Source organism: Pelmatolapia mariae, linkage group LG4, assembly GCF_036321145.2.
Source record: "Pelmatolapia mariae isolate MD_Pm_ZW linkage group LG4, Pm_UMD_F_2, whole genome shotgun sequence".
Classification (NCBI taxonomy): Eukaryota; Metazoa; Chordata; class Actinopteri; order Cichliformes; family Cichlidae; genus Pelmatolapia; species Pelmatolapia mariae.
The window spans coordinates 7310724-7454902 of record NC_086230.1 but is presented as its reverse complement, the minus strand read 5'-3'; the positions used below and the strand labels follow the sequence as shown (position 1 = coordinate 7454902).

General features: G+C 39.3%; 6 protein-coding genes across 8 annotated transcripts; 1 reads left to right on the top strand and 5 right to left on the bottom strand.

Moving 5' to 3' along the window:
* Positions 1-28347: 28347 nt before the first annotated feature.
* Positions 28348-30052, bottom strand: LOC134625897 (ferritin, middle subunit-like). Its single transcript, XM_063471252.1, has 4 exons — positions 29951-30052; positions 29153-29299; positions 28794-28919; positions 28348-28683 (listed from the first exon to the last, which is right to left on the bottom strand). Exons 1-4 carry the CDS (start codon positions 30050-30052, stop codon positions 28528-28530), a joined length of 531 nt encoding a protein of 176 aa, XP_063327322.1. The 3' UTR covers positions 28348-28527.
* Positions 30053-47613: 17561 nt separating this feature from the next.
* LOC134625896 (ferritin, middle subunit-like) lies at positions 47614-49428 on the bottom strand. The gene is made up of 4 exons (XM_063471251.1): positions 49225-49428; positions 48448-48594; positions 48143-48268; positions 47614-48032 (listed from the first exon to the last, which is right to left on the bottom strand). The coding sequence occupies exons 1-4, from the start codon at positions 49324-49326 to the stop codon at positions 47877-47879; spliced, it is 531 nt and encodes a 176-aa protein (XP_063327321.1). The 5' UTR covers positions 49327-49428; the 3' UTR covers positions 47614-47876.
* A 5934-nt stretch (positions 49429-55362) lies between these two features.
* On the bottom strand, positions 55363-57072 carry LOC134625895 (ferritin, middle subunit). Its single transcript, XM_063471250.1, has 4 exons — positions 56754-57072; positions 56191-56337; positions 55886-56011; positions 55363-55775 (listed from the first exon to the last, which is right to left on the bottom strand). The coding sequence occupies exons 1-4, from the start codon at positions 56853-56855 to the stop codon at positions 55620-55622; spliced, it is 531 nt and encodes a 176-aa protein (XP_063327320.1). The 5' UTR covers positions 56856-57072; the 3' UTR covers positions 55363-55619.
* A 6155-nt stretch (positions 57073-63227) lies between these two features.
* Positions 63228-64945, bottom strand: LOC134625893 (ferritin, middle subunit-like). The gene is made up of 4 exons (XM_063471249.1): positions 64633-64945; positions 64060-64206; positions 63757-63882; positions 63228-63646 (listed from the first exon to the last, which is right to left on the bottom strand). Exons 1-4 carry the CDS (start codon positions 64732-64734, stop codon positions 63491-63493), a joined length of 531 nt encoding a protein of 176 aa, XP_063327319.1. The 5' UTR covers positions 64735-64945; the 3' UTR covers positions 63228-63490.
* Positions 64946-68930: 3985 nt separating this feature from the next.
* On the bottom strand, positions 68931-81927 carry aldh16a1 (aldehyde dehydrogenase 16 family, member A1). The gene is made up of 17 exons (XM_063471248.1): positions 81679-81927; positions 80242-80341; positions 79988-80114; positions 79735-79892; positions 79570-79647; positions 78811-78998; positions 78023-78181; positions 77776-77934; positions 77446-77602; positions 77213-77288; positions 76827-76932; positions 76386-76519; positions 76088-76261; positions 74847-75051; positions 74559-74744; positions 72635-72760; positions 68931-72504 (listed from the first exon to the last, which is right to left on the bottom strand). The coding sequence occupies exons 1-17, from the start codon at positions 81766-81768 to the stop codon at positions 72331-72333; spliced, it is 2397 nt and encodes a 798-aa protein (XP_063327318.1). The 5' UTR covers positions 81769-81927; the 3' UTR covers positions 68931-72330.
* A 1327-nt stretch (positions 81928-83254) lies between these two features.
* LOC134625891 (histone acetyltransferase KAT7-like) lies at positions 83255-128123 on the top strand. 3 transcript variants are annotated; one of them, XM_063471246.1, is made up of 15 exons: positions 83255-83449; positions 85033-85177; positions 86261-86461; positions 112171-112452; positions 112560-112642; positions 112800-112886; positions 114936-115034; positions 115149-115259; positions 116101-116292; positions 120234-120323; positions 120947-121087; positions 121432-121525; positions 121682-121828; positions 123329-123435; positions 123566-128123. In XM_063471246.1, the coding sequence occupies exons 1-15, from the start codon at positions 83435-83437 to the stop codon at positions 123662-123664; spliced, it is 1893 nt and encodes a 630-aa protein (XP_063327316.1). In that variant the 5' UTR covers positions 83255-83434; the 3' UTR covers positions 123665-128123. The 3 variants fall into 3 exon arrangements, with proteins under 3 accessions (XP_063327316.1, XP_063327317.1, XP_063327315.1); XM_063471247.1 differs by having other exon boundaries at positions 112168-112452; positions 115149-115238; XM_063471245.1 differs by having other exon boundaries at positions 112168-112452.
* The last annotated feature ends 16056 nt before the right edge of the window (positions 128124-144179 follow it).

The following is a 144179-nucleotide window of genomic DNA, read 5'->3' as shown; positions in this document are numbered from 1 at the left end:
TTGAAGTTTTCCCCATCTCTTCTGAACAAAACGGTGTCAGAATGAGCGTTCTAGCTCCTACGGTTAGGAAATTATGGCCATTTGTTCGAGGGGAATCCTGAATGTGAGAAATACACTGAAGAAAACCCATAGCTCTCTCTGTGTCTGTGTGTGTAAGTGCTGATTACAGCAGGTGCAGCCAATTTAGCTGACCTAGATATACCAAGCCCAGACTCTCAACAGCCACTGTACTCTTTAGGCTCTGTGTATGTGTGTGTATCAATATTTCTCCCATGTTAAAGTATTACTCCTCCATAATAGTATTTGTGCTAAATCAAAGTACTTCTACTACATCTTAGTACTTCTGCTCAATCATAGTATTTCTGCTAAATCATAGTATTTTTGAAAAATCATGGTATTTGTGCCAAATCATGGTTTGGGGGCAAAACCATAATATTTATTTTATGTTATAGTATTACTACTAAGTGGAGGAATGTCTGTTATGTTATACTATATTTGCTGAATATAGTATATCTGCCAAATCATAGTATTTATCCCAAATCATAGTATTTATGCAAAATTACTGTATTTCTGCTAAAAAGTAGAAATAGTACCTTTTAGCAGAAATTTCTGTCAAAAGATTTTATTTATGTTAAAACATAGTATTTCTGCTAAATCATAGTATTTGTGCCAAATCATAGTATTTGTAGTAAGTCATAGTACTTGTGCCAAATCATAGTATTTGTACCCAATCATAGTATTTCTGTCATATCATCGTATTTGTGCCAAATCATGCTATTTGTGCCAAATCATGTTATTTGTGCCCAATTATAATTTCTGTTATGTTATAGTATTACTACTAAGTCGTAGAATTTCTGTTATGTTATAGTATATCTGCTGATTATAGTAATATGTGCCAAATCATAGTATTTATAGCAAATCATAGTATTTGTGCCCAAACATACTACAATTTGGCAGAAATACTATTTGTACATAAACATAGAATGTATGCAAAATCATAGTATATCTGTCATGTTATAGTATTACTACTGAGGCATAGTATTTCTACCAAATCATAGTATTCCTTCATAGTATTTGAGCGAAATCGTAGTATTTGTGCAAAAACATACTATGTCTGCAAAATCACAGTATATCTGTTATGTTATAGTATTACTACTAAGGCATAGTATTTCTACCAAATCAAAGTATTCCTTCAAAATCATAGTATTACTGCAATTTCATAGTATTTGAGTGAAATCGTAGTATTTGTGCAAAAACATACTATGTCTGCAAAATCACAGTATATCTGTTATGTTAAAGTATTACTACTAAGTCACAGTATTTCTGCCAATACGTAGTATTTGTACCAAATCATGGTACTTGTGCCAAATCATAGTATTTTTTACAAATCATAGTATTCAAACCAAAACATATTATTTTTACGAAGTCATTGTATTTCTTCTAAATCATAGTATTTCAATCAAATCTCAGTAGTTGTGCTGAAATGCAGTATTATTGCCAAATCATAGTATTTGTACTGAAACATAGTATTTCTGCCAATAAGAGTATTTCTACTAAATCATAGTACTTGTGCCAAATCATAGTATTTATGCCACATTGTGCTAGTTGTGGAAAAACATAGACTGTCTGCAAAATCATAGTATATCTATTATGTTATAGTATTACTACTAAGTCGTAGACTCTCTATTTTGTTAAAGTATATCTGCTGAATACAGTATATGTGCCAAATCATAGTATTTTTAGCAAACCATAGTATTTGTGCTAAAACATAGTATTTCTGCCAAATTGTAGTATTTGTGCAAAAACATAGAATGCCTGCAAAATCATAGTATATCTGTTATGTTATAGTATTACTACTAAGGCATAGTATTCCTACCAAATCATAGTATTCCTTCAAAATCATAGTATTATTGCAATTTCATAGTATTTGAGCGAAATCGTAGTATTTGTGCAAAAACATACTATGTCTGCAAAATCACAGTATATCTGTTATGTTATAGTATTACTACTAAGGCGTAGTATTTCTACCTAATCATAGTACTCCTTCAAAATCATAGTATTACTGCAATTTCATAGTATTTGAGCAAAATCATAGTATTTGTGCAAAAACATACTATGTCTGCAAAATCACAGTATATCTGTTATGTTATAGTATTACTACTAAGGCGTAGTATTTCTACCTAATCATAGTACTCCTTCAAAATCATAGTATTACTGCAATTTCATAGTATTTGAGCAAAATCGTAGTATTCGTGCAAAAACATACTATGTCTGCAGAAATCACATTATATCTGCTATGTTATAGTATTACTACTAAGGCATAGTATTTCTACCAAATCATAGTGTTCCTTCAAAATCATAGTATTACTGCAATTTCATAGTATTTGAGCGAAATCGTAGTATTTGTGCAAAAACATACTATGTCTGCAAAATCACAGTATATCTGTTATGTTATAGTATTACTACTAAGGCGTAGTATTTCTACCTAATCATAGAACTCCTTCAAAATCATAGTATTACTGCAATTTCATAGTATTTGAGCAAAATCATAGTATTTGTGCAAAAACATACTATGTCTGCAAAATCACAGTATATCTGTTATGTTATAGTATTACTACTAAGGCGTAGTATTTCTACCTAATCATAGTACTCCTTCAAAATCATAGTATTACTGCAATTTCATAGTATTTGAGCGAAATCGTAGTATTCGTGCAAAAACATACTATGTCTGCAGAAATCACATTATATCTGCTATGTTATAGTATTACTACTAAGGCATAGTATTTCTACCAAATCATGGTATTCCTTCAAAATCATAGTATTACTGCAATTTGATAGTATTTGAGCGAAATCGTATTATTCGTGCAAAAACATATTGTCTGTTAAATCACAGTATATGTGTTATGTTATAGTATTACTACTAAGGCATAGTATTTCTACCAAATCATAGTATTCCTTCAAAACCATAGTATTACTGCAATTTCATAGTATTTGAGCGAAATCGTAGCATATGTGCAGAAACATACTATGTCTGCAACATCACAGTATATCTGTTATGTTATAGTATTACTAATAAGTCACAGTATTTCTGCCAATTCGTAGTATTTGTACTAAATCATACTACTCGTGCCAAATCATAGTATTTGTTGCAAGTCATAGTACTCAAATCAAAATATAGTATTTGTACCAAAGCACTGTATTTGTACGAAGTACAGTATTTCTGCCAAATCATAGAATTACTGCAATTTCATAGTATTTTGAGGAATCCCTTTTGTTATAGTATTACTTCTAAGTCATTGTATTTGTTCTGAAACATAGTATTTCTGCCAAATCATAGTATTACTGCTATTTCATAGTATTTGAGTGAAATTACAGTGTTTCTGCAAAAACATTGTATTTCTGCTAAATCATAGTATTTCTCTCATCTTAAAGTACTCAATTATAGTATTTGTGCCAAAGTTTAGTATTTCTGCCAAATCATATTATCTCTGCTAAATCATGGTGTCTGCCAAATCATAGTATTTGTGCCAAATTATGGGATTTTGCCAAAACATGGTACTTGTGCCAAATTATAGTATTTGTGCCCAATTAATATTTCTGTTATGTTATAGTATTACTACTAAGTCGTAGAATTTCTGTTATGTTCTGCCAAATCATAGTATTACGGCTATTCCAAAGTATTTGAGTGAAATTACAGTGTTTCTGCAAAAACATTGTATTTCTGCTAAATCATAGTATTTCTGTTATCTTAAAGTACTTGCACTCAATTATAGTATTTGTGCCAAAGTTTAGTATTTCTGCCAAATCATATTATCTCTGCTAAATCATAGTGTCTGCCGAATCATAATATTTGTGCCTAAGCGGAGCATTTGTACCAAAACATAGAATTGCTGCTATATCATAGTATTTGAGCCAAATCATAGTATATGTCCTAAAACATAGTATTACTGCCAAATCATAGTATTTGTCCTAAAGCATAGTATTTCAACAAAATCACAGTATTTCTGCTATGTTATAGTAATTGTGCTTGTAGAAAAACCTGTGTTATTGTGAGCTACATTACCCAGCAGCCTCTGAGCAGTGAGGGAATTCATGGGACTTCTGAGCTAGATGGTCTTCCTTCGTTCCTGGGCTAACGATTGAGGAGAGAGCTGCTGGGAAGGGGAGCAAATAGCCCATCCTGTATTTGTTGAGTTAATGTTCCATGCTTAAGATGTTTACCCTGCTACTTTTGTGTATTGGTTTTAGTTACCTTTAGCGTATGTGCTAGTTAAGCGATAGCTATGGCAGCCCAGTTATTTGATTGTTTTGGGCTTGTTCCTGCTTTGTTTGTTCCCCCTGCAAATTTATGTGAAATTGTACACTGTAATATCGCTGTATTACGTAGTGGCTAAGTAGGAGGCTGACTGTTACTAAGTGCATCAGTGTACATCTCTTGTGTTGGAGTGCCCTCTTGTGGCGCCCTTTGGGTAGTGCCTTAGTAAACGTGAACACTGCAAACAAGTGGTATCAGACTGGTTTGTAGTGGAGGAATTTGTTGCCAGTTTCTTTCATCTTTAATCCGTATTCATGTTGTAATGTAGTAGTACCACAATATGGCAGAAACACTATGTTTTGGCACAAATACTTTGATTTGGTATACTTTAGCTTCTACACCCCTTTTCAGCAAAATTTTCATTTTTTTCACCCCTTTTCAGCACAAATTCCAGCTTTTTTGGCTGTTTTCAGAAAAACAACTCTTTTCAGCAGAAACTCTGCTGATTCATCTCTTTTCAGCGCAAGTTTCTGCTTCTTTGCCTCTTTTCTGCAGAAATTCTGCTGATTCACCTCTTTTCTCCAAATGTTCAGCCTTTTCACCTCTTATCAGCACAATTCTCAGCAGCTTCTGCTCATTTCAGCAGAACTGTCCGTCTCTCCACCTCTCCTTTGTAAGAATGACTTTGGCTCAGGGAAATCAATATCTGCCTTGAGACCAGACGGGCCAGGTTTGAATCCTCCTCAGGGCAGCATTTTTTTTTCACCACCATACAACTTTGCTTTTTCAGCTGTTTTCAGCAAAAAACTCTTTTCAGCAGAATTCTGCTCATTCACCAATTTTCAGCAGAAGTTCTGCTGATTGAACACTTTTCAGCAGAAATTTCAGAATTTTCACTTCTTTTCAGCCCAAATTCTGCTTATTCACCTCTTCTGCAAAATTTTCTGCCTTTTCACCTCTTATTAGCATAAATCTCAGCTGTTTTCAGAAAAAACTCTTATGAGCAGAAATTCTGCTGATTCCTCTCTTTTCAGTGCAACTTTCTGCTTCTTTACCTCTTTTCAGCAAAAATTCTGCTGATTGACCTCTTTTCTGCAAAATTTTCAGCCTTCTCACCTCTTATCAGCACAATTCTCAGCGGCTTCTGCTCATTTCAGAGGAAGCCCTTTCACCTCTTTTCAGTACAAATTTGAACTTCTCTACCCCTTTGAAGCAGAATCTTTGCCTTTTCACCTCTTTTCAGCAAAAGTTTCTGTATTTTTTCACTTGTTTTCAGCATAACTTTTCAGTTTCTAGACTGCCATACAATTTTTGCAGCTTTTCATCTTTTTCACTAATTTTCAGCAGACAGCTTCAGCGTTCCGGCATCCACACAGCATTTTCGCAGGAAATGAAATTTTTTCTAGTTGTGTGGATGCCCTCACAGGGCTTCCACACTATTGAGTTCCTGTTTCTCTTTATTCTTTATCTTTATACTTTATTCTTCTAGTTGCTCCGTATGTCGCCATTTAACTACTCCCTCAGTTTTCAGCCGATTTTCTCCGTTCAAACTCTAAACTGTTCTGCTCTTTCTGCTAACGACTGCTATGACTTTTGGTGTTTATTACTATTATACTTTTTAAAATATTACACTTTTTATGCTTTTTTTTTGTCCCATTGAAATGAATGGAAAACTTCCACAATTCTGCTAAAACTTGCTTGTTTTTGAAACTTAACTACTTCCTCATACTTTCACCTAGAAATTCCATTCAAACTTTAAAATGTTCTCAGATTATTGGACTATTCCTGTATGATTCAGCTTTTTCAGATCTTCTACCGTTTTAATTTTATACCTCTTTAAGTTTTCAGTTGCAAAGTTGTGATTTTTCAGAAAATACATGCGTTGTTATGGTTGCTATGCAATTAACTCAGAGTGGACAGTGGAAATTTCTGAATTTTCTCTTCTTGTCTGAACAACTTCTTGCAACTTGCTCAATTTCCACTCAACCCCCACAAATTATACATCAAAACGTAGGTATTTTTGCTGGCTTTCAGAAATTGTCACTATCATTCTTGTGGGAGTTACAGAATTTTGGCAAATCTCCTCAGAGCAACACAAAGTCTGTAAAGTCTCCTTAGAGAGTCAATGGAGAGTTTGTTCAAAATCAGCGCTGGATTTCTCTAATGACAGGCATTTTCAAATCGTCATATCTCCTTAATGAAACAAAGTTGAGACATGACGCTTGTGCCAATATATCTTCAGACACCCCTGATGCTCACAATTCAAGAATTTTTTTCTCACCTATTACCGTTTGGCCATGAATTACATTTGTTTGAGGGTAGGAAATTCGTGCCTTGCTCAGATCTCTTCAGATTTCAAACTCTGGAAATGAGCAACTTTTTTCTCTCGTCATATCTTTTTGATGGATTTCCACAGAGACCTGAAAATTCCCATGACTGTTCACCAAAGCCTGCTGTTTCTTATGGTGAAAGAATCATTTTGATGCTCCATATAGATTTAGAGTTACAAAACGTTGTTTGAGGGCAAGTCAAGGCAGTTCTGCTTTGCCTCTACTCAGTTACAGTGTATTACAAGTCATATATCTTCAAAAATCTATATTCTATCTCTGAATTAAGAAGACCTGCAGATTCCCCCATCTCTTCTGAACAGAACGATGTCAGAATGAGCGTTGTAGCCCCTACGGTTAGGAAATTATGGCCATTTGTTCGAGGGGAATCCTGAATGTGAGAAATACACTGCAGAAAACTTAACCCTCACTGTGTGTCTGTGAGTGTAAGTGCTGATTACAGCAGGTGCAGCCAATTTAGCTGACCTAGATATACCAAGCCCAGACTCTTAACAGCCACTGCTCCCTTTAGGCTCTGTGTATGTGTATGTTTGTGTGTCTGTATCAATATTTCTCCCATGTTAAAGTATTACTCCTCAATAATAGTATTTGTGCTAAATCAAAGTACTTCTACCACATCTTAGTACTTCTGCTCAATCACAGTATTTCTGCTAAATCATAGTATTTTTGAAAAATCATGGTATTTGTGCCAAATCATGGTTTTGGGGCCAAACCAATAATATTTATTTCATGTTATGAGATTACTACTCAGTGGAGGAATGTCTGTTATGATATAGTATATGTGCTGAATATAGTATGCCAAATCATAGTATTTATCCCAAATCATAGTATTTATGCAAAATTACAGTATTTCTGCTAAAAATCAGAAATAGTACCTTTCAGCAGAAATGTTTGTCAAAAGATATTATTTATATTAAAACATAGTATTTCTGCTAAATCATGCTATTTGTGCCAAATCATAGTATTTGTACTAAGTCATAGTATTTCTGCCATATCGTCATATTTGTGCCAAATCATGGTATTTTTTTCCCAAATCATGGTATTTGTGCCAAATCATGTTATTTGTGCCCAATTAAAATTTCTGTTGCGTTATAGTATTACTACTAGGACATAGTATTTCTACCAAATCATAGTATTCCTTCAAAATCATAGTATTACTGCAATTTCCTAGTATTTGAGCGAAATCGTATTATTTGTGCAAAAACATATTGTCTGTTAAATCACAGTATATGACTTATGTTATAGTATTACTACTAAGGCATAGTATTTCTACCTAATCATAGTATTCCTTCAAAATCATAGTATTACTGCAATTTCATAGTATTTGAGCAAAATCGTAGTATTTGTGAAAAAAACATACAATGTCTGTAAAATCACAGTATATCTGTTATGTTATAGTATTACTACTAAGGCATAGTATTTCTGCCAATAAGAGTATCTGTACTAAATCATAGTACTTGCGCCAAATCATAGTATTCCTTCAAAATCATAGTATTACTGCAATTTCATAGTATTTGAGCAAAATCGTAGCATATGTGCAGAAACATACTATGTCTGCAACATCACAGTATATCTGATATGTTATAGTATTACTACTAAGTCACAGTATTTCTACCAAATCGTAGTATTTGTACTAAATCATACTACTCGTGCCAAATCATAGTATTTGTTGCAAATCATAGTATTCAAATCAAAATATAGTATTTGTTCCAAAGCACTGTATTTGTACGAAGTACAGTATTTCTGCCAAATCATAGAATTACTGCAATTTCATAGTATTTTGAGGAATCCCTTTTGTTACAGTATTACTTCTAAGTCATAGTATTTGTACTGAAACATAGTATTTCTGCCAAATCATAGTATTACTGCTATTTCATAGTATTTGAGTGAAATTACAGTGTTTCTGCAAAAACATTGTATTTCTGCTAAATCATAGTATTTCTCTCATCAGTGCTCAATTATAGTATTTGTGCCAAAGTTTAGCATTTCTGACAAATGATATTATCTCTGCTAAATCATAGTGTCTGCCAAATCATAGTATTTGTGCCAAATTATGGGATTTTGCCAAAACATGGTACTTGTGCCAAATTATAGTATTTGTGCCCAATTAATATTTCTGTTATGTTATAGTATTACTACTAAGTCGTAGAATTTCTCTTATGTTCTGCCAAATCATAGTACGGCTATTTCAAAGTATTTGAGTGAAATTACAGTGTTTCTGCAAAAACATTGTATTTCTGCTAAATCATAGTATTTCTGTTATCTTAAAGTACTTGCACTCAATTATAGTATTTGTGCCAAAGTTTAGTATTTTTGCCAAATCATATTATCTCTGCTAAATCATAGTGTCTGCCAAATCATAATATTTGTGCCTAAGCGCAGCATTTGTACCAAAACATAGTATTGCTGCTATATCATAGTATTTGAGCCAAATCATAGTATATGTCCTAAAACATAGTATTACTGCCAAATCATAGTATTTGTCCTAAAGCATAGTATTTCAACAAAATCACAGTATTTCTGCTATGTTATAGTATTTGTTCTTGTAGAAAAACCTGTGTTATTGTGAACTACATTACCCAGCAGCCTCTGAGCAGTGAGGGAATTCATGGGACTTCTGAGCTAGATGGTCTTCCTTCGTTCCTGGGCTAACGATTGAGGAGAGAGCTGCTGGGAAGGGGAGCAAATAGCCCATCCTGTATTTGTTGGGGATGGTGTGTGTCACATAAGCGTGAGTTAATGTTCCATGCTTAAGATGTTTACCTTGCTACTTGTGTGTATTGGTTTTAGTTACCTTTAGCGTATGTGCTAGTTAGCGATAGCTATTGCAGCCCAGTTATTTGATTGTTTTGGGCTTGTTCCTGCTTTGTTTGTTCCCCCTGCAAATTTCTGTGAAATTGTACACTGTAATATCGCTGTATTACGTAGTGGCTAAGTAGGAGGCTGACTGTTACTAAGTGCATCAGTGTACATAGGTCATCTCTTGTGTTGGAGTGCCCTCTTGTGGCGCCTTTTGGGTAGTGCCTTAGTAAACGTGAACACTGCAAAGAAGTGGTATCAGACTGGTTTGTAGTGGAGGAATTTGTTGCCAGTTTCTTTCATCTTTAATCCGTATTCATGTTGTAATGTAGTAACTTTTGTGGCACAAATACCACAATATGGCAGAAACACTATGTTTTGGCACAAATACTTTGATTTGGTATACTTTAGCTTGTTCACCCCTTTTCAGCAAAATTTTCATTTTTTCACCCCTTTTCAGCACAAATTCCAGCTTTTTTTGGCTGTTTTCAGAAAAAAAAATCTTTTCAGCAGAAACTCTGCTGATTCACCTCTTTGGAGCGCAACGTTCTGCTTCTTTGCCTCTTTTCTGCAGAAATTCTGCTGATTCACCTCTTTTCTGCAAAATTTTCATCCTTTTCGCCTCTTATGAGCACAATTCTCAGCAGCTTCTGCTCATTTCAGCAGAATTGTCAGTCTATCCACCTCTTTTCTGAGAGAATGACTTTGGCTCAGTGAGATGAGTAGCTGCCTTGAGACCAGGAAGGCCAGGTTCAAATCCTGCTCATGGCGTAGTTTCTTTTTACCACTTTTCAGCAAAAATTTCTCCGTCTTTACCCCTTTTCAGTAGAACGTTTGGCTTTTCACCACTTTTCAGCAAAAATTTGTGCTTCTTCACCTGTTTTCAGCAGAATTTTAAGGTCTTCACCGCCATACAATTTTTGCAACTTTTCATCTTTTTCAGCTATTTTCAGCAGACAGCTTCGGCGTTAAGGCATCCACACAGCATTTTCGCAGGAAATGCAATTTTTCTAGTTCATGATGAGAGCCAGGCGCCAGGACTGCCAAAATGAAATAAATAAATATATCATTAAATAATTAATTAAATGTGTCAATAATTAATTAAAATGTGAAATACATAAATAATTAATTAAATGTGTCAATAATTAATTAATTAAATGTGTCAATAATTAATTAAAATGTGAAATACATAAATAATTAATTAAATGTGTCAATAATTAATTAATTACATGTGTCATAACTATTTATTTAATTAATTAATTCCAATTTTAATTAATTATTGCCACATTTAATTAATTATTTAATGGTGTATTTAAGTAATTCATTATGGCAGTCCTGGCGTTCCATAGGGGAGTACTCTCAAGCGGTGTAATATTTAGGTGTTCATTCACTGAGTGCTAAGGAGTCTAATTCAACACGTTGCTGGTGTTGTTTGTCTGTCGACCGTTACCCCGCCTATCTGTGCTTGTCTCTTGGACACCGACATGTAGGAGGTAAAAATACTTTATTTACTTTGGGATTTTCTGTGAGTGGTGTGACGTTATTTGTATATATTTGGTTACATGGATGCATAAGTAAAATATAAAGTTAACTAACTAGCACTACACGTGTTTTCTGCATGTTACGCTGATTCTGTGATAGCAGCTAGGCTAACATTAGTTAAAAGTTAGCTAACTAACTTATCTTACTGTATTTGAAGATACACATTTCACATTGTCAATGAAAACGTTCATTTGTATTTCTTTTTTTAACACTAACGTTTCATTTAACGTTAGCTAACCACAGTAATATTATGTTTAGACTCATGGTAATGGCCGTATTTAACCAAAGAGAGGTGCAGCCTGCATTGATGAGATATCAAGGTACCACTAACATCAGTTAGTTAGTCTTGCTTCACACTGAGATATGCACGCAACCCTGTCGCCAGACCTGAAAAGACAAGGACACGGCAAACATGCGGTCACATTGTCTGCTAAACCTAGCCTAGCTAAATAGATTTTAAGCAGTAGCTAGTGTGGACAGGCTAACTCAATGTTAGAAAGTGTTTATGGATTAAGTTATACACAGTTCACATAAAGTTACCATAAACAGCCTCTTCTTCTTCCACATGTTGTGTTTCATATTAGTAAAGGTTTTTTTTCTGTAGGTGGCCAAGATGTTGATAAAAGTAAAACACAGAGAGACAAAGAAATATGTCAAATTGGAAGAAGTCAGCTTCACAGATTTTATGAGTGCAGGTAAGTTATCCATGGTTTGTAATAAGTCATTAAAGAGGAAAGGATAATGTTGTTATTAACTAAGTGATGATTTTACTTCAGTGCAGCAGAAGTTTCTCATACCAGAAAATGCAGCACTGAAAGTCACGGATGAGCAGGGTATAGAGGTGGATGAGGATGTCTTTCCTAAACTTGCAGGAGTCAAAGAGGTGTGTTTTGTCATCTATACAGCTGAAGGTAAGTAAATATATGCTCTGATAGATTTTGTAGGATTTGATTTGTACAGTTACTCCTAAATAAACATTTTTAATTTGTCTAATATCCTGTGGTAACAATAACAAAATGCTGCTTTCATGGCTCAACAGTAAGTTGGATTTATCACATGCATTTCAGACACCCTGGAAACAGAATCATCCAAGAAGCTGCGTGTCTGCTCAGACCTAACACACTATGTGACACTCACACCTTGTGGTATGTAAATTGTATATTACCATAATAAAATACAAAATAACCATCTGTTCTCCTGGGAGAAAGTATAATTTAATCAAAGCATACAGTTTACTGGCCCTATGTGCGTAAATGGTAGCTTTGTTGTGGTTGATTTTTGATCGTATATGCCTTATATTCTAATATTTTTGTTTGTCACCCTCAGATTTGACTGTCCTGAAGCAACATGTGGAAGAGCCCTCCTCTCCAAGTCTAACAGATACATTGTCTGTCTCAACCACCAGCAGTCAGGGCAGTGACACAAGTGATGCCGGACTGGTTCAGCCTCTATTGGACAGCATACATGCAAGAAATGTAGATACATTACTTAATAGACTTATACTTGACTCTTTAGTTGTCATTACTCGAAAAAGCTTAAACATGAAGATAAAACAGATTAGAGAAAAATAATTTGATATAGTATTTCTTGTAGTTCATATGTATAATCCACAGATTGAAATCGTTGTTTGGGTTAAAATTGTCTCATTTTTTGTCAATTGTTTTGTTCTTTGTATCAAATGTGTTTAGACAGTGGAGCAGATTCTGACTTCCAAACCAGCAGGGGTGACTGTCATCCATGAGTTTTAAAAAATGGGAGTTCGAAAGATTCCACCAGGCGATTAATGGTGAACATCATTGTAGCTCACATGCGAGAAAAGGAAGGGTAAGAGGAATGATGTTTATTTTATTCATTTTTAAAACTGGCAAGGATCTTATCACAAAAACACTTCTGCTTTTGCAGGAGAACTGTAAGTAAAGCAACAAAGGAGTTTCATGCGCTTGGAATCGTGTCACTCTTCCCATCTTTGAAGGATCCGTACTCCAAAAAGGGATATGTGAGTTTGCTCTGCAACTGTAGTGTGTAATAAGACTTGCTCTCTCTCTCTCTCGCTGTCTCTCTCCCTACACATATATATAAATATATATACAAACTCTACAATGTATGCAATTTCTTTCTTTCTGTAGGAGCATTTCTATGACATTCAGAGCAACAAAGGTTTTCTTGAGTGGCGTATCAAGACTGTGCAACGTCAATCCAAAACCTTCCTCGTTTTTTGGACACTAAAGGACTGGTAGGTGAACAAATGGGAATCTGAAAAATACTTGACTTAAAAAAAATGATTTTAATGGACATACTTCTCCTTTGTTAGATTTTGCAGGACTTTGCAATGATGTTTGGAGTAGAGACTGCTTCCAGGTTCCTGGAAAAATGGAACACCAGTTTTAAAGACAAGGTTGCCAGGGAAGCCAGAGACCTTAAAGAGACTTGTCTTCTGAAAAGATTGCTGAAATCTGCCTTGAACGAAGAAATGGATGATGCTGATGAGCCAGGTAGTGTCCTAAAGTAACACTTTATTAGTGTAGTAATTTTAGTTTTCATTTTTAAAAGTTATCAAAAAAGCAGCAGTGTGCATAATGTGTGTATGGCTCACTTCTTTTCTGCTCATACCCTCAACCAGTTGTTATATGTTAGTGAAGTTCAGTTCTATCTCCCCATTTCCAGCATTAGTATTTAACTCCTTAACACTGTCTGCAGAGTGGGACAGCGACATGGCTTCTCTTCTTGTTCTGCTGCACCTTCTCACGCCACAACCAGCTGGAAGGAAACGGCCAAAGAAGATGAGTGTTGGAGAGGCAATAGATCATCTGGTTAAATTTCACAAGGTTTGTCAAGATGATGTGATCCAGTTCCAGGTACTGTGGTTCATGGAACACTTTTTCTTAACCTAAGGGTTTATAAAGTGATGCTTTTTATTGTGTTTCAGTCCTGCCAGAGCCTTGAGGATCACCTCATGAACAATGAAGGAAACCCTCAGCCATATCTCCTGGCCACAGGGACTTCAAAAGCACAGGTTTTCAGCTTCTACATAGTCTTGGATCGAAAGCTTCTTCCATGTCAGTCATGCACATCACTGGGTGCATTTGATGAGCTGTTCAAGTGTCACTTCGTTTTCAGTGTGAAATATGAAGACGCTCTGTCCAGCCTGTACACATTTTTGCAGACCACTGTGTACAATATTGATGTAGGCACAACAGTGGAAAGTCCAAGAGTCAAAGAGTTGCGAGCAAAGCTGTTGAATAAGTAGTAACCAGGTTATGCATTCAAAATGCTGACCTGTTTTCTCTGTGCTTTATCCTTTGGTACAGCTTTACTTTTGTTCAGACATTTAAAACTAGTTCATGGAATGTATCCTGGCAAAAATTTGAAACTAAAATGTGGTCAGATAGGATGTTGTTTACAATTCTCAAGTTATTCTGGATTTAGAAGACATCTGAATAAGATACATGCTACTGTTAGCACACGTGTTCCTCATGAGACCCCTTCTGACCATGATACCCAACAGCTTAGTAGTTCTCAGTGCTTAAATGATGAAACACCATCCACATCATCTCAGTGCCAAAATTCTGAAGCAGGCCCTTCATTCTCAAATCAGAGCAAGGACATGTGTGCCTCCATTATTGCCAGACTTTTAGGAAGTGGTGTACCAAATACTGTAGTTCTTTCTACAGTTCAGAACTTAGAGGAATTTGTGGGAGATTGGCAATCTAATATTCAGGAACAATTATTGACCCTATTACCGAATGACAGTCCCTCCAGATCAGCCATAGCAGATTTATTTAAAAATTTGGACAATCCTTTTAGTCACTTGAATTCTGAAAGCAAATGTAAAAAATATTTTAGAGAAAAGTGGGAAATGGTACAGCCAGCTGAATTGCACCTAGGAGTGAGATACGATACTAGACGATGTAGCAAAACTGGAACCTATGAGCAAGTCCCAGTAAATGACAAATTCATATATATTCCCATATTGAAAACACTCCAGTTCATTTTTAAGAATGAAAGTATTTGTGAGATGATGCAAATATGCACCCAGTCTGACACATTTCAGGACTTCTGTGATGGAAGCTACTTCAAAAGTCATCCTTTGTTTTCATGTAGTAAGTTTGCTATCCAAGTCCAATTGTACTATGACGAATTTGAGTGTGCAAATCCTTTAGGTTCGAAAAAGGGTATACACAAAGTTGGCTGCCTTTACTTCATCCTTAGAAATCTTCCTCCCAGTCTGAATTCGGCTTTAATGAACATTCATCTGGTATCATTATTTTATGCACAAGACGCAAAAAAAATATGGAATTGATGAAATCCTGAAGCCCTTAGTAAAGGACCTGAAAATATTAGAGACGAGTGGGATTGCTGTTCCATTTTCTAAATTTCCTGTATTTGGTACTCTGGCACAAATTACAGGTTATAACTTGGGGATGCATAGCATTCTTGGATTTTTGGAATCGTTTAGAGCTAATTATTTTTGTAGATTTTGCTTGATTGATCAGTCTTCAGCTCAATCAGTTTTCTCAGAGGATGACCCATGTTTAACTCTTAGATCACCAATTCTGAATAACCAACATTATAATAATTTGGTAGATGATCCAACATTAACATCTTCATTCGGCATAAAAAGAAAGAGTATACTTAATTCATTAAAATATTTCAATATTGCGGAAAATTTTGCCGTTGACATCATGCATGATATTTTGGAAGGGGTTGGTCAATATGAAGTCAAGTTGCTATTTCAATATTTAATTGAATACTTCATCTCTAAAGATAGCTTGTTAAATAGGATATATGCTTTTAATTACGGCTATATGGAAAAGAAAAATAAGCCAACAAATATTAACCTGGATCGTGCAGGGCATGGAATGGGTTTAAATGCATCACAAACACTTTGTTTGATCACAAACATACCTTTGATATTTGGTGACCTGGTACCAGAGGATGATTTGCACTGGCATTTGTTGCTTTTGTTGTTGCACATTCTAAACATAGTTTTCTCATACTCTATCACTGAAGGAATGACTGTGTATTTAAAGCACCTGATTATTGAACACCATAGACTCTTTAAGGAACTATACCCATCAAACAACTTAATTCCAAAACATCATTTCATGGTCCACTATCCAAGGTGCATTCGAAAGATTGGTCCTCTCATTCATATCTGGACCATGAGATTTGAAGCCAAACACAAATTTTTCAAAGACTGTGTTAAGAACTTTAAAAATTTGACTGTATCACTTGCAAGGAAACATCAGTTTGCATTAGCTTATCATTGGGAATGTATGATTTTAAAAGCAGTTGAGTCTGGTCCAGTTAAAATGCGTTCACTTGAAACACAAGAATACTCAGAACTTATATCTCCATATCTTCATGTTGATTTACAGAACACTGTCAAACTCACAAACTGGGTAAAGTGTAGTGGAGTTGAATATCGTGTTGGGGTTTTTGTTTGCACAGGCACTTATGAAAACATGCCGGTTTTCAGCAAGATAACTTCGATCATTTTGCATGATGGTAAAGCTGTTTTTGTTATGGTTGAGCATGAATCGTGTTTCCATGATCATTTTCATGCTTTTCAGGTAAATGAAACCATTCCTAAGAAGATACTGGTCCTAGAAAGGGAGAAATTAAGACATTTCAAATGTTTTGATGCCCAAATGTCATATGGGTGTGATTCACAATTGTATGTTGTGTCAGAGAGTTGCATTATTTAATTTGTTGTCTTAATGGAGACCTTTTCATGGAGTTTTTTTTTCTTTTCCCCAGTGTTAGGCCTATCTGACCGCACAATGTCTCAACTGTTTAGCTGCCATAATTGTTGCTGTTTTAATGTTGAATGTTACACTATTACAGTGCTGTTACATAGAATGTATGTTAGTCCATGCAGCATTGAATTTTGAATATGATATTTTTGATAAATAAAATTCATACATTCATAATAATCAGTATGGTGTTTTGTAGTAATTTTCACCTAAAACCTTTTTTCATTTGATGAGTAACACTATAAAAGAGTTAATATCAAAATGACCTCTAGTTATGAGTTACATTTTACTCTTTATGGTAGTAGAAATTTAACTCCATGAGAGTTTAGTTTTAACTCCTATAAAGAGTTGAAAAACCAACTCCCAGAAAAGAGTTACTCTAACTCTGCACTAGAGTTCTTTCGATGGTCACGCATGTACACTCAAATGTAGTTAATCTGAACTCCCAGAGAGTTTATTCCAAAGACCAGAATTTGCTGTGTATATATTACAGGTCTGTGTGTCTGTGTGTGTGTGCATTTCTTAAGTCACCAGTTCATCATTTCTGCAAGCAGACATTGCTGCTCAGTTTTTCCAGATGTTTTTTTCAGATTTTTAGATTTTTGCTGCTTTAAGAGCCACAAAGAAACTATCATTTTATTTATTTATTTTTTATTTTTTATTTTTTCAGTTTTATTGGAGAGAAGGCCGACATTTCCTTAGCAGATCTCTTAGAACACAGCCATAAATTAAAGGACGGAAGAAAGTGCAAACATTTCATTTTGGTGAGAACTGTTCCTCTAAAATCTGATTCTGGTGCTGGTATAATCAAATTAATTATATCTTCTAGAAAACATGCAGGGCTTGCAATCATTAAAATACTAAAAACATCATAAAATTTAGACTTTGTAGTAACAAAAACATTTAATAAAGGCTTATCAGTTCCACTTGCACTTCAGCTACAATCAACTGATTTCAGGTCGTGTACCAGAGGAGGAAAATAGTAGCACATTATACACCCTGGATATGGAAATAATTTTTTATTTGCATAAAAGAACAAGAGAGAGTAGTAAAGTGGAAAACTACTGCTTCCTTTCCCCCTCTTCATGTTTCTGAAGTACAATCATTGTGGCGATCACTTTAAAGTGTCTTTGTGCTGGGGTTCACCTTTGCTTTGTGTTCATACATAAATGCTAAGATAAACATCATACGTGTGACCTCATTAGGATAGTGATATTTGTTGTGTGGGACTGTAGCCTAGAGGTTTATATTGTTAAATGGTAATTTGAGACAATGGATTGGGAAGTAACAAAGTACAAATACTTTGTTACTGTACTCAAGAAGAATTTTCAGGTATCTGTACTTTACTCCCTACTTTTTAAGTAAATATCTCCAATGTCTACTGCTGAGATTTAAAAAAAAATCTAACTGCTTTAGGTTCAATGTATCAGCATTTATATAGCTTATACTAGTGGATTAAAGTGGGCTGGAGTGAATGCAGGTGTCCGTAAGTTGTTGTCACGCGACTTCTAGCTAGCCCTACAGAAGATGAGCGAGCATGGAGTAATATCAAATGCAACATTTCTATCTGCTCAACAACAAACATCAGTTACATTATTCATATGTTGCATGGGAATGATCTGCAGCTTAGTGCAGGTTAGGTTGTTGTACTGTGATGGATTTACAGTAAAGCACAGTTTTGACTGGTGCACAGTGGCTGTGACGCTCATGGTCAGTGTTAGATTATATCAAGTGCAGCAGTGATGATTTTGCCTTTAAGCTGATGTTGCTTAAATTCATTCATTGAATTCAACTTATTAAGATCAAAGAGTTGTGCTGACAGATTTCTTTCATTACCAACCACAGTATTTCTTTATCATGTAGAGAAAACTGTTGAAGTTACACTTCTTTTTCTGATATTGAAATAGCTCACAAATGAAATGTGCAGTTAAACAACTCTACACTGACAGAAAGAGGATTTTCACTGGTGGTATGTGTGTGGCCCATGATGTGAAAATCAGTTTGACATCTCTGACTTAAACAGTATGCTGTTGGGATGGAAATCATGAAACATCTGTGTGCATCTTGTTGGATTCAGTTATGTAAATCCAAAGAGAGCAGTAAACCTCAGGTAAACAATAGCAGCAGATCAGCTGATCACAGCCAATGTTCCCTCTAAGCTGCGCACGTGCGCAATTGCGCACTGCTGGCATGGTCTCTGCGCACAGAAAATCAGTGTTGCGCACAAAAAAATCTAACCTGAATTGAAATTAAAATTAATACTTTAACAGTTCTGTTTTGCAGTGTTAGTCAGTAAGTGACTGGCTGCTCCCGCATGGGATTAGAACGATGCCACCTTATCCCACAGTCCAGCCAATAATGCGATTTACATTCTTATATACGCAGCCAATCAACGTGGTTGACAGGCTATGACAGCGTCCTTATGTGCCGACACCGGTGTTTTAGCAAAGCGGCGTGGCTGATGTAGAGTGAAGCCACATTAATGACAACGTGTACAACCATTGGAGATGTGAGCAGGACAGACGGAACAATTGACGAAACAAGTGGGGACTTTATAGCAGTTTTTAAATTGTGTTGATAGGCCACGTAAAACCAGAGTTATGATTAAAAAAAACATGCAATGTTTGGTTTTCTTCCTGAATACTATCGTTGTTTATATTTACTGCGGGAATAAACGGTAAAAACGGCGTTTTATAAGAAAAAAGGCTCGAAAGCGCTCTCCACCTGTGAGCAAAAAAGAAACTCCACCCCCCTCCCCTTTCCTATTCGTCCAAAAAAGTACCATGTCGACCAATCAAAAAATGATATGGCAACATGGCATCTAGTTGTTAAGAAACGGGGGAAGTTTTAGGAGTGACGGCGGTGCTTTGAGATATGAGAGATTTGAGACGTTTAGCGCAAATCTTGTGTAGTTAGTGTGTAGTTAGTGTGTGTAGTCAATAGTTTTGTTGTGTGTGTCAGAACAATGAGGCGACTGCTGAATGTTACAGGTGTTACAGGAGTGATACATCTCCTGTAACACCTGTAACATTCTGTCCACTATGAGGTAAAGGAGAACAACAGCCTGATACCTGCAGGCCTTTGTTCTCCTTTACCTCATAGTGGACAGAAATTATTTTTTGGAGTGGCACAAATAATTTGTGTGGCATCAAATTTGATGCAGAACAGCTGATTGTTCTGTAAATAGTTTGAAATGTTTATTTAAAAACGCCTTGGCTGCATTTAAAAAAAAATAGCTGCAAAAAACTTTGTTGTTTGCCAAACTGAGTTACTTTTTTGAAGAAGTAACTATATAATTAATTGCCCAGCATTGGTCATTATATGCTATATTTTGCAGACAGAGAGCTACAGGACTCTCTCCCAGACCACAGACTCATAATACATGTCAGAGCTTTTTTTTTTTTAAAAAAAAAAAAGAAAGAAAGTTGTGTTTTTAAAATTGGAGTTCAAGTTATTTTTACTTCCAATAGTGTTAACATACTACACAGGTCAATGACTAGATTTTTTTTACATTTTCATTGTAAGTGGGCTAAAGCAGTTAATTAAAAGTAGTCTAACATAAATGTAAATGCTGTAATTTGATTATTTTAATAAACCATGTAACTTGGATGGATTAGATGCCGGCGTGACCACAGTGCACATGTCTGATGTCGCTCACAGTGGTCCAAGGGATCGCTCAGGGAGTTTGTGTGTTCGCTCAGACACGTGAAAAATTAGAGGGAACATTGATCACAGCATGTATACAGGATTCAGTTCAAGGAGACAGATTATTGTAAGTAGCCCATTAACTACTTAGTATTGACATTTGTTTCTCTGTTTCTCTAAATTACAATAGAAACACATGAAAGCCTCACAGTCAGTGTGACAGGAAACAGGAAACAGAGGCACACAGTTTTAGAAACTCGTGTAATGTGTGCAATATGTCCTCATATGGAGTTTGAGTTTGGGCACAATTATTTTATAAAGTCATCATTGTTTAACAAAAAAAAGTGTTATATCTCCACGTGAGAGTGCAGGATCTCAGTACACTAATATTTCTACACATGAATGAGTTATACATATATACATGTGTGCGTATTAAGGACTTGGATAATTGATAAATGGATAAAGAATAAACCATATAATGAAACAATGATCTTTTTTGGGTGTTTATTTTTAAACAGGATAAAATGATTAAATTAAAAACATATATAACAGCTGCTGGTTATGCTTGTAATTTCTGGTTGATATTGTAGTATTTTATCACACTGGATGTCCAAACTTGGTGAGACGACTTTAGGTATGAATAACAAATTAAATTTGAGTCCATTTGATTATATACCACCAATTCACAATAATTATTATATATAATAAATAAAAGACCTTAAAATAATAGCGACAAAACCCTAGCAATAAAATAATCCACTATGAACAACCACTTGGGGATGGTGTGATGGAAAAACTCCCTTTTAAGAAACTTTCGGCAAAATGTGGCTCAAGGACGGGCAAATGGTTGAAGATGGAAGAAAAGACAAAATAAGAAAGAAAATCAAGAGCATACGAGGACAGGACAAAACACATGATGGGAGGAAGAGGACCAACGTTACTGACATGCAGTAGTGATAAATTAACACAATGAGAGTAAAAGACAAAAGTGCAGCAGCAGTGCTCAGTGCATGATGGGAAGTTCATCAGCAGTTGTGGCCTATAACAGCATAACTAAAGGATGGGTTGGGGTCAGCTGATCCAGCTGTAGCTATAAGATTGATCAAAAAGCAAAGTTATGAATTTAATGTTTAAAAGAAGAGAGCATGTCTGGTTACAGAGGAGAGGGACGGGAAAGCTGAAGGCTCAGCCTCCCATTAAACTTTTAGAAGCTCAAAGAAAAGATTTAGTGAAATATCTACATAGCTGTACTGTTAGGAAAACAACAGAATGATCATGGGACACTGTGGTAAAGTTTCACAGGTTTATTTGCAGATAGCTATGAATACAGGATAAACACTGTGGGCTCCAGGAGACGGGACAGAGGTACTGCAGGCTGTCTGAAGGCACACTCAGACACTGTCACAGAAGATTGCAGGGATCCAAACAAGCTGAAAGGTCTGCACAGAAACAGAGACTGAGCAAAGACAAGAACTGATGGGAAATGTGAGATGACTGTGGCCTGATACGTTACCTTGGTGATGCAATGATCTGGTTGTTGAGAAACGAGCATGAACACCTCATGAGGAGCAGGGGAGCAATCAGCTGATTGTTGACAAGTGACTGAACGACAGGAAGGAGGAGGGGCATCCCCTGAAACAGACAAGCACACAGACAACAGAACGAGCATACACAGACAGAGGAGAGAGAGAACAAAGGAACGCAAGAAAAGAGGGCTCGGGGACCATGACAGCTACAGAGGACCATTTTCAGCAATATTATCTGTTGTGTTTCAGTGGTACATTGTGTTACCAGATGTCAGTTTATCCTGTTAAATCTCAATTTATTAGTGACCAAACCTTTTTCCAAAGACATCAGCACAAACCAAAATCATTGTGCAGATTAACAACAGTAAATTTGCGAGGTTTATGATGGATCATCCCATTTTTGCTTTATAATCGCATTAAATCAAATTTGCACCTGGTTTATAACCATGTGATCTGTCCGTACAGGAGTGGTTGATACTAAAGATGGGCTCATGTATAACTGTGTAGACATTTCCTAACACATCATGAGCGATTTACCATAAATGATTGATTAAAAACACATCTGTGAAAACATTACTGATAAACTTCATGTAATATTACGTTAAAGCAAATGTAAATTTATTATTAAAACAAGAAGGTTTCAATCTGACCACAAACTTTTGAGCAGTAGTGTGTATTGTGTACATGTGTCTGTATCTGATCAGGATTTTTTATTTGTGTCTATCATCAGAAATTGAGTTGAAGGGTTTTAACTCTGATGTCAAAATCAGCCTAACAAGTCCACTTTATTGCGTGCTCATTTTCTCCTATTACTGGCTCATAGGTGTCTAACTTTATGCATGCTTCCTAATCTGTCACGCTCATCAGTGGCTCATGGTTGCTTAAGGCCTATGTCTGTACTTGACCACAGAGGCAGAGCATCGTTCAATCCTGCCAGCTGCCTATCTAGGGAGCATTTCAAGGATGACAGACTCCACTTTCTCTGCAGCAAGACAGCTCATAACGTTTTAACAGTGTCTCCCTGTCCTCATACTTCTATATCATCTTCTATAATAGATAACTATCACTGCAATCTACACTACAGCTCAGAAGTTTGAAGTCAATTAGAATCGTCTTCTGTTGAAAAAATACCAAAATTCTTTTTCATATTTTGCAAATTTGTCAGAAGTACACAGAAATGTCAATGTTTAAAACTCACATTGATCACAAATTATGATTGATGTTTGATAAAATATCTACAGGTGTACAGATGCCCATTTACAGCCATTATAGCTACTGTGTACATTGTATTACCTCCCCTCAGTTTATCATAATGAATCTCAACTTATTAGTGACCAAACCTTTTTCCAAAGACATCAGCACAAACCAAAATCATTGTGCAGATTAACAACAGTAAATTTGCAAGGTTTGTGATGGATCATCCCATTTTTGCTTTATAATCGCATTAAATCAAATTTGCACCTTGTTTATAACCATGTGATCTGTCCATACAGGAGTGGTTGATACTGAAAATGGGCCCATGTATAACTGTGTAGACATTTCCTAACACATCATGAGTGATTTACCATAAATGATTGATTAAAAACACATCTGTGAAAACATTACTGATAAACTTCATGTAATATTACGTTAAAGCAAATGTAAATTTATCATTAAAACAAGAATGTTTCAATCTGACCACAAACTTTTGAGCAGTGGTGTGTATTGTGTACATGTGTCTGTATCTGATCAGGATTTTTTTAGTTGTGTCTATCATCAAAAATTGAGTTGAAGGGTTTTAACTCTGATGGCAAAATCAGCCTAACAAGTCCACTTTATTGCGTGCTCATTTTCTCCTATTACTGGCTCATAGGTGTCTAACTTTATGCATGCTTCCTAATCTGTCACGCTCATCAGTGGCTCATGGTTGCTTAAGGCCTATGTCTGTACTTGACCACAGAGGCAGAGCATCGTTCAATCCTGCCAGCTGCCTATCTAGGGAGCATTTCAAGGATGACAGACTCCACTTTCTCTGCAGCAAGACAGCTCATAACGTTATAACAGTGTCTCCCTGTCCTCATACTTCTATATCATCTTCTATAATAGATAACTATCATTGCAATCTACACTACAGCTCAGAAGTTTGAAGTCAATTAGAATCGTCTTCTGTTGAAAAAATACTAAAATTCTTTTTCATATTTTGCTAATTGGTCAGAAATATAAAGAAATGTCAATGTTTAAAACTCACATTGATCACAAATTATGATTGATGTTTGATAAAATATCTACAGGTGTACAGATGCCCATTTATAGCCATTATAGCTACTGTGTACATTATATTACCTCCCCTCAGTTTATCCTGTTAAATCTCAACTTATTAGTGACCAAACCTTTTTCCAAAGACATCAGCACAAACCAAAATCATTTTGTCGTCTAATACAAAAATTAAATTTTCCATGTTATTTTTTAAACATCCCATTTTTCTTCCTAATGTCATTAAAACAAATTTGCACATTTGTATAACAACAACTGGACCTCCAGATCTATTAAGCTTTCAGTTTTTTCTCAGTGTCACACATGGAATAGTTTTCATCTCTTTCATTAAGAAAGCCAAATCTTTAACCAGATCTTTGTTTCTTTCAATCATTCCCATAATTTTCATCTCCTGTAATATAATTATAGTTAACCAGGGCTTAGCTACTTTGATCTGCAGTGACCTCGGGGGCTTGGAAACCTATTTTTTATTTTCACAGGTGCAGAGCCTTTTCTACAAATTTACAAATAAACTGCATTTTTTAAAAGTACCATTAGCATTAATGGAGACCGACAAGTAACTAAAGAGAAAGAGAGAAAGAAAATAACCCATTTCAACATTTTCAGTTCAGATCAAAATTATTGCTCTGATTAAGGAAACAGTCAATTTTGCCACATTATTGTCTTGATCCTCCAACTCCCTTTTCAATGTGATTAAACCAAATTCAACTTTAAGAAAATAAATAAATAAAAGCAGATACACACCCAGACGTTCAAACCTTCTGGGTTTTATTTTATTTTATTTATTTTTTTATCAGTTTAACCCATGGTTTAATTTTCAGTTCTTACAGTAAGAATCCTCCAACAACCTTTTGAAAGAAACATGTTTTTGTCGTTCCTCAATTTTGAGACCAACTGAAAACACAAACCTGAAGCTCCAGACCCCAAACTAACCAAATTTAATGTTTCCATAATCAGCACAGTAATTTTAGCTCTTGGTGTGTGATGTCTACTCACAGTTTTGGTGCTTGCTTCTTCGACTTGATCCCCAATTAGCTCCACAGCATCTCTCTGCTGTTTTCTCTCTCCTCATGCTTCTCCTTCATGCGTCCTGTCCTCAGATATAATCCAACCAGCTGCCTCCTTGTTTCCAGCTTGACTTGTTTAGCAAAAGTTCCAGTTAAGTTAAGATAAATCCAGAAAAGTTTTCCTGCTTCAAAAGCTCCTCCAGCTGCCTGTCTTGTTGTCCTCCTGTTCTTTTGCATTTTTGTATTTGTATTTTTTTGACTTCATGTTGCCATGACAACATATCACAGAGCATTATGGTAGATTAAATCAGGGGGTTCTGCCCTCCTGCAGAACTGTTGGTGATGTCGTGGGGAGCAGAGGTCTAAAGTTTTGTTCATGAGGTTTATCTTTAAACAGACACTCACTGATCGTGCAAGTGCAGGAATTAAACTACAAACCCTCATAGTCCCCATCAGTATTGTTCATTCTGCTCTGCAGCAGTGGTCACAGTGGCTGGTTTGAGTAGTTTAAGCACGTTTTTATGACATTTTTATGAACAGCTGTCTGCACTGATGTTTACTGGGTACTTGAACATGTCATGTTGACGTCCTCAAGTACACAAACACAAAAACCTGGTTTATTCTGAATAAATGTGCGAGATGGCCCTCGGGCCTCTATGTCCACGTCCAGGTTTGGGGGCTACTTGGATCAGGGGAGTATTAGAGCAATGTTGAGGCTGTATTTGGCCTCTCTCAGTCTTTCAGGTCATTCGGGCTTATCTGAATGTTGTTTGCTTTACACAGCACAGGAACACACACTACACATTACCACTGAACTGACAACATATTTGACTTTTGTTGGGCTTTTTTTGTTGTTGTTTTATTTTTTTTTTTTTTTATAAATTTGCTTTTTATGCAATTGATGTGTGATGTCCATCTTTTGTGGTGTCCATCATTTTGGCTGATCAAAAATCTTCATAGTGTCACTACAGGCCAAGGTAATGCCATCCATGGTAAGTATCTGGTTAGATCCCATGTTTTTAAAAATTTTAGGGTTAGTTTTGTCTGAATTCGAAGCAGAAAATTAGAGGTCATCCAGGCCTTTGTATCTATAATACATGTCCTATTTGTGTCATCTGACTTCATAGCATAATTTTATTCTTGTAGAAAGATTATGCCATCTCAAGAGCAACAGAAGCAGGAATCGTCAGAGACACGAAGCACCGGACCTTCCCTGCTAAGTGCTCGGAGCAAAACTCTCCTTCTCTCCCCTTACTAGGAGTTTCTGCTGTTGACCCACTAGATGGCAGGCTTTTGCCATAAGCAGGCCAGAAATAAACATATTTGTCGACACGTCTATTCAATTACTTACAGCAAGAATGACTATGACCTGTCCTATAACACACCTCAGAAATAATCCGAGGGACAGAATACTCAGTTACGTTGCAATAGGTTTAGGCAGCTGGGGTATTCTCATGATGCACTGAGTGTTTCTTCTTCTAGTCAGCTTTTTTAGTCACTACGTGTTTATACATCTCTCGATATTTAATTATTAGTTATGTATAATCTCTGGTTCTCTTCCACAGCGTGTCGTGTCCCGATTTCCTCCCGTCACCTCCAACCGGTCGTGGCAAATGGCGCTCCTCCATGAGCCTGGTTCTGATGGAGGTTTCTTCCTGTTAAAAGGGCGTTTTGCCTTCCCAATATTGCCAAAGCGCTTGCTCTTAGGGGGTCATACGATTGTGGGCGTTCTCTGTTTTCTCTGTATTATCGTAGGGTCTTTACCTTACAATTTAAAGCGCCTTGAGGCAACTGATGTTGTGATTTTGTCGCTATATAAATAAAATTGAATTGAATTGAATTGAATTGAATTGAATTGAGACCTCCAGCCTGCAGATGTGGTTGTTGAGACATTTTGGTGAAAATTTTAATCATGGATACTTTCCAAAACATGGGTATAAAACTGAGCAAACACCTGGATTTTTAAGAGAAGAGTGAGAGAGGATTTCTTTGTGATGTGATTTTATTTCTAGATAACATTAATACTAGTGAATAAAATGACTACAAATCTTTCTTTGAATTTATTTAATTCCTGAAAACAAATGACAAAACAATACAAACGTAGTGTAGCATGATATGATGTGTGAATCACAGCATCAGAAAACTGTACAACTTTCAGTTGTTCTTCCATGTGTGGAAGTAAACTTTTGAAATAATGTTTAGTTTTGTTGTTACTGAATAAGGCACAAAAAATTTTTCAGAGTGTAATCTAAAACACTTTTAGTTCATTTTAGATTTTACTTGCTTTAAAGAAGATAGAAAATGATTTCAATCTGCAGTATGGAGTGTCTCCAGTAGATGGCGATGTGCATTACAAAAGTAATGTCCATAACAAGGCAAACAAAGATTTGTGCCAAATTAAATGAACACCCACCCAAAATTTATAGTAAGACATTGGATCACATGTCCACGTGATTCCATATTTTCATGTTATTTATTGGCTGTTATATTAAGATGTTTGCATCAATCAATATAGTTTTGCTGTTTAGGATGTGTGGTGCTTCATGGATCAGAATCTTTGTCATTGTGCTTTAAGAACAACAAAAGTTGTATGCAAGTGAAAAGAGCGCACTGTTAAGATATATATATACACACACACACACACACAATACACTGAAAAAATAAGTATATACAAGACTGTATATAAGAGTGAACAAATGAAGTTGCCATGGTGATGTCCTGCAAACAGTTAAATGTTCAGGTGGCCTTAGATGCTTTGACTTCTGATATTAAAGAGACATTTCTGATCAGAGACCTCCTGCTCAGTGCAGATCCTCTGCAACCGCGACAGATTTCCAATTACAACTTTGCCTTAGGCTGCTGAATAGGTGCACCAAATAAAGTGTAGGTCAAGTTGAGACTTCACTGGGGAGAAATCCAAAAGATATCCAGTAACATTTACATCTGATATGGCCTTGTTTGTATTTGGTCCCAATGTGTACAAATATTAACTCACACACCTTCTGAGACGACCTTTGTCAACACCATAATCTGACAAAGTCGACAAGGTAATGGAGCAGTGATTTATTTAGTCTTTAGACCGACTGCTTGAACTAATCAGTAAAATGAGTCACAGATGCAGACAGACCAAAGATCCAGCTCAATATGTTTATTCAGATGAACAGATCAGAAACATTTCCAAATGTCAGACAGCTTAGAAGCAGAGCCATACCCGGATAACATCCATCTCTCCATGTGACATTTCACACAAAAACACCACAACATACAAGAACTGATGCCAGCTTTAAAGTCAGGAAAGAAATCATTCTCAGTGAAACAGCTGGAGCAGAAGTGAGTTTACTTCAAAGCCTGTGTTGTTAACATGTCGACTCCAGGCTCACTTCTAGGTCTCAGCATTTAGCTCTTGTCACCCAGAGTGTGCTTGTCAAACAGGTACTCTGCCATCTTGTTGTTGTGGGCATCCATGCGGGTGAGGTTAGTGATGTGGTCACCCAGCTTCTTGATGGACTTCACCTGCTCATCCAGGTAGTGGCTCTCCAGGAAGTCACACAGCTGGGAAAACAAACCAAAATTACAGTTAACATTTGATGATTTGTCAAACATGCACAGCATGAACTAGTTCAGTCTTTAACCCCAAACCCTTCCCTCATACTCCCACTTACATGAGGGTCATCATGCTGAGAAGCCAGCTTGTGCAGGTCCAGCAGAGCCTGGTTGACATTCTTCTCCAGTTGCAGAGCACACTGCATGGCCTCCAGCCCGCTGCCCCACTCATTACGCTCTGGTTTCTGCACAAAAAACAATTCTGTTACAGACTGAACACTTGTTTTAAGCTCTGTGTACACATTAGAAGAATAGAATAGAATAATCCTTTAATTGTCCCACGAGGGGGAAATTTGGTTACACACTAATGCAACAACAGGAAGAGAACAAGTGTCATAACACTGCTCATTAATCCCAGTTTCTGTGTTAGAGACACAGTCAGGTATGTCACAGCAGGACTAGTTCAGTTTGTACACACCTTGATGTCCTGGAGTAAGATGCGACCTCCTCTCTTGTTCTGGAAGGACAGCAGCTTGTCAGCGTGCTCCCTCTCCTCATGGCTGTTCTCCTTGAAGAAGTGGGAGAAGCCTGGCAGGGCCACATCATCACGGTCAAAGTAGAAGGCCTGACAAATCAGACACAGGTTATTAGTACACAGCACCAATTATTCTGCAAATACAGCATCGTGACAAACAGTTATGGAGACAGACTGTCATGATTCATGGTGGACAGTTCAGCCAGTTTAGACTGCGTTAACTGCTGAAATAGAGACCAGTAAACCCAGAATTTCACGTCCACTTACCCTTGCTGTTAGTTCAACAATTCAAACTTGACACCCACCAACACAGAATCTTGCACTGTGCAGGGTTGCTGCAAGTATGAGTGGAGCAGCATATGCGCTCCAGGTCTGTTGTCCATTAAACATACAATGAACTGAGAAAAATATATAACTGTCAAAACATGTGTTGAAATTTCATGATTCATTTTCACATTGTGACCTTTAAACTTTCACTCGAGGTCCCAACTGAGTCAATATCTAACACTGTTTAAAAATTAAGCTGCCATTTGTTAAAAAGCTGCATTAACACAATACATCTTAGTGTGCCACAATTACATCCCTGTTCTAGCTGTGCCATTTAACCTTAATATTCATTATAAAAGGATTTTACATTTAAACAGCACACAGTGCCGTCATTTAAAAATAGTAAACATTCCTCTGCAGTAGATTCCTCAGAAAAGAGTCTGCTTTGATGATGGACTCTTTCTGTGTTCTCACCATAGAAGTGTAGGTGTAAGACGCAAACAGCTCCATGTTCACCATCCGGTTGATGGCGGCCTCGCAGTCGCGGTGGTAGTTCTGTCGCACTTGGGACTCCATTTCGGCTGGCGTTTTTTGTGCTTTTTATTAACAAAAACTGTACAAAAATATAGAGTTATGTCGAACTTATCTGTAGTGTTCAAGTAGAAAAGGATTTTAGCTTCCGAAGTGCAGAGTAGCTGAAATATAAAGTTGAAAGAAATCAAGAAGTTCCGTTCAAACACCGTTGAAGCAAGAACTCCTCAAAGATTTCTCCCCTGGTTTCATACCAGGTGGGACACTCGCAGGTCCCTGTATTTATACTCCACGGAGGAGCTCACGACAGATGTGACAAATGTTTCCACCAATCACTGAGCACAGGTGTAACATGTGTGACACAGAGGATAGAGTTGCTTTTTTTCGCCTCCTGATTCGTAGAAAACTCATCATTAACCTTAATGTTTAATGTGACCTGCTGGGAGATAGTCACGTGCATTGACAAAGCATTTTCATATTTCAACAGGAAACAAGCAAAATATGTAAAATATCTAAAGATTAGTCTCAAAACGCTAGATGAAGACTCTCTGATGGACATCAGAGATGTACACATGCACATGGTACGATGTTTATTACTTAAAAATATGTACAATACTGTGCAAAAGTCTTGAGTCAAATCATTTATTAAAAAAACTAAAACTAAGAAATGTATTTTGTATCAGTCTGTTCATGTAAAAGTAGCTCTTTAGATTAAATTTGTCCTTGATGAGTCTCATTGCAGCTGAGGTGTATGTTGGTATAAATGGTATAAATGTCAGATATTAATCCTTTCTATGGAAAATATATGTAGGGGTTAAATTCACACATGATATTTCTTTCACCGAAGACCCAAAATATATACTGTAAGCTTTAGTATTCAGAGGCAGTACTTTTCCACTTGCAATGCTGTCCTTTGTGTAAAGTGCCCGAGAGACCTGCCAGTGTGAACAGGTGTGCTGGTAATCACGTGTTCTCAGTACGAGGACGGAGCCTGCATTTTCTTTGCTTCACCCTTTCAGCTTCATTTTCCAACAATAAAGTGAATGTAGCCCAAAGTAGTGCTTTGTGTGGACATCACTAGACTTGCTTTAAAGCAGTTAAAATATTATTAAACCTCAATGAAATAATGTATATACTGCAGCCCATTTTGCTTTCTTTTTGCTTTGTTTTTTCATTTGTCAATTTTTAAAAATGGTTTGCAGCAAACTCCAAATGTGTCACGGTCCTGGGTCGGTGTCCCAGTGTTTTGTATTTTGAACTATTATATTGTCTTTGAGTTCATTATTTATCTTTTCTAGTCTCTGTGTTTCTGTTCCTGTGCTCTGTGTTCCATGTTCCCTCTGGTTCCCCTGTCAGCTGTTTCCTTGTCAAGCCTGCATCTCTGTGTTATGTTTCCTGTTTTACTTTTTGTCCTTCGTCAGTGCATTCTGTTTTGCTTCCTCGCTGTCTCGTCATGTCTATTAGGTTCGGCTATGTCTCACTCCTGTTGTGAATTTCCCTTGTTACCTTGTGTGTATATTTTTTTTGTATAATTTTGTCTTCTGTGGCTCTCGGAGGAGGCGGACGCATCTTTCCCCCTCTCCCTCCCTTATCTTCCCTGCTGCTGCTTCTATGACTTTGTCTAGTCTCGTCTAACTCTAACCCTCAAAGAGTTTCTCAGTCTTGTTCCCTAAAACCTAAAGAATTATGGATTTGATCAACTGGTCCCGTAATGAAATTGACACCTTCCTGGGCTTGCGAGAGCCCGATTGTCCTGCAGAGACGTTTGCTGCCGGATACTCGATGGTCGGTTACGTCGTGTGTCTGGCAACACTCTCAATGGAGGACATTGAATGAAATCTACCAATTCAGAACCACAATAACAGAGTTCTGGCTGATTGGAGCTGGCTCGGGCCTGGCTTATTGAAGAACAAGAAGCGGCTACAGCTGTTCAAAATGCTATAAGGCTGGCCGACATGATAGACGATGGGCAGGGCTGTGAGTACTCAGACTGTGTTTTCTACGCAATATGGATAAGATCTTTTTTCTTTTTTTTTTCTTCTCTTCCGCCTGTCCCGCTTGGTTCTTTTGCCATCAGAATTATTGTCTAAAGGCAAAGAAAGATGCCCAACGGATTTACTTTACCTAATAGACCATCCCAGCCTTGCCGTATTGGTCTATTTGATTCACCTTTGCTTTTATTGTTTATTTTATTTTATTTTCACTTGCTACACACGGGACAGACTTGACTGGGGAAAAGAAAAGGGAGAAAGAAAGAGGGAAAAAAAAACAGCGGGGAAGAGGAATGGTGATAAAGGGCAAAAAACAAAAACCAACAAAACAAACAGACAAAAAATACATATATCAATCACCTGGATCACCTGTTGAGAAAGAAAAAAGAGAAAACAAGCAAAGAAAAAGAGAGCAATATAATAAACAACGTCATCGCGATGATCTATGTGAATATAACAGTAAATACTAAATATTGAATATTATTGTGCAGCACGTAGGATCGACAGCGCACAGTGTGCTTTGAGGTAGGAGCCAAAAAGGGTGTAGTTTGTGTGTGTGAGCACCCGTGTGTACACCTGTGAACGTGAGCGCGCTTGTATTTAAAAGATTCCTTCATGTAATGATCTGCTAGAGGGTGTGGGGAGCCATAGCCCCGTCCTCCAGGGCATGAAGCAGGTAAGGAGGAGATCCAGGCTCCAGACATCCAGAGGCCCCCAGAGCACAAGAGACCAAGGAAGACCAACGGAGGGGCAACCATGCCACTCTCCCGGAAAGAGCTGAGGAGAGCCCCAGATGAGGGGTCACTCAGTAGCCGCGGAGCAGAAGCCAGTGGGGGTTGCAGTGACGTGCCCGTGAGCTCCGCCGGCAGCCAGCTGTGCCAGAGTGACTGAGCTGGATAAGATCTTGGAGAAGCTCATGGCTCTGCAGTATGGATAAGATCTTGGAGAAGAAGAACGGGAATTGGGAGAATTGGTGACCAGTGATGGACATTAGACCAACTGTAAAAATTGGATACAGTTGTTCGCACTAAACCCAAACATTCACCATCTTCACTCATGCAGCTATCCCACTGGCACCAGCAGAAGGCCTGCCAAGGTCGAAGCTGACTGGAACAACAAAAATTCTTCCATGATAACAGGATTGTTGTCAGAGCTCTTTGTCCCTCCTTTCAAGGCCACCTGGGTCCACTGGAGACTGTTGACCTTCGCTTAACCGGGCATGGTGACACTTTCTCTCAGCTGAACAAAGGATACACACACACACACACACACACACACACACACACACACACATGCACGGAACATGTACACTGATACTGATAAGCCCTCACTATCACCCTCTCTCCCCTGAATCCAACACCTCCTCCGATGCTTACCTTCCAGCAGATCAGCTGGAGTTGCGATCGAAGATTGCAGTGGTCTCAGATCAGCTGTACACACTGGAATATTCTCCCATGTTGCTTGTCTGTGTTTTATTGTTTTATGGTGTGTTGATATTTGTGCATTGCTGGATTATCCTTTTGTGTTACACATTTCAATGTTTTTTTTTCCCTTGCTACCTAGCCTGACCCATCGCCCCAATGTGATGTTTTTGTATTGTATGTACGGTCGGCAAGTTCTGTCATCTCGGTTGTGGGCAACTGCAACTGACAAATAAAGGCTATCTCATCATCTCATCATCATCTCATCATATAGTGTCACGGCCTGAGGGATCAGCGAGACGCTGATTGGCCTTTTCCATCTGTCTCTCGCTCTTGTGCTCTCTCTCTCTCTCCTCCTCTCTGTCGCCGGGGCGGAACTCATTGCGGGTTCACGCCCTCGGCCCACGCCCACGGGAAAGAACACACCTGGTGCCCATCAAGGTGAACAGCATTTAAGCCAGGAAGTGACTGCTGGTCTTCGCTGGATCGTTGTCTGCCACGCGTCAGTGAAAGTCGAACCTCAGCTCAAGATAAGTCAAGTGCCTTCTGTAAATATTGTTCTCATTCCTGTCTTCTGATCTGCAGACCCCCTGGATAACCCCTCCCGTGTGAATCTGTGTCGAGTGTGAAAGAAGAGGACTGCTGTCGTGTATGTGGAGAGCTGGAGAGCGAGTGATTCCCCCCTTGGATCCCCTGGAGCCCGTCCCTCACATTTCTGTATATAGCACTACCCCGCACTCTCTGTATATACACTTTGGTGACCCCTGTTAATAAACCCTTGTCTTAAGCTGATTCAGGAGTCCCGCGTTTGAGTCCCCTGCGTTGAACCCTAACATATAGTGTGTTCTTTCCTTTGTGCCTTGTCGGATTGCCTGTTTATCACTCCGGGTGTTTCATTTGCTTACCTCTCCTTGTCTTCAGCAGCTCGTCTTCACTCGTTCATCATCCTCTGCGCTTCCTCTGCTGATGTTTCCATGTCTCAGGTTCCTCATTCCTAGTTTCCTGTTTTGTTAATGTTTTCCAGTGTTGGGCAAGTTACTTTGAAAAAGTAATTCAATTATAGTTACTAGTTACTTCTTCAAAAAAGTAACTGAGTTAGTAACTGAGTTACAATATTCTAAAAGTAATTAATTACTTGAAAAGTAACTATTGCGTTACTTTAAAAAAAAAAAAATTGGCCATTTTTTACTACTTTTGATGTTTCCTCCACATTTTACCTTTAAAAACTATTTACTTTGCCTTGTTTGGTATCATTCTTTTCAGCACAACCTCACGTGTCTGAATTTACTGTCATGTTTTCATTTTGATATACTGTATTAACACAATTGATCTAAAATCAGACAAAAACCATAAAATCAGAGTAGAAAAAGTTATATTTTTTACTGTAACAACCACAAACATGTTTAATGAATCATATTTCATAACTTTAAATGCAAATATAAATTGTCAATTTTAAAATCCTATGCACAAGTTTTGCAAACAAAGTTATTTGGATCCATTTACCTTTTACCCTTTTTTAAAATAACCATTTCAAACTATTTACAGAACAATCAGCTGTTCTTCAATAAGATGCCACACAAATTATTTGTGCCACTCCAAAAAAATAATTTCTGTCCACTATAAAGGAGAACATCACAGCCTGATACCTGCAGGTCTGACGGCAGCAGGTGTATCACTCCTGTTTCTACCTGGAGACAGCAGTTGCCTCATTGTTCTGACACACAACACAAAACTATCCTCAACACTACACACTAACTACACAAGACAACACATTAACTACACACCCCAAACACGCTAAACGTCACAAATCTCCCACATCTCAAAATTCGCTCTCTCTTTTCCTGCTCTCTCTCTCTCTCTCTCTCTCTCTCTCTCTTGCCGTCAATCTTAAAACGTCCCGTTTTTTTTTAGGTCACTCTAGATCGACCTAACAGACGATCTAGAGTGAGAGAGCTGCAATCGATGTGTCAGTGCTAGCGCTAACGTGGCGAAACTATGGAGGAAAAAACGCCGCGTATATCTTGTTTATCATGACTCTGGTTTTACTTGCCCTATCAACACAATTTAAAACTGGTATATATCACCTTGTTGCTTTGTCTTTAAGTGGTCATGTGATTGGCTTACCACGACTACTTTATTCTTCCTCAGTCAAACAGCAGCACTCATGCAATTGTTTTGCCCCCTCAGCTCCAGGTGTGCTAGACAGTGATCGTGATTACCGTCCGCGGGAGCGCGCAGCTGCTTAAAGCTGTACTTACATAGTCAGCTACTTCCGTGCAACTGATAAAAAATGCGGTAAGCTGAAGACCGCTTCAACCGTCTGTTTGTTGAAAAATAGTAACGGACCACGTTTCCTTGTTAGTAACTGTAACGGCGTTGCAACGATAGGAATAGTAATTAGTTAGATTACTCGTTACTGAAAAAAGTAACGCCGTTAGTAACGCCGTTACTTGTAACGCCATTATTCCCATCACTGATGTTTTCTATGTTCCTCATGTTCTTTAGTTTAGCTTTTCCCAGTCTAGGTTTTGTTAGTGTTTTCAGTTCCCCCTTCGTTGTTGCTTTGTAGTCATTTTGTTCAGCCTCTAAATAAACACCCACTTTCAGTTTAACCCCCGCCTACATCTCAGTTTTGTCTGCATTTGGGTCCACGCTCTCGCATCTCCACATGGTTTGCCTCACAAACCGTGACAGTACAATCCGACCACATAATGGACCCAGCAGACATCGAACTGCACCAGCGACAGCAGGCAGATTTTACCCAGCTGGAAGACAAGCTCAGGGTGAAGCCATGGCTCACCCCAACTGCAAGAGCATATTTCTGCTCCACCTGCTGCTCCACCAGCATCCAATCTTCGGCTGCTTCAAGTGGGAGTTGGGAGGTTGCTCCATGCCCACATTCCCCAGCCTCGGCACCACCGTACTGTGCGCTGTAGGCCAAGTTGCCTGGCTTGCCAGCTTCCTCTTCCCAGTCGAAGCGGTGCTCACGCTGTCGTTCCTCCGTCTCTGCTGAGCAAACAGCAGTGGTGAGTGAAAATGACTGTTTTTCTCACGCTCATCCCAATCTCACAAACAAATAAAGAACAATAATCTCACTTCAGAAAATTTCAAGATTTTTATCCATGTTGAGTCAAAGTCTGTCAAAGACTGTCAATCCAGAGTTCGTCAGCCACAAAGACTTTAAAAACTGTTTGTCGTGGTGGAAAAGGTGGAAAACCTGTTTTTGCTGACCCTGCTCCTCTGCCTCACTGTGTTCCTGTTCTCAATGCAGCTGCGGTCCAGCTTTCACCTGCATCCAAATTTGTTTCCCTGTTGAGGGGGACTAGGGCCCAGTTGATCCCTGCTCCACTTTCCAGGCAGGCGGCGGATTTGCTAGTCCCTGCACCCATGCCAGCTCTTCAGGTCAGGACAGCAGCAGCCCAGTCATTGGCTCCTGGCTCTTAGGGTGAGGGCGGCTCTGAACTAGCTCACTCCTACACCTGTACCCACTCCATGGGTGGGAGTGACTGGTGTCTGGTAGCGCTGTTGCCGCCGCTTCCCACATTGCTGGCCTCCTGAACAGTTTTGTCGCCTACGCCGCTGCGTGGTTGGCCCCCTGAGCTGGTTTGTCCTAGACTCCTGTGCCGTCGACCTTTGGGTTGGCCTCCTGAATTGTGTGTGAACATTTTCCCGAGTTCCAGTGCCTTTCATGGATGTTTTGTTTTGGACTTGGTAGGAAGAAGTCTCATGCACAGCCATGCTCAGGCAGGTCAGCCATCTGTCGTGGCTGGTAAAATGGGAGGGGGGAGAACAAAAAAGTGAAGTGCTACATTGGAGTATACAATATGTTTTGTGGGAATGAGTTTAAGTTTGATTATGGATTTAACAGGGAACTAATGAAGAGAAGCTTGCATGGGAGAAATATACTCTCTCTTTCTAGTCCCTGTAAGTACTCTCTGTCACACCAGTCTGACCAGGACTCATTTACATGCTACAAAAGAGTCAGAGTTAACAGAGGTTATTTGCAGGAATAAGTTCAACAGGAAAAAACACGCAGCAGAATGAATGAGGGCTGGTTGGTAGAGTGAATGAAAGGAGAATTGCAGTTAAGTCCACTGGAACTCATTCATAGACGAAATCTGACACTGGTGTGGGGTGTTTCCTTTACACAGAGCAGCCTGCCCAGAGACAAAGGGAATTAATTCCAGGAAAGAGCAAAACATGAAACCTGGATCAAGGTTACAGAGGCAGAGACATTATCACTGCTGACACAGCAATCTGGTGCTGACTGAGGAAGAGCTTCAGCCTAAGGAAGGTAGCTGTAGGTGACAGTACAAGTCACAGGTGAGTTAACCAATCAACAGTTACCAAGTATTCCTCATCAGAAGGGCAGAGAGACACATGGAAGGGATCCATCAGTACATACAACACAACACACACATAGACAGAGAAGAGGACCAGGGGACCATGACACTCCCACTGCAGCTGATCAGGGAGTTTTTAGAACAGCCTGTTAGTAATGACATAACAACTCAGCCTAAAATTAATAAATGTATAAACTGGTTTTTCACTTTTACTCTTGTCGGGTTCATTTTATGAGAGGGATGACAAAATATGCTCAAAGTACATTTTCTTAAATTTATTAAGTGGTAAAGGTTCAAGTTAAAAACAGCTGCTGTGTCTCTTTCTTTGCTCAGGAGACCCAAACGAGCAAAAGAGCACCACACCCAGGCAGTAAACACTTTTAATTGTGTGCAAGATCTTATTCGTGTGTCTGTTACTTAGTATCAGTGTGTAATAGTGTCTGAATCCAAAACTATTCTATGATACATATGCATGTACAGTAAACAAAACTGCAATCAAACAAAAACGGGTGATACAAATTAAGAGGTAATTATGAAATATAAAGTAATGAGGTATATGGTCAAAAATAACTCCAAGATTCCTCACAGTGTTACTGGAGGTCAAGGTGATGCCATCCACAGTAAGTATCTGGTTCAAAACCATATTTCTAAGATTTTGAGGGCCAAGTACAATAACCTATAAATTCCTTTTATGTGAATTTAGAGGTCAAGTCTTTAAGACATTCCTGCAGTTTAACTAGTTTGTGTGTGTCATTTGGCTTCATGGACAGATAAAGCTGGGTATCATTTGCACAGCAATGAAAATGTATGCCATGTCTTCTAATAATACTACCCATGGGAAGCATATTTAATGTAAATAGAATTGGTTCTAGCACAGAACCCTGTGGAACTCCATAATTAACCATTGTGTGTGAAGAACACTCCCATTTGCATGAACCAAGTCCATTTGACAGACATGATTCAAACCACTGCAGCACAGTACCTTTAATACCTATGTCTAAGTCTTCTAATCTATGTAATAGCAGTGTTCAAGAGTACTGAACGCTGCACTGAGGTCTAGCAGGACAAGCAGAGATGAGTCAACTGTCAAAGGCCATAAGGAGATAATTTGTAACCTTCACTAATGCTATGAGCTGTAATGAGCTCTGAAACCTAATTGAAACTGTGTTGAGTTTGTTGTTTTATGTCTAGTTTTTCAAGAATTTTTCAAAAGAAAGTCTGTAATTAGCTAAGACAGATGGGTCCGGTCATGGCTCTTTAAATAACGATTTGAGTGCTGCCACCTTAAAGGCCTGTGGTACATAGCCCATTAAGACAGCGTGACCATATTTAAGATTAGCATTTAAGATTAGAACTTCTTTGAGCAGTCTTCTATGAATGGAGTGTAATAGACATGTTGATGGTTTGGAGGAAGTGATTTTTGAAGTTAACAGAGAAAAAGAGAATAAATATCAGGAGTATTGAAAATAGTTGTACATAAGGATGTGTTTGTGAGACATTTCCAAATATTTTTTTCTGTTATGGTTTAAATTTAATTTGTGAATAAATACATGAAGTCATAACAAGTTAAGGTTAAATTTTTGTTTGTTAAGTCTTTTTGGTTTAACATATCATTTGTTATCTGACACAAACTGGCAGTCGTATTGTCATGATAGGCTGTGTGGCAGGCAGGTTGGAAAGGTGGACCCAAGAGCAGAACTCAAAACCGGGATATTTAAACTTAAAGCACAGCTTTAGTGCTGGAAAAAAACTTTCAATAAATTAAACTCACCAAAACACAAAACAAAACTCTGAACAGAGAAACTAAATGGGAGTACAAGACAAACACACAGCTTACAGAGGGTAGGAAACATTAACAACACGACAGAGAGCAAAGGAAAACACAGGGCTTATATACACAGTGGAGTAATCAGGGAATGGGAAACAGGAGGGAGATACAGCTGGGAGAAATTAGGGCTAACAAGACAGGGGGAAGTAAAACTGAATACACTGACATATGACTGGGAATATCAAAATAAAACAGGAAGCAAGAAACAAATCACAAAGACACAAACTTGACACTGAACTAAACCTAGAATAATAATCAAAACAGCACAACTTAAAGAATCAGAGCATACATCATAATACAGAAAAATACCAAAATATAAGAAACTGAAAAAGCTGGATCAAAATGACCCAGAACTGTGACACGTATATCTCTAAAACATGTCCGAGAATCTGTTTGTTTTACACACTCAAAACTTATTACAGTACAGTTATCATTTTGACACATTTTTTGGTTCTAGCTTTTTTGTAGCTTAGATGCAAGAGCTAGAAAGCAGATGACATCATTATGTATAAAGAAATTAGTATAATTGTGTAATCAGAACCATGTGTCAACAAGAAGTGTTTATTAATTTTAAGAAAAAGGACACTTTTGTAATATATAAAAAAAAAAAAAAACAGAGAGTGCTTATTAATTTTTCCATCCATCCATTTTCTTCCACTTATCCAGGGCCGGGTCGCGGGGGCAGCAGCCTAAGCAGAGAAGCCCAGACCTCCCTCTCCACATCCACCTCCTCCAGCTTGTCCAGGGGAATACCAAGGCGTTCCCAGGCCAGCCAAGAGATATAATCTCTCCAGCATGTCCTGGGTCTGCCCCGGGGCCTCCTCCCGGTGGGACATTTCTTGAAAACCTCACCCAGGAGGCATCCTTGTCAGATGCCTGAACCACCTCAACTGGCTCCTTTCGAGCAGGAGCAGCAGCTCTACTCTGAGCCCCTCCCGAATGGCCATCGCTGCAGCCGCTGCACCAATCCGTCTGTCGATCTCCCGCTCCCTTCTCCCGTCACTCATGAACAAGACCCCGAGATACTTAAACTCCACCCCTTGGGGCAGAAACTCGTCCCCGACCCAGAGTGGGCACTCCACCCTTTTCCGGCTGAGGACCATGGCCTCAGATTTGGAGGTGCTGATTCTCATTCCCACCACTTCACACTCGGCTGTGAACCGTTCCAAGTCGAGCTGGCCTAGAAATTCTGTCCATAAAAATTATGAACAGGCTCGGTGACAAAGGGCAGCCCTGGCAGAGCCCATCACCCACCAGGAACGAGTCCGACTTATTGCCGGCTACGCAGACCAAGCTCTTGCAACGGTTGTATAAGGACTGAATGGCCCGTAGCAATGGGCCAGACACCCCATACTCCCAGAGCACCCCCCACTGGACCCCCCAAGGGACACGGTCAAATGCCTTCTCCAAGTCCACAAAACACATGTAGACTGGTTGGGCAAACTCCTATGCACCCTCAAGTATCCTTGAGAGGATAAAGAGCTGACCCAGTGTTCCACGACCAGGACAAAAACCGCATTGTTCCTCCTGCATCCAAGGTTCGACTAACAGACAGACTCTCCTCTCCAGCACCCTGGCATAGACTTTCCCAGAGAGGCTGAGGAGTGTGATTCCCCTGTAGTTGGAACACACCCTCTGGTCCCCTTTCTTAAAGATGGGGACCACCATTCCGGTCTGCCAGTCCAGGGGTACTTCCCCTGATCTCCATGCAACATTGTAGAGGTGTGGCAACCAAGACAGCCCTACAACACCCAGAGCCTTCAGGAACTCGGGGCGGACCTCGTCCACCCCAGGGGCTCTGTCACCATGGAGTTGTTTAACTGCCCCAGTGACCTCGCCCCCAGAGATTGGCAGGTCACCCCCCTCATCCCCAGACTCTGCTTCCACCACGGAAGACATGCCAGTGGGATTGAGGAGGTCCTCGAAGTATTCCTTCCACCGCCCGACAATTTTCTCAGTCGAAGTCAGCAGCACTCCACCCGCACTATACACAGTGCAGGTAGAACACCGCTTTCCCGTCCTGAGTCGCCTGACGGTTTGCCAGAATCTCTTTGAGGCAGTCCAAAAGTCTTGTCCATGGCCTCTCCGAACTCCTCTCACACCCGAGTTTTTGCTTCAGCCACCACCCGCACTGTATTCCGCTTGGCCTGTCGGTACCTATCATCTGCCTCCGGAGTCCCACAGGCTAACCAAGCCCAGTAGGACTCCTTCTTCAGCTTGGTGGCTCCCCTCACCTCTGGTGTCCACCATTTGGTTCGGGGATTACCACCACAACAGGCACCAACTACCTTGTGGACGCAGCTCAGTGCAGCAGCTTTGGCAATGGAGGTGCTGAACATGGTCCATTCAGACTCAATGTCCCCAGTCTCCCTTGGAATGCTGTTGAAGCTCTGCCAGATGTGTGAGTTGAAGATCTCGCGGACCAGGGCCTCTGCTAGGCGTTCCCAGCACACCCTCACTGTACATTTGGGCGCGCCAGGTCTGTCCAGCATCCTCCCCCGCCACCTGATCCAACTCACCACCAGGTGGTGATCAGTTGACAGCTCAGCCCCTCTCTTTACCCAAGTGTCCAAAACATATGGCCTCAGGTCTGGTGATACGATTACAAAATCAATCATCAACCTGTGGCCTAGTGTGTCCTGGTGCCACGTGCACTTATGGACACTCTTATGTTCGAACATGGTGTTCATTATGGCCAAATTGTGGTTTGCACAGAAGTCCAAAAACAAAACACCGCTCTGGTTCAGATCCAGGAGGCCGTTCCTCCCAATTACGCCCCTCCAGGTCCCGCTGTCACTGCCCACGTGAGCATTGAAGTCCCCCAGTAGGACAACAGAGTCCCCAGGAGGAGCACCCTCCAGTACCCCACCCAGGGACTCCAAGAAGGCAGGGTACTCTGAACTGCCACTCAGCCCATAAGCACAGATGACGGTCAGGACCCGTTCCCTGGCTCGAAGGCGAAGGGAACAAACCCTCTCGTCCACTGGGAGAAACCCCAACATACCAGCAGCAAGCCTAGGGGATACCAAGATACCCACCCCAGCCCGCTGCCTCTCACCATGGGCAACTCCAGACTGAGTCCAGCCCCTCTCCAGGAGGCTGGTTCCAGAGCCCAAGCCATGCGTTGAGGTGAGCCCGACTATATCTAACCGGTACCTCTCAACCTCACGCACTAACTCAGGCACCTTCCCCACCAGAGAGGTGACATTCCATGTCCCAATTGCCAGTCTTGGTAGCCGGGGATTGGTCCGCCAGGACCTCCGCTCCTGGCTGCCGCCCGGCTCACATTGCACCCGACTCCTACGGTGCCACCTGCGGGTGGTGGGCCTGCAGGAAGATGGGTCCATGTCCCATTTTCGGGCTGTGCCTGGCCGGGCCCCACGGAATAAGGCCCGGACACCAGACGCTCGCCCTCGACACCCTCCCCGGGCCTGGCTCCAGGGCGGGGCCCTGGTAACCCTATCATGGGCAGGGTGAACTGTTCCCTCGATGGTCTTGTCATAGGAGTCTTCTGAATCGCTCTTTGTCTGGTCCCTCACCCAGGACCAATTTGACATGGGAGACCCTACCAGGGGGCAAAAGCCCCCAGAAAACATAGCCCCTGGGATCCCTGGGACATACAAACCCCTCAGCCACGATAAGGTAGCGATTCACGGAGGGGTTATTATTATTAATTTTTATCAAAAATAAAATCACTGAAAGAAATTTTTGGTTTTTACTTCACAACAAGGGTAAGAAAACTGCAATGTTAAAGTTCTGAAACTGTTCAAAAATATGTATTAATGCATGCTCAAGTAAGGAAATACCAAAAGCTTGATTCTGTTCATCTGGACGTAGCGTTTTCAGTGGCACCAACGTTTTGTCACTTATCCAAGTGACTTATTCAGTCTCAGCTGACTGCAGGTTTGCTTTTAAACAGTGCCAAATATTGGTTCACCCCAAGGATCGGGTCCCTCAGCACAAATGAATAAAGTCTACTTTTTGGGTCTACAACCAGTGTTGGGAAGGTTACTTTTAAAATGTATTCCATTACAGAATACCGAATACATGCCCCAAAATGTATTCTGTAACGTATTCCGTTACGTTACTCAATGAGGGTAACGTATTCTGAATACTTTGGATTACTTAATATATTATCATGCTGTTTACAACTACGTGAATGTACTATTGCTGTGATTTATTACTGTTACTGAAGGTCCGCGGCTCCGAACCGTAGTAAAGGGACCTCTGGCTAATACGGTGGGTTCCTTGTCGGGCTCGTAGCTGAAAACTAGCTTTACTTTGTTGTCTGGGTCAACTTTGCTAGCGAGAGACAGAGAGAGGCGTTGAAAGGCTGCTCCAACGGAACTTGTTGTTTCGGAGGAAAACACGAACACAGTGTACAATTGAGTCTTAATAGCTTACTTACAAATGGGCTCGTCAGGCACTCTTCTTGGCTGCAGTGGTTATTATTATATTTACATGCTTCCAGCTCCCGTTTTTGCCCCGTGACAGCTCGGACTTTTCCTTTCTCTCCCTCCCTCGCTCACAGACACATAACGTGTATGGTAGTCCATTCTCGCTGCAGCACGGACTACACTGCCCATGAGGCTACATTCTTTAGGGCCATGCCTGTAGCATTCTGCCTTTTAGCTTAGCACAACAACAACAACAAAAAAGCGCTCTCTCACCCAGGAAACACGCAGAGAGAGAGTGCGTCACCCTGTAACCATGGCAACCGTAACGCTGCCGCCTGGAACAACAGAGCGTGTCTGTCAAACAAACCCAAACAGTCCTGACCCGCGACAATATGAAACAGGAAAGTACCGCCGTGTAATCCATTTATTTCAACAAAGTAACTGTATTCTGAATACCACCTTTTTAAACGGTAACTGTAACGGAATACAGTTACTCATATTTTGTATTCTAAATACCTAACGGCGGTACATGTATTCCGTTACTCCCCAACACTGTCTACAACAAATACAAACTGGAGTAATGACAGGTAAGTAAGTAATTAAGTACGTAGAAATATAACGTTTTATGAAATAAAAAGAGCAATTAAGAGTACCTCAAATTTTGGAAAAGATATTTAATTGATAAAGTTAAATAAAAAAAAATCAGCCCTAAATCCGAACTTTAACTAATTTAATTGCACCTACATTTTTTCACATAATTTTATTTTACTCAGATATATTGCTTCATGTTTATAAAGGTTAAGACCCATTTTTAAGTGTATGTTTCAACACTGTTAAACCAACAATTACCTCTTTTTCATGATGAGGCAGCTTTTTCACTCAAGTGTTATAACTAAATATTTTCATCCTGCATGAAAAATTGTTAAAATTAGCAAAATGTTATCATAGTGTGGAGACGGCAATCTCATAGCATAGTGTTCTGTGAAAATGGACAACACGGCAGAGAACAAGATAAGTAAGGAAGAGCGAAAGGCAGATCCAGAACCAGCCATCTAGGTTGAGGGAAATGGGAGGAAGATAGGGTAAAAGACGTGGAACAGAGTGGAGATAAATTATAACTAATTGTTAAATGCAGAGTCATATAAACTCATAGTAAGAAAAAATGGTTAGTAAAGAAGAAATGTTCAGAAATACCATCATGGGAAGCCCCCAGCAGTTTAAGCTTATTACGGCATAACCAAGGGAGGATTCAGGGTCACCTGATGACTGTGAGCTCCAAAGAAGAGGGGGCGGCCTCAAATTCTATTTTTAAACATCCGAGAAACAACAAGTAAGCAGGTGTTGTGATGCAAAGTCCACAGACAGGGTCAGCTGCAATTTTCTTCACCTACTGAGGCTGAAATAAGTTCATCTAGTTTTTGACTGTTCAGTTGAAGTTTTCTATTGTGGTGTCACAACTCAGCATACGCATAAGCACTTAAACACTTTAATTGAGACTAACAGAAATTTTTCATCACACACATCTGAGAGTGAAGTGTTCTTTTGGGGTGATATAATACTATGAGGTCTTTGAGATAAGATGGGGCCTGATTATTCACAGCTTTGTATGTGAGGAGAATGATTTTGAATTCAATTCTGGATTTATCAGGGAGCCAATGAAGAGAAGCCAATAAGGGAGAAATATGCTCTCTTTAGTCCCCCGTCAGTACTCTCACAAAGGCATTTTGGATCAACTAAAGGCTTTTCAGGGGGGGGTTAGGACAACCTGATAATAATGAATTACAATAGTTCAGCCTAGAAGTATTAAATGCATGAATTCATCAGCATCACTCTGAGATAGGACGTTTCTAATTTAAAGATATTGCTCAATTGGAAGAAAGCAGTCCTACATATCCAAGGTTCATGACAGTGTTACTAGAGGCCAAGCTCATGCCATGTTTGTAAGATTTTGGAGTTTAATAACCTCAGTTTTATTTCAATTTAGAAGCAAGAAATTAGAGGTCATCCAGGTCTTTATTTCTTTAAGATACTCCTGCACTTTAACTAATGTGTGTGTGTCTTCTGGCTTCATTGACAGATAAAGTTGGGTATCGTCGCTATGGCAGTTCAAATGTGTGCTATACTTTCTAATGATATTTGAATGATTGGAAAGCATGTATAATGTAAATAGAAATGGTCCTAGCAAAGAACCCTGTGGAACTCCACAGGTCACCTTTGTGTGTCCTGTGCTTCAATTCAGTTCCATTCAGCTTTATTTATATAGTGCCAAATCACAATAACAGTTGCCTCAAGGCTCTTAAAGTGTTTTCCAACACGTGGATTAACACATAATACGACAGCACCTTTAAATGTTTTAACCCTTTCATGCATGAATTATGACAACCTCAATTAGGATTTTTTTCTTAAGTATTTTTATTCATCTTTAGGCATGGCTTTTATTTTTTGAATCTTTTGAAACATGTACTTTTCAAAGAGTTTTTTACATTTCCACTTAGGTGGAAAACATCATCTTTAGAGTGGGTGGCAGGGTATGGAGTGACACATTAGTGTCCAATGTAGTGGTTTATATGCAAGTATACCATCAACACTGACACAAATACAAGAAAACAGCCTTTGAATAGCTGTCCACTGTAGTGACCACTATGCATAAAAGATTGAATGAATAACTTTTCACAGTGGCAACTTTCCTTTCTTTTTCCAGGTGCATATCTTTTCTCTGGATACTTTTCCAGTAGTTATTTCATTCCCAAGTATGACCATAAAACTAAAAAAACAGATTAACTCGGCTGGTTGGTTGTTCCAAACATCTTGGAGAACTAACCACAGATGTTCTGTGGATGTAGGCTTCCTCACATCCTTCTGTCTCTTCATGTTATTCCAGACACACTCCATGATTTTGAGATCAGAGCTCTGTGGGGGCCATACCACCACTCCCAGTACTTCTTGTTCTTCTTTACACTGTAGATAGTTCTTACGGACTCTTACGGACTGGCTGCATGTTTGGGGTCGTTGCCCTGCTGCTAAATACATTTGGGGCCAATAAACGTTCATTTATATTTCAGAAAGAATTCTTTGTTTACATAATTTTTTTCTCACCTGCCTAAAACCTTTGCACAGTATTGTATGTTACTAATAATTCAATATAACCACACACTGACAACTACTTCAGTACGGGTGTCCAACATAAACTCACAGACATTTTAAATTCAGGAAATGAATAACAAAACATAAAAATGTAGTATAGCATGATACAATGTATGAATCAGAATAGCAACTGCACAACTGCTAACACACTGTACAGTTAATTTCATCTATTCTATATAGATGTTGAGTTGTAATTTTAGATTAATTAGGTTAATGGGTTTTTTTGTTTGTTTGTTTTTGCTAACTGGATATCTTTTCTGTATGAGAAATCCAAAAGTTATTCAGTAACATTTAAATTCTGATATGGCTTCACATAAATTAGATTGTACTTGTTGCTAATGTGTAGAGATATTAAGTCAAAGACCTGAGACGACATTTCTCAACACCATAATCTTACAAAGTCGACAGAGTAATCAAATAGTGATGCATTCAGTTTTTGCTCTAATCGGTAAAATGAGTCACAGATGCAGACAGACCAAAGATCCAGCTCAAAATGTTTATTCAGATTAACAGATCAGAAACATTTCCAAATGTCAGACAGCTTAGAAGCAGAGCCATACCCTGATAACATCCATCTCTCCATGTGACATTTCACACAAAAACACCACAACATACAAGAACTGATGCCAGCTTTAAAGTCAGGAAAGAAATCATTCTCAGTGAAACAGCTGGAGCAGAAGTGAGTTTACTTCAAAGCCTGTGTTGTTAACATGTCGACTCCAGGCTCACTTCTAGGTCTCAGCATTTAGCTCTTGTCACCCAGAGTGTGCTTGTCAAACAGGTACTCTGCCATCTTGTTGTTGTGGGCATCCATGCGGGTGAGGTTAGTGATGTGGTCACCCAGCTTCTTGATGGACTTCACCTGCTCATCCAGGTAGTGGCTCTCCAGGAAGTCACACAGCTGGGAAAACAAACACAAATTACAGTTAACATTTGATGATTTGTCAAACATACACAGCATGAACTAGTTCAGTCTTTAACCCCAAACCCTTCCCTCATACTCCCACTTACATGAGGGTCATCATGCTGAGAAGCCAGCTTGTGCAGGTCCAGCAGAGCCTGGTTGACTTTCTTCTCCAGCTGCAGAGCACACTGCATGGCCTCCAGCCCGCTGCCCCACTCATTACGCTCTGGTTTCTGCACAAGAAACAATTCTGTTAAAGACTGAACACTTGTTTTAAAATTTGTGTACACATTACACACTAATGCAACAACAGGAAGAGAACAAGTGTCATAACACTGTTCATTAATCCCAGTTTCTGTGTTAGAGACACAGTCAGGTATGTGACACCAGGACTAGTTCAGTTTGTACACACCTTGATGTCCTGGAGTAAGATGCGACCTCCTCTCTTGTTCTGGAAGGACAGCAGCTTGTCAGCGTGCTCCTTCTCCTCATGGCTGTTCTCCTTGAAGAAGTGGGAGAAGCCTGGCAGGGCCACATCATCACGGTCAAAGTAGAAGGCCTGACAAATCAGACACAGGTTATTAGTACACAGCACCAATAATTCTGCAAATAAAGCATCGTGACAAACAGTTATGGAGACAGACTGTCATGATTCATGATGGACAGTTCAGCAAGTTTAGACTGAGATAACTGCTGAAATACAGACTAAGACCCCACTCTGCTGTTAGTTCAACAATTCAAACTTGACACCCACTAACACAGAATCTTGTACTGTGCAGGGTTGCTGCAAGTATGAGTGGAGCAGCATATGCTCTCCAGGTCTTTTGTCCATTAAACATACAATGAACTGAGACGACATATAACTGTCAAAACATCTGTTGAAATTTCATGATTCATTTTCACATTGTGACCTTTAAACTTTCACTTGAGGTCCCAACTGAGTCAATATCTAACACTGTTCAAAAATTAAGCTTCCATTTGTTAAAAAGCTGCATTAACACAATACATCTTAGTGTGCCACAATTACATCCCTGTTCTAGCTGTGCCATTTAACCTTAATATTCATTATAAAAGGATTTTACATTTAAACAGCACACAGTGCCGTCATTTAAAAATAGTAAACATTCCTCTGCAGTAGATTCCTCAGAAAAGAGTCTGCTTTGATGATGGACTATTTCTGTGTTCTCACCATAGAAGTGTAGGTGTAAGACACAAACAGCTCCATGTTCACCATCCGGTTGATGGCGGCCTCGCAGTCGCGGTGGTAGTTCTGACGCACTTGGGACTCCATTTCGGCTGGCGTTTCTTGTGCTTTTTATTAACAAAAACGGTACAAAAATAAAGCTTTACGTCGACTTTATCTGTAGTGTTCAAGTAGAAAAGGTTTTTGCTTTCGAAGTGCAGAGTAGCTGAAATATAAAGCGTGGACGAAGACAAGAAGTTCCGTTCAAACACTGTTGAAGCAAGAACTCCTCAAAGATTCCTCCCCTGGTATGAAATGAAACACTCGCGGGCCCCTGTGTTTATACTCCACGGTGGAGCTTGTGACAGATGTGACGCATGTTTCCACCAATCACTGAGCACAGGTATCTGTAACAACCGTGACACAGAGGATGAAGTTGCATTTTTTTGCTCCTCCTGATTCCTAGAAAACTCGTCATTAACTTTAATGTTTAATGTGACCTGCTGGCAGATAGTCACATGCAATGACAAAGCATTTTCTTTATTTGAACAGATAACAAGCAAAATATGTAAAATATATAAAGATTAATCTCAAAATGCTATATGAAGACTTCTTTTTGCACATGAGTGATATGCACATGCACATGGTACAATATTCATTCATTTTTTAAATATGTACAATACAAGTCTTGAGCCAAACCTCATTTATTTTGTAACACATGACTGTTGACTGTTGATAATTTTATTTACCACAGTCCCAATAAAAGAACGAGGAAGAGACAGAGCAAGGTGAAATTCATGTGGTCAGAAAATAGATGGAGGGACATAATTAGGAGGGGACATATTCAAGGATTCAGCTAAAATGAATGTCTCCTATAACCACAAGTCACTCCTAATAGCTAAAGTGTAGCTTTTAATTTTCACATGCTGCATTGCAGTGCATGCATATTATATGTATGCCTGGTATTTTCAGAGAAAAGTGCTCTACTGGGGTACTACGAGGTCTTTAAGATAAGATGGGCCTTATTATTCGAAGACAGTTTGTGAGAAGACTGTTGAATTAGATTCTGGATTTAACAGTGTGCCAATAAAGAGAAGCCAGTATGGGAGAAATCAGCTCTCTTTTTCTGGTCACTGCTAGCACTCTCTGTTACACCACTGATTTGACCAGGACTCATTTCAAGGACACAGAAGAGTCACAGTTAACAGTTTATTTGCAGGAATGAAGTCAACACGAAAAAGGACAAAGCAGACTAGCTTTACAGCATCACTCTGGTACAAAATGTTTCTAATTTTAGAAATATTAGGCAAATACATGAAAACAGTCCTACATAGTTATTTAATATTCACATTGAAGGAAATATCCTGGTCACAAATACTTTTAGATCACCCAGGTCTTTATAGTTTATAGTTTATTTATTTATATAGCACATTTAATTACAACAGGAGCATTGACCAAAGTGCTGTACAAGAATACAAAATACCTAATAAAATAACTTAGAATATTGATAGCAAACATCAAATATGAATTAACAAATAACTCGCATGCTGTATTAAAAGCCAGTAAATAAAAATGTGTTTTAAGATAAGATTTAAAAAGATTGACAGTAGGAGCCTATCTGATGTATAGGGGTAAATTATTCCACAGCTTAGGCGCTACAACTGTAAACGATCGATCGCCTCTATGAACCAGCCTCGACCTTGGTATGGCTAAAAGCAAAAGATCACTTGATCTAAGAGATCTAAAAGGGGTATAAGTCTGCAAGAGGTGAGACAAATACCCAGGAGCCTGCCCATTCAAGCCTTTGTAAGTCAACAATAAAATTTTAAAATTAATTCTGAAGTGGACAGGGAGCCAATGAAGAGAGGCAAGCACCAGGGAAATGTGTTCACATCTTTTAGTACGTGTCAGAAGACGAGCTGCAGCATTCTCGACCAACTGCAGCCTTGCCAGGCAGGTCTGGCTAACTCCAGCATATAAGGAGTTACAATAGTCCAGCTGGGATGTAGTAAAAGCATGAATCGCCCGTTCAAAGTTGTTAAAAGATTTTCAAAAATCTCACCTTAGATAAAAGCCTCAGTTTGAAGAAAGACCGCTGTATGACTGAGCTAATCTGTTTTTCAAAGGTGAAATTGCTGTCAAATATAACCCCCAAATTTTTGGCATGCGATTTGATAAAAGGCTCAAGACTGTGCAGGTTAAAATGGGAATTGCTGGGATTGCCACTTGGTCCAAAAATTATCACTTTGGTTTTGTTCTCATTGAAGTTAAGGAAGTTAGAGGCCATCCAGGATTTAACTTCACCGAGACACTGAAGTAAGGGTTCTAGTGAGGCAGGACTGTTTCCCTTCAGTTGAAGATAGATCTGAGTGTCATCGGCATATGAATGAAAACAAATGTTATATTTTCTAAAAATTTGACCTAGAGGCAACATATAAATAGAGAATAAAATTGGCCCCAGTATAGATCCCTGGGGAACACCACAAGTAAGGGGAGCTGATGAAGAGATAAAATCTCCAAAGCTCACAGAGAACGTCCTGTCAGACAGGTATGACCTGAACCACTCTAATGGAGTGCCCTTGATGCCACAATGCTCCAAACGTGAGATTAAGATGCTGTGGTCAACAGTATCGAAGGCAGCGGTCAGATCCAAAAGCAGAAGCACAGCTGAGTCACCTGAATCAGTGGCTAATAAAAGACCATTAAGAACCTTTAAAAGTGCAGTTTCTGTGCTATGAAGAGTTTTAAAACCAGACTGAAACCTCTCAAGAACATTGTGTCCATTTACAAAAGATTGCAGCTGAACAAATACAATCTTTTCCAAAATTTTCAACAGAAAGGGGAGCTTTGAAATAGGCCTGAAGTTAGTGAGGACAGAGGAATCGAGATTAGGTTTTTTAAGTACAGGCTGTACAACAGCATGTTTGAAACAGGCTGGCACAACACCTGAACTAAGACTGCTATTAAAAATAGCTAAAATGTCAGAACTGACAACCTTAAAAATCTTTTTTTAAAAATGTGTTGGAACAATGTCATTTGGACAAGATGATGTCTTTGTGCCATTACATACTTCCTCCACCTGACTGAGACACTCAGGCTCAAACTGATCAAAAACAGCAGAGCAGGTGAATATTTTAGAAAGGTCATGTGAAGGCAGGGCAATCATAGATCGAAGCTTTTATCTTATTGATAAAAAACTGCAGGAACCTTTCACAGGTGTCTGAGGAACTATTAATACAAGAAGCTGGGGAAATATTCAGGGCAGAGTCAATAATTGAAAAAAGAACCCGAGGATCATTGGAGCTATTCTCAATAACATTAGAAAAAAACTTTGACTTTTCTGCTTTTACAATGTCCTGATACCTGTACAGACTGTCTTTCAACATGAGAAATTACACCTGGAGCCCATCTTTTTTCCACTTACGTTCAGCCTTCCTGCACTCTCGTCTGGCTAAACAAGTGGCCTTATTTATCTATGGGTCTGATTGTGGTTTCAAGCTCATAGTTTTAAAAGGAGCGACCTCATCAAGGACAGTTTTGCAGTTTTGCATTATAAAAATTAACTGTCATTTCCTCGGTACCAAACCCAAGGGGAAATCTTAAAACTTTTTTAAAAGCAATAGAAAATTGTTCTGTTGAAGATGGGTTAAAAACACGACAACGGTGTGTTGGAATAAGAGGTGTACAATGGCGGAGAGATAAAAGTATATCAAACACAACAGGACAGTGATCAGAAAAAACAGCATCACATATTTTCATGTTTAGGACTGGTAACCCTAGAGACAGCACAAGATCCAACGTATGACCCTGTTTCTGGGTTGGCCTGACACAAATTGAGCAAGACTAAAGGAGTCTATCAAACTTATGTCTTTAAGACATTCATGCAATGTAACTAATTAGTGTGTGTCATCCGGTTTCATGGATAGATAAAGTCGGGTATCTGCATAGCAGTGAAAATGTATGCTATGCCTTCTTATAACGCTGGCTAAGGAAAGCATGTATAATGGAAAAAGTATTGGTCCTAGCAAAGAACCCTGTGGAACTCCATAATTAGACTTCCTTAAATTAATTTCTGAATCCTTCAGTATAACTGGTTTCCTTTTTTTTTAATGATTGCCCATTCCATAAAAGTCTCTTACGTCACAAATAATTGGTAATACTATCCTACACCATGCACATGTTGAAGGGGGGTGGGGGGTGCCTGCCCTTTTCCTGGTGGGTGCCCCAAGTGCCCTTTTCTTAAGGCTTTTTTTTTTTTTACTTCGCTTTTTGTGTGTGTGTGCATGCGGAGTCCTGCCTGTGCCCATCAACAATAACATTTAACTATTAATCCCAATTTTGCTCAAATAAAATGAACTGGCTTGCATCAGTCACATAATGACCATTAACCAATGCTCACCCTTGATGGCTGAGCACGCTGGTTCCGAGCTTGCAACGAGCTCACAAAGAGCACATGCATTTTGGGGCATCTGGGCGGTGCAGAGTTGTAAGAGAAACACAAATTAATTTGGAGACACAAACTGATGCAACAGAAACTAGTAAGTAGGGTGTATAGTGTACACTATAGTCTATAGCACACAGGAGTATTAGGTTATTATGTACACATTAGTAAGTCGTCTTGTGGCAACTGATGAATTGAAACAAATGAGCATGCTGTGTGTGCAACAGCGCAACAAACATTACCTGTCCTTTTATTAGCTGCACAAGAAGTGGTGGTCATTAGCTGCTAGCTAACTTGGTAAAGGTATCATGGGTCTGTAGCTCTTTCCACCGGTTTAGGGAACATTTAATATTTATTTATTATTTATTTAATTTTAAAGTAAATTACAGATCTTTTCCCTGCCTTTCTTGAGGGCTTACATTTCACTAAAAACGATCTAATATGTATATCCATAATTATGGATTATTATGATTACAATATTAATAAAACACACACGATATTAGACAGGAGAAGATTTTTGGCCATAATGCACAGCAGCATATTTGGAGAAAAACAGCCACAACATATCAGCACAAACACCTTGTACCAAGTGTCACGCACGATGGTGAAGGGTTGGTGATGTTCCAGCCACAGGACCTGGACATCCTGCAGCCATCGAGTCAAATATGAGGCCAACAGTTCGAAACCTAAAGATTGGCCCAAACTAGCTCAGCCAACAGGGCAGGGAGACAACTTAACAGGTAAAACAGTATGCAATCATCACATTTACCTGGGATTTTTTTAAAAAATCATTTTAGCTTTTTAAGCAATTTTTCTATGCATAAAGTGTGCACAGTTGTGGCTGTTGAGACATTTTGATCAGAATTGTAATCATGGATTTTTCCAAAAAATGTATATAAATCTGAGCAAACACCTGGATTTTTAAGAGAAGAGTGAGAGATGATTTCTTTCTGGTGTGATTTTATTTCTAGATAACATTAATACAAGTGAATAAAATGATTACAGATCTTTCTTTAATTCCTGAAAATAAATGACAAAACAGTGCAAATGCAGTGTAGCATGATATGATGTATGAATCAGCATCAGCAGCACAACTGACAGAAAACTGTACAACTCATTTCAGTTGTTCTTCTATATTTGGAAATAAACTTGGCTAGTGTTTTCTATTGTGAATACTGAATAAGGTATAAGGTAAAAAATTTTGCAGGCTGTAATCTAAAACACCTTTAGTTCATTTTTTTTTATTTTACCTACTTTAAAGATGTTAACAGTAAGTGAGTATCTCCAGTAGATGGCGATGGTGCATTACAGTAATATCCATAACAAGGCAAACAAAGATTTGTACCAAAAAGGAACACCCACCAAAGATTCATCATAGTAAAACATTAGATCACATGTCCACTTGATTCCATATTTTCATGTTAGTTATTGGCTGTTATATTTAGATCTTAACATGAAGTAATATACTTTTGCCGTTTCAGATGTGTGGTGCTTGTTGAAGCTGCCATAGCGATGTCCTGCAAATCCAGTAACATTTACATCTGATATGGCCTCGTTTCTATTTGGTGCCAATAAGTAGAAATATTAACTGACAGACCTGAGATCATCTTTAATCTGACAAAGTCAGTAATGAAGTTGTGATTTAGTTTTTAGACCGACTGCTTGAACTAATCAGTAAAATGAGTCACAGATGCAGACAGACCAAAGATCCAGCTCAAAATGTTTATTCAGATTAACAGATCAGAAACATGTCAGACAGCTTAGAAGCAGAGCCATACCCTGATAACATCCATCTCTCCATGTGACATTTCACACAAAAACACCACAACATACAAGAACTGATGCCAGCTTTAAAGTCAGGAAAGAAATCATTCTCAGTGAAACAGCTGGAGCAGAAGTGAGTTTACTTCAAAGCCTGTGTTAACATTTTGACTCCAGGCTCACTTCTAGGTCTCAGCATTTAGCTCTTGTCACCCAGAGTGTGCTTGTCAAACAGGTACTCTGCCATCTTGTTTTTGTGGGCATCCATGCGGGTGAGGTTAGTGATGTGGTCACCCAGCTTCTTGATGGACTTCACCTGCTCATCCAGGTAGTGGCTCTCCAGGAAGTCACACAGCTGGGAAAACAAACACAAATTACAGTTAACATTTGATGATTTGTCAAACATACACAGCATGAACTAGTTCAGTCTTTAACCCCAAACCCTTCCCTCATACTCCCACTTACATGAGGGTCATTATGCTGAGAAGCCAGCTTGTGCAGGTCCAGCAGAGCCTGGTTGACATTCTTCTCCAGCTGCAGAGCACACTGCATGGCCTCCAGCCCGCTGCCCCACTCGTCACGCTCTGGTTTCTGCACAACAAACACAATTCTGTTACAGACTGAACACTTGTTTTAAGCTTTGTGTACACATTACACACTAATGCAACAACAGGAAGAGAACAAGTGTCATAACACTGCTCATTAATCCCAGTTTCTGTGTTAGACACAGTCAGGTATGTCACAGCAGGATTAGTTCAGTTTGTACACACCTTGATGTCCTGGAGTAAAATGCGACCTCCTCTCTTGTTCTGGAAGGACAGCAGCTTGTCAGCGTGCTCCCTCTCCTCATGGCTGTTCTCCTTGAAGAAGTGGGAGAAGCCTGGCAGGGCCACATCATCACGGTCAAAGTAGAAGGCCTGACAAATCAGACACAGGTTATTAGTACACAGCACCAATTATTCTGCAAATAAAGCATCGTGACAAACAGTTATGAAGCCAGACATGATTCATCACCAATAGTTTAGCCGGTTTAGACCGAGATAACTGCTGAATTCGAGACTAAAGAAAAGCCAAATTAAGCATGACGCAGCATTTGGGTTTTTCAGTGATGTGTTTGGGGTGAAAATACACTCCGCATCTGGCAACCTGCCCATCTGTGATAAACAACCAACAAACGAGCTGCGACTGAAATCATGAACTACTGAATTTAGCAACAACATACCTGACGTAACATTTAACGAATGCATTCCCTGTTCTCTTTGTCTAGCATTCAGCTAATATACCTTGAGATTAAGGTTATTATAGACATCAGTATAACATAAATTGCTCTCACCATAGAAGTGTAGGTGTAAGACGCAAACAGCTCCATGTTCACCATCCGGTTAACGGCGGCCTCGCAGTCGCGGTGGTAGTTCTGACGCACTTGGGACTCCATTTCGGCTGGCGTTTCTTGTGCTTTTTATTAACAAAAACGGTACAAAAATATAGCTTTACGTTGACTTTATCTGTAGTGTTCAAGTAGAAAAGGTTTTTGCTTCCGAAGTGCAGAGTAGCTGAAATGTAAAGCGGGACGAAGACAAGAAGTTCCGTTCAAACACTGTTGAAGCAAGAACTCCTCAAAGATTTCTCCCCTGGTATGAAACGGCACACTCGCGGGTCCCTGTATTTATACTCCACGGAGGAGCTCGCGACAGATATGATGTATGTTTCCACCAATCACTGAGCCGGGGTGTCTGTACCAACTGTGACACATGATGAAGTTGCATTTTTTTTCTCCTCCCGATTCGTAGAAATCTCATCATCAAGTTTAATGTTTAATGTGACCTGCTGGCAGATATTCAGGTGCAATGACAAAGCATTTTCATATTTCAACAGGTAACAAGCAACATGGGTAAAATATGTAAAGATTTTCTCAAAATACTTGTAGACGTCCTGATGGACATGAGAGCCGGTATGCACACGCACATGGTACGATATGAATGTATTTGTTTAATACTGTTTAAAATGTTTATTCCAAACCTTGCTTCCAATGTGCCAGACCTTCCGCTAATTTTTAAATAGCAATACTTCCCTAGCCTTTTCAAGGGCTTTTAAGCTCTAAGTTTTAATATGGAGATTGGTGGCTTTTTCACTCATTTTCATTCCTGCGAATGATTCATGCATAAAAAAGGAACAAAACTCAAGTGATGAATCAGTCGTGTCTACACATAACAGAGAACTTAGCAAAGAACCTATTTTAAAATATAGCTTTAGGCACTTTGTTACTAGCAGTGTGTAACAAAGGACATAATTTATTTCAATTTCTTTAGTTGAATCTACCAGCAGTCCTGAAGATAACACAGATTAACAGACATAAAATATGACTTTTCTCCCCCATCAACATCTATCTTCCGGCACCACGTTACTAGGCTGCCTTTTTAAGCAGCTCTTACTCAGTACCTGTGTGGTACCATTACCACAGATAACACATCCAAAATACCTCAGCAACTACAAGCTAGTAGCACTGACCTCACATCTGAAGAAGACCCTCGACAGGCTAGTACTGAAGCATCTTCAGCCCCGGTTAGGTCTTCATTGAATCCACTGCAAAAGCCTATCAGTCTAGCATTGGGGTGGATGATGTCATCATCTACCTCCTGCACCGAGATCGTCCTACCTGAAGAAGCCTGGAAGCACTGTTAGGCTAATGTTCTTTCTCTAGTTTCTCCAGGCCTGAAGTTAGTCACAACCTGGACTTGTGAGGGACAAGCAGTCAGGGGTGGACCACTACCTGTCCCAATAGATATTGGACTACCTCACTGGCTACCCACAGTATGTGAGGATGCAAGGCTGTGTCTCTGACAGGCTGGTCTTCAGTACAGGGGCCCTATAAAGAACTGTGCTGGCACTATTCCTGTTCACTCTCTACACTGCAGACAGTTAACAACCTAGACTGTCATCTGCAAAAGTTTCCTGATGACTTTGCCATAGTTGACCTTATTACAAGTGAGGATGACTCAGAATACAGACAGTGGACTCAGGAGTTTGTGGACTAGTGCCAGCAGAACCATCTCCAGTTCAACACGGGAAAACCAGGAGCTGGTGGTGAATTTCCACAGGGGCAGACCCACCACACCGACACCAGTGAACATCTAGGGAACTGAGACCCTGAGTCCCTTACCCAGTGGTTTTGGAGAGCTTGCCAAAGTGATAGAATTATGATCACTCTTAGCCATGGACTGACCTCCCCAGAGCTCGACCTTAACATTACTGAAGCAGTGTAAGAGTACAGAACAAAAAGAGGCCAACAAAGAAGAGCTTTGCACGTCCTTTAAGAAGCCTGGAGAGCTATTCCTAAAAACTACATAAAGAAATGACAAGAATGCTGTCTACGAGAGTTCAGACTGTGGTATATAGAATATGTAGGATAAAGGTTTTCATACCAAAATATTGACTTTAAAGCTCGGTAAAAATGTGAAAACTAGATTTTCATGTATGTATGCAGATGTTCCAGTACATCTTTGAACGTCCTTTTTTGTGGGGAAATATAAAGGACAGGTGCCTCAGGACGGTATATTCAGGACTTTACTGTGCTGTATAAAAGTTAGATTATTTGAGTTAACGCTGGCCTAGTACATAAAACCTGCACAAACTGAAGCTGATTCAGCTGATGTAACACATGACATCCAAAAACTGCTGATAATGGTGCTTACAACCAAAGTGTTTTTTTATTGCATTGCTCAACACCACAGTGCTGTTGACAGGAATTTCTCAGGCTGAAGCATTACTACTGCTGAGTGAAAAAAAACCTAAGAAATATATATAGAGAATTTATATCAGCCTATTTATGTAAAAGTAGCTTTTTCAATGAAACCTTCAAGAATATCATCGCAGCAGAGGTATGTAACACACATTTGAAGATTATTCAAGTGTGCTACAATCTCAGATACTTAATTCATCCATTCTCTTCTGCTTATCCTTTTTCAGGGTCGCCTAGGATAGGCTTTTTCAGAGCCTATCCCAGGTGTCCCAAGAGGCAGGCTACACCCTGGACAGGTCGCTAATCTGTCGCAGGGCTAACACATAGACACAGACAACCATTCACACTCGCATTCAATTTAGAGTTTCCAACGAACCTATCCCCGCTAACTACATGTCTTTGGACTGTGGGGGGAACCCGGACAGAACCCACGCAAACACGGGGACAACATGCAAACTCCACACAGAAAGACCCTGGCCTGATGTCAGAATTGAACTCAGGACCTTCTTGCTTTGAGGCAGCCATCGTGACACCGTGCTGCCCTACCCCTGGATTTACTTACTTAACTTGATCTGTACCAGGAACTCAAGAACTTCTAATTTGAGTTCTTTTTTCCTCTTGTTTCTGTACCAGCCAATCACCATCTCACTCAAGAAGGCATACTCATCTTAGACTAATTATTATCTTTATGCACATTAATATGTAAGCCTTTTGGCTTAACATGGCATTTCACACACAATGGGAGTCATGCTTTTAGGTCCTCAATGAATGACCGTCTCCATGTCTGCGGACGACCAAAACAGACGTGGAGACGGTCATTCATTGAGGACCTGAAAGCGGTCGATCTTTCAAGGGACGAGGCTGAAGATGTGGCTGCAAACCGAGCTCATTGACGATCCCTTGCCGCCCAATGTGCCATCTGGCGCAGGAGGAACTAAGTCTAAGTAAAGGGAGTCATGCAGACCAACAAGACTCATCTTTAAAATATGTCTCAGAACAGGTTCGTTCTAAAACACACCAAAGATATTCCAACAATTTTTTAGCATAGCTGCAAGAGTTTGAAACCAGATAATATCACTATGTAACACATTCCTCAATCAAGGAAGCAGCACTTGTTTTCCATAGAAATCAGTTGTACTAAAAATATCACAGAATGAACTGAAAGTGTCAGAGCTATGATGTGACGTTTCTGAGATATTATTACTGCTGCATTATGTGTATGTTGCATTTTATGTCTTAAGTGGACCTTCTTTTAAAAGTGTTTTTAACTATTTTATTTAATAATGGGCAGTTTGACCAACAGCGATACATCATAGTCATCATATTCATCCAGTTTGTAGCGCTACTGTCCAGTCAGGATCGGATAACTATAAGAGGTGTTTTCCATGAGCTCAGAAAAAAACTTTAAAAATCTTTATATGTTTTAAGAAAAGGGAAATGTTCATTCTATAAAGAAAAACACAAATCAAGTAATTTCATCAGAAAATTTTAAATAATCACAAGTAGAAAAATCTGGTTTTCATTAGACAGCAGGGGTAAGAAAATAGTAAGCTGAAAAGTTATAAAACAGTTAACTAAATACAGTACTATAATGTACTTAAGTAGAAGTATAAAGTACTATAAATTAAATAAAAAATAAAGTACACGTGCTTCCATGTTTGGAAAAGATACATAAGTACACTAAAAGTAAACTTAATTACATGTCAATTTTCAATGTAATTTAATTCATAAGTAAATTTGTAAAATGCTGGGTATGAACTTTCTGCACATTTCCTCAGTGATTAATTATAAATAAACCATTAATGTACTCAAAATTATTGCCTTGTGTTCATTATGGGTTTTTCTGTTTCTGTTTTTTTTTTCATTGTATGTTCCAACACTGCCAACCCAACAGAAACCTCTGTTTCCACATGAGACAGCTTTTTTTTTCACTCAGGTCTTATAACTACATGTTGTCATCCTGCATGAGGATTTGTTAATGTTAGTAAAACGTTATCACAGTATAGACAACAATCTCATAGCTTAGTATTCTGTGAAAATGGAGGACACCACAGAGGTCAAGATAAGAAAGGACAAGCTAAAGACAGATCCAGAGATCCAGAGTCAATTTACTGTCAACACTGAACTAATAACTATAAGATGTCCAATCCATCTTTATTTATAAAGCACTATAAAATACCCAGCACAAGACCAAAGTGCTGTACAGTAAATAAGTTAAGAACAATAGAATACAACAAAACAGTAAAAATAAAACACAGAATACATAAAAAAATTACAACAGAATAGAATCAACTAAAACAACTAAAATAAAACTAAAAACCAATATCTCACAAGGAGTTAAAGGCCAGGGTGAAGAGATGGGTTTTCCGGAGTGATTTAAAAACAGGCAGAGAAGAGGCCTGTCTTATTTCTAAAGGCAGATCGTTCACAGTTTTGGAGCTGCTACAGGAAAAGCACGATCTCCTCGAGGTTTACGCTCAGTCCTGGGTACATTCAGGAGCAGCTGATCAGCTGACTTGAGAGAGCAGGTGGGTGTATAAGGCTGTAGCAGCTCAGAGAGATAAGATGGGGCAAGGCCATGGAGGGCTTTAAAAGCAAATAAAAGAATTTTAAAATGAATCCTAAAATGAATGGGCAGCCAGTGAAGTGAAGCTGAAATAGGGGAAATGTACTCAAACTTTTGAGTGCCAGATAAAAGATGAGCTGCAGCATTTTGCACCCTCTGTAAATGAGTAATGTATGAATCACTGATCCCTATATAAAGTGCATTACAGTAATCCAGCTGAGTGCTAACAAAGGCGTGGATCACTGTCTCAAAGTGCTGCTGTGACAGCTGCCTGAGCTGAAAGAAGCTTGATTTTACAGCTGCCTTAATCTGACTGTCACGTTCAGAGTCCACTTTCAGCCCCAGGTTTGTGACAGTTGGCTTATTATACTGGGCCAAGGTATCTAAATACACGTTGGAGGTCAAAAACCAAAAACCATCACCTCAGTTTTCTAGTCATTAAATCTGAAAAAGTTAAGAGTTATTAAGCTTTAATAATGTCATCAAGACACTGAAGTAATGGCTGTATGGAATATGTGCCTTTTTTCTTTAGAGGGACATAGATCTTACAGTCATCAGCACAAAAGTGAAATGCAATGCGTGCTTTCTCAGTATGGAACCAAAAGGAAGCAGATATAAAGAAAAGAGGAGGGGGCCTAGAACTGTCCTTCGTTAGCCATCGAGTGGCTACAGTTGCTTTATTTTCAGCATTCTCATACATTGCAAAACGGACAGAGAAATTCAGACATATTTAAATGTAGTTTGCGTGCAGATGTAACATTTTGGAAAACGTTCACATTGTTTTGTAATTTCAAAATAAGGCACAGGGTAAATACAGTTTAGGCATGCTGTAATCTAAAACACTTTTAATGCCTTTTTAACTTTGTTTACATAAATGAACATTTAATTTCATTCATATGTAGCTGAATTAAAATACTGCACAACCAGGAATTGATTTCAATGTGCATTACAGAGCTTTTATAGTGGATGGCCATGGTACGTCAAAAAGCCATATGCACAACCCAAACACACAGATTTAAATCAAATGAAAAGAAAACCCATTTAGCAAGGTATTGGGCCACATGTCCACTTGTCAGCATATTTGCAAGTTTATTTGGCTGTTTTTATATATTTAACTTTATTAGTAATTAAAATAGTTTTGCATGTGTGGTTCCTGTCAGTGTTGAAGCTATAATTAAATTATATCCCACAAAGGATTAAAGAACCTGAAGCAATCCAGGTATTCTGACTTCTGGCATGAAAAAGGCATTTTTGTTCAATGACCTCAAAGGATTGTTTCCTCTTAACACTTTCTGGCAGGGTAGAGAAATCCTGTAGCAGTTTCTGAAATAGTTGGACCAGCCTATCTGACACCAAATTCCTTCTGAAGCCATTGAACTGAAGAAGTATACTTGAATACATTAATTGTATGTTGAATAGGCATAAAACTGTCAGAGCAGTTGATCTAAACTATAATAAAATGAGTCATGATGAGCGAGTCACAGATGCAGACAGACCAAAGATCCAGCTCAAAATGTTTATTCAGATTAACAGATCAGAAACATTTCCAAATGTCAGACAGCTTAGAAGCAGAGCCATACCCTGATAACATCCATCTCGCCATGTGACATTTCACACAAAAACACCACAACATACAAGAACTGATGCCAGCTTTAAAGTCAGGAAAGAAATCATTCTCAGTGAAACAGCTGGAGCAGAAGTGAGTTTACTTCAAAGCCTGTGTTGTTAACATGTCAACTCCAGGCTCACTTCTAGGTCTCAGCATTTAGCTCTTGTCACCCAGAGTGTGCTTGTCAAACAGGTACTCTGCCATCTTGTTGTTGTGGGCATCCATGCGGGTGAGGTTAGTGATGTGGTCACCCAGCTTCTTGATGGACTTCACCTGCTCATCCAGGTAGTGGCTCTCCAGGAAGTCACACAGCTGGGAAAACAAACACAAATTACAGTTAACATTTGATGATTTGTCAAACATGCACAGCATGAACTAGTTCAGTCTTTAACCCCAAACCCTTCCCTCATACTCCCACTTACATGAGGGTCATTATGCTGAGAAGCCAGCTTGTGCAGGTCCAGCAGAGCCTGGTTGACATTCTTCTCCAGCTGCAGAGCACACTGCATGGCCTCCAGCCCGCTGCCCCACTCGTCACGCTCTGGTTTCTGCATAACAAACAATTCTGTTAAAGACTGAACACTTGTTTTAAGCTTTGTGTACACATTACACACTAATGCAACAACAGGAAGAGAACAAGTGTCATAACACTGCTCATTAATCCCAGTTTCTGTGTTAGACACAGTCAGGTATGTCACAGCAGGACTAATTCAGTTTGTACACACCTTGATGTCCTGGAGTAAGATGCGACCTCCTCTCTTGTTCTGGAAGGACAGCAGCTTGTCAGCGTGCTCCCTCTCCTCATGGCTGTTCTCCTTGAAGAAGTGGGAGAAGCCTGGCAGGGCCACATCATCACGGTCAAAGTAGAAGGCCTGACAAATCAGACACAGGTTATTAGTACACAGCACCAATTATTCTGCAAATAAAGCATCGTGACAAATAGTTATGGAGCCAGACATGATTCATCACCAATAGTTTAGCCGGTTCAGACCGAGATAACTGCTGAATTCGAGACTAAAGAAAAGCCAAACTAAGCATGACGCAGCATTTGGGTTTTTCAGTGATGTGTTTGGGGTGAAAATACACTCCGCATCTGGAAACCTGCCCATCTGTGATAAACAACCAACAAACGAGCTGCGACTGAAATCATGCATTACTGAAATTAACAACATACCCGACTTTACATTTAACGACTGCATTCCCTGTTCTCTTTGTCTAGCATTAAGCTAATATAGCTTGAGAGTTAAGGTTCTTATTAAGGTTAATATAAACATTAGTATCACATAAATTGTTCTCACCATAGAAGTGTAGGTGTAAGACGCAAACAGCTCCATGTTCACCATCCGGTTGATGGCGGCCTCGCAGTCGCGGTGGTAGTTCTGACGCACTTGGGACTCCATTTCGGCTGGCGTTTCTTGTGCTTTTTATTAACAAAAACGGTACAAAAATAAAGCTTTACGTCGACTTTATCTGTAGTGTTCAAGTAGAAAAGGTTTTTGCTTCCGAAGTGCAGAGTAGCTGAAATGTAAAGTAAGAAGAAGACAAGAAGTTCCGTTCAAACACTGTTGAAGCAAGAACTCCTCAAAGATTCCTCCCCTGGTATGAAACGGCACACTCGCGGGTCCCTGTATTTATACTCCACGGAGGAGCTCGTGACAGAGATGACGTGTGTTTCCACCAATCACTGAGCCGGGGTGTCTGTACCAACTGAGACTCACAGGATGAAGTTGCATTTTTTTTTCTCCTTCTGATTCGTAGAAAACTCCGCATTAACTTTAATGTTTAATGTGACCTGCTGGGAGATAGTCACGTGCAATGACAAAGCATTTTCCGTAGTTCAACAGGAAACAACCAACATATATAAAATATGTAACGATTAATCTCAAAACGTGTAAAATCGCTTCTTTGTTTAGTACGTACAATGCTGTGCAAAAGTCTTGAGCCAAACCTGATATGTCTTTTTCAAGTAGCCAGACCTCAATAATTCCCCGGGCGTTCTGAAGGGCTTTTAAAGTTTTTATCTGGACAAGTTTTTAAAGAAGTGTTTTTTGCTTGTTTAATAAAGGGACTTAAGACTGATCTTTGAAACATTCAAGCCAAAAAGGCACAAAACCCAAAGGTTGACCCAATTGTGTCTATATATAACAGAAAACTTTTTTAAATTGCATCTTTAGGCGCTTTATTACTTGCAGCCTGTCAATAAAACACATACTGTGTTCCCACTTCTTTTGTTGAATCAATGAAAAATTCCAAAAACAACATGTTTAGACGGGCATTTGTTTTAACCAACAAGTACAAAAGACGAACACTTTTGCATATTATTGTAGGCTAGTTAATGATTACATAAAAGCAGCATAAACTGAGACAGAGTTACGCCATAAATGTAACACATGACATCCAAAAACTGCTGATAATGGTGTTTTTTATTGCATTGCTCAACACCACAGCACTGTTGGCAGACATTACCAGCAATAGTAGAACCTCCCAGGCTGAAACATTACTACTGCTGGGTAAAACAAAACTAAAACTAAGACATGTATACATGTATCGTGTTAGATTAAACTTGTCCTTGAATAGTCTCACTGCAGCTGAGGTATAAGTGTAACACAATGTCACATACTTAATCCTTTCTATGTAAAGTACATGTAGGAGTAAATTCACTCATGATATGTTTTAATAGAAAACCCAAAACACATACAGTAAGCTTTAATATTCATCTTCATGAAATCATAAATATCTCTTCTGTACGTTTATCTTTAACTTGACTTTGTCTTTACATCAAGTCAAGCACTACAAGACAACATGACTTTCATGCTCATCAACTTACAATTCACCTACAGCGGTGTGAGCCAGTACTTTTCCACTGTGCCCGAGAGACCTGCCAGTCTGAACAGGTGTGCTGGTAATCACGTGTTCTCAGCACGAGGACGGAGCCTGCATTTTCTTTGCTGCACCCTTTCAACTTCATTTTCTAATAATAAAATGAATGAAAGAACATCACTAGACTTGCTTTTAAGCAGTTGAAATGATAGAGAAAGCCTACTGATCTACTCTTTCTTTCCCAGTAAATAAATTCCACCATCTCTGCTTGTCTTAGAGTAATTGATACCTTCCTGCACACTAAGGAGAACATATGTAAGCCTTTTGGCTGAACATGTCATTTCACACACAGTGGCAGTCACGTAGGCCAACACTGCTGGTCTCTAAAATGTCTCAGAACAGGTTTAGTTCTCCTTATGATTTGCTGTAGTGTGTGATTTTAGCTGACACGTAATGTACCGAGAGTAAACAATACCTCTCTCAAACACATCAATGATATTGCAAAGGTTACATCTTATTAGTTTGACACATTTTAAATAGTGGTACAAAAATATGTTGTTTTTTTTCAAGGTACAAGAAGGAGATACGTTTTTGTTACTCGCTATTTACACAGTATATATGTGTTTGCACATGTGTATATTCATCTGTAAATATCTCTCTTGGCACGATATTGTAATTATAAAACCAAATGCATGTAACAAATTCTAAGGAAGGATTTATTGTAGGACAGGCCATAAATCACACTGATGATTATTAGTTATGACTTAGTGGAAATATGCGTGGGATTAAATAAGCGTATCCTTTTTCCTACTTCGTTTTGAAAATGTTGTTATTATTATTATTACTTTTCCTTATGTTTCCTTTTGTTTGTTTGTGCTTTTTTTGTTGTTGTTGTTGTTGTGTAATTTTAACATGTTCAAAATAAAGCCACATTACATTTTTAGCATAGTTGCAAGAGCTAGAGACATCATTACATAACACATTCCTCAGTCAGAGAAGCAACACTTGTTTTTCCATAGCGCCAGAGCTACAAGTGTTACATATGATGCATTATATACCTGTAGACGTTTAAGGTGGAGCTGTTTTAACTGTTTTATTTGCTGATGGGCACAGCAAAGCGTCATATTCTATAAGATTTGTCAGTAGCGTCACTGTCCAATCAGGACCATGTACTAATAAGAGGCATTTCCCATGAGCTCAGAAAAAAAAAACCTTAAAACACCTCTACATATATTTCGAGATAAAGGAAAATGGATTCGGAAAAACTAAACTTGTTAATTTTGTCAGAGTATTCAAAATCAGTGGAGAAATTTGTAGTTTTTGGTACGCAGCAAAGGTAAGAAAACTGCAATCTGAAAAGTTATAAAACTGTTAAATAAATAATGACCTAAGTAAAGACACCAGTTCCCGTGTCATATTAAGATATAAGGAAGTAGACATAGAAAGTTCCATAAAATGAAAAAAATCAAATACAAGTTCCTCAAAGTTTGGAAAATGTATTTAATGCCAGCCCGATAGATAGCTTTGTGTTCACATGGCTTTTATTTCACTCAAGTCTTATAACTAAATTTCGTCCTACAATAAAAATGATTGTTAATAAAAGGCTTTCACAGTATAGAGACAACAATCACATAAGTTAGTGTTCTGTGAAAATGGAGGACACCACAGAGCTCAAGGTAAGGAAGGACGAGCTAAAGACAGATCCACAGTCACTACACACTTATCATTGTATTAAAAAGCACTGTAAGCTGTCCTGTGTTGACTATACTTCGCCAACACCTGCAATAACACATAAGCACTCGTCATCAGGTGGCTACACTTACTTTGTTTTCCACACTCTCATACTTAACAAAAATGACAGAGCAGTTCAGACAGCAGGTTTGCCATCTTTATTTTGTGCACTCTCGTGTAAGACGATGAGTCCGGGTTGTACTATCAGGTTCAGCTGAGCGTTGTGCGATGTCATCGCTGTGAGTCAGCATTCTGCAGCCGTCAGCACCCGTCTTCCTTTTTCTCTGTTCTGCTTTTTTTGTCACAGGGGCCGTGAGAGGGAGGACACCTCGTGATCACATCTCATTGCAAGTTTACCTCAGTGCTCTGCTGGATGGGACCGGTTTGGAAAAACTAACAAGGAACAGAAAGTGTGAAAGAAGGAACCAAAAGTGTACTTGAGTTACCGAAACTATGTTTTTGACCAATTTTCTGTGTGAACTAGTAGTAATTAACTAAAAGAATTGTATTTTATTCATACTTTCACAGACATGTTTGTTAGGTACATTTGTTCAACTCATTTAGGCATGTAGACATTGTGAAGATGGCTTGCTGATGTTCAAACTGGGGATCAGAAAATGTGATTTAAATGACTCTGAATGTGGCATGGCTGTTGGTGTCAGACTGGCTGGTCCGAGTATTCCTAAAGCCAACCAAGGTTTATAAAAAAAGAGATGATATACAGTGAGCTGCAGTTCTCTGGATTAAAATGCCATGTTGGTGTCAGAGGTCAGATGAGAAAAGTCAAACTGCTTGAAGCTGATAGTAGGGCAACAGTAACTCAAATAATCACTTGCAGGATAATATCTCAGAACACCCAACATGTCAACCCTTGAGCTACAGCAGCAGAAGACCACACCAGGTGTCACTCCTGTCAGCTAACAACAGGAAACTGAAGCTATAATTTTTTGATGTATGCATCCAGCAGGATAACAAACTATTTCACAAAGCTCAGGTCATCGCAAACTGGTTTCTTGAGCATGACAGTGAGTTCACTGTACTCAATATCAATCCAGTAGAGCACCTTTAGGATATGGAGGAATGGGAGACTAGCATCATGGATGTGCAGCTGACAAACCTATCATGTCACATGGGCCAAAATGTCTGAGGCTTGTTTCCTGCACCTTGTTCAATCTATGCCATGAAGAAGTAAAGATGTTCTGGAGACAAAAGGGGGTTGAGTGTATATCACCAACTCACAACGGTTGCCTCGAGGCACTTTTATAAAGGAAAAACACTACAATAAGAGAGAAAACTCTAACAATCAGACTATGGGTAAGCACTTGGATACAGTGGAAAGAAAGAACTCCCTTTTAACAGGAAGAGACCTCCAGTAGAACCAGGATCACAGTCACAGTGCCACAATCAAACATATGAGCCAGTATATCATATGATGTTTACAATGTGCAGTGGCGGGGTTGCTGTTTTCTTATAAAAAATAAATAATGCAGGGAAGTACATTTATATTTCTTTAACCTATGCTATGCATAAAATAATTTAAGAGACACTTATCAAATCACTAGTCCGGATTTATTCATTTAAGAAGTGTTAAATGATGCAATACGTGTAGCAGAGAAAAATAGCTTTCAAAGAATCCTAAATTGAAATCTACAGAAGAATTCTGCAATAGCACAGACAATTGTAGAAATATAACTTTCAAGAGAAAAACATTAAAAGCTATAAAAGCTAATGTATTTGTGAGTCATGGGAAAAAGAAACTGAAAAAATAAATATACATTTCCAGACAATCTTTTTCTTTAAATATTAGTTTTTAAACAGAAACACTTGACATTTGTTTGTTTATTGGTTTTATTTCACAATGTGAATTTGGAAACAAATGAAATGTCACTTGGAATGTTTTTGCACTACAGAGTCAGATTTGACCTTTCATGGCTACAAATTACAGTATTAATGTACAGCAAAAGACACATGACACAGGAAGTTTGTGTAGTTGGATCCATGTACTGGATAACTGTTGCTTTTTGGGGTTTTTTGCTGAGTCACTGACAGATCTGTAAGGCTGACACGGCTTCAAGTTGCAAAGTATGCATAGTTCCCCCCCAACTGAGATATTTCCCCCCCAACTGGACTCTTTTCAGTCCAGTTAAACTGGACTCCCTTTGGTGTGATTTGATTGCTCAGATGCGAACAGCATAATTAGCACCAAGATGCAGACCATAATTCTTTAGAAGCTCCAGGAGTGCAAACTTCAGCTAAATGCTTGATATTCTGACACCGGGGCAAATCACACAAACTGTAGCTGCTTGAGTAGTTCTGGCAGCTAGCTTGAGAATAAAGCAGTTTTACCAAACACTGACACTCTCTGGAGTTCAGTTTTTGTTTTTTTTTAATACCTGGCACTCCAGATGCAGTCCAAAAATTTAAATTTTGGGTAGACACTTTTCTTTGGAAAATATCATTATATTTTAAGTAGAAGGGCTCTGCACATTTGATTTGTAGTAAACCCTCTAAGTAAAAAAAAACATCATAGCTCCACAGAACATTTACAGGCATGAAGTGTGCAGGAGCCACCCGAGTGGTGTGCTACGAAGCTAGATTAAATCCTTAGTCAGCTATGTTGAGCTTAAAGTCAGAGTTTTCTGTGTCACAAAAGTTGCTCTCTTTCTACTAAATCACCATGGTAACCTATGCTGAAGACAACATGGTGCTTTGGTTTAGAATGATCCTGAAGTAAAACATTTTCTCTGGATCCTTTCTTTACAGCATGTTTTAAGTACAATACAGATTAACTGCATGATATGTGCCAATTGTTAAGCCAGACTTTATTAAACCGACTGAATGAAGGCCAGCTGTAAAGCTACAGAAGTTCAAACTGCAAAAAAATGAACAAATTTTTTTATACTTCATTCAAATCTGCTGCCTAATCTTATTCACGTAGCTGGATTTGCAGCTACTACAGGAGAAAGCTGATAACCAGCGTCGAGGTTCCTGTTATCTCCAACTGGGCTTTTAGGTTTTGTTTGTGTTCGCTGGCTTGACAAAGGCTAGCTGTGTTGAAACCGTAGTATACCCCTCTGATACCTGCTGCTTCCTATACATACATGTAAGGTTCTGTTGTGGTTAAACTGCACATCTAATGTGTGTTTTAGTTGCTGTTTCGAAACAGGTGCCACAAAGGGAGGGTTTTTTCGAGGACCACTCAGCATACATCACCAGATTGGAAGTATTTTTTTGGCTTTTCTCTAAGAAAAACTTTAGTACATAAGTGTTGCTGTATTGTTAAAAACAAAATAAAAAATATATATATTGTTCATGTTTATCTGTATTCACTCCTAATCACTGAGATCTACCTTGTGAGCGCCCCCTGCTGTGACCTTTTCTGAATTGCACCTAATTTCTGTCTGTCTTAATTTCTGAGCAGGAAGTGGAACGGCTCCCACAGAACACACTCAAGCTCATAACACACAACTTTATCTATTTAATATCCACTGACCCTGCAACACCGGCGCAATAATCTGAGCCAAAGTTCTCCTGAGGTTTGTCACAGTTCACGCGGATTATTCGTTAACGTGGAAAGAAATGTGAACATGACCTACTTTGAAATAACTTGTGATACCTGACCTCTTATTTTATCTGCATAATAAAGTATGGATGTGTACAAAACACCAATCAGACATGTGGGGGTTAATTAAAATACGCATAACAGAGGTAGAAAATCAGCAGCGTTATTATCATAATAGCATGTTATGACTAAAAAAAGAATCCAACATTACTAAAGAGCAGCTATTGTTAATAAACCTTCAATTTATCCTTCAGGTTTATTGATTGTTTTGACTAAACAAGCAAAATGTTGCAGTAGTTCTAATGGATGTTACTTTGGCTAGCATTGTGGGATTTTCTCTATTTTTATATTTATTTAAAAACCAAAATGACAAACTCAATAATGAATTGATTATTCTGACGGGTAGCTAATGCTATGCTCGATAATCTTCAGTAAACCAACATACATTTAAATGAAAATAGTAAAGATGCATGAAATGTTTTTACGGTCTCTACATTTACTGTCACATGGACGTACTTCTGTGTTAAAGTTAAAAAGGGAAAAAACTTTTCGTCTTAATCACAGTGAATATCTATCGCCACATTTTGCATTTTATTATCATTTTTAAACCATGTTGGCGACAAAAATCAGTTTATATATTAGCAACACTGTTAACATGTGACCTGCATTGAATCCCTCGTCTGTCTATTAAGTGCTTTATGTCACCCATTTCTAATATAATCTCAAAATTTAATTTAACATCTAATGTTTTTTTGCTTTAAAATCCCTCCTCCCATTCTGTCGCTGTCGGACCTGTGATGATTTCTGATTTTTCAGGTCACAGTCAAATGCTCCATGATGATATCAAAACTGTAACTCTTTTCCTTCTTCCTGCCGTTCTGTTTTAAGCTGTAGGAATCCATACACTCTTCCACTGCACAGCGCTTCTCCACATTTCTTCCAGGAATGACGGATGGCACTGAGTCCAGTCTAGCTCCCCATCTTTCCCTTCCTGGTCCTTACACAGGCGCAGGGTTTTTAGCGGACTAGTGCAGGTGTACTGGAGGTACTGGCAGCCCTGCAACAGGAAATCAGAAACAGTGAAGTGAGTGTAGGCGATTATATGAGATAGGCCTAATTTGGGAGAAAGAACTCAATCCTACACTCATTTTAATGTAAAATGAGTTAGCTAAAAGAGTTAGCCTCACCTCAGCACTGCCCCAGTACCAGATGGCCTTGATGACACTGTGATTAGCCAGAGCCACAGTCAGCTGGTCTCGACTTCCTGTAATAACGTTTACCAGACCTGCTGGCAAGTCCGAGGACTGGAGCACCTGAGAAAGAGGAGAAAGAAAAGGTGCAATAAAGATAACAACCAGTTTTTATGATTCACAGTGCTTTTTAATGCAGGTCAAGCTGACTGAACTCAACTGAGAAAACCAAAGACTTGCTTCAAGTCTACAGTCAAGTTTTCATCTTAAATTAAAACAGATCTGCACACAAGTTTACACTGACAGCCTCATGATCAACTGCAGGTTAAGCTGAGCTGACCAAGCACTTTTAATGCTGACCAACTTAGAAAAACTGGCTAGAAACAGGCCCGCAACATTAAGGTACAATTTAAGACTTTCAAACTCTCCATTAGGAAGCATTATCTAACCAATAGTCGACTCACCTACGTCTTTTTCTCTCTCACTCTGTCTTTTTCTTTTTCTTTTCTTTTTGCTTAGGCTGTACAAAAAACATTTAGGCACCATGTCTTACAATAGCAGGCCAACCAAACATGTTCTGGGGGAACCCAGAATAGAGATGCAACACTCAAAGGATCTGGAACTGTAGATAACTGAAACAATCATGACTATCCCTCTGGAGACATTTGAAAAAACACTATAAGCAGACTTTTCAAAAACCTTTTGAAATTTGCACATTATTTGCATTTGAGTAAACAGCTGTTATTTCCTTCAGACACTGAGTACATTTCCAAGGTTTTACCTTTGATTAAAAACGTCTTCAGAGCTTCTTTGCAACACGTAAAACAAAATACGTGCATACATGTTAGACGTGACCTGACAAGTTCAGCCACACAGAGCTATGCAGATTTAGGGATTACCCTCAAAGCCCTTTTAGCACTATGATGCATCCAGCTAGGTCCAGACATTTAACACTCATCCGGTGACGATTTATTTCAGTACAGTTCAATTCATTTCATGTGTTCAACGCATGAAGACTCCTTTATCCTTGGCTCAGATCCCTTATGCCTGCACACCCTATCCTCAAATTGTTATTAAGAGGCTAACACTTAGACAGATCACTATTTACCATCACACCAACAGCCACTTTAGAATCACATATTAGCTGAGCCACAAGCTCAGCTTCATGATTGTTAGTATGCTCGTTGTCGTGACCATTGATCAATGGCTACGAGGACTGTTCACAGAGTTGGGGAACGGCTGTAATCACAGCACAGAGTGACATACTGAGAGACAGTTGTTCTCTTTTCATGTAATTGGTCTCTTTGACTCTGTGCTCCCTGCCCAGGATGTGCACCTCCTGCGGGTGTAAACAGAGTGCAGAGTCCTGGCCTGACGCAATGTAAGCAATCTGCTGCAGTACACGAGAAACACCAGCAAACGTGGTGGTGGAAATAAAATGGAAAAAAAGCAAGCCTTTATTATTATTTTTGCTTAAAGGCGCTTCTTATCACATCTGACTGGCGTTTCTACACGTGCATGATTATGTCATGCTGACGACTGAATTTAAAGTTAATCGACGTGCTCACATAAGTGCCCGCACATGTTTAAAATGGCTGCAGGGTGGCGAGCCTTTCCTCTAGAATGACTCAGACAGCAGCTCTCCTTCTGACCCACAGAGTGTACTGACATTTCATACAAACCTGGGCAAGTTAAATGGTTGTGTAGACATTTCTATTCACTTGTACAATCACTAGTTTGACCCCTAAGTTAAGACGATATTCAGGTCAGCTGCCTCTGAATAACAAAAACCTATTACTTCAGTTCATGTTACTTTTGTTCCACCGACTTCTGCGTGTTTGACTTTGTGTTCCAACTGAAACATGCAACTTCTTTCTAAATGTTCCCTGCCACTTGCCACACAGCACATTTATACACTTACCTTAATGAATGCCAAGGCAGGCAGTGGATACTTTTGACTGGGGACCATAATAACAGCATTGCCTGTGGCAATAGTTGCCCCAAGCACGGTTACCATGGAGAGGAGGGGATTTTTGTCAGGTAGGACGACCCCCATGACTCCCAGGGCCTCAGGGATGGAGAGAGCGGAGCCAGAGTTTGGCATGGGCTGAAGGAGAGGGAAACAACGAGAGATCAGACGGCCTCAGCTAATACTTTTCTATTATGTTTCGGCATCTTTAGCAGCTTTGTGTAACATGAAAGGCCTCACCAGTGATCCTCCCTGGACTTTGTCACAGTAAGCGGCCCAAACGCTGAGCCTGGTAATGCTGAGCTCCACCTCCTTCTCAGCCTCATCCATTGACAGGCCGGTCTGGGTGTTGATTGCTGCAGCTATGTCCCGCCTCTTTGCCTCAAGGCCCTTGGCCAGAGAGTAGAGTGACTGGGCACGTGCAGACGGGCTCTTTTTCATCCAGCTACAAGAGACAAAGGCATTCAAAGAAATACACCAATAATAATATTTTTTTTAAAAACCTGATGCCGTTTGTTGGGATTTATGTGTTTGTCAGGTTATACTTCATTACTGTGGATAAAATCTATAAACTGTTAAAGACTGCCGATGAGTAATGGCCACATGTCCTGCTTCACAGTCAGCTTGTGTTTGTGAGATTTCAGTGGAATAAAACTCTGTAAGCAGTTTATGTCGAGTTCATGACTCTGCACTTTGTCTTTTTATCTGTTCCCATAGTCAAGTTGTACATTGACTGATGGTAAACACACACAGCCCAGCCCTACAGTAACCCGACTGATAAGAGCAGATTAAGAACAAAATGTTCTACAAAGAAGGCTCAGAGGACACCTTCTACATGTTGTGTATATGGAGTAAAAATGTAACAAACAATATTAAAGTGGATCTACTCTGCTCAGTTCACACTCCAGATTTCTACTCTGTGACTCTACTAGTCGAACAGCCTCGTCTGACTCAAAGTTAAAAATATTAACATTTCTTTAGTGGCTCTCTCTTAGATGCAGAATTTAATTTTAAATCCTTCTTCTCAAGGTCTTAAATAATAACATCTCAATGCATCTTAAAATCCTCATATTACCATAGTATAGCAACAAAGCACTTTGCTCTCAGACTGGCAGTTTCTCAATGTAGAATCAGCTTTCAGCCCTTCTCCTGTGGAACTAGGTCCAAGTTTGGGTCTGGGAGGCGAACTCCCTCTCCACTTTTAAGAAAAGACTTGAAAGAACCTGTGAAACCATCCAGAAATGCTAAGCCCTAAGCGTTTGGCTAACAGGGATGATTTGTACCTACACCATTACTTGATGGCTTTTCCAGTAATATAGTGACTACATATTGGAATATCTGTGCAGTTTCATAAACTCTCAACAACTCTGAGACCTCTGTTCTGATCTGTTGTGCGAGTACACAAACATCAGTTGTGTTTTTGGTTTTTTTGAATGACGTGTACGTGTTTGTGAACACGTACATGTAGTTTGCGCTCTCACCCTGGCTGGACTTTGATAGCAGCCTCCACAGCATTACGAACGTCCTTCCGGCTCCCGTCTGGGCAGTAGGCTAACACACCACCACTACCACCTGGTGACTGCACAGCCACACTGCAGCCAGACACTGATTTACATGCTTTACCAGCAACAAACTGCAGGTGGGACTGAGGGGCTCTAGAAAAAAGAAAGAAAATGTCTTTAATGATGTGATTAGTGCTGTGCAACACATTTTTCCTTCAACATTTACCAGAAAATAGAAATGTGGTATTTACACAGCTATAATGCTTCACAAACATACCTGGCAGGGTCCGACTCATCAGGAATGATAGGTGGGGATGCTTCTGTTCCAAACTGTGTGTAGTCCATGGAGACGGGAGAGGAGCGAGGAAGACGAGGGGAGGAAGAGGAGGGGCGTAGAAACTGGTACAGACCCTGACAGAATAAAGAGGGGATATAATTATCGAGTGAGTGATTTATGTGGGCGTGTTTAGTAGGGATGTTTTGCACTGCAGGAGCTGGTGTCTACGAAGATAGAGACCAAAAAGAACCCCATATTTAAAGACAGAGGTTATTAGTGCTGCTTGGGTATATGAGCCTAACAGAAAACACTAAACTAAGAACAGTGAGACGACACCCAGGTGAAACTGAATTCAAACATTAAACTACACCAGCATGTGCAAGCAGTGTTACTGATCCAGGCTCTGTCGCCCTGTCAAAACAACAAACTATCGAAACAAACCTCCTGTCCTCCATCGGTGCAGGTCCCGCTGTCTTTGTGACCGGAGACGGGCAGACAGGGGTCAGAGATGGAGTGGGAATTCACCCACACAGAGCCAACTGACAAACTGGGAGGACACGAAGAAGAAATATAAATTTTAAAAAAGGAAATAAATATGAATTTTAGTACTAAATGGACAGTGAAGAGATGTGAAGCCGACCATGAAAGTCAATGTATTCGCTTTACACCGAGCACAGGTGGCTGTGAAGAAATGACTGGATATGAAAGTAAAAAGAAAAGTTAACAAATAAACGAAGAGAAGGAGAAAGAGGAAACAAAAGAGTTCCAGACATACACAGTTAGCAGAACATTAACAGAAGGACAGAAAGAAGAGAATACAAATGTACCTCTTAGCTGTCTCCAGAGCGAGGGTGAGGTCTTCAGTCCAGATGGATGCTGCCTGACCGTGAGGACTGTGGTTCCCTGCACAGGGCAGAAAATGTTACTCTGGCGCCTTATTCAACACATGCCCAGGTCTCTGATAATGATGCAAATGGAAACCTTAAAAAAAAACCCTGAAACCTTATTCACGTTGGTGTCTTATATATGAGACGTTTTCACATTAAGGTGGTCTTCTTACCAAGAGTCACGGCTTCTGTGTTGCTTCTGAAGGTCATGAGGGGCAGCAGTGGTCCAGGACAGGGGTTAAGCACACATGGTGAGGAGGGGGCAACCCCACAGAGCACAGTGGAAGGATACTGGGCACCTGACGTGGGATCAGCACAGGACTGAACCAACTGAGAAGAGATTATTTAAAACTGCTAGTTATGAGCAGTAAACTCAGAGGAAAATGAAGTCAAAGTGGTACACACCATCAGCAAACTAATCTAAGGGAACCTTCAAGTTCGTTGAAACCATTTCCTGGCATTAACATTTTTAAACCCTGATGTCTCAAAGTCTTCTTACTAACCGTGGCTCCCAGCTGCTGAGCTTCCTGCACGGCAGCATCCACCCGTTCCCTGTCTGCCTCACTGGGCAGGGTCACACATTTCATCTTGGCCATTTGCAACCTGAGATGGGCAACAACACTGTCCACCACACTCTCCTGCACACACAACACCCAGAAGACCTGCGGGCAGAGGGGAGGAGAGTCCCATCAGACAGGCTCAGGGATGTGTCGCTGGAATAAGAGTTACCTCGTCACTCTATAAGCATACCTCTTTCTTCTTCCTGAAGGCGGCCTCCATCACCTCATCCACGGCACTGTTAATATCTGCCGACTCAAAGATGATGAACGGACAGGTGGAGCCTACGCACGGTGACACCGACACAGGAACTCCCATCCCTGCTGTGGCCTTACACAGCATCACCCCGTCCTCAAAGAGCAGGGAAACATTTTCTTAGAAACCGCACACACAGCTCAGATCTCAACCATTTGAAACTCCATTTCACTCACTCTCACAAAAACACACACAGAGTCGTGTTTTCATATCTTAGTGGGGACATCTAATTGACATAATGCTTTCCCTAACCCTAATCATCAAAAATCAATGCCTAATCCAAACCTTGCCTAAGCCTAACCATAACCTAACAGTAACCCTGATGCTAAAACCACATTAAGAGTCTCAAAAATGCCTTCAAACTCGAGGGGACAGGCATTTTGTCCCCATAAGGCAGGGGTAGGGAACTCCAGGCCTCGAGGGCCGGTGTCCTGCAGGTTTTAGATATCACACTGGGTCAACACACCTGAATCAAATGATTAGTTCATTACCAGGCCTCTGGAGAACTTCAAAACATGTTGAGGAGGTAATCTAGCCATTTAAATCAGCTGTGTTGGATCAAGGACACATCTAAAACCTGCAGGACACCGGCCCTCGAGTTCCCTACCCCTGCCATAAGGGCTGTTGGTCCCCACAAGTATAGTAACATTCCAATTTTTGGTCCCCACAAAGATATGTAAACATGGCACACAAACACACACACACACACACACACACCCACACACCTCCTTGTTGCCGCTGTAGTTGACGTAACTGATGCTGTGGTTCTGGGGTACTTTGACACCCAGTGTTATGTCACTTCCTGTTAGCACATTAAGAGCCCCAGCAGGAAGTCCTGCTCCTGTAAAAAGCTGAGCCAACAGTAGTACTGGAGGGGCCGTGCTCTGACCGGGGACAACCACCACAGAGTTGCCTAGAAGGAAGAAGTATTGATTTATACCTCACAGCTCCTCTTACACCACAAATAAAGATATAAAACCTAAATAATTAAGATAATAACGAATTACAAACACGTGAAAATTGGCTTCTCTCTCATGACTAATCTTAAGCTACATATCTTTAGCCTTTGGATGAATTTTCTGGTATTTAATAAACCATATAATTTATTAATCAACTAAAGTATGAATAGATGAATATAACCACAGGCTGCAGGGCTCTTTGGTGGTTGATGAGAGAAGTGCTTTGATGTTTTTTTCCCCATATCAAAGATCTGGATACATTTGATAGTAATTAAGATCTAACAACGGACCACAAAAACCAATTCCAAAAAAGTTGGGACGCTGCAGGAAAAGTAAATAAAAATCAAATGATTCTCTTATAAACTCATATTTCATCTCAACTGTTTAAACTGAGACATTTCAGTATTTCACTTTTAAAATCAGGTATTAAGCATATTTTGAAATGTTCAGAATATCTGAGTGTTCAGATTTGATGTTAGGAGTCAGATTAGGGTTCAGCTACAAACATCGGTGTGTGTGCTTTACCCATAGCCAGTGCTGGCAGGACTTTGAGTAGAAGAGAATAGAGAGAACAGTCTTTCGAGGTCACCACTGCCACCACACCTGGAAGATAAAAAAAATAAGCAAAATTACAAAACAACACAATATAAAGACTGAGAGCATTTTGTAAAGATAGCTGAATTCACTTACCCAGAGGTGTCCAGTCGGTGAGGAGTGTCTCTCTGAGCTGCGCCCAGCTGCTGTAGAACTGCAGCAGCCTGACCAGGGCAGCAGTAGAGCAGGAGGCCTCACAGAGCTCACATAACTCTGAGAGACACTGGCCGTGCTGCCCGAGGACACTCACCAACCTGTTAGAGGACAGACCACACGGAAATTCATCTTTATGTTAAACTGGTGGCTCAAAAACGAAGCATCGAGGTGTGTGAAGGTGTGTTTGTTGGACCTGAGGAGCACTTTGGCCCTTTGGTTGCAGCTCAGGCTGCTCCAGGACTTGAAACCATTAACAGCAGAGGAGGCACACTGGGAAATATCGGCTTCTTCAGCGCATGCTGTGCTGCATACAATACTTCCTGGAGAGCAGGCAGGCAAAACACTGTGACCATCATTATCGGTAGGATGTTTGTAAAAAGTCTGAAACACTGACTTGTTATGAAAAATTTTAACTTCTGTGTAACTGTGTACTTGGGCTGCTCTCACCTTTAGAATCAGCCAGGGAGCACCTCCGTCCGTCTGCTGAACAGACAAATTTACCGTCAATGAAGAGACCCAGACAACGGGAATGATGCTCCAGCCAGGCCTGATGAAGAAGAAAGGGAACAGGGGAAGGATCAGCTCCAGAGCAGAGAGACCAACACTCCACTCACACACAGATTCAATTTTCGTGTTTGCTTGAGAACCCTGAGCTGCCTGCTGAGCCAAAACTACACCCCACCACCACCACAGTGCATTTCATTCTGGCAGATGGGTACACGGTAATTAGATTTTGTTAAAAGGTTACTGCAGATTTATGAAAATCCTTGAATTAAAGCCAAAAAAATCTTGCTTCCCTTTTATCAAACCGTGCCTGTATGAGTACAGAGGAGGACGAGGATGCCGAACATCTCAGACAAGCTGTTATCTGGTGTCTTACAGGTAAAGAAGGGGAGGCCCTTCTAATGTTTTTGCAAATCTAAGCATTTGCATATAAGAGATGTGGATTATTTTGAAAATAAGAAAACTACAGTCTATCGCGCTCTAAAATTTTTAAATCCACAACATATTAACATTGTTATTAGAACACTCGTGAAATTATGGACTGCAGATGAACAGCACCCAAAACCAAACAAACTTTTTACTGGTTGAAGAGACCAATATACATGGCAGTGACTGATAAAGGCGGGTAGGCAAAGTGAAGAGTGTCAGCTATTTACAGACTGAAGACCAAAGTACAGAGCTCAACTCTCTGCAAAGCACCAATGGCATTTTTTAGCAGTATGTATTAACTCAGTCGTGGTACTGGTATTATGGTCTCTCATGCGCTACATGATGTGGGCTGTCAAATTAAAGCATGCTAGTGGTTTGAGTGCTTATCCAGTAATTTAATACTCTTTATAAACCTTCAATGTCCTGACAGAGCCACAAAAGCCTTTACACAGCTGTTTTAACAGAGCTGTTTGCAGATTGCGTGTAGCAATCATAGACTGTACACAGAAGATGGTAGTAGCCAGCTAAGGTCAATCCCTGATTTTACTTAGTTTTAGCAGGCCTGACATCATGAACGAGGGGTAAACCTTTATTGAGAGACCCCATGTCTACATTTGGTATTTGGCAGAAGTTCCTGTTAAACTCTTTTCAAGTTCACGTAAAAAGAGGAAACCCCAAAAATGTTTTTCACGGACTATGGTGGGATACGGACATATGAAAAAAGAAAAAAAATCTACATGAACAGTAATCCCTCGACACATTATAATGTAATTATGTGTCTAGTTATGTCACATGTTTGTCTTGTGAGGTACACTGGGCAAACAGTTAATCAACTTCACGAGTCCAATAACCTATATAGGTATCCACTAACTCCGCAGCACAGCATGCGAGTAAGTGAGTAAGTTTAGTTTTAAAGCAGTCTCCTATTAGGAATCTGAACGTAATCTGTACCTGTGCAGTAGCAGTGCTAGAAGTTGCTGCTGGCCCGTACTCCATGCTTTGGAAAATCTCGTACACTGTCTTGGTGCTGCTAACAGCCATAATAAGAAGAAACCACTGTGGGAGCAAATCTCGCCGTCGCTGTGCCTGGTCGTTCTTGGATGGAGTTAGGAAGAATATGAAGAGAGAAAGCTGGCAGAAGGGGAACTCGAACGTCACTCCGACTCTGAAAGAAACGTGCTAGCTTCCCCGAGCTGCCAGTCTATGGGCTCGCGCTGCAGAAACGAGTAGATCGATACGTAAGAGCGAGAGGATTCACTCCTCCCGACTTCCGCTATTGTGTGCGCTAAGTTCACCAGAACGCAGATAGACTGTACTAGGATGTATGGACACTGAGAAAAGGCAAATAACTTTTTTAACTTCGTAAAGCACAATCAATCCAGTTTTTAGTTTTAGTTTTTTTTAACTCATACAAATGATTGTAATAAAACGTGTGACATAATTTCAAAATAAAACCTAATTTCCGGTGTTTGTGCCAAAAAATGATCGTCTGCCAAAAACTGAGTTTTGGTATTTGCCAAAAACTGATATATAACTTGTTGGTCTATAATATGTGAAACATATTTCAAATGTATCCGCCATGACTGATATCAAGTCATCTTGAGCCACAAACAACATTATTGTAACAAGGCAGAAGCTGCAATCAGTTTTTGGCAGTGACTTTTATATATCCTTTATTTATCCAGTTAAGAAAATCTCGTTGGCATTAAAAATGTTTTTTAAGGTTAATCTGCCCAAGAGGACAGCAAATATTGCAAAAAATATCACAATAGTTCTGTAAACATATTTTAAGTGGACAAAAAGGACCGGATTGGTTACAATATCAAAGAGTTATAAAGATACTTGAAAAACATGTAATTTTTAAAGTTTAGATTTAACCCCTTTGTAAACCCTGTTCACCGAAGTCTATTTACCAACATACGTAAAGTCATTACACATTTAAAACACACACACACACACGGAAACATTCGGTCACCTGTCCAGTCTGTCATATACCTAAATAAAACAAATAATTGATTTTTAAAACAAAAAGTGATTTTGAATGATAAAAAATGAAAATAAATGACAATAAATGGGGGGCATTTCGCTTTAAATATGACTCACCACATCTTAGGACATTATGGTGTTAAATTTTAAACTTAAATCACTTTTTTTAAGTACATGTGTAATTGTGTTGTCTGCTGTTTTGAAGACTTCTTCCAGTTAGAAGATTTATAGCCACAATACAAATTTGGTTTAAACACGCAACGTGTTTTGGTGCGTTTAGTGGTCCACATCTATAAGAACGTTATTAGTTTTGACTAGCGCAGCCATTACTTTAAACGGCTAATTGTTTTACATTTATTTATTTATTGCTTTTATTATGACTACTCATTACTTTTTACGATGCTGTGCAGTTTAAAGCAATCCCAAATACCCAATTGAGCGCATTCAAATACGGCTGCAAAAATCTTAATGCACCATAGTAGCGTGATTTGACGGTGTATGTTTCTCCCCGGAGTCATTTTGTCACTGTACCGCCCAAAAAGAGCGAGTTTGCGCTGTCCTCACTAGGAAGTGCGGAGAATTTTATGCGCTTTTTTTCAGCTGGGTTGGCTCATGTCAGCTGGTGGTTATTTTTTCGTTGTTACAGTTTCAAAAGGCTGCCATAAATTGCCACAGCACGGGATAATAATCCGCCAGAGGCGTTACGGCAGATCTTTGAAAAATGCCCCGGAGAAAGGTGAGGCAGACTCAACCGTTAATGCAGATAAACAACAACATAACGTCATAGCTAATGTTAGCCGACGTAGAGGTAAAAGAAAACAAACTGTGTGGGAAACAAACTTAAGGGGGCTGCAAGCTAAAACACGTTCCTACAAGACAAAGTGAACAGCTTGTAGTATTCGTAGAATATCCGTGCTTATAGAATCGCATAAGTGAGCTGTCGATCTGCGGTTGCTATATGGCTAAGCTAGCTCAGGCTCATATTGCTGAGTTGCAAGAATATGTTGTTGTTTTTGAACCGTCGCTTCTTTCTAGTACCCAAAGAAGAGTTTTAAACATGCTGGTAACTTTGTTCAGATTTGTAACGGCTGCTTAGTACAGTGGGAATCCCGAGCACACTTTAACGTAGGTAACAGCAGCAGCTTTAGCTTACTGATGAAAAAGCAATAGGCAGTTCTTGGGGTGCGAGGAGGAACGGGCGCCCGCACCAAAACAACAGCTGTGATTGGACGGACGCCTGACAAGCGTCGCGTTCATTGGTTCGCATTTTCTAACGCCCGCCTCCTTTTTAATTTAATTGGTCGTATGTAAATTGTGCGCGCAGCCTCTTGTTATGAAGTTGTCAAACATAGTTTGCGGTAATAGCCCGTGCTGTACTGATGTTGTTTCTGATCTTTGGGTTTCTTTTTGGCTGTGTGAATTTTAAAAAGTGATTCAACTTACATTTTTATAAATTTACATTATTATTAAAAGACAATTAGTTAGCCTAATAACATGTTTTTACTATTATTTTATTGACGTTACGCTAACGTTCATAAAGCAGGATAACCACATTGGCCTGGATCTACCTCTCCCGTTTCATTTTTATCAAAGTCTGTAACCGTTCATTTGTTTTCATAAATAGTTAGCAAAACAATGAGAAAAGAATGGGAAGTGAATGTAATAAAGTAGTCACTGTTTCTACATTTCATTTAATATAAGTAAGGACAGATTAGTAACTAAATAAATACTGTGACGATAATAATGGTTGTAATGAAATAAACAGAGAAATGTGCGCATTGTTTGATCCTATTTTCATACTATTTCATACTTGTGTTTGTTTTGGTTTGTTTGTTTTGTTTTTTAGGCTAGACCGAGATGACAGGGATCAGTTTGTGCAGTGATTGACAGCCCTCACTGCTTAATTAGTCTAGTGTGAATTGTCAGAATAAAACAACATTCCATTCATTATGCTTATTAGCTAACCTGGAAGCGTGCTGATTTGAACAAATTAAACTGAATCGTTAGGTGCTGGCCTTCTAAACAAACCCAGTTGTTATTGGTTGTGCTTGGTACAATAGATTAGCTGTCCGGACCTCCCATGGTGATACTGGTATTAGGCTTATCTGGAGTATTTACAAGTCCTTGGTGGGAAGAGGGGGTGAAGTGCTGGAGGAGATTTGAAGGGGGTGACGCTCCTCCCCCCAGAATGGGATCTTTGTTGGATTATCCTCTGGTAAAGAGAAAAAAAAAGTAACTTTGTCACATGCGGTTGTGTTGGTCGTCCATAGTTGTTGCTTCTAACAGATTGCTTCTAACTTCTAACTGCTGCTTTCCCAGAGGACCGCTGGCAGCAGCTCGGACGGGACGGAGGACTCGGACTTCTCCGCTGATGTAGAGCATGCTGAAGCTGCTGAGATTGTGCACAGACGCAGCAGCACACGCCTGACTCGCGCGTCTCTGCGACTCAGCCAAAGTTCACAAGGTAAACATTCACATTTGGACAGAAATACTAATTAGAAGAGAGATCACTTGAGTCACTGTTAACAAATTTTGAGCCAAAGGTTTGCACGAAAAAAAAATGACCAAATTAAAAATTGCATGAAATGAAAAAAAACATACCTTGTTGACATAAAGGTGTACATCTATCCTTTTCACATTGTTTAGGTTACTGTGTAGCTTTTGGGTGTTCTGGAAGCATAAGAATCCAAGCATGTCTACATGCTGTGTATTTTCGTCTCTATAAGTAATATAAATTAAAGATGCATTCATTCAGAGGCCAGCATGAGACTTTAAACCCTCCTCAGTACACTGGTTTAGGCATAGCTATTGTATATGGGCAGCCATAGAGGATGAATGGCTTTAGACAGACTGATCTCCGTCCTCTCTCTCTCACACACACACACACGCACACACACACACACACAATCACGCACACTCCCACCCCCGGGTGACCTCGTTTTGCTCTGGCTATCAGAGGAGATTTAAAACAGAGACTGACACTGTTTCCTCTGCTTTTTGTCAAGGAGAGTTGGCTACTCTTTCCTTGTCTCCCCCCCCCTCCACACACACACACACACATACACACACACACACACACACACACACACAGAAACAGCAAAGAGGCTATTTATCTGCAAAAACAAAGTGGATTGAAAGGGTCATTGCTTCTGTTTTGTGATGGGCTTAGTCTCTTCATAGCCTCTGAGGCCGTTTGCATCTTTTCTTTTCTTTTAACTTTTTCGTTTAGATTCAGTTACTGACAAACTACTTACGGTACACAGTTTACGAAATCAGGCATTTCAGTCAACTTTCTTCTTGGAAGAGGAGCAGAGTCCACTCAGGGCTCCAACAGCAGCAGATTTCATATGCTGATAATTTTTTCATGGTTTGGCAGAACCTTTCACTTTAATGCTTGAAAAGTAAATTATAAAGTAACTGGTGATTACTCTTCTGTTGATTAATGAGTTGGTTGAGTAATCCCCTGAAAGGCCTCAAGTTATTTTACTGCAGTAAATAAAACACTTTATTTTGACTGACTTCTCCACTCTTCCCCTCTCTTCTGTAGATAACTGCACCTCTCCTGTAACTGTGGGTTCTGATGAAGCTCTGGACTCAGCTGTAGAGTCAGCGCCGACAGCTGTTGCAGCATCAGTCTTCTCCTCTGGGCGCAGGGTCACACGCAGCCAGCAGGGGGCGGCAAACACCACAGCCAAAAAATACCCACTACGGCAGAGCAGGTCGTCCGGCTCTGACACAGAGGCTCACGGTAAGATTGGTACAGTACTAGAAATCAGAACTGTCTAATGCTCTAAACATGCTCTAAACATTTTTTCTTATTAAAAGTTGAGCTTGGTCATTGCCCTCGTGCCAGTTAGAGGATGAATTTGCAGTAAGAGATTGGGAATATTCTCATGAATGAGGAAAAAAACGGGAAGGAGGGGTTCAGGGAGAGAAAGAAACAGGACAGGCGGAGAACGAGAGTGTTAGAAAAGCAAGAGGGCAAAAGAAAAGAAGGAAGAACATGAATGTGCAGCGGAGTCCATTTGACATCGTGATGCCATTCAGCTGATGTCACGAGGCTTGTCTGTGATCACAGTGTGTTCCTGCTTATAATACAACTAATATCTTTCAGTAGATATCCTGGGCTTGTGTTTTGTCACTGAGACGAATGAATTACTTCATAGACACCAGGAACTGTTATCTAACTTCAGCGGATGCAGGAGATGATCATCTGCAGGTTCAGGTTACTTTATTGTACCTGTAGAAAGATTTGGTTTTCAGAAGGTTATTAGGCTGTTCATTTTAGCTTCATATATCAATTGTTATATATTGCACATTCAAACGTGGTGGTGGAGCAGAAAATGTTCTTAAAAATGGATGATTTAGTGACCCAGGTCTTAAAAATGAAAAAATATGGATATATTTAACTCGGTTTTTTTTCTGTGTTATAATCAGAGCACCATCTAGAAACTCCAGTATGTTGTTCTAACTGGACGATCTACTGGTACAATTTGTTATATTTGCTCAATCCAACATGAAAGTTGAATGAAATCATTTTTGTGACAGGGAGTTTTATGTTAAAAAGTATCCTACATGCTTTATCTTACAGTATTGTGTAACTGAGCTACATAGAAAACTGAACTATACAGAAATCATCACAAATTGTTTTTTGCAACTTGAAGTTTTTATTAATATTTGCTCAAATATGGGACTTTGCAGGAGGGCTGGATATTTTTTGTATCTGTTTGAAATGACAAATTCTGATTCACTGTGATCAAGTGAAGCATAAAAAAATTAAAAGCTATTTGATATATAAGCTTAAATTTTGATTATATAATGCTATGATTGTAAATTATAACACATAATTTCCTTAGGGATTAATAAAGTATGCTGAAATTAGGGCTGGGAGATATGGCTTAAAATCCATATCGCCGTATAATTTGAAGCATGTGCGGTAACGATATATATCGTGATATATTCGTTTCTTCTGTATATTGTATTTTCCGGCGCACTTAAAAGCCTTTAATTTTCTCCAAAAATCGACGGTGCGCCTTATGTATCAATTCTGGTTGTGCTTGCTGACCTTGAACCAATTTTATGTGGTACACGGCACTCAAAAATCTGTCAAAAATGTTTTAGTACGACTTTGGTAAGCTACGAAGCCGCACCGCTTGATGGATTGTCTGAGCATTACAGCTACCGTAGCCTCGCGGAGTAATCTGGGTCCTAAACTCCGACTGCTTCAGGTCCCAAAGTCAATCGAACACATCGTCATAACTGAGAGTTAAAAACTGTCTAAATTCTTTCATCTTTAATAAAATGATCAGCGTTGCTGCTTTACCAGGTGTAACAATTAAATTTAACATCCAGGCATCCATGAAAACAGAATTTATTCAATTTAACAGAGTTAGAAGTTAGCAGGAAGTTAGCTCGCTAGTTTCCACCTAAACATGATATAGCATGTTCTGACTGAGAGATTTCTGAAAAAATTAAAACAGCTCTGCTATGACTTCCATCATAAATGAAGACAGAAAACTAAACACCAGTGGCTTTTTTAGGGTTGCTGAAGTTGGACTAGCGACACAGCTATGTTAGCATAACATAAACACAGTGAAGCTGGAGGATGAATAGGGATGGGTATTGATAAGATTTTCACGATTCCGATTCCATTTTCGATTCTGTTTAACGATTCGATTCTTTATCGATTCTCTTATCGATTCTTATTTTTAAAAAAGGAGAACACTAAGGTCGATTAGCTTAGAACTTTGTTTTATATCTTCTCTTTGAACAAGATAGAAATTTAGGAGTAACATGGCCTTACAAACCTAACAGAGAGATCTTAAGAGATCCACAGCCTATGGCTCTTCAATGGGGTGTCACAGGGTCCCCCGGAAAAAAATTGTAAATGTAAAATAATAAAATAAATATTCTTCTGTAGCAATAACACAAGAATATCCAGTAATGTCCCTGTTTACAATTAAACACATTCACTTACCAAAAATTGGGGGCATCTGCTGTGGCAAATGGGTGCAAACCTTTTACCACAAACTTAGTCACTGCTCGGTGACATTCGTCTATCCTGGCCTGAAAGGAGACGCTACCGGTAGACTGCAGCGACAACTGCCAGCATCTGAGCCAGCCAGACACGGTCTGTCTCTCTCATCATGGTCACCTAAATGCAGCGCACAGTAATGGCAGGTTTTGTAATAAGGCAGATCGCGCTAACATAATATGCACTGTTAGTTGATTATTTACCTGCCGCATTAACGGGAGAGGACGTGCAAACGTTATCGCTGCTGCTGGGTTGAGATTCACGAGTCCGGAGCGGAATTAAAAACACGACATTCATTTAAGGTCATCGCACGTTTTGTGAGCAAATGCTTTTGCATATTCATATTGTTTCCTCCCTTAAATGAAATATTTACTTTGCAAGTATTGCAAGTTGCCCTGTTGTCATCCGTTCTCGTAAAGTATAACCAAACTTTTGAGCGTTTGAGCCGCTTAGGCACCGTGTTTTCTGCCAGGTAAATGACGCTCCGCAACGTGGTGACGTCATTCGGGGCGACTGGAATCAATAAGGGAATCGTTTGCAAAAATGGCAAACAATTCCAAGGAATTGAAACAGTAGGAATCGGTTCTCAACAAGTTTCGATACCCATCCCTAAGGATGAATGCTAACTTTTTTCTACTCGCTAAAAGTAAACGTAAGGGTCTGATGGTTGGGGACAAATGCAATCACATGGCAGGATGCTGTAAATGGACCAAACTAAAGTCAGGAGAACAACTGAGATCATCCATCCATAATACGGGGTTAGTTATTAATATACAGTCAGGTCCATAAATATTGGGACATCGACACAATTCTAACATTTTTGGCTCTATACACAACCACAATGGATTCCAAATGAAACGAACAAGACATGCTTTAACTGCAGACTGTCAGCTTTTATTTGAGGGTATTTACATCCAAATCAGGTGAACAGTATAGGAATTATGACAGTTTGTATATGTGCCTCCCACTTCTTAAGGGACCAAAAGTAATGGGACAATTGGCTTCTCAGCTGTTCCATGGCCAGGAGTGTGTTATTCCCTCATTACCCCAATTACAATGAACAAATAGAAGGTCCAGAGTTCATTTCAAGTGTGCTGTTTGCTTTTTGAACCTGTTGCTGTCAACTGCCAGGATGAGATCCAAAGAGCTGTCACTACCAGTGAAGCAAGCCATCATTAGGCTGAAAAAAACAAAACAAACCCATCAGAGAGATTGCAAAAACATCAGGCGTGGCCAAAACAACTGTTTAGAACATTCCCAAAAAGAAGGAACGCACTGGTGAGCTCAGCAACACCAAAAAACTAGGAAGACCACGGGACACAACTGTGGTGGATGACCAAAGAATCCTTTCCCTGGTGAAGAAAACACCCTTCACAACAGTTGGCCAGATCAAGAACACTCTCTAGGAGGCAGGTGTATGTGCGTCAGAGTCAACAATCAAGAGAAGACTCCACCAGTGTGAATACAGAGGGTTCACCACAAGATGTAAACCTTTGGTGAGCCCCAAAAACAGGCAGGCCAGATTAGAGTTTGCCAAACGACATCTGAAAAAGCCGTCGCAGTTCTGGAACAACATCCTATGGACAGATGAGACCAACATCAACTTGTACCAGAGTGATGGGAAGAGAAGAGTATGGAGAAGGAAATGAACTGCTCATGATCCTAAGCATACCACCTCATCAGTGAAGCATTGTGGTGGAAGTGTCATGGCGTGGGCATGTATGGCTGCCAGTGGAACTTGTTCTCTTGTATTTATTGATGATGTGACTGCTGACAAAAGCAGCACAATGAATTCTGAAGTGTTTCGTGCAATATTATCTGCTCATATTCAGACAAATGCTTCAAAACTCATTGGACGGCGCTTCACAGTGCAGGTGGACAACAACCCAAAGCATACTGCAAAAGCAACCAAAGAGTTTTTGAAGGGAAAGAAGTGGACTGTTTTGCAATGGCCAAGTCAATCACCTGACCTGAATCCGATTGAGCATGTATTTCACTTGCTGAAGACAAAACTGAAGGGAAAATGCCCCAAGAACAAGCAGGAACTGAAGACTGTTGCAGTAGAGGCCTGGCAGAGCATCACCAGGGATGAAACCCGGCGTCTGGTGATGTCTATGTGTTCCAGACTTCAGGCTGTGATTGACTGTAAAGGATTTGCAACCAAGTATTAAAAAATGAATGTTTGATTTATGGTTCTTATTCTGTCCCATTACTTTTGGTCCCTCAAGAAGTGGGAGGCACATTTGCAAACTGTTGTAATTCCTACACCGTTCACCTGATTTGGATGTAAATACCCTCAAATAAAAGCTGACACTCTGCAGTTAAAGCATGTCTTGTTCGTTTCATTTGGAATCCATTGTGGTGGTGTATAGAGCCAAAAATGTTAGAATTGTGTCGATGTCCCAATATTTATGGACCTGACTGTACATGGGAACAGAGCAGCTGCGAGAGAATTCAACATTAATGAATCTAGTGCTGGGCGATATGACGATATATATCGTGTGGACGATAGAAAAGTGTCTATCGTGTCATTTGTCTTCTATCGTTTCTAACCCGAATTTTACAAATTATTACATAAAATATATCATTAACCCTTTTCGGAGCAGGCACACTCCGTTTTCCCTAACTATTTTTAAATCCCTGTAGAACTGTAACCACGTAAGGTAGCGCAATAATGTTTTGGTTTTTTTTTTGCATATGAAACCGTAGGAGTTGTACTTACATCTTATTCCATTAGCTTGTCCTCGGTCACGGTTTCCTTCCACATATAGCTTTGCAAAAATTGCATAAAAAGCACTTCCAGCAACAAAAACATAATATTCCAGACTTGCAGCAACAAAAACATAATATTCCAGAAACAGGCTTTGCCGATCCGATCAGCTGTTCATAACACTTCCTAAGTTGGAATATAAGTCAGCGCGAACTATCGCATGTCCGCCATTACCTGTCCGAAACCGGAAGTGACGTCATTTTCGCGGAAAATGTAGTTTTTTAAGCTTCAAAGTCTATGGTGTTGGTGTTGGTGTTTTTAAAAGTCATGTTTGACTTTATGCTTTTCTGTATCGTTTCTGGGATGCTTAGAAGTCAAATTACACTGTTGGAAATACTTTATTTTGATGCACATGCTGTGTTTTTGCAAATTTGCATTTATTTATTTTCATTTTTCCTGTAGCAGGGCTCGCAAAATTTCAAAATCCCTGGTAGCCCTTCGGGCAGGGACTCTTCAGATTTTGGTAGCCCAAAATAAATTTAAGTAGCCCGAATAAAAAAGGGAGCAATTTTTTTTATGTTTTGTTTCCTGTTTTGTTTCCGTTACAATATCATACTTTAATGTATAATATTGTAACGGAAACAAAACATTAATCAAAAAATTGTTGAAACACAAATTACAATATTGTATACAAATTACAATCATCAACTCAAATACTTGGTTGTAATTGAACAGAAATTTCTATGTACTTGTAAGACCTGTACAACAGGAATCAGTCTGTGTCAGATCCTGAATTTGAAATTTCCACTGAAATCACAGGTAAGAGGCAAGTGGAACCAAGATCTAGGACATTTGCTTTTTGAAGTTTGCAAAGACTGCTAAATTTTGCCAGTGGTAGTTCACTCTTTCCAACATAGTAGGCTGTTCTAAACAGATTTTTCAGGTTGATTTTTAGTATGTTATTTGCAGACTGAGCAATAATCCATTTCTTGCATTTCTCATGGGTTCTAATGGGGACCTTTCTTAAAATTACTGGTCCCAGTAACAAAGGCACTTGTCGACTCAGAAATCGAGGGAAACCAACAACACACCCGGCAGAACATTATGTTATTTACACGGGTGCACATAAGTGGTCCGCATGTGCGCATTCGCTGTCAAAATAAAAGACGCGCACCAGATAAGAAGTTGCAACGCGCGTTTGCGTCCATATAAAAGGCACTGTTTTTGTCCGCTAGAGTGGGATTTTCATGGCACATTCTGCACCAAATCTCTGAGCATTCATCATTTGTTTAAAGCCAGCTCACCTCCTGCAACCACTTTTCCTAGAATATGCGCTTCTTTTGTGGTTCGGACTCCATCTGACATTTCTTTGGAGGTGGAGGAACACCAAAGTAATTGCTTAAAGGAGCTTCTTCGACATCTTTAAGAGTTCTAAACAAATGTCTGTCCTCCTCCAGAAAATCTTATGGACGCAAACGCGCGTTGCAACTTCTTATCTTGTGCGCGTATTTTATTTTGACAGCGAATGCGCACCTGCGGACCTCTTATGTGCACCCCTGGTTATTTAGCTTGTCATATTCCAGCCACAGAAATTCTTTTGTCCATGAAACCATAAAGCTGCACTTTCTTTTTGCCTTATAGTCTGATTTGTCATAACGTTTTGTGGTAAGGTTTTCTTTGGCTGTCACTTCTTCACCCTGACCGGTCTTATTTGGCTCAGCAGAACTAAAATATATATCCTGCTGCCTTTTACACACGCACTCACATAACGCTCAGCGATTCTCTGCGCGATCAACCTCTCACATGTTTAAGCTTGCTGCGGGAGATTTCACTTGTCATGTTTGATAAGATGATGTCAGAGGAATTGGTGCGCAAATTATCGTCACTCACCAATCAGTACTGTCGCTCTCTATACACAGTTCGCGCGATTGCAAAGTGAAAGCAAAAAACAAGCGCAAATTCAAACGCGATTTCAATATGTCACATATAGGGCTGCTCGATTATGGCAAAAATGATAATCACGATTATTTTCACTGAAATTGAGATCTCGATTATTTGATGATATTTATTTAACAATAACAATGTATTGAATAATGGCTTTAAAGATTGTCAAAAAATAGTATAAAATAGTGTGCAAATACTGATAACAGTGCAAATGTTTGCAATAAAAATAAAATGTAAACTATCTATGTTTAGTGAACTTTGCAGTGTTGCTCTGTGGTGCAGCTATGACACCAAAGTTTACACACTATGTCTACTTGATCCACGTCTGACTCCGCGAACCCATAATGTTTCCACACCACTGAAGGGTTTTTTACCTCTCTTTTCAGCCAACGGCAGTCACTCTCCTCTCCAAATAACTTCTGCTTAGCTTTCCGAGCTTCCCTCTGTTAGCTTCTCTTAATTGTTGTGCCTTGTGTTCGAAATGCAGAGAGGTGCGCTCGATTTGCCACACGGAGCAGCGCGAGAGTAAAGCACGAGGGAGGTGCTAATAATCGGCTCAGTCATTTTTAATGATCGTTGAAAGCCCAGATCGTAATTATGTGTGCCTATGCCAAGAGGCACACATATTACTATTCGTCGGATTTATTATTATTATGTGTGCCTATGCCAAGAGGCACACATATTACTATTCGTCAGATTTATTATTGTGTGGATGCCTCATGGCATCCACACTATTGTTTTCCTGTTTCTCTTTATTCTTTATTGTGTGGATGCCCTAAAAGGGCTTCCACACTATTGAGTTCCTGTTTCTCTTTATTGTGTGGATGCCCTAAAAGGGCTTCCACACTATTGAGTTCCTGTTTCTCTTTATTGTGTGGATGCCCTAAAAGGGCTTCCACACTATTGAGTTCCTGTTTCTCTTTATTGTGTGGATGCCCTAAAGGGCTTCCACACTATTGAGTTCCTGTTTCTCTTTATTCTTTATTATTCTGGTTGCTTCCGTACGTTTTTCGGCACTTAACTACTCCCTCAGTTTTCAGCCGATTTTCTCAGTTCAAACTCTAAACTGTTCTGCTCTTTCTGCTAATTCCAGCTATGACTTTTGGTGTTTATTACTATTATACTTTTTAAAATATTACACTTTTTTCCTTTAATTTGTCCCATTGAAATGAATGGAAAACTTCCACAATTCTGCTAAAACTTGCTTGGTTTTGAAACTTAACTGCTTCCTCATACTTTCACCTAGAAACTCCATTCAAACTTTAAAATGTTCTCAGATTATTGGGCTATTCCTGTGTGATTCAGCTTTTTCAAATCTTCTACCGTTTTAATTTTATACCTCTTTAAATTTTCAGTTCCAAAATTGTGATTTTTCAGAAAATACATGCGTTGCTATGGTTGCTATGCAATTAACTCAGAGTGAGTGCTGGTCTGTTCTGAATTTTCTCTTCATGTCCGAACAACTTCTTGCTACTCGCTCAATTTCCACTCAACCCCCACAAAATATACATCAAAACGTAGGTATTTTTGCTGGCTTTCAGACAATGTTACTATCTTTATTGTGAGATTTACCATTGTTTCGCAATTTGCCTCGAAGTGACACAAAGTCTGACAAGTCCCCATTCAAAGTCTATGTGGAGGTTTTGAAATTCAGAGCTAAAAATCTGTAACAGGAGGCATTTTCAAATCGCCATATCTCTTTAACAAAGCAAAGTTAGGACATAAGGCTTGTGCCAATATATCTTCAGACACTGCTGACACTCACAGTGGAAACAGTTTTTACATTCATCTTACCGTTGAGCCATAAATTACGTTTGTTTGAGGGGTGGAAATCTGTCCTCCTCTCAGTTCTCACACTCTGAAAATGAAGCCGTTTCTTCTCTCGTCATATCTCCGCGACGGAGGTACAAAGAGCTATGAAAATCGCAGTCAAAATACACCAAAGTCCGCTGATTCACCCAGTACAAGAATTATACTGCTAGCCCTCCTAGTTTTTGAGTTACACGACGTTTTCTAACACCAAAAAACGGCGCTTTTCGCCTCTCACCGCGATCTATTTCTGATTGCTGATCTATTTGTTTTTCAGCCGCCGGACCCCTTGCCAGGTGGCGCAATCAGTAATGACACGGCTCTGCACCTCAAAGGTCGTCGGTTCAATCCCACCTTGGTCCACATTTGTTTTTTCACTACAAAATGATACACTATCACAGACCTGTCATTTATATTGATCATTTATTACAATTTTGCAAAGTTTTATCATTTTAGCAGCTTTTCTAATATGGACCGAAATACATACAAGTACCCAGCCTAATGAAGCAGACAGAGGCAGTAGCTCTGATTGGTGAATTTGAGCAGAATCAGGTTGTTCTTTCATTTCATTTCTTTATTTATTTCACACATGGTTCATCCTGTTTCTTTTTCTACATACAGAACCTTCTGCCTCTTTTCAGCAGAAATTCTGCCTCTTTTCAGCAGAAATTCTGCTCATTCACCTCTTTTCAGCGCAACGTTCTGCTTCTTTGCCTCTTTTCTGCAGAAATTCTGCTCATTCACCTCTTTTCTGCAAAAGTTTCAGCCTTTTCACCTTTTTCAATGCTTTCATCTTTTTCAAATCATAGAGTTAAAATCAAAATACAGTATTTTTACCAAAGCATTGTATTTGTACGAAGTACAGTATTTCTGCCAAATCATTTTGAGGAAGCCCTTTTGTTATAGTATTATTGTTATAGTATTACTTCTGCTTTGTCATAGTATTTGTACTGAAACATAGTATTTCTGCCAAATCATAGTATTACTGCTATTTCATAGTATTTGAGTGAAATTACAGTGTTTCTGCAAAAACATTGTATTTCTGCTACTGTATTTCCGCTGTATTACGTAGTGGCAAAGTAGGAGGCTGACTGTTACTAAGTGCATCAGTGTACATAGGTCATCTCTTGTGTTGGAGTGCCCTCTTGTGGCGCCTTTTGGGTAGTGCCTTAGTAAACGTGAACACTGCAAACAAGTGGTATCAGACTGGTTTGTAGTGGAGGAATTTGTTGCCAGTTTCTTTCATCTTTAATCCGTATTCATGTTGTAATGTAGTAGTACCACAATATGGCAGAAACACTATGTTTTGGCACAAATACTTTGATTTGGTATACTTTAGCTTCTTCACCCCTTTTCAGCACAAATTCCTATTTTTTTGTCTGTTTTCAGAAAAAAAAACTCTTTTCGGCAGAAACTCTGCTGATTCATCTCTTTTCAGCGCAAGTTTCTGCTTCTTTGCCTCTTTTCTGCAGAAATTCTGCTGATTCACCTCTTTTCTGCAAAATTTTCAGCCTTTTCACCTCTTATCAGCACAATAAATTTGCAGAAATATATACAAGTACACAGCCTGATGAGGCAGACAGAAGCAGTAGCTCTGATTGGTGAATTTGAGCAGAACCAGGTTGTTCTGCCTCTTTTCAGGAGAAATTGTGCTGATTCACCTCTTTTCAGCGCAACGTTCTGCTTCTTTGTCTCTTTTTTGCAGAAATTCTGCTGATTCACCTCTTTTCTGCAAAATTTTCAGCAATTTCACCTCTTTTCAGCGCAATGTTCTGCTTCTTTGCCTCTTTTCTGCAAAAATTCTGCTGATTTACCTCTTTTCCACTGCAAAGTAGTGGTATCAGACTGGTTTGTAGTGGAGGAATTTGTTGCCATTTTCTTTCATCTTTAATCCGTATTCATGTTTTAATGTAATAACTTTTGTGGCACAATTACCACAATATGGCAGAAATACTATGTTTTGGCACAAATACTTTGATTTGGTAAACTTTAGCTTCCTCACCACTTTTTAGCAAAATTTTCATTTTTTTCACCCCTTTTCAGCACAAATTCCAGGTTTTTTTGGCTGTTTTCTGAAAAAAAAAATTATTTTCAGCAGAAACTCTGCTGATTCACCTCTTTTCTGCAAAATTGTCAGCCTTTTCACCTCTCATCAGCACAATTCTCAGCAGCTTCTGCTAATTTCAGCAGCATTATCAGTCTTTCCACCACTTCTTTGTGTGAATGCGTTTGGCTCAGTGAGATGAGTAGCTGCCTTTGGACTAGGAGGGCCCGGTTCAAATCCTGCTCAGGACAACTTTTTTTTTTTCCACCACCATGCAACTTTTTGGAACTTTTCAGCTTTTCAGCAGACAGCTTCAGCGTTAAGGCATCCACACAGCATTTTCGCAGGAAATGCAAATTTTCTAGTTCTTTCTTATACTTTATTATTCTGGTTGCTTCCGTACGTTTTTCGGCGCTTAACTACTTCCTCAGTTTTCAGCCGATTTTCTCAGTTCAAACTCTATGCTGTTCTGCTCTTTCTGCTCTTTCCTGCTATGACTTTTGGTGTTTATTACTATTATACTTTTTAAAATATTACACTTTTTTCCTTTAATTTGTCCCATTGAAATGAATGGAAATCTTCAGAAATTCTGCTAAAACTTGCTTGTTTTTGAAACTTAACTACTTCCTCATACTTTCACCTAGAAACTCCATTCAAACTTTAAAATGTTCTCAAAGTATTGGGCTATTCCTGTATGATTCAGCTTTTTCAGATCTTCTACCGTTTTAATCTTGTCCCTCTTTAAATTTTCAGTTGCAAAATTGTGATTTTTCAGAAAATACATGCGTTGTTATGGTTGCTATGCAATTAACTCAGAGTGTGCACTTGTCCTTTCTGAATTTTCTCTTCATGTCTGAACAACTTCTTGCTACTCGCTCAATTTCCACTCAACCACCACAAATTATACATCAAAACGTAGGTATTTTTGCTGGCTTTCAGTAAATGTCACTATCATTGTTGTGGGAGTTACAGATTTTTTGCAAATCTCCTCAGAACAACACAAAGTGTTAAAACTCTCCATAGACAGTCAATGGAGAGCTTGTTCAAAATCAGCGCTGGATTTCTCCAATGACTCTCATTTTTAAATCGTCATATCTCCTTAATGAAACAAAGTTGAGACATGAGGCTTGTGCCAATATACCTTCAGACTCTGCTGATTCTCACAATTCAAGAATTTTTTTCTCACCTATTACCGTTTTGAGATGAGTTACATTTGTTTGAGGGTAGGAAATTCGTGCCTTGCTCAGATCACTTCAGATTTCAAACTCTGGATATGAGGCACTTTTTTCTCTCGTCATATCTTTTTGATGGATTTCAACAGAGACCTGAAAATTTCCATGACTGTTCACCAAAGCCTGCTGTTTCTTACGGTGAAAGAATGATTTTGATGCTCCATATAGATTTAGAGTTACAAAACGTTGTTTGAGGGCAGGTCAAGGCAGTTTTGCTTTGCCTCTACTCAGTTACAGTGTATTACAAGTCATATATCTTCAATAATTTATATTTTATCTCTGAATTATGAAGACCTGCAGATTTCCCCATCTCTTCTGAACAAAACGGTGTCAGAATGACCGTTCTAGCTCCTACGGTTAGGAAATTATGGCCATTTGTTCGAGGGGAATCCTGAATGTGAGAAATACACTGAAGAAAACCCATAGCTCTCTCTGTGTCTGTGTGTGTAAGTGCTGATTACAGCAGGTGCAGCCAATTTAGCTGACCTACATATACCAAGCCCAGACTCTTAACAGCCCCTGTACACTTTGCTCTCTGTGTATGTGTGTGTGAGTATCAATATTTCTCCAATGTTAAAGTATTACTCCTCCATAATAGTATTTGTGCTAAATCAAAGTACTTCTACTACATCTTAGTACTTCTGCTCAATCATAGTATTTCTGCTCAATCATAGTATTTTTGAAAAATCATGGTATTTGTGCCAAATCATGGTTTGGGGGCAAAACCATAATATTTATTTCATGTTATAGTATTACTACTAAGTGGAGGAATGTCTGTTATGTTATAGTATATTTGCTGAATTTAGTATATCTGCCATTTCATAGTATTTATGCAAAATCACAGTATTTCTGCTAAAAAGTAGAAATAGTACCTTTTAGCAGAAATTTCTGTCAAAAGATACTATTTATGTTAAAACATAGTATTTCTGCTAAATCATAGTATTTGTACTAAGTCATACTACTTGTGCCAAATCATAGTATTTGTACCCAATCATAGTATTTCTGCCATATCATAGTATTTTTTTTCCAAATCATGTTATTTGTGCCCAATTAAAATTTCTGTTATGTTATAGTAATACTACTAAGGCATAGTATTTCTACGAAATCATAGTATTCCTTCAAAATCATAGTATTACTGCAATTTCATGGTATTTGAGCAAAATCGTAGTATTTGTGCAAAAACATATTGTGTGCAAAATCACAGTATATCTGTTATGTTATAGTATTACTACTAAGGCATGGTATTTCTACCAAATCATAGTATTCCTTCAAAATCATAGTATCACTGCCATTTCATAGTATTTGAGCGTCATCGTAGTATTTGTGCAAAAACATACTATGTGTGCTAAATCACAGTATATCTCTTATGTTATAGTATTACTACTAAGGCATAGTATTTCTACCTATTCATAGTATTCCTTCAAAATCATAGTATTACTGCAATTTCATAGTATTTGAGCAAAATCGTAGTATATGTGCAAAAACATACTATGTCTGCAAAATCACAGTATATCTGTTATGTTAAAGTATTACTACTAAGTCACAGTATTTCTGCCAATTCGTAGTATTTGTAGTAAATCATGGTACTTGTGCCAAATCATAGTATTTTTTGCAAATAGTATTTCTTCTAAATCATAGTATTTCAATCAAATCTCAGTAGTTGTGCTGAAACGCAGTATTATTGCCAAATCATAGTATTTGTACTGAAACATAGTATTTGCGCCAAAAGAGTATTTCTACTAAATCATAGTACTTGTGCCAAATCATAGTATTTCTGCCACATTGTGCTAGTTGTGCAAAAACATAGACTGTCTGCAAAATCATAGTATATCTATTATGTTATAGTATTACTACTAAGTCGTAGACTCTCTATTTTGTTATAGTATATCTGCTGAATACAGTATATGTGCCAAATCATAGTATTTATAGCAAATCATTGTATTTGTGCTAAAACATTGTATTTTTGCCACATTATAGTATTTGTGTAAAACCAGAATGTCTGCAAAATCATCATATATCTGTTATGTTATAGTATTACTACTAAGGCACAGTATTTCTAGAATATCATAGTATTTCAACTAAATAATAGTATTTCTGCCAAATCATAGTATTTGTTTCAAATCATAGCATCTGAACCAAATCATATTATTTGTGCCAAATTATAGTATTTGTACCCAATCATAGTATTTGTGCCATATCATCGCATTTGTCAGTTCAACTTATTTAACTCTTCTCAACAGCCCAACACCTCTTCTTCACCCCGTTTCAGCAGAATTGCGCATTTTTTCACCCCTTTTCAGCACAAATCCCAGAATTTTCAGGTGTTTTCAACAGAAATCTCTTTTTTACAGACATTCTGCTGATTCACCTGTTTTCAGTGCAACTTCTTCTTTACCTCTTTTCAGTAGAAATTCTGCTGATTCACCTATTTTAAGCAGAATTTTCAGCCTTTCACCTCTTATCAATACAAATCTCAGTATCTTCTGCTCATTTCAGAGGAAACCCTTTCACCTCTTTTCAGTACAAATTTGAACTTCTGTACCCCTTTGAAGCAGAATCTTTGCCAAATTTCAGCTTTTTCACCTCTTTTCAGCAAAACTTTCAGTTTTTTCACCACTTTTGAGCACAAATCCCAGCTTTTTCACCTGTTTTCAGCAAAAACCATCTTTTCAGCAGAATTCTGAAAAGAGTTCTGCAGAACTCTTTTCAGCCTAAATTCTGCCTATTCACCTCTTCTGCAAAATTTTCAGCCTTTTCACCTCTTATCAGCACAAATCTCAGCTGTTTTCAGAAAAAACTCTTTTGAGCAGAATATCTGCTGATTCATCTCTTTTCAGCGCAACTTTCTGCTTCTTTACCTCTTTTCAGCAGAAATTCTGCTGATTCACTTCTTTTCTGCAAAATATTCAGCCTTTTCACCTCTTATCTGCACAATTCTCAGCAGCTTCTGCTAATTTCAGCAGAATTGTCAGTCTGTCCACCTCTTCTCTGTGAGAATGAGTTTGGGTCAGTGAGATGAGTAGCTGCCTCGTGCCCAGGAGGGCCAGGTTCGAATCCTGCTTAGGGTGACATTTTTTTTTTTTTTTTACCACCATACAACTTTTTGCAACTTTTCATCGTTTTCAGCTTTTCAGCAGACAGCTTCAGCATTAAGGCATCCACACAGCATTTTCGCAGGAAATGCAAATTTTTCTAGTTCTTTATACTTTATTCTTCAAGTTGCTCCGTTCTTCGCCGCTTAACTACTCCCTCAGTTTTCAGCCGATTTTCTCCGTTCAAACTCTAAACTGTTCTGCTCTTTCTGCTAATTCCTGCTATGACTTTTGGTGTTTATTACTATTATACTTTTTAAAATATTACACTTTTTTCCTTTAATTTGTCCCATTGAAATTGAATGGGAAACTTCCACAATTCTGCTAAAACTTGCTTGTTTTTGAAACTTAACTACTTCCTCATACTTTCACCTAGAAACTCCATTCAAACTTTAAAATGTTCTCAGATTATTGGGCTATTCCTGTATGATTCAGCTTTTTCAGACCTTCTACCATTTTAATCTTATCTCTCTTTAAGTTTTCAGTTGCAAAATTGTGATTTTTCAGAGAATACATGCGTTGCTATGGTTGCTATGCAATTAACTCAGAGTGTGCGCTGGTCTGTTCTGAATTTTCTCTTCATGTCTGAACAACTTCTTGCTACTCGCTCAATTTCCACTCAACCCCCACAAATTATACATCAAAACGTAGGTATTTTTGCTGGCTTTCAGACAATGTTACTATCCTTATTGTGAGATTCACCATTTTTTCGCAATTTGCCTCGAAGTGACACATGGTCTGGTTACTCCCCATTCAAAGTCTATGGGGAGGTTTTAAAATTCAGAGCTGAAATTCTGTAACGGGAGGCATTTTCAAATCGCCATATCTCCTTAACAAAGCAAAGTTAGGACATGAGGCTTGTGCCAATATATCTTCAGACACTGCTGACACTCACAGTGGAAGCAGTTTTTACATTCATCTTACCGTTGAGCCATAAATTACGTTTGTTTGAGGGGTGGAAATCTGTCCTCCTCTCAGTTCTCACACTCTGAAAATGAAGCCGTTTCTTCTCTCGTCATATCTCCGCGACGGAGGCACAAAGAGCTATGTAAATCGCAGTCAAAATACACCAAAGTCCGCTGATTCACCCAGTACAAGAATTATTCTGCTAGCCCTCCTAGTTTTTGAGTTACACGACGTTTTGTAACTCCAAAAAACGGCGTTTTTCGCCTCTCACCGCGATCTATTTCTGATTGCTGATCTATTTGTTTTTCAGCCGCCCGCCCCCTTTCCAGGTGGTGCAATCAGTAATGACACGGCTCTGCACCTCAAAGGTCGTGGGTTCAATCCCACCTTGCTTCAACATTTTTTTTTTCATTACAAATTTAAACACTATCACAGACCTGTCATTTATATTGATCATTTATCACAATTCTGCAAAGTTTCATAATTTTAGCAGCTTTTCTAATATAGACCGAAATACATACAAGTACACAGCCTAATGAAGCACACAGAGGCAGTAGCTCTGATTGGTGAATTTGAGCAGAATCAGGTTGTTCTTTCATTTCATTTCTTTATTTATTTCACACATGGTTCATCCTGTTTCTTTTTCTACATACAGAACCTTCTGCCTCTTTTCAGCACAAATTCTGCCTCTTTTCAGCACAAATTCTGCTCATTCACCTCTTTTCAGCGCAACGTTCTGCTTCTTTGCCTCTTTTCAGCAGAAATTCTGCTCATTCACCTCTTTTCAGCGCAACGTTCTGCTTCTTTGCCTCTTTTCTGCAGAAATTCTGCTGATTCATCTCTTTTCTGCTCATTTCAGCCTTTTCACCTTTTTCAATGCTTTCATCTTTTTCAAATCATAGAGTTCAAATCAAAATATAGTATTTTTACCAAAGCATTGTATTTGTACGGAGTACAGTATTTCTGCCAAATCATAGAATTACTGCAATTTCATAGTATTTTGAGGAATCCCTTTTGTTATAGTATTACTTCTAAGTCATAGTATTTCTGCCAAATCATAGTATTACTGCTATTTCATAGTATTTGAGTGAAATTACAGTGTTTCTGCAAAAACATTGTATTTCTGCTACTGTATTTCCGCTGTATTACGTAGTGACAAAGTAGGAGGCTGACTGTTACTAAGTGCATCAGTGTACATAGGTCATCTCTTGTGTTGGAGTGCCCTCTTGTGGTGCTTTTTGGGTAGTGCCTTAGTAAACATGAACACTGCACAGTGGTATCAGACTGGTTTGTAGTGGAGGAATTTGTTGCCAGTTTCTTTCATCTTTAATCCGTATTCATGTTGTAATGTAGTAACTTTTGTTGCACAAATACCACAATATGGCAGAAATACTATGTTTTGGCACAAATACTTTGATTTGGTATACTTTAGCTTCTTCACTCTTTTCAGCAAAGTTTTCATTTTTTTCACCCCTTTTCAGCACAAATTCCAGGTTTTTTGGCTGTTTTCAGAAAAAAAAACTCTTTTCAGCAGAAACTCTGCTGATTCACCTCTTTTCAGCGCAAAGTTCTGCTTCATTGCCTCTTTTCTGCAGAAATTCTGCTGATTCACCTCTTTTCTGCAAAATTTTCAGCCCTTTTACCGCTTATCAGCACAATTCTCAGCAGCTTCTGCTCGTTCCACTATAATTGTCATTCTCTCCATCTCTTTCCTTGTGAAAGTGAGTTTGGCACAGTGAGATGAGTCTTTGCCTTGAGCCTAGGAGGGCTAGGTTTGAATCCTGCTCAGGGAGACATTTTTTTTCACCACCATACAACTTTTTGCAACTTTTCAGCTTTTTCATCTTTTCACCAGACAGCTTCAGCGTTAAGGCATCCACACAGCATTTTCGCAGGAAATGCAAATTTTCTAGTTATTCTTGGGCCTTCCGTACGTTTTTTGCCGTTTAACTACTTCCTCAGTTTTCAGCCGATTTTCTCAGTTCAAACTCTAAACTGTTCTGCTATTTCTGCTAAAGTGTGCTATGACTTTTGGTGTTTATTACTATTATACTTTTTAAAATATTACACTTTTTTCCTTTAATTTGTCCCATTGAAATGAATGGAAATCTTCAGAAATTCTGCTAAAACTTGCTTGTTTTTGAAACTTAACTACTTCCTCATACTTTCACCTAGAAACTCCATTCAAACTTTGAAATGTTCTCAGATTATTGGGCTATTCATGTATGATTCAGCTTTTTCAGATCTTCTACCATTTTAATTTTATACCTCTTTAAGTTTTCAGTTGCAAAATTGTGATTTTTCAGAAAATACATGCGTTGTTATGGTTGCTATGCAATTAACTTACAGTGTACACTCATCCATTCTGAATTTTCTCTTCATGTCTAAACAACTTCTTGCTACTCGCTCAATTTCCACTCAACCCCCACAAATTATACATCAAAACGTAGGTATTTTTACTGGCTTTCACAAAATGTCACTATCATTCTTGTGGGATTTACACATATTTTGCAAATCTCCTCAGAGCAACACAAAGTCTCAAAACTCTCTATAGAAAGTCAATGGAGAGTTTGTTCAAAATCAGGGCTGGATTTCTCTAATGAGAGGCATTTTCAAATCGTCATATCTCCTTAATGAAACAAAGTTGAGACATGACGCTTGTGCCAATATATCTTCAGACACCCCTGATGCTCACAATTCAAGAATCTTTTTCTCACCTATTACCGTTTGGCCATGAATTACATTTGTTTGAGGGTAGGAAATTTGTGCCTTGCTCAGATCTCTTCAGATTTCAAACTCTGGAAATGCGGCACTTTTTTCTCTCGTCATATCTTTTTGATGGATTTCCACAGAGACCTGAAAATTTCCATGACTGTTCACCAAAGCCTGCTGTTTCTTACGGTGAAAGAATGATTTTGATGCTCCATATAGATTTAGAGTTACAAAACGTTGTTTGGGGGCAAGTCAATGCAGTTTTGCTTTACCTCTACTCAGTTACAGTGTATTACAAGTCATATATCTTCAAAAATCTATATTCTATCTCTGAATTAAGAAGACCTGCAGATTCCCCCATCTCTTCTGAACAGAACGATGTCAGAATGAGCGTTGTAGCCCCTACGGTTAGGAAATTATGGCCATTTGTTCGAGGGGAATCCTGAATGTGAGAAATACACTGCAGAAAACTTATACCTCTCTGTGTGTCTGTGTGTGTAAGGGCTGATTACAGCAGGTGCAGCCAATTTAGCTGACCTAGATATACCAAGCCCAGAGTCTTAACAGCCACTTCTCCCTTTAGGCTCTGTGTATGTGTATGTTTGTGTGTCTGTATCAATATTTCTCCCATGTTAAAGTATTACTCCTCCATAATAGTATTTCTGTTGAATCAAAGTGGAGAAGTTTTTACAGTCATCTTACTGTTGAGCCATAAATTACGTTTGTTTGGGGGTGGAAATCTGTCCTCCTCTCACTTTTCAAACTCTGAAAATGAAGCCGTTTCTTCTCTCGTCATATCTCCGCGACGGAGGTACAAAGAGCAATGAAAATCGCAGTCAAAGTACACCAAAGTCCGCTGATTCACCCAGTTGAAGAATGATGCTTCTATTCCACCTAGTGTTTGAGTTACACGATGTTTTGTAACTCCAAAAAACGGCGTCTTTCGCCTCTCACCGCGATCTAAATCTGACAGGTCATCTGCCTGTTTTCCAAGCGGCCGCCATCTTCTTTCCCAGTGGCGCAGTTGGTAATGACGCCGGTCAGCAGCCCAAACATCGCGGGTTCAATCCCACTTTGGTCGACATTTCTTTTTCACTACAAATTTATACACTATCACAGACCTGTAATTTATATTGCTAATTTTTTTCACTACAAACGAGTAGTACAAAAACATACTATGTCTGCAACATCACAGTATATCTGTTATGTTATAGTATTTCTACTAAATCACAGTATTTCTGCCAATTCAAGGAGGCTGACTGTTACTAAGTGCATCAGTGTACATAGGTCATCTCTTGTGTTGGAGTGCCCTCTTGTGGCGCCTTTTGGGTAGTGCCTTAAACATGAACACTGCAAAGAACTGGTATCAGCCTGGTTTGTAGTGGAGGAATTTGTTGCCAGTTTCTTTCATCTTTAATCCGTATTCATGTTGTAATGTAGTAGTACCACAATATGGCAGAAACACTATGTTTTGGCACAAATACTTTGATTTGGTATACTTTAGCTTCTTCACCCCTTTTCAGAAGTTCTGCTGATTGAACTCTTTTCAGCAGAATTTTCACTTCTTTTCAGCCCAAATTCTGCAAAATGTTCAGCCTTTTCACCTCTTATTAGCGCAAATCTCAGCTGCTTTCAGAAAAAAACTCTTTTGAGCAGAACTTCTGCTGATTCTTCTCTTTTCAGTGCAACTTTCTGCTTCTTTACCTCTTTTCAGCAGAAATTCTGCTGATTCACCTCTTTTCTGCAAAATTTTCAGCCTTTTCACCTCTTACCAGCACAATTCTCAGCAGCTTCTGCTCATTTCAGCAGAATTGTCCGTCTCTCCACCTCTTCTTTGTGAGAATGAGTTTGGGTCCGTGAGATGAGTAGCTGCCTTGACCTCTGGAGGCCCCGGTTCGGATCCTTCTCAGGGTGACATTTTTTTTTTCACCACCATACAACTTTATGCAACTTTTCATCTTTTTCAGCTTTTCAGCAGACAGCTTCAGCGTTAAGGCATCCACACAGCATTTTCGCAGGAAATGCAAATTTTTCTAGTTATTATTGTGTGGATGCCTCATGGCATCCACACTATTGTTTTCCTGTTTCTCTTTATTCTTTATCTTTATTATTCCTCTAGTTGCTCCGTTCTTTGCCGATTAACTACTCCCTCAGTTTTCAGCCGATTTTCACCGTTCAAACTTTAAAAAATTCTGCTCTTTCTGCTAATGTGTGCTATGACTTTTGGTGCTCATAACTTCTATATTTTTTGAGATATTGAATTTTTTATGCAATATTTTTGCCCATTGAAATGAATGGAACACATTATCAATGTGGTCACTTATTTCTGCTCGCCAGGCTGAGCTGTGTTTTAGCTCAGTGAGATGAGCAGCCGTTCTCAGACTGGGAGGCCCGGGTTCAAATCCCGCTTGTGGCAACATTTTTTTCAGTTAACAGTTAAACTTTTTTAACTCAATTTCAGCTTTTTCACCCCTTTTCAGCAAATTTTTCAGTTTTTTCACCACTTTTCAGCACAAATCCCAGCTTTTTCAACTATTTTCAGCAAAAACATCTTTTATGCAGAATTCTGAAAAGAGTTCTGCATAACTCTTTTCAGCAGAAATTCTGCTGATTGAACTCTTTTCAGCAGAATTTGCACTTCTTTTCAGCCCAAATTCTGCTTATTCACCTCTTCTGCAAAATTTTCAGCCTTTTCACCTCTTATCAGCACAAATCTCAGCTGCTTTCAGAAAATACACTTTTGAGAAGAAATTCTGCTGATTCATCTCTTTTCAGCGCAACTTTCTGCTTCTTTACCTCTTTTCAGCAGAAAATTCTGCTGATTCATCTCTTTTCTGCAAAATTTTCAGCCTTTTCTCCTCTTATCAGCACAATTCTCAGCAGCTTCTTCTCATTTCAGCAGAATTGTCCGTCTCTCCACCTCTTCTTCGTGTGAATGAGTTTGGGTCAGTGAGATGAGTATCTGCCTTTAGCCCAGGAGGGCCAGGTTCGAATCCTGCTCAGGGCAAAGTTTTTTTTTCACCACCATACAACTTTTTGCAACTTTTCATCGTTTTCAGCTTTTCAGCAGGCAGCTTCAGCGTTAAGGCATCCACACAGCATTTTCGCAGGAAATGCAAATTTTTCTAGTTATTCTTCAGTTTCCGCCTGAAATTTTGCAGCGAATCTCGCCTCGCAGTTTTGAGACAAGCTTCATATATGTTACCTCATTTTGTGCGGCTGCATCAGGAATGGTGTGCTATGACTTTTGGTGTTTATGACTATTATAGTTTTTTAAATATTAATATTTTAGTGAAAATTTTCCCGCGCTTCTCTGCCAAACAGTTTTGACAATAGGGTTACATATGTTAGATCATTTTGTGCGGCTGGAGCTGGACTAGTATGGTATACACTTTTGGTGTTTATGACTTTTATAGTTTTTTAAATATTAATATTTTAGTGCAAATTTAGAAAGATTCTTCTTTTGGCGCCATAGAAACAGACTTCATTTGTGGTGTGTTGGCGCCATCTTTTGGTCCCACTGATACAAATTTCAAACTTCATTTGTGGTGTGCTGGCTCTCTCTAGTGGTATGCCGGGAGTAGTACGGCCTGTCTACCCTTATTTGGATTACCGTAATGATGACAATATCAACGGTGCGCACAGCGTCGCTGCTTTCAGGAGCCATTGGAATTTTTAAGGTTGCGCAAATCATTCAAAAGTTACGGTAATGCTTGGTGGAAAACTCAATATCCCACAAATCATAGCACGCCTCTGCCGAGTCAAACAATGGCGGCCATCACTTAGTTTTTATTTTCCTCTTAATACTGTTTCTAGGTCACAAAATAAACTTTTAAGATATTTTCAGGCGAGAATATAGGTGTGTAAACTTCAAATATCTGCTCGTTTTGTCAAAACATCCCATATTAGCGACAATGTTCTGACGATGTCGTTTCTGCTTGAGGCTAGCTGGCTAGTGTGGCTAGCGCGGCTTTGCTAACAAGCTACAGCCGGCCTGGATGACAGTGAGAGCGGCTTACTCTGGTTTCACACCCGGTCCTTCGTAAAGTCTCGTGGTCACAGCTGGACTTATTTTTCGTTTATATGGACCGATGATTTATTTATTTATTCATTTTAGCAACGGTATAAACAGTGAAAGGTGGTGGATTGGCCAGATGTAAACTTCAAATATCTGCTCGTGTTACCAAGACATCCCATATTAGCTCTGATGGTTTCGGTGCCTGCAAAGAGCTAGACAGCTAGCTAGCTAACCGGAGTTGGCTGTCTTTTTGACTCAGGGTTATAGCTGGACTTATTTTTCGTTTTTATGAGCCGATGAGGGTTTTTTTTTTAGTAACGGTACAAACAGTGAAAGGCGGTGGATTGTCCAGATGCTGGTCGATGTGGAAAAAATAACTGAGTTGTTTGGTGGTCGCTGACACGGAGCTACAACCGAGGGCAGCTATCCACCGGTGTGTGTCAGACAGAGCATGCAGGGAACGAGACATACGAGGCGGCGAGGCGACCGCCGATCGACCGGTGGTAGATCGTGGATCAGGGAAACCGAAGGCAGGAGAAGCAGGCGGCTGCCGGTCAGAGCGTGAGGTGAACTGAATTTCAGGTAAGAAGTTATGAACTGCACTCTATTTGGGTCAGATATAAACCGAGTTTAGGTGTAGTTTATTTTGACGGAGTTTCTATACAGCTGTGTGCGCGCTAAGTTACTGATGTTGAACTTTATGACAGCCTCCCCTGTCATTCTCTCGCCTGTTCAAACTTCAGTCATGAAACTGATCAATGATCGGCTTTTCTCTCTTGTTTGTTTATCGCGCTAAACAACAGCAGCACGTTTAAGCTTGATCAGCTGTTGTTAGAATTCATTTGATTTTAATTTCTAGTATCGGCTGATGTTTGCTGGAGCCACAGCTGTAGAAGCGGCTGGTGGAAACCAGGAGATGACCTTACCGAATCATCAGAGCTGAACTGGTGATGGAGAAACAGGTTTACCTTTTTTTTAGGTGACATGAATGAGTTGAAGGGAAGTTATGAACTGTTTCTGAGAGAAATAAACACCAAGCTCCTTTTTTATTTAGCTGACAGCTGGTAACTGTGCAGGGGCGGATCTAGCAAAGCTTTTGCCAGGGGGCCAGGTAGGGCATCTTACAACCAAAGTTTGTATAATAATACACAAGATTGGCTGTAGACCATTGTTAATCATTCAGAACACTGTGTAAAAATAACAAAAAACAAAAAGTGAATGCAAAAGTGCATAAATATTTATTTTACGTGATTGATGTGTGTGGCGGGGCGTGGTCTGCAGTGCCGCTGCAGGGGAGGTGGACCCACCTGAGCGGCATCTGCAATCACGCCTCTCTGGCGTAGTCTGTGCTCTCTCGGCTGTTTTTTGGGTGTGTGTCAGGCTGTGAGTTGAAAAGCTACAGCCGGCTGTGTGGGTACACCAACCATGTGTGAAAAGTGGTCCATAACGTAATGCTTCAAAGCGTGTTCATGCAAACATTGTCGGGTCTGCCGTGGTACAATGGGACTTCTGCTCATGAAACTATGAAGTGACTTTGTACAGCCCCGATTTGCAGACGGTGTGTCTGCAAATCGGGGCTGTACAAAGTCACTTCATCTTTACCCAAAACTGTAAACTGTCATCTGTGAGGCGCGAGCGGTGTTTGTTTTTACCATAGTTCATGGTGGACAATGGCTGCTCTGCTGAGTTTTGCTCTCTGTAGCTGTATGAATGGCAAACTACATTGATTACCAGCGGCATAGGCACACTTAAAATTTCTTCTGAAATTTTCGCTTTCTAGTTTAGATTAAAATTCGATTAATTGAGCAGCCCTAGTCACATATTGACAGTGGTTCACCGATGCCAAAGACATATTTACCCAGCTACATTTCCGAAAGAATGCAAAAGCATTGACATATATTTTTCCTTCCTATGATAGCCCGACGGGCAGGGCAGGGATAGATTCTGGTAGCCCGACTGGAAAAATCGCTAGCCCCGGGACGTCGGGCTAGCGATTTTGCGAGCCCTGCTGTAGTATATAAAAATTTGTGTATCTCAAAAAGAAAACTATGAAGACACTCAAAATAAATAAATGTAAAGATAAGCTCTGGCGGACTTGGTTCTATGGTAGGTCTTAAAGGGTTAAATAGCCTGTGCAAATATATTAGTGTTGTCTTCTCACTATACATACTCTCAACTTTATGCAAGAGAAAATAAAGTATAAAAAAAAAGATATTTTTCGCAAAGAAACTCCGTCTTGTGGTTTTGCAACATGGTACTGCTTTACGTGCACCCGGATTTGCGACATGCTTTACGGTAACTCAAAACAAAGACTGCACCCTCTCCACTCGCTGTTTAAAGACTGCATACTTTCCAGATGACCACAGGTCAGGTGGTATATCGTGATATATATCGTTATCATGATATAAAATAATTCATATTGTGATAAATATTTTTTCCATATCGCCCAGCACTAAATGAATCAATGATACAGAAGTGGAGGAAGCGCAGTTTTTGGCTTTCCTCGTATTCCAAATACATATCATTTAACCCTTTGCCTAAGCACCGTCTCACTGGACAGAAATCACTTGAGCTGCCGCTGGTGCTTTGCTTTCATGCTACTTCTACTGTGTCCTCTCTGTAGACACAGAGTTGGACTGACATGTTGACTCGCCCTACATGAGTGAAAAACAGAAAAAGAAAAGTGTTGATGTGCCTGATTCAATTGAGCCGCTGGGGTCTGTGAGCTCAGACACTGGTGTGCTGCACTAATATGTTCCTTAATATTAGATTTTTCTTGGGGCAGCCATCGCTGCAGGGTGTTAAGTACCTGTGTATGTGGTGACAAAAGTTAACAGAGGCCTCCCATAAGATATAAGACAGTTGAAAGTTGGTGGCACGCAAAAATGATGTGACTTTTGTAAGAATGTCCGTTTGACATTTGTACATGTCTTCGTTGTCACAATTGATTCAGTAGACATCAAACAAGGGGCGGATCGTGACGAGACCCCTCCTCGCACACCAACAGGCAACGCCCCGTCATCAGAGTCGGACATTGAAGTTTCCAGCGCGAGCAATGACCTCGTGTCTTCTAGCAATGACATTGTAGTTTCACAAGAGGAAGACGAGAGGTTGGCCAAAGAGCTGTCACTCAAAGAGGCCGCCGCCCACGACCTTTCCCACCGGCCCAAACGACGGCGTTTCCACGAGAGCTACAACTTCAACATGAAGTGTCCCACACCTGGCTGCAACTCACTGGGTGAGTGCACAGACTGGCACGTTTCACAGCATCACTTTCTCTTCAGAGCATCTCCTCATCCTCTTCCCATTCCACCCCTTCCACTTCTTTCCTTCGGTCTCTCTCAGGTCATCTCACAGGGAGGCATGAGAGACATTTCTCCATATCAGGATGCCCTCTCTACCACAACCTTTCTGCTGATGAATGCAAGGTATACGCACACACAAACACAAATAAACATGATGATACATCAACAGGGAATTCAGGATAAGAAGTGAGTGTGAAACTATGATGCTACGTGCTGTGATGTTTCTGCTGCGGGGTCAGTTGTGAGTTGTTGGTGGCAGACGGTGTTGATGTTTTGTCAGGGCAAGGCATCGACGCGCGACAAACAGGCCGAGGAAAGGACGCTGTCGCACCGTCAGGATGAGAACAGACACTCCACGAGAAACCAGGTAACACGTGGACGGCACGCACACAAGTAAACAAATAAAACATAAACAAGTCCATCAGATGAGGCCACCAGTTTGTGCACATGCTTCTGTTAAGTAATTCCCTTTGTCAGCTGAACTCAGCCTAAGAATTTAGATGAAGTGGATTGTTACACAATGCTGTCTATGTGTATGGACCCACAAGACAGCACAACATCACTCTTAAAGCAGTAACACCTCACATCATGCTGCGATTTGTCAGAATAGCAGGGTCAGAGGCAAAGTGATGAAGAGCTGCTGTAGGTAACTGTGGTAGGACCCCTCGCTGCCTGACTGTATTGATTCATTTTGTAAAAAGATGTAATAAAGAGTAGCAGCAATGTGACTGCACTGTTATGCTTGTTTTAATTCTCTGCACTGGCTTCCCTCTGACCCAGGTCACATGCAGTAATGAATGATTACGCTTACACTGAGTTACCTTCTGTCTGTGGATGGACGGAAGGCAAAATGACGATTACATTTCCCTGGTTATGTTTATGACAGCTGCATTAATAAAGACATTTGGTTAAGGATTTATACTTTAACCACATACTTTTATTTTACGTTCCCGGTTATTTGTATTTGTTTCTGCACTGTGAAAGCTGTTTGGTTTCTGGTGCACATTTGTAAAATTATAATTTTAGATAATTATAATATAATTATAGATTGTGCTTTGATAATATGTGAAGTATTGAATGATCATTTATATTGAGGAGCTGTTTTTGAAGTTAGTTACTACACATCAGATTAATTACACTTATTTAATGTAATGAGTGAATTATAATAATTTATCTGGCTACTTTAGACTGAACTTGAGATATGACCATGCTGCAATAAGACCCAATAAATGGGCTTTTTAAGGGCTAAACTACTGTTTGCATATTAGATCACATGGTTAACAATATGTCGTTATGTCTCCTGGCTGAAGGCTGATCAGTCAAACGCGGTTACATGCAGCCAGCATAATGCTAGGTCAGTTATACCTCCCTGTGGGACGTCAGTGCAGATGAGAAAAAATTTAGATTTTTAGAAAGTTTTGTGTTCAGAAAGCGATAAAATGTCAATTTTAGGGGTCTTATTATGTTATTTAAATCCCTTTATTATATTCATGGAGTCTACTAGTGGAACTGTGCGTGATTAACATTTCCAAATAGCACTTATTTGTCTTATGCTGCACCTTGGTGCAGCCACTTAGTTCATTATCTGAAAGAAGCAGTTAAGCTTCTCGCCCTTTAAAGTTACAGTGTGTAAAATTTCACTACTAGATGTCAGGAGGTTGCAGATTGCAGTCAACTGAATTCTGTTTTCTTACGCCTCCCAATTCTAGTATATAGTTCTAGCTACGGTGGTCTCTGCAGGACAAAGACCTCTGCCCACCGTTCATTTACACTCGACATATTAAATGCTGTTTACCTCACAAGTCAATGTGCCGGGTGTCCATGGCTATAAACTTTATGAAAGCAAGTCGATGAGCTGGTGATGACAGTGTTACTGAGGTGAGTTGTTGATATCCTAAACATTTTTGTCAGTAAGCACTGTTGTTTTTGCCTCTGTTAGCTGCTGTTAGCTCATTTTAGCCTGTGGAAATAACATTTTATTATCTAGTTATTATGTCAGTGAATATACTCTCATACGATGTATAATCAAACTGTTTATCGGAGGGAAAGTGTGATTTATTTATTTATTCATTCATTCATTCATTTATTTATTTATTTATTTATTCATTTTTTGCTGCATTCAAAAGTGCGGGCCACCATGGTGGCTGACCATGAACACGACCACTGCTCCTATGTATTTTTAAGGGATTAATTCTAAGTTTATGAGAAAGCATCAGTTTGTCGGAAGACATAATTACACGCAAGTCAGTGTTTATTTATGAGTACAATATTCTTTTTTTATATTGATGAATTCTGAGCTTTTGACTCATAGACATTCTGTGAGTTTATTATTTAAAAGTTGGGGCATGTTTATTATGAGCATCACCTTTGTGTGAGTATATATAAGTGTTTTTTTTGTGTGTGTGTGTCCTCTCAGGCCCCTACAGAGCGTCAGCTGCGCTACAAAGAGAAGGTGACAGAGCTGAGGAGGAAGAGGAACACTGGCCTCAATAAGGAGCAGAAGGAAAAGTACACGGTAAGTGGATTAGATAAGAGTCTGTGTGTGTAATATATCACATATCATTTGATTGTACCTCTCTCAGCCAGATTTCCTATCTTAACGTCTTCTCTGGTCCCCGCTCACCACCAGGAGCACCGTCAGAGCCATGGAACGAGCCGCGAGCCTCTGCTGGAGAACATCACCAGTGACTATGACCTCGAGCTGTTCAGGAAAGCGCAGGCACGTGCCTCGGAGGACCTTGTAAGAGAGAAAACTCATCTTCATCTCCCCCCTTACACTTTGTCTTCTTCCCTTTATTTTTGGCCTTATTGCTCTTCTTCTCTGTTGCAGTCTGCAGACCCTCCCCTGCAGCTGCAGGAGGCGTCTGAGATATTTTTGGTAGTTTGGGAAATCACTTCCTGTCATTCCGTGTTGCGTTTTTTTCCCCTTCTGTTCTGTCACTTTGTGGCCCATTCATTTGAAACAAAGCATTGTTATTCTCAAACAGACATACTTGAAATATCACATAGGATTTTGGAAGTATTTTGATCTTTTAACTGCGTTGCTCTGGCAATACATTTCTTTACAGAGGTAAATGAATGACTAGTTTTTCAATTTCAAAACAAAGTCATCTTGAAAGCACCTAAGTTAGAATTTACATCACATATGCGTGTTTTTACTCTTATGCTTGCAACTTTAACAGTTATCTGATCATTGTGTGGTAATCCAGTCTTAAATTATTTCTTGCTGACTATGTTTTTTATATTATATTAACAGTAGCAAAGTTTGTTGATTCACTTCCTCATGAACAACATTTACACTCAAGTATTTTCTAAAGAAATTTGCTTCATACCTTTTTTTAATTTGAATTCTTTTCTTTTTAGTTCTTCCTTTAAATTTTTCTTCCTGCATCATTTTATTTTGTTTTTCCTCCACTGAGGTTTCCCTGAGCGTGACCTTTGATTCGCCCGATCCTCTTCGACAAATAATTGAGATTTGTTTTTCTCTCTTTCTCTGTTCTGCCCTTTGCCTGCACACCTGCCCTGTCTTCTTGTCCTCTCGGTACCTTGTCTTCCTGTCCCTTCCTGTCCTGGTTGTGCAGGAGAAGCTCCGTCTGGCTGGCCAGGTGTCGGAGGGCAGCAACATGATAAAGACCATTGTGTTTGGACGTTACGAGCTGGACACCTGGTACCACTCTCCATACCCAGAGGAGTACGCCCGCCTGGGGAGGCTTTACATGTGCGAGTTCTGCCTCAAGTACATGAAGAGTCAGACCATTCTACGCAGGCACATGGTGAGGCTTATCACTATCATTATCATTATTATTATTATTATTATTATTATTATTATTATTACAAGAAATTCAAATACATTAAAATAAGATAGATCGCAGCAGACTCTTACCAGATTAGCATTGTTGGACTCTCCTACTGTAGCTTGATAACTTCTCCGCCAACTTTCCACTGATTGGCTATCACTCACAAACACAAGGTTTCAACAGCAGGTGGGTGGGGCTTCTGTGCTGAAAGGCAGAACAGCATGACTGAGATGGACCATGTTGGGACTATGCATTCAACATTCTGCTAGTGTTTGAAGCAGGCTGAAGCCTGAGCTGTTGGCTCACAGGGATGTGTGTCGTATACACTGACTTTGTTATTAGAAACATTGGCTCTGTTTGATGTGAAGACTTTGTCATTTTTTTAAAACTGGTTTTAAGCAGTAATTCTCCGGGCTTTCAGAATATTGTTCAGAGTCTTTGCTTTTTCATTGCTTTTCAGTCCAGGTCTTCATTTCAGCCAACAGCTTTATTTTTTGGCATGACGATGTTCTTAAACACACTGCCAAAGCAGTAAAAACATACCTGATAGAAAAATACAAATCAAACACTGATCACTGTCACTCATGGGCTGGTCCTGTCCAGAGGCTGGACTTCAATGTTACTGAAGCAAGAGAACAGAGCAAAAGGCAGCCAACATCCAAAGAAGACTTTTGAATGTCCTTTAAGAAGCCTGGAGAACTATTCCTGAAGACTACGTGAAGAAAAGTCGAGTAATAAAATGTCAAGTAGAGCTGGGCGATAGAACGATAACGATATGTATTGCGAAATAACTTTTTCTCGATAGAAAAATTAAACTATTGCGAAAGGCCTCATCTCTCTTGTCCTCTTAAAAAAAAAAAAAAAAAAGAACAGCCAATCCAAATTAAGTAGCGCAGAGCCGAACCAATCACAGCCGCAGCGTCACGTCACGTGACTTGTTACGTACAGCACAAGCGCCAAGGCGCACATGTGTATTTGTTTTTGCAGCCGGGCTGCCCAGGTAATGGAGGAAATGAGTTTGCCGACTAGAGAAAAATCAACCGAGAGCGTGAGCGAAGGTTACCGAAGAAAAAACCGATGATGGTTCCAATGCCGGAGAGATTGTCGAACGGAAGGGCCATAGAAGTTCCGTAGTGTGAAGGTATTTCGGCTGCACTGTAAATTGTGCCGAAAGCAAGTCTGGAAATACAATAAACCGGTGCATGCTCAATCTCTGACTGAAAGCGCTAATTCGCCATTCGGCTTTTGTCAGACTAAAGTAACTGTTTGAAAAGCTAAGCTTTACAACAAGGAGAGATTGAGAATTTCCTTTTAGTTCTCAGTTTATTTGATATTGACAAAAGTTAGTCAATTTTGTCTGTTCTTCTGTAAAACAAACTAAGATTTATTTTTAGAATTAATATTTTGTTTCTAAGTGGAATTGACAATTTAGTAGCCTGTTTTAGAGCTGGGCGATATATCGAGTTTTTTAAAAATATCGATATATTTTTATACGAGATATAAGATGTGACAATATCCTTTATATCGATATAGTCTATGTTACGTTATAATTATAGTTGCGGAGCCTCAAGTTTGCCTCTCTTTCGTCCACTTTTGTCTTTACGCAACGTTACTCGACCTCGCCTCTCCTTCACTGAACACAACTCCCCCTCCTCCCCCATCGCTTCACCTGCAGGCAGCGAAAGGTGGACACGGCAAATCTCCATTAACGAGTTAATGCGCATCGCCCGTGCGTGGGGCTGGACGGCGTCAACGTGTTAACGAGCTAACCACGCTAACGAGCTAGCCACGCTAACGCCATGCACGGCCTGAAATCCTTTCATTTTCTCAAAAGTTGACAGCGCGCCTTTTGTATGAATTCTGGTTGTGCTTGATGACCGCGAACCGATTTTATGTGGTACACAGCGCTCAGCAATCTGTCAAAAAATGTTTTAGTTCGACTTTGGTAAGCTACGGAGCTGCACCGCTTGATAGATTGTGGGAGCATTACGGCTACTGAGGAGCCTCGCGGAGTAATACGTACTGTGCTTCAACGTAATATTACCGTATTGTGTGTGTGTGTAAGGACCATAAATGGCACCTGTTCAGAGACATGGTTACGAAGCGGATTTCAAACTCCAGGCTGTCAGTCACGCAGAAGTTGGGAACAGAGCAGCTGCGAAATCTGTCTATGTTATTATGCTCAGCGTCTGTTAGTTTACATTTTGACTGCACAATTGTGAGCTCTTTGTTATGCACAAAACAACATAGTTTTCTTTTATTTATAGAGCATCATTATTTAATAAATGCTCATAATTTATTTTTGAGTAGTTTTTTTCATGTACATCTATGCTGTATGTTAATAAAAGTGCCTGTGTGACATCTGGGACACAGCTTTGACTAAGAACTCTCTTTTTGTTCTTACTTTATGGCTTTAAAAAAATATCGAGATATATATCTTAATTCGCCATCCAGCTAAAAAATATCGAGATATGAATTTTGGGTCATATTGCCCAGCTCTAGTCTGTTTTGTTTGTTCTATTTTGAAACTTAAACGCTTTAGCGGCTGCCTTTTGTGTAGTTTGCAATATTTGCCTTTATTTATCTGAAACTGAAGTCTCATGTTCCTTAAGTACATCTACCCTGTTGAACTTATGGGAAATAAATATTTAAATCAAAACAAGCTGCAGATTATTTCACATTTTACTTGTGAGCAACGGCACATTTAAATCTTACAAATATAGTTATTTGGCTTATATCGTGATATATATCGCCTGAAATGAAAAAAACATATCGTGATATGAAAAAATCTTATATCGCCCAGCTCTAATGTCAAGTTTGTAAAAACTGCACAAACTCTGATTTTGTCTTGTATCCTGTACTCATGTATGTTTGCAGATACTGCATTAAATTCCTGCACCCATTTCCAATTTTCCCTGCAAATTACAAAGACACGAGGTGGTCTGAGATTTTGCACCGTGCTGTAGGCTGGAGGTGGCTTCTACTGTCATACTTAAAAGTTGTCCTTATGCTTTAATTCCGTAATCAGTAAACGGGGGAAAATATACAAATAATTCCTCAAAGTGTTATTGAGCTTCAGTTTATCTCAAAGTATCTGATTGATAAGAAAAAATAGGTGCCAGTCAGTGACACAAAGGTATCAAAGTGAAAATGGACTGAGCCTGGGCTATTGTCTTAGACTATCTCAGTGCCTCAGGTGCTCTATAATATTATTCCTACACCATTCAGACTCCATTTAGATAAAGTGTGTAACTTTGGCCTTTCTGAGACATTCCGACTTTTTCTGTATTTAAGTGATAAGGCTGACGAGAGCATTTTTCCAAACTGGGTGCTTGGCTGAAGTGAGGTGTTTGGAGCCTGACTGTCAAACAGATTAACTGCACAGCCACAGCACTGGCAGTGTTAGTGATTAAATATTAAAGCCTGAATATGGGGGGGGGGGGTTAAGCTCAAGAGAACAGCAATGCGTATCAAACCATTTTGAAAATGCTTTTGTTTTGAGACATTTTTACACTCTCAGGTCTCTCAAACAGAATGATCCCATTGTTTGGATGATTGGTGTATTGGCAGCTCGGGCCAGTGTTTCCTTATCGTCATCGATAGCAAGTTGAAACAGAGCAGCTACAACTGAAATAAATACAAAATATAAAATTTAAAAAGCAATTGGCAAATACTGGAAAAATACTTTTTTTTGGCTTTATTTATTATTTTTAGTGTATTTCATTGGGGGCACAGGGGGTTCTGTTGCACTTCCCCACTGTGCACCCCCCACCCCGCATCTTACTGAATCAGTGAATCACAGAGGACCGTTTACTCCTGGGCACACGCTAATGTTGCACGAGTTGAAGATCTGAACAAAAGTTAAGCTCTGTCTCAATTTCTTCATGTTTGTCTTTTTTTTTTTTTTTTTTGTTAAGGCCAAGTGTGTGTGGAAACACCCTCCAGGTGACGAGATTTACAGGAAGGGGAACATCTCTGTCTTTGAGGTGGATGGAAAGAAGAATAAGGTGAGAGAGTTGCAGTGACCTCTAAACTTGCTCCGCCAAATATGCTATATTATATCTAAACCTCATAGCAAGTTGGCAATCAATGATAATGGCAGTTACATTTTGATTTAATGTACTTGAACTTTAGGCTAAATTTGTTAACAAGATCTTAATATTTCAAATCTAAAGGCCATTACACACCGGGTGCACTGTGAGGGGGAAAAACCAACAGAATTTAGAATTTGTAACACAGAAAATGTTGTGGTTTTGCTGGGGGGAAAAAATTGTCCTCAAAAGACAGAAAAAAGGTCTAATGAGCTAATCCTGATGATTCAGAGGAAGAAACAGAGATTCTGGGTTCATCCAATAAATCCATCCAAATAATTACCTGCAAAATAGTGTGGTCGAGGTGAACGGCTGCAATAAATGTTACACATCCGGTGTGACAAAATGGCCTTAACAAGTATTTCCTCCCTGTGGAGGAAGGCAGGCTGTACATGACTGAGGTGTGGAAGACTCTTAATGTATTTATACCTGATGGGTAATGTGAAGTCACGAAAGTCAGTGCAGGATTGTTTGACTGGCTAAAACACCACACATGATTGGTTTTGCTGTGCAACTTCTTCACGTTGTGCTTTCTGCAGATTTACTGTCAGAATCTGTGTCTGCTGGCAAAACTCTTCCTGGACCACAAGACTCTGTATTATGATGTGGAACCGTTCCTTTTCTATGTCATGACTGAAGCTGACAACACAGGGTGCCACCTTGTCGGATACTTCTCCAAGGTAACTCGAGGCAAATAATATGTACAGATACATCCTGTACATGGAGTATTTTACGTGACTGAACTCTTCTTGAAAATAGGGAGTGTTAACAGAATTTGCAGAAAATTACTTTTAAAGGAATACGCTACAACAAATCACAAATGTCTTTACTAAGAAGTGCGAGCTGAATTTAAAACGGTGTTTCTGATGAAGTTCTACACAGTTTGTAATGTCAGCTGCTCTGTGATGTTGGGCAAAGGAATCAGATCAGAGATAATGCATTTTCATACTGCTACAGCCTCCATAGTCCTGCTATGAGCTTTGATTCAGCCTGTTACCTTCATGCGTTCATTCTCCTCCCACAGGAGAAAAACTCCTTCCTGAACTACAACGTATCCTGCATCCTTACCATGCCGCAGTACATGAGGCAGGGCTACGGCAAGATGCTCATAGACTTCAGTGAGTAAATACCCATTTTTCCCTCTTAAGTTTAAACGACCTCACACACTGGCCAGAGATTCTGCACAGCACTACACAGTAACAGCAGATGTAGGAGCTTGAGGTTGCTCTAAGTGTAGCCATCCAAAGCACTGCTCTCTCGGTTTGTCCTGCCAGGTTACCTGTTGTCCAAAGTAGAAGAGAAGGTGGGCTCACCTGAGCGGCCCCTGTCGGACCTGGGACTAATCAGCTACCGAAGTTACTGGAAGGAGGTGCTGCTGCGCTACCTGAACAACTTTCAGGGCAAGGAGATTTCCATCAAAGGTCAGAAAGTTCAAAATGCTGGATGGAGAAAGACAAATATTTGACTTCTAATTGATTCTGGTTGATTATGGCTGCTGGTCAAATTGTAGATGAGAAGAAAAGCTTATAAAATACAGTGTAAGAAACAAGAACAGCTCCTGAAACTGTGTATATGTGTGTATATGTGTGTATATGTGTATGCACGCATTCAAGCGTAGCCACTTTTGTGAATGGGTCAGAGAGCAGCCATATTGAGTCAATGTACTAGTGATAAATGAAGACGGGCACACATGAGGCTTCCCCTGTGGTTTTCTGCCAAAGAACCGGTGACTCAGAGGAAGCGAGGAACACCCTGCTCCCATGGTGCATCACTTTTGTTTGTGCTGCTCGTTTCTGCTTCTGTGATTAAAAACAAACGGTGCAGCCACACAGTCACATCTTTGTAAGGCATTAAGGCACAGCAGTGCTTTAAGTGACACCGGCCTCAGACACACGACACATTCATTTTCCTTGTTTTCATGTTGTAGTCCAGCTCATATGATGCTTGTATTTCCTTCTTTATAGAACATATGGAGGATTTTGGAATATTTGAAGTTATTCACACCTCTGTTTACTAGCTTACATTTGTATTGTTTCATGGTGCTTATGCATCCTTTGCATTTGATGGGATTGACATCATCATTTAACAGCACTACAATGATCACGTTATGTATTCTAAAGTTTTAAATAATTTCACTTCAATATCCAATATTGTGTTTAGTTTTTACCCCTCTGCTGTAACAGGCTGATGGGGTTTTCTATTCACTGACACCCAAGTTTGTGAATGCGGTAACGAGGTGATGTTCGATATCTTAGGTGTATCCCTAAAAATCTCAGACGGGGTTGAATCTCAGTGACCTCAGCCTCAAGGTCAGGGGTCAGAGGTCAAGTTTTTATAAAAATCTTGTCAATGCAAAAAGTTGAGAAGGACGTCATGTAGGATTTTGAAAATGCTAGCTACCATAGGTGTATCTAATTGGAGGTTGGAAGCACTGACACCGCCAGTATTTTATAGGAGTTACTTTTCATAAATGACAACTTCACTGCGAGTGTCCTTCAGTGCAATCTGTTTGACACACGGAATAAAGAAGAATGTGACTAAACAGTGAATGGTTCAGTAATAACACTCTGTTCCTTCACTTCTGAGCATCTTTTTGTCCTCTTTTATTTGTATTTTTTCTTTTGAACTCAGAATGTCTTCTTGTTATTTTGAATTTAGGAAAATGTTTCCAGCTCACAAAGAGTGATGACAGTGACTCTTCTCAGTCACCCCATTCTGCTGCTCTGTGTGTCCCTGTGCCACAGATAGTAAAGTTACATCTGAGCTTTCTGAAGACTTGAAGGGAATATTTTAATGAAAAAAAACTTTTAAATATGAATTTTTTAAAGATGTTTTTCATGGGAGTAATGAATGCAGGGAAATTATTTGAAAGCTGCTGATGATTCATCCTTCTAAGTTTTCTCTCACTTTTATGTTCACAGAGATCAGCCAGGAGACTGCAGTGAACCCGGTGGATATAGTCAGCACACTGCAGTCCCTCCAGATGCTTAAATATTGGAAGGGGAAGCACCTGGTTTTAAAGAGACAGGTATGAAACACAGCCATGCTGTTGTCTCTGTTTAGTAGAATAGCCACTCTCTCCCAATTAGCAGCTGGTTGTTGTTTATGATTCTAATAACCAGGGTTCCTTTGCGGGGTTTTTTCTTCTTCCTTTAAAGGACCTTATTGATGACTGGAAGGCCAAGGAGACCAAACGTGGTAACAGCAAGACCATTGACCCCACAGCCTTAAAATGGACCCCACCCAAAGGGACGTAGAGGAGCTACCATTACACACACTCCAAAAACACACAGTCACGCACAGATCCTCCTCTGTACACTGGCATGCTCACAGACGCTGAGTCTAAACCCTCACTCACTATCGTACGAAACGCTTTCAGCAGCTACAGCACAGTCACAGACACGGACAGTTGCTACTCTGGGTTCAAGTAACCACAACATTAGTCCACAGGTAGGATTCCTGTTAAAAGAGTTGTTTGGACATTTCCCTAAAATTTGAATTAGAAAAATAAGGAACATCCATATGAGTCTGGGAATGACTTCTCAGACACTTAACTGTGTGTTAGTAAAAACCCTGAGTTGCCAGGTTTTTAATAGCAAGCGATCAGGAAGGACGTCCTTCTGAAAGGAAAGCTACATAAATAAAATATGTAAAGGAAGAGGGCTAATGAAAAGCAATGTTTAATTTCTGTGAGCAGGAAAACTACATTTAGATGTATCTCGAGCAATAAGCAGTGAAATAAAGACAGATTACAGAACAGGTCCTAACATACAACATACAGTACTTAACACATTTATAAAAAAGAAATATAAATTTGCTTTATGTGTGGCGGGATGCTATAAAATTAAATAATTAATTAATAATTAATGATTCAAATCTTGTTTTATTACTCTTTTGATAGGGGTAGACATTTTTACGACAAAGCAACACCGGGGTTGTCGCTGTCTTTTCATTTTTTGCGAATTACATGTTCTATGCTAAAGCTAGTAACAACTGCTGCTTAAAGTTAGCTGGTTTGTTTGGGCCAAAAGTGGGCATTTAAAAAATAATATGGTGGAAAATAGGAATGATATTCAGTCACAATTTTAAATATTTATTTCCCTGTTCAGGATGTAGAGCAACCCTTCTCTCATGGCAGCCAAAATAGCTACACTCCCCTGTATAGTATTTTATAAGCTAGCAAAAACCCCTACTAAAGTTAGCTGGTTAAGACTTTCCTGAAAATGGCCATTTTGGGAAAAAATTGCAAAAATAACACAGATATTCAATAAAACTGATGAATATTTCTTGATTAAACAGTATTTTATAAGCTAACTAGCTAGTTATAAACGATTGATGCTGAGTTTAGCTAATTAGCTTTTGATTAGCTTTTGCTATAAATTCTTTTTTAAAAGTGGGGGATAACATGAGAATGTTATTCAATACAATATTGAATGTTTGATTGTTCTGATGAAATGGGCTTTGAGTTTTATGTAATTCTTTAACATTTTCACAAATGCAGTTATACATTTTACACAATAGAACAGACAGGTTTTATTGTACACTGACCACAGCCACTATTCATCTTTAGGTTCTTTTGACGTGTGTATACGTAGCATGGCCGCTGATACCTTCTTGACCTCATTTGTTGTCTGCAAAGTGAAGGTAATCGTGCATCGTTAGCGCACCTTCTCCCAGACACTTAATTAGCACGGCGCACCAGGCCCGCTTGCTAATCCAATCAGCGGCATGTGGTATCAAATCTGCAGTGCATTTCAGTCTGTCATTCAGACAAAATGCAGGTCTGCAACACTTTGACTCATGTAAACGTGTTTTTGCAGACACAGACCAGCTGGTTGTGATTAAACAGGACCATGTCTGGGCTTGCATGTAATACTGCCATCCACATGATTAAATGGAGAGTTTTCAAACAAACTGGAGAAGAAATAAGGTTGATCATTCCTCTGGGACGAGTGATGAAATCTAAAGAAAAAAAATGTCCAAAAGTATCAAACCACAGTGAATAAACAACACTGTGTAAATTAGTGTTCACATATTTGACACATACACAGGTGAAAAGTAGTGAAAAGTGATTTGATCTAACTTAACTTAATGCATTTTATCAACTAGATATAGTATTGAAAAGCTAACATGGTTTTAGGTCAGGTGCTTTACCTTGTGGCCTTGTGGCTGTTTGAACCCAGAGCCGATCAGTAACAGAGCTTCTCTTCTCATGCATCAAACCCTCACATTGTGTCCAGCATTTAACCCCGTCTCATCCATCTCTTGGTTAGCAAAAAGCTATAGCTGCCACTGGGCCACGTTTGTACCGTCACCAAGGAGGAACCTACCCACGATGTGTGTTTATGTGTTTTCCGTTTGTTTTTGTCACCCATGTTTTAAGACTTTTCTCTCAGTTGTGTCTGCAGTTTCATTTTTTAGCAGTTTATAGAGTTTGGGAGCTCTTGTGTGCTTTGTTTGGTTTTGTTAAAGTTCTCAATGATTTTCATACTTTTTCTACCTCTGAGGTTTTACCACTGTATAAAAAGCTAAAACGGCGCATTAAGCTTCTGTTTTTGTTTTGTTTGGGGTTTTTTGTTGTTGTTTTTTAGTTTTTGTGTGTGTATTAACGTGAAAATAATGTAGATGTTACTGCCCAGCAAGTGTTTTGGTTTTTTTTAATAGATTTTTTTTAAATAGCCTATTTATATTCTTAAAAAAAACCACATTAACTACATAGAGCATAAACAAGCGTAGAGGAATCTCTCCTTTCTAGGAAAATGATTTCCTTGTGAATCAAATATTTTTAAAAATCTAAATAAAATTGTACGTGCTTTTGAATGTGTCTACAAGCTCTTGGAAAGTACAGGAAGAACAATCCAGAGCATTTTCCCCACCAACAAAGGCGATGACGGAAGTCATTTACATTTCAGAGGTTTATTCCATGTTATCAAAAGTGACGTGATTGAATCAAAACATGTCACTTTGCACATTGTCACTACTTATTACCACCATAGTTGATGCTGTGAGCTGTTAGAAAAGGGCAGCCTTGTTGTGTAAGCTCAATAAGCATGGTTGGCAGCACTTTTAATTTTTGAAATTTGTTCTATATGATTGATTAAAATATTATTTTAATTCTATTGACAATCTCTACATTTATTGATCTGGATCAACATGTTGATGAATTTTAATCAGCATTTAATGTTTTGGTAAAGGAGTAGCTGGCTGTTATTATCAAATATGGATTTGTGAACATTGATCTGTGATTGATATCTCTCGCGCGTCTGTTCGATAAATATGAAGCTGCAGGCAGTTAGCTTATCTTAGACTGGAAACTGGGAAATCGCCATTCTGGCTCGAGCAAATAACCGACTTTAAAACAAGAAATTCACTTTTTGTTCAGACTAAACATCTGCTTGGTCCAACAGAGGATTCACATACATCCTAACAATCCATCAGAAACATTGTGCATAAGTTTAGACAGCAGTTGGCTGTGAAATTAGAGGTGTGTTGCCAACAATGTCACATTGAATCAACCATTATCTTTTTTCTGTAGCTTTTGTGTCACATTTGAGCCATTTTCTTTTCCCGACTGCAGCTTAAAGTTACATTTCTTCTTGTGTTGAAACAACTGTTGCCTTTAAAGTTCATTAGTTTAAAAAAAAAGTCAATGTCTTTTTTTTCTTGTTTTATATACTGATCATTTCTGTGTACGGGTTATCTGCATTTTACATATTAATACATATTTCTGTTATCCGGTGGTTAATGTGGTTAAATGCACTGTCATCATTGGGTCGTACAGCACAGCACAGGGCAACAGTGCTAACAGAAACTCCATTTATCCTTTTAGCATCAGCTCTCAATAAATCACTCACAAATGTGCTGCTGGCTGAATTTACTTGTTGGTAGGTTGTTGTTGTTTTTTTTTAACTAATGTGCATTAACATTAAAGTGCGCTTACTTACCTTTTTCTCTCTTTTTTCTTTTTTCTTTTTTTTTTTTTTTGCCTTTCAATGAATTTACAATGAATAAAAAGCATCCTCAAACACACTCCTGGCTACAATGTTCCATACATGATTGGGATACTTGGGCTCTTGAGGTCTTTTTTTGGCTGAGATGACTGGTAAGCAAAAGGCTTACCAGTCATCTTTGGTGTCAGAGAAAATATTATAGAGGATGGGTTCCTTTTTTAAGGCCTCCATTATGCTGATATTTAAGAGTCTTACAAGAAAAAATCCCATCATAAAGAGTGTACTCTTTTCCTTCTTACCTGAGCAGGACCTAATGGACCTAATTATAATGCTGAAAACAGCCCATTAAAACTGTAAATAACTGGAGTGTTTTGAACTTTAGAAAAAAAAATCAAATTTACCCATGTGTGTAGTGTTCTTGTTTTCAAGAAACCTGTCATGACGTTGTTGTGCTTGTGTCTATTTTCCAATCACCTTTTCATTCCTCCCCCTGGTGCCAATGGTAGCTATAGATGGACAGTTTTAGAGCATTTTGCTGGTTACTAACGCACCCATATGCTATCACGATTACCTGGAGAAACAAAGATGCATTCCTTCGCCTTTCATAGGTCACCAGAAAGCTGTTGTTGTAGTGCTACCTATTTAAACTACTCACACAAAGAAGTGACACAAAAGTAGCGTGACATTGCTATGTAGCTCAGTTGTGCTTTTGTACCTGCTTCTCCTCTTTGCCTTCCTCTTCAATAAAGACAAATGGTGAAACAAACTGAGAGATTTCGCCTCATGTGTTGACTGTGTCCCCTAACAGAGCATCCTTAAAGGTTTAAGGATTGTTTAGGCTTGGTCAGTTTGCTCAGCTAATAAGGAACTAATAGACAAAAGAATATTTCTATGTGTCGTGCCTATTTAAATAATATGCAAATATGCAATGTCACTGATAGCTTAAATTGGGCATTTCAGCAATAGCAAATATCTACTGTATGTCTAATCTGACTAAATAAATCCTGCCAGTACTGTGGTCATGTCGTCACTGGCTTTGAAGAAGATGATCAAGTTTTATCCATGCTGGAGACTGAAAATCAAGATATCCCACATCCACAAGAACACAATTGGCAGACAAAAATAACAAAAAAAATAACTACACAAAATACAATTAATTTAAAAAAAAAAACATTGCAAAAATCCTACAAACATCAGATTATAAAACTTAAAGAGCTACAAAGAGAATGTAGGTCTGTGGTTTGAGCTGAATTTTGAAGTTTATTCTGTTTGAATAGTGCATGCTGCTGAAACCAGTTCTACCCAAGTAAGTGGTTTCAATGGAGATAATCTGAAATTAAAATGTCAATATATTGTTAATTGTTGTTACAACACTTAAATGAGAGATGTGTGGTTTGGAGGCTTTACAAATGAATACCACACAATGGCTGTTAATTGTTTAAGGGAATCCATCCAACCTTTTCCTTCAGAGATCAAAGAAGCATGATGATATACAGGGGTTTAAGTGATGGAGTACTGTTTGGGCAGCATGAAAGTACTGAATCTCTTCATAGGCCAGGACAGATATGGAGACTGACTGCACAATAATATTACAGCTGGAAAATGAAATGAAATGAAAACTTCTGATTAGTTAATGCTAATTTTGAGCTGCCAAAGAGAGATTGAGGAGATTAAGATAAGTCAGGGCCTGCAGGCATCTTTCTAGCATATATTATTGTATCATCAGTTAAAAAGAAGGTTGAACATAAAATGTTGGTTTGGAATAACAATGTCATTATTATTATATTAAATAAATAGCACTGGATCAAGAACAGATCTCTGTGGTGCTCCAAAATGTTTGAAGAGCAGAACTGACTAAGAGTTGTAACACTTGCTAATTCCACACATGAGGGAGATGATAGGAGACCTTTGATCTTTGATTTGCTTACTCTTTTTCCTGGTCACACTTTCATGTTAGTTAGATGCAAAGATGTAACATGTGTTTTATTCATTTTAATATCTTTACAGAGGGCCAATGCAGGGGAAAAGAATGTGCCTGTCAGTGTTTTAAATAAATCATCTGTTACCAAATGTTTATTTCGGTTGCAAATTCTAAATATTTATTAATTAATGAATTAATTTACTTATTTACTTATTAGATAAGCAAATGTAGCCTAAAGCAGAGCTGAATATTAGTGTGGTTCCCTGTAAATACATTTAAAAATGCTGTCGTATACTCAGGGTTTCTATTCCACTTTTATTTTAGTGAGTTTAAATAACAATAGGTAATAACAATTAACACCAAACATCTTTTTTGCTTATTTCTAATTATTAAAACATAAATTAAGAATTAGTGGACCATTAGGGGTGTCATTATACTTGAACACGAGAGAATGATATTCTGCAAGTAATGCATGACAGAGAAAGGAAGCACACTTAGCTAATGAAATCATCTTTAATTAATCCAGCACAAACTGAGCGAACCCTTTGAAAAGACATGAGACTTACATATGCATTAAGTTTAAATGTGGCAAGATATCATCAGTTACAACGTACAGCAGTGCAGTTCATCAGAGATCGACGGGAGTGAAGTTAGCGATTTTTAAAAGCATTTATTTCAGTTCATTGTAACAGGTGTTTGGACCGTGTCGGTCAAAGTGCATCATACTCAGTGTCCTGTTGGTCAACAACGGATGACTGAATAAGACATTATAACTGAAATGGAGTTTGGTTTATGAGTGATTCTCTTTTCTTTTTTTATCTTCAGTAAGAGTCAGATTTAAATTCTTCTTCCATGTCTGTAAAACAAAAAGAAAACAGCAAAAACAAATATTAGAATGAACATTTTGATTTGATTATAATCAAGCTTGAAAATCACTTTTTATAATGGCAGATTAAAACATGATAACAGAGTCACTTTTCTATCTAAAGAGTTATGCAAAGCAAACATATTATATACAAATAGAAGTAGATGTAGCCGGACATTTACCTCCTCCTAAACTCCTTCTGCCCATGAGTCCAACAAACATCTCCCCTTTATTTCCTGTAAAAACAAAACAAGACACAGAGAAAGAAGAACACAAAGATTTTTAGGCTCGCTACCAAAATAAAACAATAAAGAAAAGTTGAACTCTAATCTCTCCTACTCACTTTTCCTGCCCAGTCTCACAGCGTGGGATACACCTGAAACAAGCAAGAGATAAAAAAAAAAAGTCTCAGATATTACAGGAAGCAGAAATGATTGTGGAGCACATCATCAACTCTAAACTGCCCATGAAGTACAATTATGTGCTTGTTTATTTGCTCACCTGAGCTTCTTCCCATCAGACCGTGGAACTGCTGAGCTTTGGACCGCTTGATGAGATCTGCCAGACGAATGGTTATTCCTCTCTCCACTGGGTAACCCTGCTTACACACACACACACACACACACACACACACACACACACACACACACACACACACGTGCATGTACATATAGTACAATAAGTTATTGCTGAAACAAATAATCCAGTACTTGCTGTCAGTTGCTAAAAGTTCTGTCCAGGGTTTGAAAACTGAGCAGTGACTATGCAGGTTAGGATCTAGTCAGCTTGTGGAAATAAGCAGAAATGAGAGTATTAAGCACTGCATACACTTTTTCTCTGTGTCTCATAAAAGTTGGTTACAAAATTCTTCACCAGCATCTGGACTAAAGGTCACCACATACTATAGATATACCACACCAAACACACAAAAACACTATTTGTGGTCCTGGGGACTTCATAACCCTCTGTTCCCCTGTAATACCATCTACTTTTAAGACTTTTAAAATGTTTCCAAATGACACATCTTAGCTATAAGAATTGCTTGTGAACATGGCTTTGAAATGTTTTGCCACAGAAACAGAGACATTAGCTGAGACTCCAGCTGTTAAATATGGTAATAAACACGCCATCTGTGCCGGCTAGGCCTTCATTTTTATGCATCAAATCGCAAATAAACCACCGCAGATTTTCTTATTTTGGAGGCATGTGATTCGGCGGATCTGCAGATGTGTCCCAAACAGCCAGATTACAGAAAATTGCACACACAACAACAGAACACTGAGGCTCGCCACACTCACGTATAAAGCACAGCATAACGCGTGAGTTTATTTCCAAAAGTCTAAAGTTTGCAGTCATCACGAACACGTCTCTGCCCTGGACGAGTTCTCCTCGTTTTTAAACTATTCCAGCGGTGACGCTCACACATAAAATTCGCTTTGCGTGATCCCGTGACACGTCTGACGTCACTGAACACAATTCACTGTCTGTACTTCAGCTTTTGGCTTTAAGTTAAATATATGAATAAAGGAAATTAGCATGTTTACGAGGTAATAGACCAGGTCAGGTATTGATCGGGAGGCTGGTAGTTCGATCTCTGGCTGCCGCAGTGCATGGCCAAAGCATCCTTGGGGCAAGAGAATGTGTGTGTGTGTGTGGGGGGGGGGGGGGGGGGGGGGTTGAGAAGCATGTTGTATGAAGCATTTTAAGTGCTCGGAAAAGCGTTATAAGAGAACGAGCCCATTTACCATCTAATTACCAGTTTAGCGGACATGCTCAGTTTGTCATATATACATTTCTCTGAGGATTTGTAGCTACAGGCACATTAGACAGAGAACTATTAGCAGAGCTATTTTTAATATCGGCTGCTGATGATTTTTGGCGGTTTAGCTCTAACAAATAAGGCGATGATCCTCCAGCCTCTGTTTCACTTTTGGTCTCTGTCCGTGGTGCTGAAAAGCAAGTTAGTCAAAGAAACTGCAGAGAAAGAGAAAGAGAGAGAAGTTTGTTTTGCAATATTTATACAGCTTAAACAAAATTTAAATTTAGACTTGATTCTGATAAGAAAGTGTCTTTTACAAAGTAATAAAGCTCTGTAATATGGGGATACAACCCTCAAATCTACGTCTCTCTTCCTCTCCCTTTTTTTGTTTTTTTCTTTTGAGGGGTCGGGGTGGGGATTGTACCTGCCAGTCCTCCACCGTCCACATCTCTCCGTCGTTTTCTTCCCCGGAGAGCGGAGTCCCCAGCGCGCTGCAAACCTGCACCAACACGACCACCAGCAGCACTACTACAAACTTCAGAGTCTCCATGGCTACCTAAGGATGCCAAAGTAATAACAACAATAATAAAATATAGAAGTGGCTGCAAATAGTCAAGAAGAGCCTCCCTGATTCGGACGCATACAGAAGCCAACAGAATTCAACCCCTCCACGCGTGGTTATGTTTCTGCACTTTGTGCTCTGGTCTTGAGGCAAGGTCCGTGCTTGCTCTTATAAACGCACTGTGCTCGCTCCTCCCCACTTCCTCCAGCAGCCTCGTATTAAACCGAACACATCCTGCAGGCCAGATTTTTTTTCCCACCCCTCTGTCTGACTCATGTGCTGTTGACTGTGAGTAAACTTCATCTAATCTAAAACCAACTGACCCAAACTGTGAAGGATGGGTGTGCTGATTTGTTAGCTTCTGTTTCATTTACCCCACACGTTTATGGTAAAATGTGGCAAAGCCATGTATGACACTCCAGTGTGCCTTTGAATTGTCAGCTCGATAACCCAAAGGAAGAAAAATGGGGCGAGCGAAGGAAAAGACAGGATATGTCTTTATTTTACAGGCTGAGCACAAGACGCCAAACCAAATCACAACTCCAACTGACACGGTTATATTTCCCCGCCGTCAAACTTGAACCAGGTCATAATCATGTTTTGTGTCCTCTTTATGGTTCGTGTCGCCTTGTCCCAGTGCAATTTGATTTTCGGGGCTTGATGTATTCATGATTTGTTTGTGTGACTCAGCGGGTGAGTGCCACAGTATTATGATGGATTTATAATCATGATCAGTGCAGCTTCTGACGAGAATCCATCTTTTGACTTGATCTGTGACAAACACACAATTGCGCATCAGCCCCACATGTGGGTTAGGACCCACCCGCTGGGTAAAATTCAACTGGTTTTGCTCTGAATGTCCTATGACTTCAATTTTCTTTCATTTTCAATACAGGATTCTTCAGCTCACCAGAACTCTTTGAAAAAACGTTGTTAACACCAACAAATTTACAATTATTCTGCTATTAGTATCCATTTGATCAATCTGTGACTCAAAGTCTCCACCTCTATGTCTTTTAATGAGTAACACAAGTAGCTACACCCACGTAAACAATTTTGCACATATTTATTTATTTATGTGGCATAACTGATTCATCTCTCAGTAACAGTTAACGAGTGCTCACTTCCTTTTGGGAAAAAATAACTATTACACATGCTCTTCATTCAAGACTCAGTGAGGAGAGTGAAAGATGGAGCAAAATTTGAGTTTTCCTTTGGGACAGGAGTTCAGCACACCAGGCAGATTTCATACTTGAGACACATGACCAGAAGTGTTTACATGTGAGGGATCTGAAAGACTTCTCCCAGGAACCTATGAGTATCAGACATTTCATTTCCTGAATTTTGGTCAATTTTGATGCATCGATTTGTATCAACATTTGAAGGAAATGTCTTTATTTACCCTAAAGAAAGCACAAAATTCAGTCAGCCACTTCAGTAGGTACACCTTACTAGTACCGGGTTGGACTCCCTGATTCAATAAGGGGCTGAAAAGAGATTTTGGTCCATACTCACATGACAGCATCACACAGTTTCTGACATTTGTTAGCTGCACATCCATAATGTGAATATCCTGCTTCGCCACATCACAAAGGTGCTCTATTGGATTGAGATCTGCTGAGAGTGGAGGTCATTTGAGTACAGTGAACTCATTGCCATGTTCATGAAACCAGCATGAGATGATTTGAGCTTTGTGACATGCTCCTGACATATCCTGCTTGAAACAGCCATCAGAGGATGAGTACAGTCTGGTCATACAGGGGTGGACAAGGTCAGGAGCAATGCTGAGGTAGACTGTGGTGTTTAAATGATGCTTAGTTGCTACTAAAGGGCAAAAATTGCGGCAAGAAAACATTCCCCACACCAGTACACCACCTGCAGCCAGAGCCACTGGCACAAGGCAGGATGGAGCCATGTTTTCATGCTGTTTTATACATGTTTTAGTGCAGTTTTATTCACTCTTTTAGCTCCGATTTTGGTCTCAACCCTCTAACAAACCCACAAACTTTGTCTGTCTGATGCTGAATATACTGTGTGCATTGATGTAACTTGACCTTCATCTTCCTCAAGATGTAGCTGCATGTTGCAGCATGTGTTAAAAGTGATGCAGAGCTCAGCAGCTGTGAGTTTTTTCTGTCTGTCTGTTGATTAGCACACCATAAGTAACAGGCTGTAACTATATCTAGCTTGACTGTTAGTCTTAATGCAATGCAGTAGCTTGTATTCTACCAGTGTAAACATTTTTCCCATTTTTGTAGCTGACATTAGTGCATGGACTCAACCTGTTCAATCTGTGTTTCAAAATAATTCTTTCAGATTTAGCAACTTCCAACGAGGATTTGGGTTTGGGGTTCTTGGTGTTTGAGTTTGTCTTTTATTGTTCTTGAAGTTTTGATTCCCCTGTTATGTTTTCGGATTCCTGTTTTTTGCTTTATTCATTATGCTAGTTTTAGTTCCTGCTTTGATTTCATGTGTTTCATCATGTGTTTCTTCCACCCTCACCATTTCCCTCTCTGTCTTGTTTCAGTGATATTGCTTTCCCATGATCCCTTGTCTCCGTCACCATGTTGAGTTGAATATTGATTTATTGAGTAGCGTTCAAATATCTCAGTGAATACAGAATAAAGATCTACCACAAAGCAAGAAAGCACGAGACAAAGCAAATCAAAAGGTATTGGCTGAAGCATATGCTTATTATGCCAACCCTTTTAACAAAAGATCTTCTAGCATGCAGCTCATGTACACAGGGCTCGAAGCAAAGAGTAAACAAAACAAAGCAAACAAACAAACAAACAAAAAAAAACATTAAAAAAAAAAACCTTTCCACCATAGATAAGTAAATACATTAAATTAAATTTCATTATAATAATAATCAAAGCAAAACAACCAAGAATTTCAGTATTATTATTTTTGCTCTTTTCATTCTTGAGTTATATATTTTTCTAATACTCTATTTTTAAACATGTTTTTAAACAAGGAAAATGAACTACACCTTTTTAAATCACTGTCATAACTACTCCACAAGTTAACTCCTCTAACAGAAACACATCTCTGCTTTATGTTTGTCCTTATCTTGTTTTTTTAAAGAAATCTGTTCCCCTTAAGTCATATTGACTCTCTCTGACTTTAAACAGCTTCTGAGTACTGCGGCAAAGCAAGTTATTTTGTGCTTTATACATTATCTGTGCCATTTTATATTCAACTAAATCATAGAATTTCAGGGTATTCAGATTAATAAACAAAATGTTAGTTGGTTCTATATAGTTCGATTGATTTATAATTCTTATAGCTCTTTTTTGTAACTTGAAAATAGGAAGAGTATTTGTTTTATATGCATTACCCCATATCTCCAGACAATAAGTCATATATGGAAGCAACAGAGAACAATAGTGTGTACAATGATTTCTTGTTCAGGACATGCGCTGTTTTGTAGAGAATAGCAATGGTTTTTGACATTTTTGTTTTCACATGGTTTATATGAGACTTCCAGCTCAGCTTATCATCAATTATCACTCCAAGAAATTTATTTTAACTGTACACTCTTTCAATTTCAATTCCATTAACCCTGATTTTAGATACCTTTTTCATTTGTCTAGTACCAAAATTAATTAATTTTGTTTTGTTTATATTTAACGATAACTTATTTCTATCAAACCAGTTTTTTAATATATTTAATTCCTTTTCCACTGTAGTCAGAAGCTGTTCTAGGTTTTTACCTGAGCAATACAGAGTGGTATCATCAGCAAACAATACACATTTTAACAGTTTGGAAACATTACATATATCATTTATATATAATATGAATAATTTAGGGCCCAGCACAGAGCCCTGAGGAACACCACAAGTTACCTTCAACTGATTAGATTTTACATTATTGATTTCGACATATTGATTTCTGTCATCCAGGTAACTTTTCATCCACTTGTATGCTATCCCTCTTATACCATATCTCTCTAGTTTATTCATTAATATAGAATGATCAATTGTATCAAACGCCTTTTTTAAGTCTATAAAAACACCAACAGTATATTCCTTATTATCTATTGCAGTAGATATCCCTTCTACAAGTTCCATCACTGCCATCGAAGTGGACTTTTTCGCTCTAAAGCCATATTGGTTATCACTTAGGAGATTATGCTTCTCTATATATTTATCAAGTCTATTAACAAATAACTTTTCTAAAATTTCTGAGAACTGCGGGAGTAGTGATATTGGTCTGTAATTGTTTACTGTGAGTCGTCTGTCTTTAGTATTAGTCTTTTGATTGCTTCCCATTTTAGTTTTTTTTCCCCACCTTTGTCATTGTCAGCATCACTCTAATGGTCTTTACCTATGTTAACTGTTTTCACCTGGCCTCACCAGCCTTCCACAGTCCCATAATCCTCACATGTAGCCCTGTTATTCTGTAGGATTTATCTTCTGTCTCACGTGTTTATTCTTTGTATTGGTGTTTCTGTCATGTGCTTTGAATTCATCTTTTGTTCCTCAACCTTATGTATGGCACTGAGTTTCACTCTTCATGGCAGAACAGAACAGCACACCAGTATAAATGCAAACTACAACAGGGATTCAGAGCAGTGCTATAAATTCCACCCGACTCCTTTGTGCTCCCTTTGGGCTCCACCTCTGTGCGATATTACACTGCTTTGGGGGCGGGGCGGGGGGCTTCTGTTTTGGGAAATAACCTGCTTAAGTGTGAAAGCAGCAACTATTCAGCTCAGTGATAAATTCACTTATTTTAATTTATAAACCACTTAACTTTAATAGCTTGTGTGTTTCAGCAAGGTTACTGTTATTGCTCATGCTAAAAGTAGTTGTGCATGTTCACTTTTTTTTATTTTTTGTCTCTGCTTCTTTCATAGTTCTGTTGCAGGAGCACACAATCATGTGTTCTTAATATTTCAGTCTAAACCCATGGCTCTCTATAATAACAAATGAAAATACCAAAACTCCAAACATTTTTATGTTTTTAATATGTGTCTCTTCTCACATGTCTCCTTTCCAGCCAGTCATGCTTGTTCAATTAAATTCTTCTTCTTTTTTTTTTTCTTTTTTTACATAGCACCAAATCAAAACATAAATAATCTGAGTGTACCCAGAAATCAGAAAGGAACTGATGAAAGATTGTCTTTGCAGTTTTAAGATAAGACAAAGACAGGGGAAAGGAAGCATAAGGAAAATGCAGTTCTAGAGTCAGAGACCCCTGCAGCAAAGTACAAAGAGAGAGAGAGTGATAAAGAGGAGTAAAAGAGAGGTACTCTCAAAATGTATATGTATAATTCATGCCCCAAACTCCTGACTTTAAGTAATTTGATTACATGTAAATTTTGTAATGTAATTTTGTTACATAAGTACTATTTAAAATCTTAAATTGAATGGAATCTGTTTAAATGAAATGTCCTCAATTGGGAAACATTCAGTTTGTGCCAAGCCGATTTTCCTTAATGATTCATTGCTTGAATACATAAACTTGTGATTTTATACATTTCAGTTGCATTTTACTCAGAATTATTGCTTTATGTTTTTTTTAGGCCAAACAATCATTTCCTTTGAGCGTACCCAGCCCATGATGGGAGATCCATAAGGAGCTTAATGGAGTGTGCAAGATACATCTTTGGATGCGCTGGGATGCATTATCAGTGATGTAACATGGGGTCATCTGGTGTTTCGAGTCTTTCAACATCAGACACTATCATCCAGGCACCGAGCTAAGGTTGATAAGACCCCTGCCTGCGTCCCAGCGACAGCCACCCATGGATCAGCCCTCTTCATCCACAGCCACCTTGTGGCCTTCTCTGCGGTTTCACATACTGGCCCTCTTCCTAGCCACTCCTGTTAGGCCCAGTTGGTTTGCTTTGCGGAGTGAGCATCATACGAAGCCTTTAGAGCCCACCTCTATTGGCTCATAGTACATCTTCAAGCCCCCTTCCCGGCACTTCTTTACTTCTTTCATTTCCCTCTTCCATATGCTCATCCCAGGACATGGCAAGTTCGAGGACAATAAGCTGTTTTGTTGCCTTTGAGACATAAATATGTCTGGTTGAAGTGATGTTTCAGTGATGTGCTCAGAGAACATCAACTGCATCCTTAGGTCATCTTGCAGCTGCCAGTCCGAGGCTGTATAGAGGAGACCTGACCTTATTTTTTGCTACTGACAGGGCTCTTCTCCAGCTTTGACAAGGGCAAGTCTTGTCTTTGGGCCAAGACGGAGTTGCCATGGCGTTGCCTATACTTTCTGTAACCGCCTTCAGCATCTGGTCTTGGCACCAGCGGTAGCGACCTTCTGCAAGGGACTTTGGACAGCTATTCAGTAGGTGTTGTAAGGATCCTCTTCCAAATCATAGCTGACATGCTGGGCTTGGTAATAGTGATGTGTCGGTCACAAACAAAATGGCTCTTAGATCCAGCTCTTTGAAGTGAACGATGCGCTACGTGCTTTGGAGTTTTACGTGCTTTGTAGGGGCCACCGTAAATATACATTTGTTTATTCACTCCACATAAAACGTAATAAATAAATGATAAAATACAAAAACCAACAATTTACATTTCAACTTTTAACTATGTTACTATTTAAATTTTCTGCTTTTTCCTTTTAAACAAATTTAAAGTGAAACAACACAAAACACTGCCAACCACAACACAAAAATATAAATTAAAATATGCAAAACAAAAAGAAGATGCACATTCTCTGTCATGTAGGCCTGGGATGATTTTTTGGGAGATTGTTTTCCTGCTTGGAATTGCATACATAGGATTCACTGCATGAATAAACTTTCTAAATCTTTTATCATCCGCAATTGAAAATAATTGTGGATGATTACTATACCTTTCTAATGTGACGATGTTGTCTCTTGTTGTTGTCCTTGGCTCTCTTTCTCTCTCTGCTTTGTCTCTAGGGGCCACCCTATATATTTATATATAAACATATATAAATAAAACCACGTTTTTTTTTACATTAATAATTCCTTTTGTGCATAATTTTATATTGTTGATGATAATAAATTAATTAAAGCAACAAAACAACCTGAAGAGCCGGTTGGGAGCCTAAAGAGCTGGTTCTCTAAAAAGAGCCGGAATTCCCATCACTACTTGGTAAGGTGTCATATACAGCCTGAACAAGGAAACAGACACGATGGAAGTCTACCTCAATGATGTTTGTCCAGGTTACTTTCTGCTGTAAGATATTCTACCCCCTGTTTCCTTGAGCCCCTCTGTCTTACTCACTCACTTTGCTCTTCCTCCACGCCTGCTCGGACCTCTTCCTGAATTAACTGGTGTCTCTCCTTCCTTCAGGTCTTCCCCACTTCTTTTCCCAAAGACCAGCTCGCCCAGTGGCCAATGTCCCCACCAGCTCCTTCTGCCTGAGGCATGACTCTGCCACCTCCACTTCTCTCTCCGCTCTCCACTTCCTCCCTGTTCTCACCTCAATTCCAGCTGCTGACACTTTCTGGTCCCTGTACTGAAGGACTTCTCTTGTGTGTGCCACCTTAAATTCTTCTGTGAGACCACTAAACGGGAGCTGCAAGGTGTTACTGGTTCCATAGAGGGCTGCACTGCTGAGGCAGCAGGGAAGCCCAACCATTTGCGCAGAAAGCAAGTAATTCTCCTCTCCAGGGACTCCACAGTTGACACTGGAACTGAATAAGCAACCAGAGGCCACAGGACATGCAGTAGGATGGAGTGCAGGCCTTGAATCTACCTGGCAGGCCTGACTTGTCAACCTTAGTGAGCGTTTGGTGGACTTCTGGATGGCAGTCAAGCCTTTCAGAGATGTCAGAGGTCCAACAGGAGCTTAATGGAGTCTAATGGTACTGCGATTGTGTTCGTTTGCGTATGTATGTGCATTTGTGTTCAAATAAATACATTTACTCAACCTGAACCATTGTTTTTAAATCATTCACAGGCCAGAAGAAAGCTTACATTAGTCTTCTGCCACACATGAACTTAAATCTATGTAATGTTCTATGAACTGAATAAAATGGGGATGGTTAGACACGAAGTAGCAACTAGAACCGCATTATTTTCTGTTTTTATTGAGAACTACAGGTCTGACAGTGTTTTTTTTAAACACCCTGAGGGTAAAAAGAAAATAATCCTAAAGAAGAAAAACTACAGAAAGAAACGAAACAGCTTTCTTCCTGGAGATGTGTGTTCACTTAATTTGAACCCCCCCCCCCCCTCACATTTCTCATATGGTAACCTGCAGGGGATTGAACGTGGGGATACAAGGGAACCATTAAGCAGCACCTTCCAAAATCAAAGAAAATTGTCATGGTCCCTCAGTCCTCCTGTGCTGGCTCACCATTTTCTATCTTTCTCTCCCTCTCTCTGTTGTTTTGTGTGAGTGAGCTGACCTCAGCGTTGTGTTTCAGGGGCGGGACATGTCTGGGGTTAACACTCTTCAGTTCCTCTCACCTGGAGGTAATGAGCTCACCCATTTGCAATCAGCTGCTACTTAAGATCATCTTTAGGCTTTGCTGGATCATTGAACTGACCACAGTTAGTGAAGCAGGCTTTCTCGCTCAATATTTGCAGCCTTTGTTTCTGCTTACTTTGTGTGTCTCTGTGCAGAATGCCTTTGAGATCGGAGAGAGACAGAAAGAGGTCTCAGTATCTTTGGGAGATTCTGTGGAGCTAAGGAGTGGTGGATTTTCTTGTTCTTTCTGGGCCCTGGACTTCACTGACTGGACACCTTTACCTTCACCTTGTGAGATGTGTTTGGTAAATAAACTTAATAAACTTTTCTCCAGACTGCTGCATTTGAGTCCAATGCATTTTGGGGGGCCTAATCAAAACTGAAGTCTCTCATTTACAAAACAAATATTTATTTATAATTAACTCTCATAGAACCGAGATCCCCTGATTCCTGGGATCTCCATCTTTAAATGCTGATGAGGCAGACGGCGTGGAGAGGAGAGAACGTGAACCCAAATGCAGACACATAGATGCAGGTGGATGTTTAACAAAGAGTGAGCCTTTATTTTGGGTTGCAAAAAACACCAAAAACAAAAGGCGACGGGAGACTGCGAAAAACTAACAAAAGCCTAAACTGGGGAAAACTACAAACAAGTATAAAGAAACTAAGAACATAAAACATGAAAATCAGAAATGAGGGACATAGAAAATGCAGATGATCCAGCAACAAACAGAGGAAGACAAAGGACTTAAATACACGAGGGAGTAACGAGGGAATGAGAAACAGGAGGGAAACACAGCAAGACTAATCTGACATAATGAGATAACGGGGAAGCAAAACTCAACACACTGAAAACAGGATACGAGACTATCAAAGTAAAACAGGAAACGTAAATCAGGCGCGGAGACGCAGACTTGAAAAGGTGACACGGCTGACAGTGGAGGCAGAGCGAACATTGAGCACAGAGACAAGAGTAACAAACTGCAACATGGAGACACAGGAGATGAACGAACATAGACAAGAAAACATAACTGACTCGATGTGACACATGGAACACACGGGAGGCACGGTACAAAACCTAAGATCTAAAAATCAATAAAGTATAACCAGAAACTAACAGAAACCAAGAATACTAATCATCGAAAACATAAACACCGAGTCACCAGACTCAGGAACATGACATTAAAGGTATTGATATTGTTACTGTGATGGCCTGATCACCGCTGATCCTGGACTGGACAAGTGGTTAAGAAGATGGATGGATTCACTCTTTACGTCACATTTCTATTCAGTCTTGTGTACTTGCGTTAGTCTTTGATTGATCCACGTCCCCCCCGAAGAAACTTTCTCTCATCATCTGTCCATTAACAGTTACTGCATAGAAATTATTTTCCTGTTATTTCACTCATTCCTCCCAGAGGAGGGACTCATTTATGTTTTACTGCCATATTTGACATTTTTGCTGACACTCCTTCTGTTGCCTCAGTCCAGGCAGGGATCTGCCTCACTAACTCTTAACCTTTATGATCACAAGGGAGGGGTTTTTGAGCTTCATTAAAAGACTCACATCCTTCTGCTGTGCTGGGAGTCAGAGCTGAAGAGGGATGAAGGAAATTAGTCTGGGGTTCCAAAGAAGTACACACAACAAGAAGAAAGTAATTCTCAAACAGGTGATTCAAACACAGGCACCACATCCAGACAGATCTGTACGCATATGTCAGACAGATAATGACGGATTACAAGTGTCTAAAAACTCGTTTCTTTTTTTTTTTCCTTTCTTTGAAACCATATCTTCTGGTTATTAGTTCATCATGTACGATAAATAGATAAACAGATATTTAAAGCGTTCAGTGAGCCTCTTATTCTTCTGTCTTAAATGTTCTTGTAATGAGGTGTTCTAATGTGTGTTTCAGCTTATGGAAACACATCAGTCTAAAAATACATCTGTTCTAAGAATACTCATCAAACACTGTCAAAGCAAATTGTAAAAAGAAATGCATCATGTTCCCAGAAACATCATAAAGCCAGTGTGTACAGATGCTCGTTTGGGAGAAGGTGCAATTTGCACCTTCTCCCAAACAGGAGCAAAAACCACGATGGCCCCCATCATTGTGTTTTCTTCATCCACGTTCCAGTTTAGGCCCAGAAGCTGACCCTTAATCAGTCGGCTTCAAACTGTTTTACACTTGGACCAGTTGATCAGTCATTTATAGAGGGGTGTCTTTACTCTAATGACAGTGGCACAAGCTTCTGCATCTCTCATTGTTTTAATTGTCTTCTTTAAAAAAAAATTACAATCGTGCAATCAGTCTCTTTTCAATCAGTTTCCATTATAAATGGAAGTGAGCATCATACCTGAGTGTGTGACTGATCCAGAAGAAAAAAGATGACTTTTCTGAACTGACAAGACTTGAATTCTTCAGCTAACCTGGCAGCTTTGTGGGGCTGTGTGTCTGCGTCCCTGTGCATTTTACAGCTGGTGTTAACATGCTAGCGTGATCACTGGTACAGTGCTAAGATGCTGATGCTGTTTATCGTGCTTTAAATTCTTTCTCCTCACATACGGAGCAGGCACTATCACATCATAAAGACCTTATAGTAGAATCATATCACAAAAGGGCACAAAATGGACATTTTGATATTTGGCTACATAAAATAATTTTCCAACACGTTCTCTGACCAGACACTGAATGCCATTACTTTGGCTAAAATATTGTGAGAAATCAAAGTCACTTTTAATCAAGCTATTGCCTCACATTAAACAACTGTAAAGACTGTCTTGTCTCATCTGCACATATTGTCACAATTAGGAACGTCTTATCTGATACGGATGCTGAAAAACTTGTTCATCCATTTGTCACTTCTCTGTTATCAGGCTGTTCTAAAAGCCTTCAGCTGATCACTAAAGCAAGAGGCTAAAACAGACCAGGGCTCCTGTCACGATCGCTGGTCTTTTCTCAGGGTTCTCAGTCTTTTTTCAGTTTAATAATATGTTTGATCCTCTCTGTGTTTGTTCCCGATTTTGTTTGTTGTTTAGATTTTTTTTTTCTCAATTCAGGTTCCCGAGCCTTTAGTCAGTGTATACATTGTCTGTTTCCCTCAGTCCTTTGTCAGAACACCTGTACACTTATCCCTGTGTCCCAGGTTTCCTAGGTTTTACCCAGTTTAGTTTTCCTGATTAGTTTACTTTCAACAATCAGCTTGGGAAAAAAAAAAAAAAAAACGGCTCGTTTTTTTTAATTAAAGTTCATTCCTGCCTACAGTGTCTGCATTTAGGTCCTCACTCTCCCTCCATTCAG

Coding starts and splice junctions, on each gene's coding strand:
- LOC134625897 (XM_063471252.1), bottom strand. CDS start 30,052: ATGGAGTCCCAAGTGCGACAGAACTACCACCGCGACTGCGAGGCCGCC. Junction 29,300..29,950: donor CTTACACCTACACTTCTATG/GTGAGAACACAG, acceptor CTGATTTGTCAG/GCCTTCTACTTTGACCGTGA. Junction 28,684..28,793: donor CTCAGCATGATGACCCTCAT/GTAAGTGGGAGT, acceptor TTGTTTTCCCAG/CTGTGTGACTTCCTGGAGAG.
- LOC134625896 (XM_063471251.1), bottom strand. CDS start 49,326: ATGGAGTCCCAAGTGCGTCAGAACTACCACCGCGACTGCGAGGCCGCC. Junction 48,269..48,447: donor TCTTACTCCAGGACATCAAG/GTGTGTACAAAC, acceptor TTTCTTGTGCAG/AAACCAGAGCGTAATGAGTG. Junction 48,033..48,142: donor CTCAGCATGATGACCCTCAT/GTAAGTGGGAGT, acceptor TTGTTTTCCCAG/CTGTGTGACTTCCTGGAGAG.
- LOC134625895 (XM_063471250.1), bottom strand. CDS start 56,855: ATGGAGTCCCAAGTGCGTCAGAACTACCACCGCGACTGCGAGGCCGCC. Junction 56,338..56,753: donor CTTACACCTACACTTCTATG/GTGAGAGCAATT, acceptor CTGATTTGTCAG/GCCTTCTACTTTGACCGTGA. Junction 56,012..56,190: donor TTTTACTCCAGGACATCAAG/GTGTGTACAAAC, acceptor TTTGTTGTGCAG/AAACCAGAGCGTGACGAGTG.
- LOC134625893 (XM_063471249.1), bottom strand. CDS start 64,734: ATGGAGTCCCAAGTGCGTCAGAACTACCACCGCGACTGCGAGGCCGCC. Junction 64,207..64,632: donor CTTACACCTACACTTCTATG/GTGAGAACAATT, acceptor CTGATTTGTCAG/GCCTTCTACTTTGACCGTGA. Junction 63,883..64,059: donor TCTTACTCCAGGACATCAAG/GTGTGTACAAAC, acceptor TTTGTTATGCAG/AAACCAGAGCGTGACGAGTG.
- aldh16a1 (XM_063471248.1), bottom strand. CDS start 81,768: ATGGCTGTTAGCAGCACCAAGACAGTGTACGAGATTTTCCAAAGCATG. Junction 79,893..79,987: donor AGGGCCAAAGTGCTCCTCAG/GTCCAACAAACA, acceptor GTCCTCTAACAG/GTTGGTGAGTGTCCTCGGGC. Junction 77,289..77,445: donor CACAGAAGCCGTGACTCTTG/GTAAGAAGACCA, acceptor TGCCCTGTGCAG/GGAACCACAGTCCTCACGGT.
- LOC134625891 (XM_063471245.1), top strand. Junction 85,178..86,260: donor ACTCAGCCAAAGTTCACAAG/GTAAACATTCAC, acceptor TCTCTTCTGTAG/ATAACTGCACCTCTCCTGTA. Junction 121,526..121,681: donor CAAGATGCTCATAGACTTCA/GTGAGTAAATAC, acceptor TTGTCCTGCCAG/GTTACCTGTTGTCCAAAGTA.